Source organism: Zingiber officinale, chromosome 11A, assembly GCF_018446385.1.
Source record: "Zingiber officinale cultivar Zhangliang chromosome 11A, Zo_v1.1, whole genome shotgun sequence".
Taxonomy (NCBI): domain Eukaryota; kingdom Viridiplantae; phylum Streptophyta; class Magnoliopsida; order Zingiberales; family Zingiberaceae; genus Zingiber; species Zingiber officinale.
Genome location: NC_056006.1, coordinates 38,713,287 through 38,857,465, shown reverse-complemented (window position 1 = coordinate 38,857,465; position 144,179 = coordinate 38,713,287). Strand labels below are relative to the sequence as shown.

The window sequence follows — 144,179 nt, the reverse complement described above, 5'->3', positions numbered from 1 at the left end:
TCTGGCCTTTGGGTATTAATTCAGGTTCACTCGGGAGTACATTTCCAACTGAAATATATCAATATTCAGGCCTCTAGACATCAATTCAGATTTACTCGGAAGTACATTCTCAGTCGAAATATATCAGCATTTCGACCTTCAGGTGTCAATTCAAATCCGCTCAGGAATGTTTCCCCGACCGAGATATCATAGCACTTTGATTTTCACATGTGAACCTTAAATTTGCTCGGAGCAAAAAATTGACCAGGATAATCAACCAGAATTCTCATGAAATTTACCCGGGATATGAAGCTTGACCAAAGTACAAGAGTGGATAGAATTCTTTATACCAACACGATTCACTCTAAAAAGGTATACAGCCCACAAGAAATAAGTAAGTGTTGATTTCTACAAATATATTTTCAGGGGAAACCGATAAGGAAAAATGCTTATGTTTAATTACTTGTCCTGTTATATGCTCACTTATGGGGTCATGTTATTTCATGACTACTTCACTAGAGCACTTATTCCTTACCTCTCGTCTGTTATAAGTAAAACAGGAACAGATTTAAGAATGGAGGAGGGTCAGATGATAATGGACCATAAAACAAGGGCGACTCTCAAGATTAACAACCTTAAAAACAGATAGGCGAACAATTAAGTATCACCTCTCGAATATTCACTTGTCATGCATACATACAAATAACTACTCTGCATATACATTTCTGATACTATAATTGTCACATGTCGACTTTAGAAATCTGCAAGTATATTTAACTACTATGATTACCACATACCTGCTTTAAAGATATGTGTGTGTGTGTGTGTGTGTGTGTGTGTGTGTGTGTGTGTGTGTGTGTGTGTGTGTGTGTGTGTGTACCAATTCACAAGTTAGCAATATCTTTTACATCACAAGGCTAACCGAATGAATGAGAGCAAATACCCATAGTTTATCCTACAACCAGTTCATCCACACAAGTTTTACTTAAAACAACTGATGAGATGCTTGGGCAACTCTTTATTGAGTCGCCGTCGATCTATAAATTGAGGAGGAGGCCCTTGAGATAAAACCCCCCCTTTTCATAGCTGCTTAAGAACCCCATCAGTAGAATGAGTCAGAGTTCCTACAATGCGGCTGGCAAACTCATTCTTGAATTCAGAAGAGGTTAAGTATTGTTGGGTCAGACCTTCCAGCGCTCCTCTTCACCCGCCTTGTAAACTTGTAGTTCTGAGGCAAGACACTATGATTCCTTCTCAAAATTGGCCCTTTCAGCTTTGGTGTGTTCTAGTTATTGGGTGAGGAAATCTATTTCTGAATCTTGAGCTTTTAGTTTCTCTTGTAGCTATAATAGCTCAAAATTCTGAGAGGCCAACTCTTGAGCTAAGTCCGGAGATCTAGGGCATAAAGTCTGAAAATACTCTAAGATAGAGGATTTGAGGGTAGCATCTGAGATAGCTTTGTCTTTCTTGGCTACTTCAACACTCAATTGAGAGGATAGGCTCTGTATTTACAGCTCTAAAGTCTTTTTCTCTTCTTCTCTAACCCCTAGCATCTGGCGATGATTCTGTAAATTCTTTTCCAAAAGGGTCATCTGATGAGCCTGAGAACTTATCTTCTCCTGGAGTTGGGTGACCTCGTTGTTCGGAGTGGGGGAGGCTGCCTTTAGGGCCCTTACCTGATTCTTCATATCCCTATTTTCCCTCTCTAACTCTATGGCTAGATTGCCCATGTACAAGCTCGAGGCACAAAACTGAATAGAGCAATAACATGGTTATAAGTTATAGATACAAAATAAACACTACAACAAAAATATTAAAAGACAACAATTAAAAATCGTTGTCGTAGGCCCTTTAAAACCGTTGTAATTGGCAGTGTTGTTAAAAGTAGGGGGCTACGACAACGGTTTTAAACCGTTGTATTTGAATGAAAAGACAATAGTTTTGCAATGGTTTTAAACTGTTGTCTTTGAATGAAAAGACAACGGTTTAAAACCATTGTTATTTAGAGCATTGTTAGTAACATTGCCAGTTATAATCATTTTTGGGGCTACGACAACGATTTTTAACAGTTGTTTTTTAGGGTGATAGACAATAATAACGGGTTTAAATCGTTGTCTTTTAAATTATTATCTTTTAATACCAATATATTAGATTTCAATTTAAATATATAATAAAGAATCATAATCAAGAAAGAATATTTCCCACATCAATATCATTCAAAATGTTAATTATACAAGAATTAGAATCACAAAAGAAGAAACATATCTCATGTTCAAAAAAAAAATTATCCCAATAGTATGAAAAGACAACGGTTACTTCCTCGAGCTGACTTGGTCCTGTACTTGTTGTAAACCTTGCATTGAAGGACTCAGTCTTATAGCTGGTCAGGCTCCTATTTGTAGTTCTTCTATCATTGTTACTTCCTCGAGCTGACTTGGTCCTATGCTTGTTGTAATAATTTTTCCTTGCTTTGGGAAGTTGATGGTGACTCTTTTTCACAGTGTGCAATAGTAAGGTGCATGGTGGATCATAGACATCAGGAGCCCATTTCACATGTAACTTGAAGTTCGATGGTGAACCATGCTATGCGCGACCTCCCTTCATGGCAAAAATAAGCTTTGGAAGCATCTGGAGTAGCAGTCCAATAAATACATTAAGGAGAAGTATGAAATTTGCAAACATGAACATGTATCAAATATGGCCAATCCCACTAAAGAAATTATAATCCAATGAAAGTAGAATCAATTCTTGCGAGTTGCAACTAACATGATCCTATTTTCTATAAATAGGAGCAAATCATTTTTGTAGACATGAATCTGCTGCATTTATGCAGAGAATGCAAATATGTATTTTTTAGAGTAATACTAATTAAGGAAGTTCAATCCATATAAAAAATTATAACGAGCTTATTTTCATACTAAAATTTTATAGCAAGTGTGTGTATAAACCTTATACAGCAAGTGCGTGTACCTTTGAGGATGATACTATTCCATGTAGTCTTGATTGTCAGTTGTTACACTATTTTGCAATGTTAGTGCTTGACAACACTAGTAACAAGGATCAACATGCGCATAAGAATTTCTACTTCAAATAAAAGTGCAATTCATACGGGAACATAGACCAACATGTTCCATATAAGTCTATTTTAATTGTTATGTTCAACTAATGCATTTAATTAATTATGAAAAAAATAGATAAAGAAATATAGAATGTTGAGTGAATATTACTTGTAATTGTCAAATCCTGGACAACATTTGATGTTACTTGGAACGTTGGTGGCATGCTAGGAAATTTTGTCAATAGAACCTGCAAAATATAAACATATATTAGAAGATAAAAATATCCAAAACAAGGTCATTATCCCCTTAACTAGTTAGGTTTTTTATTCTACTATGAAGCATTACAATGCAAACATGTCTGAACTTTAAACAATGTAAACTAACCCTCATTTAAGTAATTATATTTGATAAAAAAGAGAAAGGATAATAAATCATGCAATTAAATTTGAATATAAAGAACAAACTTTACATTAAGCTAACAGAATTTTTATATTGATTCTAACAATCTCTTGTCTAAATGAAATATTAATACATTGCAAGTGATAGTAAGGATACATCAAGGCAACTATACATAGACTAAGAAATGAAGATTGATAAAATTACTTACAACTACGATAGAAGGGCTAGAATCTTCCCTAGGATGAGAATGTGTTACGTCAGCACCAAATATTATAGTTGGTCGGTCGCTAACAAGAGGAATGCGCCTTGACAATGCATCGACAAGAACTGTGTCCCTTCCTCCAACCTATGAATCAAGCCTTAGTAACACAAAGCAGAACAAGAAAAATAGATCCACCTTCCACGTACTCACCTTTCCATTGATCTAGAGGCCAACATTGGTAAGGTACTATTTACTCATCCTGAAAACATGCTTTGTCAAGCAACATTATGAAACTAAACCAAGGCCAGTCTCACATATCTGCTTTTGATCACTTGTAATAACTATGGCATATAATAATAAAGCAAACAAGGAAAGGGAAAAAATTAAAGCTAAAAGGTTCAACCAATTGATATTTGTCAACAAGCAAAAATATCAAGTTGTGTCGAACAAGATCAAGTGCAAGAAAGACATCATACCATAAAGAGAACCATCATTATCATGCAATATTACAATGAGCAAATCAAGCTCCTTTCTCTGAGGTTGGAGTATAGTCATTGCATCATAAAGAATCATGAGTTCGGGATGACAAATTGATTGTTTTTAGAGTTGCACAACAGAGAAAGTAACATGGAGACAATCTGAGACTTAAAAACCTATTTAGAAGGTTAGAGGAAATGAGCAATCTATACTTTCACTCTTAGTCAAAATTAGACAACTGTAAGAAAAATCTCCATTGAACAAATATCAAAGTCTAATCCTCACAAACATCCAATTAAACTGCAGCATGGTTGAAAAATTTTATAATTGGTATGGAAAGAGAATATGCATCTATAGCTTGTGACCACCATGCCAAGAGAATGAAATATTTTTACAGAAGTCAACAAACCACCAATATTGATACCAAATTATGGTCACAATTATAACATATCTCAAACTATCTGAATCTAAATCAGGAAATATGGGTTAATCAATTCCATGATTACATACATACATACAAGCAGATCCCATATGAAGAAGAATTTAGCTAAGAAAAAGTTACCTCCTACACTATGCATTCCCCCACCAGTAACAATGGAGAAAATTCTAGCTGCACAGATGTATCTCCACTAAGAAAACATGAACTCGACGTTAACCTGTAGATTTCATTTCCAGATTAAATACTCTTGAAATATTATCATACTATAAGATTGTGCTGCAGAATATGATTTCTCAGTAACTGGTAAAAACCATGGGGCGTTACTTATTTCTAAGGCAATAATAAACTTAATAAAGAATCATGAGTTTGGGATAAGACTATATATTAAATGAAAATCTATTGAAATTTTTTGAAACATTCTATTTTTGGATAAACTGCTTCAAATTCTTCAACCACAGCAAATACTCACGATTGTCTTTATTTATCATGTACTCATGCAAGAAATTGGTTGTCAAAGGGGAAATTCCTCTTATCTCTAGATACTTGTGAAAAGATTTCTACAGATTCTCATCCAGATCACTGCACAAAAAAAATATTGTATTGTTGTTCCTTAGCATAATCATACAAAATAACAAAAAAAAAGGAAAAGAATACAAACCTGAAATCAGGTCATTCATAGGCAAGCCATGATAGTTTCTCTTCATAGGCTAGGCATGGAAACTATGACCTCGACACTCTCTCTCCATGATAGTTCCTCTTCAGAGTAACAGTGTTCATTCCCTTCTCATCTTGGATCTCAAAAGGAAAGCCACCTGGTATCTCCTCCACCTGCTAAACCCATGCGTATATCAAGAACAACATGAATTAATTGGCTAGAAAAGTATTTTTATTTTCTAGCAAAAACAAAAATTATTCGATAACGATAGTGATCACAAAAGAATCATTACTAAACTCATCACCAAAGAATCGTCGATAACGATCATTGTAGCAAAAACAAAATATCCATTCGGTATCAGCCAAGTGCCATGAAGTGGCTGCATACCCATAAATTATTCGATTTAATCGAAAAATATCTCATGAGAAAAGTGATCGGACAATAATGAAGGAGGAATCGATATACTAGAAAGGAGTTTCCTTCTCTATGGGAGACGTCGGGCTAGGGATGATTGGAGGATGCGGCAGTCTTCCAAGGTCGTCAAGGTCACCGTTGGTACGATCTGTGGCTGCAGATCAGAGGTACACGATGAGGTTTAGGATGCCTCAACAGAGATCGCCAAGCATTGAAAACCTCTAAGCCTTCTTCTATCCTTCCATTCTACTCCAATCCCACAGCCGCGCGCTCACCATCACCATAGAAAACGAGAGAGCAAGTGAGAGGTTTTAGGGATCGAGAAGGTAAAGGGGCGGAATGCGGCGGAAAAAATTTCAGAGAGAGGGAAAGACAAAATGTAGCGGCAAAAAATTGTGAAGGGGAAAAAGCGGCGAAAGAAAAAAAAAATGATATTCAACAACACTTAATAGACAACGATTTTCAAAAACCGTTGTCGTAATCCCAAAAAAAGTGCACATAGACAACAGTTTTCAAAAACTATTGTCATTGTCTTTAAAAATCATTGTCGTAGCCCCAAAAAAACATAAATAGACAACGGTTTTTAAAAACCGTTATCGTAGGCCAAAAAAATGCTAAAAGAAAACGGTTTTTGTTAAAACCATTGTTAAAAGGAAAAAAACAACGATTTGATATAAAACCGTTATCGTTTGAGTGTTGTTGAATGAGGATTTTCTTGTAGTGAAAAGAACACATTTAGAATACTTACAGCAACGGCTTGATGATTGTAGTTGTCAACCTGATCGAAAACACTTCTTCCCTGCATAAAACTCTGACTCTGTAACCAAGAAGTAGCCAGGGAATCTTTCAACTAAAGGAGCCCATAAGAAGAAGGAGCTTGATTTTGTCCCAGTAAAGAAGGCAAGCCTTAGGCTTGCCTGAAAAGAACTTGAGGAGGAATAGGGGTAGAGGGCCTTGCTGAGGAAGAAGGTAATGAACTTGGACGAGGAAAGGAGGGACCAACACTAAAAGTAAGAGGAGGTCTTGGTACAGCAGTAGGGACAATAGGAGGTAAAACAGAAGGCACAAAATCAATAGTCGGCCCAATGATAACATCTTGGAGGGCAGAACTAGAGGATCTTTTACAAGGGGTCTTTCTAGCTCTCACTACGGGAAGAGAAGAAGAGGAAATCTGGGAAGGCGAGGAAGACACTGATATGGCCAGAGTCGGCCTAGAAGCAAGAATAACTGGAGGAACTGTAGGAGTCAGTAAAACAGGTCACATTATGTTAAGGGCAAAATTGTGACGAAGACGACTATAAGGCATTGGCTCCTTACCTCTCTCGTGAGAAATCTCGGAGGGAACAATGGGGAGTTGTTCAAGCTCGGAGATGATGATCGGAGTCAAACTATTCTTTAGGATGTGAGTCCTTTTGTGTCGAGCAATGAAAGGACTATATTCCTCAGAAGATTTAGAGGATTCTGGGGCTACCTCTGGGGCTACTTCGTTAGAAGGAAGCAACCCGAGAGATGAAGTGGTGGGATTGATGCGGCCATTCTTCAATAAGTCTGCTCCCAATTTAGCTAAAGATGATTTATTCAGCTCGGGGTTTCTGTACATGAGGGCTGGAAGAACGACATCAACTGGAAAGGGTAAAAAAGTATAAATTTAAGAAGGAGGCAATTTAAAGATGATGAAGGTGTAGGGGATCGATGGTCGGCTAGAAGGGGGGTTGAATGGACGGTGCCCCCAAATCGATTGCAATACATGTCAATGTAACGTGGTTCGAAGATAACTTGCTCCTACTCCACGGCTGCCCGCAAGGTGAACGATCCTAATCCTTCGGTGGATTAGCCCCCGGTAAACTCCAGCTACTCAAGCAACTCCTTGTGGGTGGAGAAACCTCACCACAACACCAACCAAGAACACTTGGACACAAGAGAACCTTGAGCACTTTGGTGACTACTAATTAGGCTTTAACCAAGTCTAATTTAATCGCCTTGGCCGGCTATCCCAAGATCCTTCTTATAGAGTTTGGAAGAAAATAGCCTTGTTGTTTTACCTTTACCAGTCGACTGGTCCTTGCACCAGTCGACTAGTGCCAACCCAACGGCTCTCTACCAGTCGACTGGTCCATGGACCAGTCGACTGATCCCAGCCATTTCAGTCACAGAACCTCTTTGTGCTCACCACCAGTCGACTGATCCCAGTACCAATCGACTGGTACAACCCTAAACTTAAGATTTCCCATCCCGAGTACATTTCTCTCGCACTCGGACCCTCACAACTCACTTTACACTTCTTTGTAGTTTTGACCTCTTGCCTTCAATCCTACTTCCTTTGGCTCTTGTCCCTCGGATGCATTCAAGCCCGCGGCTCGTCCCTAATGTCATCCTTCGCGTATACCTCGAAGTAACTTCCCTCAGCCCTTGTCCTTGCTGCCTTATCCATGGTCCCTCGGATGCTCCATCCTTCACCGGACCCGAAGCCATCAAGATGAATCATATGTATATCCTGCAAACCTGCACACTCACATACACATATCAAATAACAAGGGTAAACCTAACTTAAACCCTTTGCCCAAAACCAAAACACATAGTCACATGAACCATTGGGATTGCTCCAATAATCTTCCCCTTTATAATGTTTGGTAATATGTTTAAGTTAGGGAAAACATAATAGCAAATAAATATGCTAAAAAGAAACAATGAACTTACGTTGCCAAGGCTACAAACTTGGACTTATACTACTGAATGGACTTACGTTGCCAAGGCTACACACTTGGACTTATACCGCCGAATGGACTTACGTTGCCAAGGCTACACACTTGGACTTACACTGCCGAAACAAAATGCAACATGCATTGGAACCTATCCCAAGGCTCCCTCTACACCTGAGTTCCCCAATGAGCTAGGATTTTAGGATTTTCCTACTGGGATACTTAAGAACCTATCATAAAACTCCCCCTACGCAAAGGCACTTAAGGTTTTCCCAACTAAACCTTACTTCTCCCCCTTTGCCTAACATTCAAAAAGCACTCCAACAATATCGCAATTGTTGAACACTTGTCGTCCAAACTGACCCTAAACTCATGTATTTATCCCCCATGGATCCCATACATCTAAACGAGTTGACATGGTCAAGAACAGCACTGAAAATAAGTTCAGGTTGGTATTAGTCGACTGCCCCTTGGTACCAGCCGACTGCCCCTATTGAAATCAACACACAGAAGCATTCTGTGTTCGAAATCTACTGTTATCAGTCGACTGGTATCGGCACCAGTCGACTGGTATCGATAAAATGAGCTTACAGAGACATGTTGTGCTCAAAAAACACTGTTATCAGTCAACTGGTATCTTCACCAGTCGACTGGTACCCTATTTCTGAAAGAATCAACCTTTTCTGGACAACTTCATAAATGCACCAGAAATTCCACAGACCTCCAAAAATTCCCAAATTTTATGGAGAGGTCTATTTTACTAGTGTCTACTTGGAAAAAATATATTACAAAATGTCTATCCCCAATCCCATGATTGACACAAAATCCAAAACTAGCTAAATAGTTCAATTGAACATTGACCTAAAATCCTAATTTTGGCTTCCTCTTGATGTATTTGCCCATACCAGCCAATAATGCATCCCTAGAATTAATTTATATGGCATCCATACATCCAAAACTAATTATCATGCTATATGTGTTGGGTTTTTCGGGCCGCGAAAACCGCTTTTTCGCGTCGTGGAAACCCCGAATCACCCTAGCCAACGGATCTCGTGCGAAGAAAACTTTTCAAAACCGATACGAGTACGAGTTTACAACTTAGATCTACTCCTAGATCTACATGAAGAAGAATTATACCTTCGAAGCGTGCCTTTCGCGTATCCCGCTCGTCCAAAACGCCGGATCTCGAGAGTATCAAGATAGATACCCCTCTAGAAGTATTCACACGAACACGTAGGTGGAGAAAACCACACAAAAGGTGTGCTAGCACCTATGTATGGTTCGGCCAAGTTGAGGAGGAGAGGGAGAGCTTGAGAGGAAGAAGGAAGAAGATACACACTTGAATGAAAATTGAATTCTCATTCAAAACCAAAAGTGGCCGGCCACTTCCCATAGTGTAACCCCCCATTAAATGCAATTAATGTGAAGTTATTAAGAAAATGGCTTTGTAACTTCCATGAGGTGGCACCCATGATGATGTGGAGTAACATCATTGGTCCACTTCAATGTCAACTCACCAATGAGGTGGCATAAAGTCAAGTCTAACTTGACTTTTCATCTTCCTCTCAAATCAAGTCAAACTTGACCAAATCTCTTCTATGGTTGATCTAATCTAACCATTTGATTCAAACCAACTTAATATAATGAATCTAATTCATTAAATTAAATTGATCTAATGAGTCATAATCTAAATTAGACTCATTGTATACATGAATCAACTTGAGTCTAACTCAATTAGCCCAATTTGGATTACTCTTAATCCAATTGGATCCATCAAATGAATCAAGTCCTCTTGGTTCATCATATGAACCTAATCTCCATCTAATTGTCCTAAGTGTGTGACCCTATAGGTTCTTGTAACGTTGGCAATGCCCTAAACCCATTTAGGAGCATAAGTAATGAGCGGTATCTAGCAACACATCATTACTACCCAAGTTACAAGAATGTCGAGATCCAACATCACCTTGTGACTACTAATTGTGACTCCTCACAATATATGACAAGTGTCCTTCTATCATAGACATCTAGATTGATCAATATGAGGCATAGACCGTGTCATCCTCTAATCAATCTAAATCTTGAACTCCAAGTAGACACACTAAATCAAATGAGCTCAATATCCTATATTGACTCATTTGGGCATGGCCATGCACTTCGTGGTCTCACTCTATCAAGAATACCGATGTCACTCCCGTCATATAGGAGGGATAGATCCCATCTACATCACTCACATCCCTCCACATAATTTGTTACATACCCAGTAATCGCCTTTATAGTCCACCCAGTTACGGGTGACGTTTGACGAAACTAAAGCACATAACTCCTTATGTAGGGATCTATGGTGACTTCAGGTCTAAGGACTAGTAGTCATACTAATAGCCACATGAGAAAGTATATGACACTCATATAACGATCCATGATACTTTCTCATGGCGGGTCATTCAGTATACATTCTCTAATGTAAACCCATGTGTCAACTTGATATCTCTATATCCATGACTTGTGAGATCAAGTCATCGAGTTGACCTACATGCTAGTCTTATTGCATTAACATTGTCCCTGAATGTTAATACTCGACTAGGAATGATTAAGAGTAGTGTTCCCTATATCATCTCACTATCGGTTCAACTAATCGATTAATATAAGTGAGAACCATCTACTCAAGGACATTATTATACTTAGTTTATTTGGCACAAATACAAGTAAGTATAATAACCAAAATCCAAATGCCTTTATTTATATAGAATATGATACAATAAGTTCAAAATACAATCATCAAATGATTGGCTCTAGGGCTCTAGCTAACAATATGTGTTGGGTTTTTCGGGCCGCGAAAACCGCTTTTCGCGTCGCGGAAACCCCGAATCGCCCAAGCCACGGATCTCGTGCAAGGTAAAACCGAACGAAAATACGAGTACGAATTTGAAAACTTTAATCTACAGTAGATCTACATAAGGATAAACCATTTATACCTTTGTAGCGAAGCCCTTCGCAATCCCGCTTGTCCTTGGTTCGCCGGATCTCAAAAGTGTCAAAGTAGACACTTCTCTATTTGTATCCACACAAGCAAGAGATGGAGAAGAAACCTTAGAGTGTGCTAGCACTCAAGCAAGGTCTCGGCAAGAAGGAGAAGAGGGAGAGAAGAATTGTGAGCAAGAGGAAGAAGATGAAATCAATTAGCCTTGAATGAAAAATAAAAACATTCATTTTACACTCAAGGTGGCCGGCCACATTAAACCTTGTAACCCCCATGGAATATCAAGAGTCACAACTCTTGGTAACTCCCATGAGGTGGCATTTGGTCAAGTCAAACTTGACCAAATGAAGAGGCCTTGATGATGTGGCATTGGTCAAGTCAAAGTCAAGTCAAAAACATGACTCTTCATCTTCCTACTTAAGTCAAGTCAAACTTGACCACTCCTATCCCTTGGTTGATCTAATCTAACCATTGGTTCAAGCTAATTTTAATCTAATGAATCTCTATTCATTGAATTAAATTAATTAAATGAGTCTAAGTCCAAATTAGACTCACTTAACACATGAACCAACTTGAGTCCAACTCAATTATCCTACTTTGGATTACTCTTAATCCAATTTGGTTCATCATATGAACTTAATCATTTAGGTTCATCAAATGAACCTAGTCTCCATCTATTTGCCCTTAGTGTGTGACCCTATAGGTTCTTGTAACGTTGGCAATGCCCCTAAACCCATTTAGGAGCATAAGTAATGAGCAGTATCTAGCAACACATCATTACTACCCAAGTTACAAGAATGTCGAGATCCGACATCACCTTGTGACTACTAATTGTGACTCCTCACAATATGTGACATTGTCCTTCTATCCTAGATATCTAGATTGATAAATGTGAGGCATAGACCGTGTCATCCTCCAATCAATCTAAATCTTGAACTCCAAGTAGACTCACTCGATCAAATGAGCTCAACATCTAATGTTGACTCATTTGGGCATGGCCATGCTCTTAGTGGTCTCACTCTATCAAGAATAGCGCTGTCGCTCCCGTCATATGGGAGGGATAGATCCCTTCTACATCACTCACATCCCTCTGCATAATTCGTTACATACCCAGTAATCGCCTTTATAGTCCACCCAGTTACGGGTGACGTTTGACGAAACTAAAGTACATAACTCCTTATGTAGGGATCCATGGTGACTTCAGGTCTAAGGACTAATAGTCATACTAATAGCCACATGAGAAAGTATATGACACTCATATAACGATCCATGATACTTTCTCATGGCGGGTCATTCAGTATACATTCTCTAATGCATACCCATGTGTCAGCTTGATATCTCTACATCCATGACTTGTGAGATCAAGTCATCGAGCTGACCTACATGCTAGTCTTATTGCATTAACATTGTCCCTGAATGTTAATACTCGACTAGGAATGATTTAGAGTAGTGTTCCTTATATCATCTCACTATCGATTCAACTAATCGATTGATATAGGTATGAACGTTCTACTCAAGGACGTTACTATACTTATTTTATCTGACACTAATACAAATAAGCATAATAACCAAAAACCAATACCTTTATTAAGAATATGATATACATGAGTTCATACAATCATCAAATGATTGGCTCTAGGGCTCTAACTAACAATCTCCCACTAGCACTAGTGCCAATCAGTATAGGCTCTAAGGCCTAAAGACCTAGTGTGACCATCATGCTTCCTCTGTGCCAAAGCCTTGGTCAAGGGATCTGCGATGTTAGCCTCTGTAGGTACTCTGCAAATCTTCACATCTCCTCTATCGATAATCTCTCGAATGAGATGGAAGCGCCGTAGTATATGCTTGGTCCGCTGGTGTGAGCGAGGTTCCTTCGCCTGTGCTATAGCTCCATTGTTGTCACAATAGAGCTCAATGGGGTCAGCAATACTGGGAACCACCCCAAGTTCAGTGATGAACTTGCGGATCCAAACTGCCTCCTTTGCTGCCTCTGATGCAGCAATGTACTCGGCCTCTGTCGTAGAATCAGCTACTGTGTCCTGCTTCGAACTCTTCCAGCTCACAACACCACCATTTATGCAAAATACGAACCCTGACTGTGATCGATAATCATCCTGATCGGTCCGGAAGCTGGCATCACTGTAACCCTTTACAGCTAGCTCATCATTGCCTCCATATATCAAGAAATATTCTTTAGTCCTTATTAAGTACTTAAGAATATTCTTGACCGCTATCTAGTGACTTTCACCTGGATCTGACTAGTATCTGCTCGTCATGCTCAAAGCATACGAGACATCAGGTCGAGTACATAGCATGGCGTACATGATAGATCCTATGGCTGAGGCATAAGGGATCTGATCCATGCGGTCTCTCTCCTCTCTAGAAGAGGGACCTTGAGTCTTCGAAAGACTCACGCCATGTGACATCGGCAGAAATCCCTTCTTGGAGTTCTGCATGACAAACCGTAGGAGTACCTTGTCAATATATTTACTCTAACTTAGGCCAAGTAATCTCTTAGATCTATCTCTATAGATCTGAATGCCAAGAATGAGAGATGCTTCACCTAAGTCCTTCATTGAGAAACAACTCCCTAGCCAGGTCTTGACAGTCTGAAGCAAAAGGATGTCTTTCACAATGAGTAGTATGTCATCCACATACAATATAAGGAAGACAACTATGTCCCCTACAACCTTCTTGTAGACACAAGGTTCATCTTCATTCTTGATGAAACCAAACTGTTTGATTGCATCATCGAATCGAAGATTCCAGCTCCGAGAAGCTTGCTTTAGTTCATAAAAGGACCTATGCAGCTTGCATACTCTACTAGTATGCTGTGGATCTACAAAACCCTCAGGTTGTGTCATGTACACATCCTCGAGTAGGTTTCCATTCAGAAACACGGTTTTGACATCCATCTGCCATATCTCATAGTCATGGTAGGCTGCAATAGCAAGCATGATCCGAATGAACTTAAACATCGCAACTGGAGAAAAGGTTTCATCATAGTCAATACCATGAATCGCTTAAAACCTTTAGCTACCAAGCAACCCTTATAAATAAGTCCATCCATATCGGTCTTTCTCTTAAAGACCCACTTACACCCAATGGGTTTTACCCTTGGTGGATCAACCAAAGTCCATACTTGGTTGGTGTACATGGACTCCATTTCGGATCTCATGGCCTCTATCCATTTATCGAAATCTGGTCTCACAGCTTCACGATAGGTGATAGGCTCATCCTCTATGAGCATAACGTCATCATGGTCGACAAGAGAAATGAATATCTCTCAGGCACGTACCCTATCGGACTGCGAAGAGGTATGTCTACTTGAACGGTTGTTGTTCCTCAACTCCTTGTGGAACATCATCCACAACACTTTGTGGTTCAGTTCAATTTCCATCGAGGCATCAGTGCTATTGTTCGCATCTTGAACTTCTTCAAGATCGAGCGCGTCCCACTAGTCTTTCTAGAAACAAAGTCCCTTTCTAGAAAGACCCGATCTTGCCACAACTATCTTGTTGGGAATGTAGAATAATATCCCTTAGTTTCCTTGGGATATCCAATGAAATAGCACTTGTCGATTTGGGTCCTAATTTATGCGAGACTTGGCGTCGATCGTAAGCCTCACAACCCCAAATCCTCATGAAAGACACATGGGTCTCCCGGTCCATATCCTATATGGTGTCTTTATCACGACCTTTGATGGAACTCGGTTGAGTATGAAAGTTGCGTGTCTAGAGCATATCCCCATAGATATGTCGGAAGATCCATGTGACTCATCATAGATCGTACCATATCTAATAAGGTACGATTCCTCCTTTCGGATACACCATTCCACCGTGGTGTTTCCAGGAGGAGTGAGTTGAGATAAAATCCCACACTCGGCTAAGTAGTCACGAAACTCATGGCTTAAGTATTCACCACCTCGATCTGATCAAGTACCTTAATACTCTTGCCAAGTTGTTACGTACTTCATTCTTGAATTCTTTGAACTTTTCAAAGGATTGATATGTCATCAAGTACACATAACCATATCTCCTGAAATCATCGATAAATGTGATAAAGTACCTATAACGCCTCTAGCAACAACATTGAAAGGGCCACATACATCACTATGTATGAGTCCTAACAAATCGATTGCTCTCTCGCTATGCCCACTAAAGGGGTTTTGGTCATCTTGCCTCGTAGGCATGACTCACATATCTCATATGATTCTAAATCAAATGAGTCCAGCAAACCATCCTTATGGAGCTGGGATAAGCGCTTGTCATTTATATGACCTAAGCGACAGTGCCAGAGGTAGGTTTGGTTCATGTCATTTGACTTGAACCTCTTGGTACTAATGTTATAGATAGGGCTCTCAAGGTCTAGAATATAGAGTCTGTTTATTAGTGGTGCACTACAATAGAACATATCTTTTAAATAAACAGAACAACATTTGTCTTTTATTATAAAAGTGTATCCTTTCTTGTCTAAACAAGAAACTGAAACTATGTTCTTAGTAAGAGCAGGCACATAACAACAATCATCTAAATCTAGTACAAGCCCAGAGGGCAGAGATAGCTGATAAGTTCCTACAGCAACAGCAGCAACCCGTGCTCCATTGCCTACTCGTAGGTCCACCTCGCCCTTTGCCAATGCTCTGCTATTTCTCACATCGGTACAAATGTGAGAAGCACATCCGATTATCTAATACCCATGATGTAGAAATAGATAGATTGACTTCTATAACATATATACCAGTGGAAGTCTCACTTCGCTTCTTCTTCAGATCCTCCAAGTATACCTTGCAGTTCCTCTTCCAGTGCCCGGTCTGACCGTAGTATCCATGGCGACCCCTCCTTTAGGCTTCAGTGCCTTGCCTTTGCCCTTGGTTTGGGACTTTCCCTTACCTTTGGGCTTGCCCTTTCCCTTGTGCTTCTGGACCATCAGAATGGGCTTAACCTTCTTAAGGTTAATCTCAGCAGTTCGTAACATACTAAGTAGCTCGGGCAGTGGCTTGTCAATCTCGTTCATGTTATAGTTGAGAACGAATTGACTATAGCTATCTGGCAAGGACTGTAAGATCAAGTGGCCAACTCTTGGCCAAGTGGGAACCCCAGTCTTTGTAGGTTCTCTATGTACCCAATCATCTTGAGTACATAATGACCTACAGGAGACCCGTCTGACATCTTGCACTGAAACAGTGCCTTCGAGATCTCAAATCTCTCATGCCTCTCTTGTCCCTGATATAGTTGGCGAAGATGCTCAACCATATCAAAAGCGCCCATCAACTCATGTTGCTTCTGAAGCTCTGAGTTCATGGTCGCGAGCATTAAACAGGACACATCTAATCGTCGTCTTGATGCTTCTTGTAAGCATCTTTGTCGCCTCATGGGGCATTGGCGGGAGGAGCCTCCGGAATGGGTGCTCCAAGACGTCAGTTACGCTCACGGGTGAGAACTATTCTCAAGTTCTGTACCAGTAAATTGCTCCGTTGAGCTTGTCCTTCTCAGGGACGGATCGCGAGGAGAAGGAATTCGTGTTCGACGTCATGGTTATCTACAACAGAAAAATTTGCAGAAATAAATATCATATTCTTTTTAAAATCATTTAATTAGGCCTTTTAATTAAATGATGCTCCCACTGAATTCTATAATTCTTGTGGGACAAGATCCACATCATACTAACCCTTGAGTTAGCTTTGGCTAATACGCCCAAGGCTTAGTATGATCGGTAGGTAACGATTACCAATTACATCTCTATGCAACTCTTGTTTATAGAATCAATATCCGCATTTATATTAGAACTCGAGTTAGCTTTGGCTAATACGCCCGAAAGTTAATATAGATGTGATATTGACCTATCTTTCCAACTATTGGAAGAATGCCTATAGTTGACTCGATCCAACCGAGTAACTATGAATACTCAATCTAATTGAGTTTGTATTCACCCATGCGTTGATAGACGAGACCAAGATTGTCCCTCTGTACCCTACCAAGATAATATGTATTGCTCTGCTTTGGCAGATTCAACAATACATGTGATCGAGGTAGTGATAGGTATCACGGCACGGTTAGGCATTAGAGTTGAGTTGATTGAGATCTAATCTAATCGAGAAGAGATGCATCTTGTGCACGACTTAGATCTAATCTAATCGCAAGGGTGCATCATGTGCACGACTTAGATCTAATCTAATCGTTAGGCACTAATTAATTAACTACTTATTAAATATGCATCACATACACAAGCAATTAATTAATCTATTTGTGATTTAGTCATGGCCCTACTACGATCTTCTCAAGCCAATGAGAAGATCGATTGGTCAACCTAGGGTCAACAGCTTCTTCAAGCTCCTCCCTTTGACCACCTTGTGTTGCTCGTGCCCGCCTCGGAACTCCGTCTCGTGTGGACCCTCCACCGCTCCAATTTGTACATTACAATTTGAAACTCGAGTTACATTCGAGTCTAAATCTAATTTACAACAAGAAAATAAGAGAAGGCACGACGCGCAGGTCGCGAATATAATACAACACTCGCAAACACATAACGGCACGCAGGCCGTATTATGAATTACAACACAACCAATCATATTGGGCTTTGGGCCATGACTATCAAAAATTAATATATAATTCAAAATTATATATTTTTCATAATTTTCTATAATTTTAAAATTAATTTTACAATTTTTGAAAAAATTTTCGGCGGTCCCGTTTAGCGGTTTGAGCGCAATCGGAACGGATCCCCTGCGGGGCCAGGGCATCGCCCCACCGCGATCTAACCATCGAGAGTTCCTTTGCGTCCAACAGCGCCTAAACCCGCTGTCCCAAAGCGATTTGGGTCGAGACATTGCCGTTGGAAATCGGGTTCGTTTTAGCGATTTCGGGTGCGATCGCGGAGCAAATCCCCTTGCGGGGTTAGGGGCAGTACCCTACCCACGATCTAACCATCGTGAGTTGCTCCTTTGATCTAATGGCACCCAAGCCCGCTGTCCCAAATGAATTTGGGGCAAAACAAAGCCGTTTCGGAAAGATCTTTCCGGTAGTCGAAGCCTACAAGTGCCGAGACACTTGTGCTTCGCTTCTACGGAAAAATTACCCATAAAATCATAAAAAACTAATTTTTACAGAAAATCACAGAAGGTTTTATTTTTCATAAAAATAAAAACAAACTCGTACAAGCCTTGCACGTGGCTCTGATACCACTGTTGGGTTTTTCGGGCCGCGGAAACCCCGAATCGCCCAAGCCACGGATCTCGTGCAAGGTAAAACCGAACGAAAATATGAGTACGAGTTTGAAAACTTTAATCTACAGTAGATCTACATAAGGATAAACCATTTATACCTTTGTAGCGAAGCCCTTCGCAATCCCGCTTGTCCTTGGTTCGCCGGATCTCAAAAGTGTCAAAGTAGACACTTCTCTATTTGTATCCACACAAGCAAGAGATGGAGAAGAAACCTTAGAGTGTGCTAGCACTCAAGCAAGGTCTCGGCAAGAAGGAGAAGAGGGAGAGAAGAATTGTGAGCAAGAGGAAGAAGATGAAATCAATTAGCCTTGAATGAAAAATAAAAACATTCATTTTACACTCAAGGTGGCCGGCCACATTAAACCTTGTAACCCCCATGGAATATCAAGAGTCACAACTCTTGGTAACTCCCATGAGGTGGCATTTGGTCAAGTCAAACTTGACCAAATGAAGAGGCCTTGATGATGTGGCATTGGTCAAGTCAAAGTCAAGTCAAAAACATGACTCTTCATCTTCCTACTTAAGTCAAGTCAAACTTGACCACTCCTATCCCTTGGTTGATCTAATCTAACCATTGGTTCAAGCCAATTTTAATCTAATGAATCTCTATTCATTGAATTAAATTAATTAAATGAGTCTAAGTCCAAATTAGACTCACTTAACACATGAACCAACTTGAGTCCAACTCAATTATCCTACTTTGGATTACTCTTAATCCAATTTGGTTCATCATATGAACTTAATCATTTAGGTTCATCAAATGAACCTAGTCTCCATCTATTTGCCCTTAGTGTGTGACCCTATAGGTTCTTGTAACGTTGGCAATGCCCTAAACCCATTTAGGAGCATAAGTAATGAGCGATATCTAGCAACACATCATTACTACCCAAGTTACAAGAATGTCGAGATCCGACATCACCTTGTGACTACTAATTGTGACTCCTCACAATATGTGACATTGTCCTTCTATCCTAGACATCTAGATTGATAAATGTGAGGCATAGACCGTGTCATCCTCCAATCAATCTAAATCTTGAACTCCAAGTAGACTCACTCGATCAAATGAGCTCAACATCTAATGTTGACTCATTTGGGCATGGCCATGCGCTTAGTGGTCTCACTCTATCAAGAATAGCGATGTCGCTCCCGTCATATGGGAGGGATAGATCCCTTCTACATCACTCACATCCCTCTGCATAATTCGTTACATACCCAGTAATCGCCTTTATAGTCCACCCAGTTACGGGTGACGTTTGACGAAACTAAAGTACATAACTCCTTATGTAGGGATCCATGGTGACTTCAGGTCTAAGGACTAATAGTCATACTAATAGCCACATGAGAAAGTATATGACACTCATATAACGATCCATGATACTTTCTCATGGTGGGTCATTCAGTATACATTCTCTAATGCATACCCATGTGTCAGCTTGATATCTCTACATCCATGACTTGTGAGATCAAGTCATCGAGCTGACCTACATGCTAGTCTTATTGCATTAACATTGTCCCTGAATGTTAATACTCGACTAGGAATGATTTAGAGTAGTGTTCCCTATATCATCTCACTATCGATTCAACTAATCGATTGATATAGGTATGAACGTTCTACTCAAGGACGTTACTATACTTATTTTATCTGACACTAATACAAATAAGCATAATAACCAAAAACCAATGCCTTTATTAAGAATATGATATACATGAGTCCATACAATCATCAAATGATTGGCTCTAGGGCTCTAACTAACAATATGACCCCAAATGTCATATTTCTTGCATGAAACACAAACCATGTGTGCCAAATCCCTAGGTTTGAGACTCAAGCCCATCTCCAAACCATTTGGTACACTCCATGGCTCCTCTAGACTCCCAAGTAATTCCCACTTGAAACCCATTGGCCATGGGTCTCAAATTGACTCTTTGAGCTCCCCCTAGAGCCCTTAACAGTAGCCACCTCCCTAGGTGGCTCATCCACAATCGCTAGGCCACATCAGTGCACCTCTGGTGACACTTGGCTTACAAAACTAACCTTCTTAACCTTGGACACCTTGTCCTTGGTTAATTTAATCTTACCTTTAAATGGCTTTCTTTTTCCATTTATTGGCTTCTCCTTGCTATAGTCATATGCAACCCTAGCATAAGACTTTTCCTTGGCATTGGAGACATTAGATCGGTATCCCAAACCTGATCTATTATTGTTGGGTCTTTGGCTACCCAACACCATATCTAAACCCTTAGATCCAATAGTGAATCTCTTAAGGAATTTCTCTAAATTATTAAGCCTTCACTTCAAAGCTTGATTTTTCCTTTCTAGGTTCCTAAACCTAGAGTCAACATGTCCACCTTGGACATTCCTAGACCTACCCTTCCTAGGCATATGTCTCCCCTTTTTGGGATTAATGCCTTGGTTCTCTATTACCTTCTTCTCCTTAGGTGATGAGAATTTAACTTTTCTAGATCTATCATGCATAGGTCTCTTAGGGTTATGATCGATATTTACCCTATTCCTATCATGATATTTAAATCCAAATTTTTGCATGGGATCTTGAGCACTTTGGTGACTACTAATTAGGTTTTAACCAAGTCTAATTTCATCGCCTTAGTCGGCCATCCCAAACTCCTTCTTATAGAGTTTGGAAGAAAATAGCCTTGCTGTTTTACCGTTACCAGTCGACTGGTGCCAGCCCAACGGCTCTCTACCAGTCGACTGGTCCATGGACCAGTCAACTGATCCCAGCCATTTTGGTCACAGAACCTCTCTGTGCTCACCACCAGTCGACTGATCCTAGTACCAGTCGACTGGTACAACCCTAAACATAGAGTTTCCCATCCCGAGTACATTTCTCTCACACTCGGACCCTCACGACTCACTTTACACTTCTTTGTAGCTTCGACCTCTTGCCTTCAAGCCTACTTCCTTTGGCTCTCGTCCCTCAGATGCATTCAAGCACATGGCTCATCCCTAATGTCATCCTTCACGTATGCCTCGAAGTCGCTTCCCTCGGCCCTTGTCCTTGCTGCCTTGTCCACGGTCCCTTGGATGCTCCATCCTTCACCAGACCCGAAGCCATCAAGCTGAGCCATATGTGTATCCTGCAAACCTACACACTCACATACACATATCAAATAACAAGGGCAAACCTAACTTAAACCCTTTGCCCAAACACCAAAACACATGGTCACATAGACCATTGGGATTGCTCCAACAGAAGGATCAGGGGGGAAAAGTATATAACTTACCAAAAGGAGCCTCCAATTCTATGTCGGTAGAGCTTATTCCAAAGATAAAAAGCAGACCTTCGACAACTAGTGCTTGTAAATAGAATTTAGCCCCTTTTAATTTTGACATAGACACATAAAAGGTCAAGTCAATAGTATCATCCTTTGGATTTGGAGGAGTAGGAAGAGTCTATTGCCAAGTGATAGGGTATGGAGGAGGAGAAGGAAGGCACAAAAAGAAGAACTTTTGTCTCCATTTCGCTTGCGCTGGGATTCTATTGAATAAGATAGCCTTGGGACGACTCTGGAACTTAAAGAGGCTATCTTCTACTTGACGAAGAGCAAAAAATTGATAGAACAAATGAGGAGAGGGGGGAAAGTCAAGTAATTGGGAAACACCGACAAAGGTAGATAATATAGAGAAAGATTGAGGGATGAGTTGATTCAGGGGTACGTTAAAATATTGACCTACGGCGACGAAGAAAGGGTGGAGAGGGAGTCGAAAGTCGGATAGTGCTTGTTCCCAAAAGACAGTGACACTCCCTGGACGAGGAAGATGTGGGCGGTCCTCTGGAGTAGGAAGGACCAAATAGGAGAGGAATCCATAATCTAAGCACATTGCATAGATTTCTGACTCACTGGCACTCATGGGTGAACCACTCATGGAAGGAAGAAGAAGAGGCCATCATGGACAGAAGATCAGGGAAAGAGAAAGAATCGCGAATGCAACAAAGAAAGAAGGAATGTTGCAGAGGAGGAAGACGACAGGATGAACCCTTGATTCATCTCTAAAACTCTCAATGCAATTATCGAGAAGGGTAAATAGCGAATAGAGAAAAAGGTAGGGGTGAGAGAATCGATAGCGAACCAATAGACACATAGGTAAAATATTAGGTATAAGAAAATAGGTACACCTGTAATCGCAAGGGTGGCATTCCCAAAGTACAAGTTCAAACTGAAAAAGTTGCAAGATCCCGAGGGAAAGCATGACCAATCTTTTGAAAGCTCGGTAAGTTCAGATTCATTGGACGTATAAAATAAGAAGCAGATAGGCCGAGAATAGGCTCGCCATGTCACCACTGGCTGAGCAGAGAATGCATGCGTCTAACTCATCCGACCGGACAGGCCGAGTCAATAAGCTCGCCCTGCCATTATATATCGGGCGAGAAATAACCAACCTCTGGTGATGAGGGAAGTCGAGATGATTCCGCTCGGCTCTCATGTACAAATATGATAACTAATGTCAAGGGGAAAAACATATGTAAGTGCACGGGGTTACTCTATACTAAGCAAACATATAGTAAATATACCCTGTCCCTCACAGGGTGACCAAATGTATGAAAAGAAGAAATATATATATATATATACTAAGTTATATAGTTATCAATGATAGGACTGAGCGGTTAGGACGGGTCAACCGGGATATTAATTTACATATGCATGAGCACACAATCATTCGCTCGATCCCCATAAATGTATGCATAAAGAAAATGAACAAATATTCAGAAAATATAATTAATTAAAGGAAAGTAAAGTGAGTTATATCAAATCCCAAAAGAGAAGTCAGCGTGAGTTCATCATAGAGAAAGGGTCTGCGGAAGGATAGAATTACAATAGGCTAACAACTACAGCAACTGGGGAAACAAGCCAGGAGAGTGATCCTTTAGTAATTTCCTTCGATCAGGGAAGCTGGAGGGAGGATCAGACACCAATATTTTCAATTCCATTAACTCTCTCACCCCCCCCCCCCCAATCAAGTGCGTAATTCATAGTCCGTATAAGAGAATCATAAACGGGGATGAGGAAAGTTGGAGACTTAAGATACTCCTTCTTCTTCTTCTCAAAGCGGCCATCCTCGCCAGCTTTATAATCTGCCAATTCTTCCTGAGAAGCCTTCAGAGCAGCCTCTTTAAGGTTCAAAGTAGATAATTGTTCGGCCAATGTGGTTGCATGGGTGTCCTTTAATGACTGTAGTTGAGAGGATAATTGAGCAATTTTAGAGGTGTATTTCTCCAACTTGGAAGAGAGCTCATCACCACGGGCATTGGCTGATAACAACTGAGACTAAAGACTCTCCACATCAGCCATGTACTGACGGGATTTCTCAGTCTCAGTTTTAAGTGACTGACGGGTCACTTTCAATTGGGTGGACAAAGTCTTTATCTTTTCGGCCACATGGTCGGGAGATAACTCGGAGACCTGTTTCTTCAATGCCACATTCTCTTCGATTAAGGTATGTAACAGATGGGCTACACTCATGTTATATATCCAACATTGTAGAACAATGAGCATTAAGAGGATACTTAAGAAAATAGGACCGTAAAGGGAAATAAGGTTACCTTTGTCTCCTCAAGAGAAAACTTATCAGCCACTTCAGAGCGATCGATTCCTTCAATTAATTGGCACACCTCCTCCTAAGCTGTAGTGAAAGACCCTCCCAAGAGTATAGATAGAGTAGCAGTAAGGGAAGAAGTGGAAGACAAAGTAGTCTGAATCGAAGGGGGACAAAAAATAAGGTATGGTGAGTTATGGGGGGCCAGGTCATTTGTTCAGGAAAATTCACAAAAAAGGTCGATGAAGAACTACCACTGGGAATAGGTATGGTTGTAGAGGAAGAAGGAACAAGAGCAGGATAAAGGGCTGAGAGAGGGAAATCAGGAGAAGGAGGAGCAACATCTACGGGGGGGAGGTTGTAAGGAATGGGAAACAAATTTTTGTTTTGGGGGCAGAGCAAGGGTTAGTTTGCGTCTTTTCTTGGCGGGGGCTTCTGAAGGAGATTTTTCTAAAGCCGAAGGGGAGGCAAGCTCAACAATTATGGGAAGTTCAGGAAAGTTCCCTTCTGGAACTACAGCTTGAGAAATAGAAACGTCCTCTGTGATAGCGGGGGCTTCTGACGAAGAGGGTTGATCCAATGCGGCAAGAAGTTCTTGCTCCTTAGCTTTAACTGCTTCTGCCGCCAAATACAACTGCTCATCGATTGTAGCTTCGAACAGAGCATCCACTACACAAAGTAAAAAAATATCTTAGTTAGTAAAAAAGGATTGTAATAGATAAATGGTGACTTACCAAGAGAGCCATGAAGCCCTATCTGGATGGGGCTCAATCCAAAAAGATAAAGGAGGTATCCCGAATTCATTTGTGAATGAATAAATGACAACCTGATAGCTTCTGTGAGTAAGTAGTGAAGGAAGGATGTCTATGCAATTCCTTCACATTAGGAAGAGCAAGAAGAGAGGGAATTTTATAAAGAAAAAGCATGATTTCCATCTCTCGATGGAAGAGGGCATTTCTTCAAAAAAAGTCATTTTAGGCCTGGATTGAAACAAAAAGACACCAGGCTCTGACCTCTTAGGATAGGAGAACATAAAGAAATTCTGAGGGGTTGGAGGGATATCAAAGAGGTGGAAGAGCATGAACAAACCACAAAGATAACGAAAGGCATTGGGGGTGAAGTGTTGCAAGGGGATATTGAAGAACTGACTTATTTCTACCAGAAAAGGGGGAATGGGAAAACGTAAATCGGTTGTTATTTGATCTTTGAAGAAGGTGACATGATTCTCAAGAGGGAGATGAGGGCGAGAATCAGTATCAGGAATAGCAATACGATAGGCTTTGAGAATTCCATACAAGGAACAAAGAGCAGACTTATCATCTTTCTGAAAGGTCGAAGAGGTTTGAGCGTACTATGCGGAAAATGATTCTTTAGCCATATATAAATATAAGAATAAAAGACAACTTACTGAAGCCTTAGGATGAAGGATGACAAGGCTGGAGAAGAAAGAAGGACGACAAAGGCTAAGTTATGGCACCAACAAAGAGCGTAAGGAAGAAGATGAAGAAGTAAGGATATAAAGGGTTTAGGGTTTTTCAAAAATATTGACTGACAAAAATCACCATTGGATGTAAGCAAACTTCACAAGAGTATTCGTTGATTTATCAAAGAAAGAATATGATAAGACGTTGCCAAAAGGCATGCGAGTGATTACGTCAGGAGGAAGAAAGTGGTAACATGTGTCAAAAATCCATAAATGGGCATTTATGATAAACATAACAGGATAAATCATGCTCGGATCAGTGCCGCAGCATAGTACATCGCCGATACTCTCTTTCTGTTGAAGGACCAATTAACGAGGAGAAGATTTTGAAAAAGATATTCGACTTCCTAGGTGTAATAAAGGAAGGAATGGAAAGAAAATATAAAATGACATTATCAAATCGTGACTTGTTAAAATTCAAAATATATCAACAGACTATGATGTCGACCTGTCTTATAGACAGGCTGGTGTTAGTTAGAGCCGTAGAGCTAATCATTTGATGATTGTATTATGGACTTATTGTATCATATTCTTATATAAATAAAGGCATTTGTTTTTTGTTATTATACTTACTTGTATTAGTGTCAAATAAACTAAGTATAATAGCGTCCTTGAGTAGAAGGTTCTCACCTATATCAATTGATTAGTTGAACCGATAGTGAGATGATATAGGGAACACTACTCTTAATCATTCCTAGTCGAGTATTAACATTCAGGGACAATGTTAATGCAATAAGACTAGCATGTAGGTCAACTCGATGACTTGATCTCACAAGTCATGGATATAGAGATATCAAGTTGACACATGGGTATGCATTGGAAAATGTATACTAAATGACCCGCCATGAGAAAGTATCATGGATCGTTATATGAGTGTCATATACTTTCTCATGTGGCTATTAGTATAACTACTAGTCCTTGGACCTGAAGTCACCATGGATCCCTACATAAGGAGTTATGTACTTTGGTTTCGTCAAACGTCACCCGTAATTGGGTGGACTATAAAGGCGATTACTGGGTATGTAACGAATTATGCAGAGGGATGTGAGTGATATAGATGGGATCTATCCCTCCTATATGACGGGAGCGACATCGATATTCTTGATAGAGTGAGACCACGAAGTGCATGGCCATGCCCAAATGAGTCATATGAGATATTGAGCTCATTTGATTTAGTGAGTCTACTTGGAGTTCAAGATTTAGTTTGATCAGAGGATGACACGGTCTATGCCTCACATTGATCAATCTAGATGTCTTGGGTAGAATGACACTTGTCATATATTGTGAGGAGTCACAATTAGTAGTCATAAGGTGATATTGGATCTTAACATTCTTGTAACTTGGGTAGTAATGATGTGTTGCTAGATACCTCTCATTACTTATGCTCCTAAATGGGTTTAGGGGCATTGCCAACGTTACAAGAACCTATAGGGTCACACACTAAGGACAATTAGATGGAGATTAGGTTCATATGATGAACCAAGAGGATTAGATTCATATGATGAATCAAATTAGATTAAGAGTAATCCTAATTGGGCTAATTGAGTTGGACTCAAGTTGATTCATGTGTTCAATGAGTCTAATTTAGATTATGACTCATTGAATCAATTTAATTAAATGAATTAGATTCATTATATTAAATTGGCTTGAATTAAATGGTTGGATTAGATCAACCATGAGAGAGATTAAGTCAAGTTTGACTTGACTTGAGAGGAAGAGGAAGAGGAAGAGTCAAGTTTGACTTGACTTTATGTCACATCATTTGTGACTTGGAATTAAGTGGCCAATGATGATATATCACATCATCATGTTTAGCACATGTGTGTGCCACCTCATGGAGGTTACAAATTCCCTCTTTAATGGCCACTTAATGCAAAATGGGGGTTACACTTTTGTGAAAGTGGTCGGCCACTTTTGTGAAGGGAATGAATTCATTTTTCATTCAAGTGTCATTTACATCTTCTTCTTCCTCAAGCTCTCCCTCTCCTCCTCTCTTGGCCGAACAACCTAGGTGCTAGCATACCTTTGTTTGGTCTTCTCCACCTAGTGTGTTCATGTGGATACGTATAGAGGAGTATCTATTTTGATACTCTCGAGATCCAACGAATTTTGGACGAGCGGGATACGAAAAAGGGCACGCATCGAAGGTATAAAAGGTTTCCTCTTTGTAAATCTAGTGTAGATCTAGATTAGAAACTCGTACTCATATTTTTGTTTTATTTCTACTTCGCACGGATCCGGTGGCTTAGGGCTTCGGGGTTTTCGCGACGCGAAAAAGCGGTTTTCGCAGCCCGAAAAACCCAACAGCCGGAACTCAGAAATTTGACCAAGTTCAAACCCGCCCGAACTCATACACAAAGTTTCTTATTTAGTTATTTCTTACACAATCAGCTACGTGTTTACACGTGCTCTTACTCTCAAATATACACATGAAACTCTGATATCACTACTAGTAACTTTATAACCACAAAAAGGAAGGGGGAATATTTTGCCCGGTACTGTTATAGGTTGAAAAATCTATCATCCAACGGAATCTCATTTCCATTTAGAGACGCCAGATTGTTCTTCCACACCTAAATGGGGGTGGGAAGTAGAATGATAGCTTGGACAAAGAGGAGAGGTTTGCCCTGTCCTTTGGCGTTTGTGTGATTCACTCCCCCAAACATGTGACTAAAAGGTCCCCTCTGACTTAATTTGATCGTATTCGGCTTACAGAGTATCCACCTTAGCCTTCTATCGATCCAACTTTTGTTGCTGCTGTGATATTAGTAAACCATCTGCATGAGCTTTTCTGTTTAGAGCGGCTACCTCTGAGATATGCTGGACTCTTAGATTATCCAGCTCCCTAGTCTTTTGTTTCAACTCCGAGTAGGCTTTATTCCTCAAAGTCACTTCTGACCGAACCTATGATTGAGTTGATCGCAGACGCACCTCTAGTTCTTGTTGAGGGAAACGATGTAAATCCAGGGCTTGCACAGCCTCATTTAAAGATTTCTCCTTCTCGCGCAGCAGTTGATCCCAAGGAGGGGGTTCTGAAGCCATGACTCTCAGTAAATCTTGGGAGGAAAGTAAGACTACAAGGAGCAAATGTGAATGGGAAAGGAAGCAAGAGCACATCTCTATTTAGCTTGCCAAAAGGAGTCACGAGATAACTATAGGAGGAGTCACGGGATCACTGTAAAAGGAGTCACGGGATCACTATAAAAAATATCACAAGATCATTGTAAAAGTTATCACGGGTCGCCACAGAAGGTATCAAAAGGTCAGAAATAGACTTAGGTCTAGTCAGTCGACTACACCTCCTTTGATTAGACTTGAAGGGGAAGCTAGTAATACGGGTTATGATAAGTGAACTCTTTGTAGAAGAGAAAAAGGGGCAATAAGGACAAGGAAGGCTGAAAAGAGCAAGATAAGGATATAGTGGGCCGCCCGAAAAAGGTTTGACCGGGTAAGAGTGTTGCTATGAGCAAGATAAGGACAAGGCAGGCAAAGACTGGTCGAACATAATAGATCGACCGAGCATATGAGTTCAGTGGACAAAGATTGGTCAAGTATAAATAGCTAACCGAGTATAAAAGTACTTAGCTTCATGCAGGATGAAGGCATAGCACGTTCGGCAGTAAAAGACCGGTCGAACGTAATAGACCGGCCGAGCATATAAGTTCTGCAGGCAAAGACCGGCCGAGTGGAAGAGACCGACCGAACGTAGAAGCACTTAGCCTTAAGCTGTCCAGAATGCTTATATACGCCCGACTAGTTAATCTCGGTCAGTAATGTATGGTCAATCGGGCTCAATAGACCGACCGAGCACAGAGGCATTTAATCTCGCACGACTCTTAGCATACGCCTTCCGAGGGAAGGTCAACCGGGCAATAGTGTCTGAACACACCCGATTATTTAATCTCGGTCGATAATGTGTGATCGGCCAGGCTCAATAGACCGGTCGAGCACAAAGGCATTTAGTCTCACACGACCCTTAGCATACAGCCGACCGAGGGAAGGTCGACCGAGCAATAGTGTTTGTACACGTCGGATTAGTTAATCTCGATCGATAATGTGTGATCGATCGGGCACAATAGACTCACCAAACATGGAAAGTCGATCGAGCATAAAGGTCTTTAACCTTACACAATTTTTGACATATTTATAATAATAAAGTCCTGGTCGGGTATAAATAACAGATTGAGTATAAAATATCGGTCGAGACTAGTACAACAGAAGATATTCCGCATATATACAGAATGAGCTTATGTAACTAACCAAGTGTATGTAATAAGTGAATCATAAGAATATGTGATCATATGACAGCTTAATTAATTTGGCGGCAAATAGCTTCTAGAAGTCTCCACAGGTATGCTAAACGACAAAGAAGGTACATCTGGGGTAAGAAAAAGATTCCTTAAACTATTATTACAGTTTCGGCTTATATCATCTCCTAACAAACTCTAACGAACCGGGGTCCACCTCATGACTGTGGAGGTTAGATGAGGTGGAATAAAAAGGGGAATCCTCTTCACTAGCAAAGTACGCAAACATACGCATTGCATCAAAATCAAACCCTAATTCCATTTTCCCGTACTTCTTCTCCGAGAGATTGACTTGAGTGTTGGAGGGCCTAGTCAGGGATTCCCACCCTAGTCTTAGGTCGCTAACACTTTGTTGGTTTGGTCTCATAGTGCGCAGGAAGAGGAGATTATCCATTGGACCGCCGAGCCTTCGTTGATCCATGGTGTTCTTCATCGGAGTTTGCCTTTCTACGGGGGTACCTCGCCGGAGTTCATTTTTGCGAGGTATTGTTCATAGATCTGTTTTGGTTTTCTCGGATATAATATATTTTCCTATAGACAGACATATTATGTGCATGTTCTAAACAAAATAATATTTTATTTCATAATTATAAATTACATTAAACATATATCTAATATAAAAATAATCTTCCTTTGAATCGATTATTCTTATCATAGATATATATCAACCTCTATATATATATATATATATATATATATATATATATATATATATATATAACTCATCTGATGTTTTCGAGAAGTTCTCACATAAAAGGACTCGTAATCAATTAATGTTCCCTGGAAGATGTTTAATACATTTAAGAGCATTCTCATCGTAGAAAGATATTTTAATTGATTAAAAATAAATTGAATCCATTAAGAAATATTTTAATCGATTAGAAATCAATGGAATCAATTGACAAAATTTTTAATAGATTTACTGAATGCTTTAATAGATTAGAAACACATTCTGTTCTAGGTTTAAGGTTGTTAATCGATAGAAAAAAATTCTTAATCAATTAGGATAATTTTAATTTACTGATCGATTTCAATTATTTCTGTCGTGACTTCAAAGCTTTCAATCGATTGGTGATAATCACCAGTCGATTGGCAAGAAATAATCTCATATTTGATCGTGTCGTGACAATCAATTTGTGTCAACTTGATCGATTAACCAATCATTACGAACAATTCTGTTCACTAATTTTGGCTTGTTGACCGACTAAGATAATCGATTGAATCATCGTGATTCGACCTAAAATTAGGTCAAACAGTGGTAATTTCCGTCATCCTTTGTGCTCTTCAAAGAACTACGAAAAACATGGGAAAACAAATTTTTCCTAGGTTTTCATATCAAGAGTTTTCAACGATCAAATATGGTATATACTAGTAAATCCTAATCTAGCATCAACACAACAAATCAAAGAAAAAACTCTAACTTTATTGCTATGAAAATGATGAAACAAAGTCTTAGCTCTGATACCACGTGTTAGTTCTTGAAAAATCTATGTCGCATAAATTCGAAAACACAAAGAACTCACATATAGGATATACAAGAATAAGAAGATCTAGTTTCATCAATTAAACATGACATAAGAAAGTAATATATAAATAAGACAAGAAATCTAATTGAAGAATCATCCTTGTCTTTAGTGTCATCGAAAATAATTTCTGAGGAAAAAGAAGAAGAAGCAGAAGCAAAACGAAAAGATTTCCAAGGAGCTTAAAGGATGGCGATGCTGAAAAGCTCTAGGTCAATGGAAAATCAAAAAGCTTTGTCAAGATTATGCCTAAACCTTTGGAGACTTCCCCTTATATAGGCAATCAATCTGTTATTAAACCATAGATGATAACGAATTAGGCTAAAGAATTCTACACATTCAACCCACATCTGATAACCCGAAACCCAATAAACTTAAGTTAGAACACTTTAATGGATTCGATTTGTACTTGTATACATAACATATAATTAAGTCCACTAATTAAAGATAATAACTAATACAAGAATCGTCCCCTCCACTTAGCACCCCAATTCAAGTGCTTAGCTTCCTAAGTCCCATTTAACTCGACTTCTTGAATCTATTCACGTGGCTCAGCCATCCCAGTCCCTCCTATAGCTCAGCCCTTCAAAATGACCTAGGTGATGGATCTCTGAGCTTCATATTTAACCTCCCCTCTTAGCATCATGGCCTTCCTCAAGCCCCTTATGATGGGCTTGGCTTCTGATCGCTGGCCTATTCCTGGGTGTAATCTTTGACATGGAAGGGGTCGGGAGACACTCCGTGACCATCATTGGTCAGAACCTCCTTGTAGTTTGTATGTATACAACAGAGCGTGATATGTATTTGTACAATAGGGCATGGTGCGAGCAAATCCCAACCATTACTGGTCAAAGCCCCCCTCACAGTGTATTGGTCAGAGCTTCCTCCTCACTATCCATACTAACACGACTTATGATCCCTAGGGCCCAACAACCTTAGGGCTCCTTAACTTGGTCATATAAAAAGGGTAAAGTTAGTGCTGATAAAGGAAGGGGCCTCTGATTCTCTTTTGTGCTCTCTTTAGTGCTTATCATGAGCTTCTTCTTTCAAGAACTTTACATGAAAGGAAGTAGAATTAGAACCTCTTACTTAGCCTACTAGACAACACGTAGCGTACAAATACAATCCCCCCTATTGAACCACGGAGACCGACCAACTCTTGCACACATCAGTTAGGACACTGACTGAAAGTGGTACCTTAAACAATTCATTGCTTACCCATTTGTTAAGGTTAAGGACTCCCTTATCGTAGTAAAGATACTTTATCGAACTTCTCTAGCACCCTGACACATGTTTAATCCACGTAGATTCATCCATGTCATCGGAGAAAGCTTTGTTACCGGCGATCCAATTTGGACGCATCAGTATAATAATTTTTTTAAAATAAAAATAAAAATAATCACTAGTTATTCGTCAAAATAGATCTAGGTCTTTGGAAGATGGAGAGGTATTTTTGATCTAAGACAAGAGAAAAGGTCTTATTTTGGCATTATAAAATATGTATAAAGTGCTCAAATTTGCATAATTGCTCAATATAAATTTGTCCTCAAATAATTCTAGATTCTTTTGAATCAGAACAACACAAAATACAATCACAATTCATGAATTCCTTCATGATCAGGTCCACTTTCCTGTGTAAGTCATGACATCATTCTAATGAACACTCACATAATTCCCTAGCGTCCTCTAATTAATGGATACATGAGACTTTTTTTTTTTACTCTGATGAGCATCAATCATCTCTACTAATTTATTTAATTCAAAAATATCCATGTCTAGTGATTATGAATAGAATAATTAGAACCGAAAGAGAAGATGATCATACTCCGTTTCATTAACATCCAATGCACAAATACTCTTGTAGCCCTATTGAGCACATAATACTTTAAAAGAAATGGCTGGCATAAATAAGATATATCAGTTAAACTAAACATTAAAATGAAAAATTATCAAGAGAATTATGACATGTAAATGAAACTATTTATCGTTTACTTGCTAACAATCTCATTTCATAAGCATCAACATGAGGACATCAAATCGATCCCAAGTTCAATTCATGAGATAAAATTCCACCGACTACATTTATGCATGTGATTGAAAAGGAGATATAGTTAGAATCCCAACAAATATACTTGCACATAAACCTCGCAATTGAATCCCTCTTTACCACACTTACACCACTTAATCTTTTCATTCCAATCTAGAATATAGGCACTTCACTTCCTGAAATTCAAGTATCCTTTCCTTCCTCCGGTGAGAGTAAGTGTTCCTATCTTCACATCCCACTTAGAGAATTAAGACAGAGCTCCATAGCATGCCACATATGTTGGTTACTGTAAAGGGATCTTCAACTTGACAGCTATATGCGATAAATTTAACTAACTCACCTATGGGAGGTGAAAACTACATATTGCTTAAGTCACTTAAGGAATCAGAAATGTCATCTCTCAGAAGAAGCATCAATGGTAGTAGTCTCCTGCTCTTCTTCCATAACCAAAGACCTAACTGAATCATCAGATGGTATATTGATCCCAGTAAAACCAACCATAACAACAACAGCTCCAATGTAATCCAGCAGGTGAGGAGCATGTCCAGTCAGAGAGTCCACAACTGCAGCAATCGGAACCTGAATTGTGAGACCTGCTGTTGCCACCGTTGTAGTAGTTAGATGGATTGCTTCTGCCCACAAGTAATCACTTAGCACATTGTCCAGCAAACCTGTATTGAACAAATGAGCTAGTGTTGCATTATTTCCCGACCTTAAACCAATTTACACAGCAGAAATGCTTATGTTTGTAAAAGAAAAAAATTTGTGTGACCAAATGAAAGTGAATTTGAGATTTTAAACATAACGTGTTTTTTGGACAATATTTTTCTTACATAACAAGTATATGTAGATGGATGATACGGATAAAGCTGCAAATGGAAGTTTATTATTAGTCTTTGGATCTAGTTTGGACCTTGGTTAGGAAAATGAACTAAAGGAAACCAAATTGAAAAGAGTTGAACTGAGTTGGATTGTGAATTAGGTCTAGTACAATTGACTGGTAGGAGCATAGTAGTAATAAGGCTTGATCAAGCTAAAGACGGCTTCACCAAGGTGAGCTGGCCTAATGAATTGTATTAGGAATTTAGGATTAAGGTGAAGCTAGGTTGTGGGTTGTGTAATACGGATTAATGTGCCAACGTGGCAAATATTGAAGAGATTAATGTGAGGTTGCTATTATTCGTTGGCTGGGACTAGGGTTGCGTATTCAGTTAAAATCGAACCGAATTAACCGAAATCGAACAAATCGAATTTTCTTCAAGCTAATCGAACCGATCGAATTTTAGGACAAAAATCGAATAAACCGAACCGATATAATATCAATTAATTCGGTTTTAATCGAATTAATTGATTTCTCAGGCTTTAACTTCATTTTAATCCCTACTGAATTTAACCGATTTCTTGCAAAATTAATCACTGAATATGCTTTCAAATAATCCTTGTGAAAAGCATCAAATTAATCACCAAAAATTAATTACCGTGAAAAGCAAGCAACAGCTAAGGAATCTTTCAAATTCTTTGAAGAGTGATGGAAGAAGAAAGGGAATCAAGAGGAAAGGGAAAAGGGGGAAAAAAAGAATATTAGAATGAAGCTTACTTCGAGAGGCGAGAGCAAAGGAATTCTTCCAAGGACCTTAGTTGTGGAAGCCTTGGGGGAGGGCATTGGGAAAGAGGAGCTGGCGGCAGCATCTAGCCTAGCCCTTAGGTTGTCAAAGCCGCGGAGGGGAGGCATCGGGCAACCGAGCAGAAGGTAGGAGCCGACAACTAGAGCGATGAGATCCTTCAGTTGTCGAAGTCGCGGAGGGGGCAGGGGGAGGGCATCGAGCAGCCTGGCAGAAGGTAGGAGGTAAGGAGTCGACGACAGCAGGTAGGGCGCCGAGCTCGGCATAAGCCTACGTAAGAATTAGCGTGCAAAAGGAATTTGGGATTTTTATTACAATTTTGGGATTTATTCAATTTGCCTCAAAAAGATCAGTTTTTTCAGTTTAACCAAATTTTAACTTTTAAAATCGAACCGATTAAAATCGATATAATCAATATTTTAATAAAAAAAATTGAATTTCTAAATTAACCAAACTTTAAAATCCAGTCAGTTCGGTCGGTAAAGCTGGTTTAATCAAAATTTTGCTCACCCCTAGCTAGGTCTTGCCCAGAGAATAGCCAGTCACTGTAGCAGATCTCCAAACTACTCATTCCTCCACGTGGCCCTAGTCCCTGGTCCCCTTTGATAGGCCTCAAATTGAACATCACCAAATTGCAGTCCACCATGTAACCAAGGAGTGCAGGTGGATCCAACTATCCCAGTAAATTGATTGGGCACATGTCGGCTTCTCAGTAGTCAAGCTTAGAGCCTTAGTTAACCTCTACTCACACTATTAATCTCCACAATATACGCATCACTCATCCAACAATTCCTAAAAACAAGTGGATAATTTTACCCATATCAATTACCTTCCCAAAGCATTTAGGTGAAATTTTATGCAAAATCTCACTTGATCTTTCCCTATCAGTATCCTAGTATAACTCTTGATCACCACTAATTATTATCTACCTCGAACCACACTCACACTTAATCTCTCTCCTCTAATAATCTTATGATATTAATAGTGCGGCTGGTTATAATTTTTACTTTTGCCTACTTATTGTAGCAGTCTCCTAAATTCTTTTCTCCAACTCAGTTTGCCCTTTTTGTCAGCAAGTATTTCTACTCTAGCTTAATTCACATTTTTACGTTTTTTTTGCTAGTCCAACTCTGTTTAGCATCCTAAATAGAATCATTTTGCACTTAGTATGAGCATTCATGGGTTTTCTCAACCTTTGCCATCTGATTTGCATCTCCCGTAACTTGAATGCTTACTCATTCCTTCAAAACTCTTGATTCAACCGAAGCATAACTTAGAAAAATTGCTCTTGTCAAGGCTTTCCAATTTCAAGCAGGGCAGACACAACCTATTCACCTTGTCAAGGCTTTCCAATTTCAAGCAGGGCAGACACAACCTATTCACCTATTCGTGCTATCCCTAATTGATGTGGCCCACAATCAAAAAGATATATAGGTTGCCCAAATTCATGATCCTAGTCTTGCGCCAATTACTCATTCAACGGCCAGGAACTTGGACTTCTAGAAGAAAGCTCAACCTACTTGATGATTTAGAGTCCAAGTTAAAGAGTTGAAGCCCATAAAAATCTCACAACTTAAGTGCTTCGCAGAGCAGTAATGAGCTGAGCATGAGGCAAACTTTGGAGACATAACTTTTGACTGAAGTGGAATCAAATGACTTTAATTTGTATATCAAACGTGTATTTTGAAGTCTTCTAGAGCAAGTTACAACTAGATTAGTCCAAGCTGTTCAAGTTTCAAGAGAATTTGTTTTTGTTTTATAGTTTGATGTTTATTTATTTTCTTTAGTTCTCATACTTGGAGAGGGTTGTTCTAAGAGTATTATCTACATTAAAAGGTTTAATGTAATGAAAGAGTTTGAATTTTAAAATTTAAGTGTTGATTTCATTTTTTCCCTAAGTTCTTATTTAAGCAATTTACTTGTTTAGTGGCGAATTACATAGATTTTTATCACTCTTCCTTAAGAGTGTGGCAAATCAAAACTAGTCTCTCTTGTTTGTGGTGAACTTTTCTTATCAAACAAGGCTACTGGTGATTCTTATCACTCTTCTATCTTAGAGTGTGATGAATAGAAGCTAGTCTCTCTTGTGTGTAGCCGAACATTTTCATCAAACAAGGATGTTAATGTTTCTTTTATCTTTAAGGCACATCACTAATGCAACCTGAGCAATTGGAAAGGATTCTAATCCAAACCCTCCTACCATATTGATGTTATACTTGAGAAGATAACTGCATTTTGAGGTCCTTCCTCCTCTGTGCTCCCTCCAATACAGATAAAATATACCATTTGACTGTATTACTATCTTCTAAGAGTATTTAAATGTCGGACTCCAACTTCCACTTCACCCTCATACTTCAACTACAAAAATCAAAAGGGAGGGTGTGCATCACTCAATTTTCTTTAACATGTTGGCATCATTTAGAAGTCTTCATTGTTGAATGTTATGCTCTAAGTATCGAGGCGAATGTCAAGCTATTCCACAAAGAACCGGCTTGGTTTTTGAAAGGAAGCTCAACAAGCCCTCTAGAATAGATGGAAAACCAAGGAGATCTCCTCTTACATCAAAAGAGGAAATTCTTTATTCCTAGCCAGCACACCCACTAGTGATGTCAAGATCCTCTCTAAGAGCATTAGCAACTAGGGGTGTAAACAAGTCAAGCCGCTCGCGAGCTATTCAGGTATCAGTGCGAAAAAAAGTTCGTTCGAGTTCATTCGATCAAGTTAACGAGCCGAGCTCGAGCTTAACAGCATTTGGTTCGTGAGCTCACAAACATATTCGTTTAGAGTCTCACGAACGTGTTCGTTAAGAGGCTCGTTTATCTTATATATATATATATATATATATATATATATATATATATATATATATATATATATCTTAAACGAGCTCGAACTAAGCTCATTTAATTTTTAAACAAGTTTTTTTCCAACCAAACTCGAGCCATTTAATTTTATTACGAGCCGAACTCGAGCTTTAAAACTAAAGCTCGAATCGAGTTCAAGCTTAGAGATAACGAACCAAGCCCGAGCTCAAGCCTCTTACTATTCGGCTCAGCTCGTTTACAGCTCTATTAGCAACTCAATCTTCCGTAAAAAATTATGCAAAGTCAATTTTAAATTATAGAATTAGGAGTCACAAAGGTATGACCCTGATACCAGGGAGCAATTTTACTACTTTAGCTCTATCCTCTTAATATTCTTCCCATTTTTTAGATATAGACATCAACTTGGTGGACTACAAGTCAGATTTTTTAAATCATTTCTCGAGATATCTTGAAAAAAAAAACATAAGGAAAGCACCTCTCACAATCCAAAACAAAAAACCCTTGCTCCAACCCCTAAGGCCAAGCTCCCTCCACAAGAGAATCATGTTGTCAAGATCCTATTGAACCTTTTGACAACCCACCACTCCCGAAACATTGTTTAGCTACAAGAGGTCAACACCCTCTAGGAGTTTCCAGAAGCATATATAGCCTATAAACTTTAAGGCCGAGGTATTAAGCACACAAAAACAGCTCTCAGCGCCCCAACTTTGTTAGATTTTGAAGCTTTTAAGGATTCAAATGAAGGATCCTCTCAAACTGAGTTCAAAGGCCCAAATTGATACAACATTAAACTTTGTTGAGCTGCATACAACTATATAATCGGAATCTTCAAAATCACTTTCCATAACCTAAGGACACTATTCCAAACCCAATAGGAAGCTAAAGACACTAATGAGTCCTGAAGAAGCTCGAAACAAACCAGAAGCCTTCATGGTGTGCTGCTGCCCATTCTTTCTGTCTAGCTTCACAGTATAGGCACCTCCAAAATAAACTCCTTTTTTGTCAAACACAAACTACTTCTTCCATGAACACATGGTTCTCAAAAACTATGCACAAGATGTTGGAGTTCATATTAATTGGCTGCTTGAGCAGGCCAAGAACAAGAAGTTCCATATAGAGAATAAAGATTTACTCAAGAAAGGATCTCAATTTGATATCGGCCAGCAGAAGAAACTCACAAAGAAAATGGAAAATTTGTGAATTTCACTCGCCTAATCAAAAAGCAAAGAATAGTAACTTGCTGGGAAACACGAACAGTTAGTTCTAGAGCACAGTTAGGTCACCTCATCCCACCAAGCTCTACTCGATAATACAAGGCTCAAGCAATGAGCATCTTTGGCCTCGATACCTTACTTAAGTAGCAGTAAAAATACTTAGCAAAGCTGGTAAAAAACTTATAGAAGCTCACCTCTAGGAACTTAACCTGAAATCATGTATAACAAGAGCTCGATATGGCAATTCAGGCCTATAAGGACTCTAATCATTTCACAGCGGATCTACTTAAATATGCTAGAATCTTCTTCCACCTGAGCTACTAACTTTTCTGCCATCAAGCTACTCAAGTCATACCTTCCTTGGAATCAACCTTTCCCATAAACTACAAAAAGGCTAAGGGTGATGACCAACTCGAAGAAGGGTAGATCTATTTGATGACAATGTGGAGCTTCACCCCATTCCTGGAACAAAATGCAGAAGAAAAGGAAGGTTGCATAGAAAAGCTCACTCAGCTCAATTTCTAGTTGTTAGCTAGAGTCACTATGTATTTTGAATTTCTGTTGTTTGGCTAGGCATATAATTAAATGTAATTTTAAATCAGTATTGAAATAGATCAAAATTTCAGTCTGCCATTTACAACCAATAGGGCTCACTTTCTTTCCTTTTTGTGGGTAAGGACTTCAGATTTTTATTTTTTATTTTTTCAAATCTGCCTTTTTATGGCCTTAGGGTTCACCTCTTTACTTCAAAACAGGCTTACCTTTTACAGTCTTTAAGGCTCACCTCTTTCCTTGACAGAGAAGAACTTAGGACCTTGTCTTTTAGGTCTGCTTTTTATTACTTGTATGGTTCACCTCTTTACTTGATGATAGATAAGGCTGTCTTTTGTAACCTTAAGACACCTGTCTTCTGATGTGATCTGTCCATCAGCAGTTCAACCTATAGTCTTTACCTTATTTTAGTTAAACCAAAGGGTATACTTTATTGGCAACTCGTTCCGAGAATCATACTTGTTGCATTCAATTTGTCAGAGATGTGATCATTTCACCATCATCTTGCTCGATTTCTTTGCTGACTGAATATTTTGAAATGTTAGAATTTTATTATGAATGACATCATAATGCCCAAAGACACCCATTTAGTAATGGAAATGCATATTGAACTTCAAGTAAAACTTTCAGTAATTTGGCTGCATGCCATGTTTAGGTTCCCTTCCACAGTAGTAAGTTTGAGTGTTCTGAGTTGCACCCTGACCTTGTTTAGCCTCTCCAAGTTATGCATAATTGCATATTTTTTCCTTGCTGCGTAGGCAGAGTTGCTTCTTATTTCCATATGACCATATCTTCCACCTAAAATGTAAAATACACATTTCTATAGGAACTGTAATGCTTCTAATTTAGACCTTCAATTCCCATTTGTACATATTCTTATTATACACTTGGACAATGATCAACTTAAATTGTACAATATGCCCTCGAGTATGATTCTGAACAGACTAGAAAATTCATGTTCATATACAACTGCTGAGTGAAGTTCAGCATCTGATATGATGGCATTGTTGTTTCTACCAAAATTATTACCTCAAAACCAAAGACCACGTTAAAAGGTTATTCTCCTGTCATTGACCTCAATGTAGTTTTGTATGCCCAAAGTACTAGAAAGCTCCTCCCCTCGCGTTGTTCTAAAGTCAATACCAATTCAATATTGCATCAAGTACTATGAACCTCCGCCAGTCGACAGTTTGTGCTTAATGCACTACCGAGGTGAATCTTAAATCAATATCATATTCTAAACACTACTTCAATTTAGAACTGAACTGTCCATTGTCCAGTATCAGAACTCTAGGTATTTCAAACTGAATTAATGTTCTTCCATGAGGAATCCTCCGATTGCTTCTTTGTGCATTCCTCACTATTTCTTCCCATTTAGAAAAGTGATCAACTCCAACAACTAAAATGTTTTGCTTAATTATTTAACATGGAAAAGACTCAAGGATATCAACCCCCATAAGTAGAAAGGTTATTTTAACAAACTTTTTATAGAACTCACACTTCACAAATTCAGCTACATTGTGCAAACTAAGCCAAAAGTAACCTGCTCTCATAACCTTGAATACCAAAATCTTTGCACTTACGTTGTTTCCATGCATCACATCTCGTGAACTTTCTACCTTGTAATGCCAATTTCCCCTTTGCATGTATGCATAGATTTTATCCATCCAATAGCGACATTTAAGCATGTTAACAGCAAAATCCTTGGATAATTTGGGTTAGAATCATTCCTATTTCACACATACCCTTTAATGCCATTATGACAACCTTGGGAGGGGCATCAAAATTGGTATCACCTGGTCTCAGAATATACACAATGATGCTAAAAGACTGGAATTGCTCCCTCAACAGTTGCACTTTTCTAGGTATGTTGCCATACTTACTTTAGTCTCAAACTCAAGCACGCTTCACTACCATGTGAAAACTACTAAACACATGAAAGTTATTTGTCATCATCGCTATAGCAAAATTAACCCCACTACTATTCTGACTTAGTCAACACAAACTAAAATCTCAATGGCCTCTCAAAAGAACACCCCTCTATATTCATTAACACTAAACCAGCTCCCCCGTTGCTTCTAGTGGTGGGTACATCTATATACGACACTCATCTTCCAAACTCCTCTATGAACTTTGTCATTTCTGCAATAAAATCTGCCACATTTGATCCTTCAGGCCAATTTCCTTTGGAACACCAGCTCAAATTCACTCACTTCGATGGTCTGATATAGCATTCTCCCTGGCACATTAGATTGATATAATCTGTTGTAAAGGATAACTTAACAACACTTGAATTGTATGCCCCTAGAAATATGCTTGAAGATTGGGGTTATCACCAATGAATAGACTGGTTTTTCAATGTTGCTTATCTTAATTTGACCCTTTCATGATAAGACACACAGTAAATCAGTCACCCCAGATCCTCTTCTTTCACTAAAACAGGATTCAATGCATGTTCTAATATTTAAGTGAATTATCATCTGATTCCTCACACTTGGTCAAGCTAATTGCAAAAGACTATCAAAAATCTTCTTTTAATCCTTTAAAAGCATCTTTTTCTTCGCCGTTCACTTGGTCTTTAAGGTTTTCAAGAAAGGAGTAGAACCTTGAAAAAAATCTACATAGTGTTGTCAAAGATTTAAAATCCCATTCGAAGTTAGGGTTTTGATATTAGAATGTATACTAAAAGTCTAGATTTTGTATAAACATTTATTTTGAAATGAGAATCACATTGGTCAAATGTCTGCATTTAGTTAAATGCAGTTGTCCATTTAATTTATATTGTAAATAACATGGTATCACACAGAAGATCATGTTATCAGTTCCTTATAAATTATAAATAGTAGCTCACGGTCGAGATGGATATGGACAAACCATTGGAACGGTTGTAGTATAATTTGGTATTAGTCTATCTTGACTATAAAATTACACTAGTACACTATGTGTGTATTGAGCAGGACCATTTGAAGTTGTTCGATTTATACTGACTGCATAAAAGAATAGAACCTTTGTTATTATGAATGTGCGTACTCTTAATCCCGATATAATAACAAGTACATGTACTTAGTATTTATTTCTTTAATTTATCAATGGGTGAGATTTATTCGTTAAATCAATAGGCCCGATAAGTTGGGAAATAATATTATTTATATGATGTGTTGTTGATCATAGAAAGAAACTGTCTTATTTATTAGGATGATGATGTCCCCTTGAAAAGCTCATAAGGATTGTCATGTAAACCCTACAGGTGGACTTAGTTCCGACATGACAATGAAGTTGAGTGGTACTACTCTTGGAGCTAGATGTTAATTAAGTGAGTTGCTCATTTAATCAATGGACATTCGATATCTTAAACACAGGGAGATTAACAAACTCATGATAAAAAGGAGTCCATAATGTAATATGGGATTAGTGTGGTAGTTTAATAATAACTCTTTAGTGGTATGAGTTATTATTGATGAACTTAAGTTGGATGTTCGGGTCGAACACAGGAAGCTCAAGCTCATCAGGAGGCCAAAACCAATTCCTCCTCTAGGTCCCTGTTGTAGCCTCTATGTATAAAGCCTCGCATCCACCCAAGTCATCCTTATGGCTGGCTAAGATGAGTTTAAAAGTGGGTTTTTAATTTTTTAAATCTTTCTTTTTGTAGCCATCTATAATGTTTTAAAAAATATATATATATTTTAAAAACTTTTTACTTTTCTTTTTTGAAACCATTCACATGGTTTTAAAAGAGAGTTTTAAATTTAAAAAAAACTTTCCTTTTGTAGTCATCTACAATGGTTTAAAAGAGAGATTTTATTTTTGTTAAAACTTTCCTTTTTTGTAACCATGATTTAAAAGATGTTAGGATCGTCGTACTCGGCTAGAGAGGGGGGGTGTGAATAGCCGACCCCAAAGATGTTAGAAAACGTTTCTTTCTACAAATCTAGTTAGCGCAGCGGAAATACAATAATAGAAATGAGAACGAGAAGATCAAACCTTAGACGCAGCGATGTAACGAGGTTTGGAGATGAAACTCCTACTCCTCGGCGTGTCCGTAAGGTGAACGAAGCCTATCAATCCGTCGGTGGATGAAACCCCGGATAACCGACTAATATGAACTCCTTCTGGGTGGAGAAACCTCACCACAAAGTCTTTGCAACAGCAAAACAGAGGAGTACAACAATAGAGGAAACAAACAAGAACAATAGAAATTGTAAACACACTTGCTTGCCTTCTCGTCGGAGTCCGTTGATGAAGCAGCAGCTTCACGGCTCCAGCAGCTAGAAAACCAGCACGAAGCTCACGCGAAGCTTCAGCAAACCGAGAGCTCAGCAAAGCTCAAATCGCAGTAAGGAGGAAGAGCAAGAAGTGTTCCTGTAGAGGCCTCGATCTCGATATATAACCTGCGAAGAAGAAGACACATAAACTAGCCGTTGTGTCGCAACGGCTAGGGCCTGGACCGATCAGGCACACTCCTGATCGGTCCAGGAGTGTTCTGATCAGTCTTGGGGACCGATCAGGCTAAGCCTGGACCAATCAGGCTATGTCCTAATCGGTCCAGGAAGACCCTGATCGGTCCTGGGGACCGATCAGAGCTTCCTTTGATCGGTCCAGGGACCGATCAGCATGCATGTCCCTTCCTTTTTCTCCCGAACTTCTTGCCTTCTGATCGTTAGCTCGATCGGTCCGCATCGATCGATAACACTCGAGGGCTATCGTTGTTACCGATCGGTCACCGCATCGATCCGTATACCATCAGATCACCGGATCGATCCATCGACGATCCGTAACTCGTTTTGCCCAAACCAAGTCCAAACCAATATCCGGTCAACCTCGACTTGGTACATCACTTAACATCCGGTCACTCCCTCGACCGCTAAGACTCCCCACCAAGTGTCCGGCCAACTTTCACCCACTTGACTTTTTCTTCGTGTCAAGTATCCGGCCACCCTCGACCTACTGACCTTCTCAACACCGACGTCCAATCACCCGATCCATCCGGATTTTCCTCGCCCGCTTCACTCACCAGACTTTCCAACCGCCGCTTCACTCACGTGACTTTCACCAACCGGCTTCACTCACCGGACTTTCACCGCCTCGGCTTCACTCACTGTGACTTTCACCTAGCTTCACTCACTAGGATTTTCACAACTGCCTGGCTTCACTCACCAGACTTTCCACCGCCTGGCTTCACTCACCGGACTTTCACCGCCTCGGCTTCACTCACCGTGACTTTCCACATCCGGTCCAGAGAACGAGCTACTGAGCCCTCTCTGAACACAGTCGAGGAACGAGCTACCGAGCCCTCTCCGACTTCCATCCGGTCCGAGAACGAACTCCCGAGCCCTCTCGACCACAACCCGAGAACGAGCCTACCGAGCCTCTCCGACTTCCCATGTGCCAAGCTTCCATACTGACTTCTCCGCCAAGTCTCCATACTGACTTTTCCCGCCAAGCTCCCCGCTGACTTTTCACCACGCCAAACTCCCCGCTGACTTTTCCCACGCCAAGCTCCCCGCTGACTTTTCCCGCCAAGCTCCCTCGCTGACTTTTCCGAGTCAGTCAACTCACTCGGGTCAACCAGTCAACCTTGACCATGTCGCACTCCACAATCTCCCAAGTCAGATCCTCAGAAACGTCAAGATACAACTTTTCTGTTCACGTCAAACATTGTCAAACATAACTCGTCAAACATCAAAACACAACTCGGGTCAAGTCAACTCGAGTCTGGTCAACCAGGTCAACCTTGACCTAAGGTTGCACCAACAAAAGAAAGGTTTAAATTTCAAAAATCTTTCCTTTTTTAGCCATCTACAATATTTAAAAGAGGAATTTTTAATTTTAAAACTTTCCTTTTGTAGTCATCCACAATAGGAAATTTAAAAGAGATATTTTAATTGTTGTTAAAATCTTTCCTTTTTATTCATTACCAAGGATTATAAAAAAGGATAGATGGTGTCTTAGAGGAAATAATCATCTACACAATTTCTATTCCTCTTCTATTCTCCTTGTGGCCGACCCCCTCATATTCTTATTCTCCCCTTGCTTTCTCACCTAAGGCCGGCGGCATCAAGAGGCTTCAACCATCTTGTGACCGACGGGTTGCAAGGAAGAAAGAAGAACAAGAGGTGGTGTTCCTATCTCTGATCCCTTGGTGGCCGAAAGTCTTAGAAGAAAGGACTTGGTTGATTTTTGCGTCTTGGTAGATCGTCGCCCACACGACGTCCAAGAAAAGGAGAGAAATACAACAGAAGATCAAGAGGTTTTTAAGCTACAAAGAAAGGTATAACTAGTTAAGTGTTTCCGTTGTATACTAATTTATTTTTCCTTTGTATGGATCCTGAAGTACCAACACAAGAGGCTAGCGATCTTGTGCTTTAATTGAGGTCTCTGTAGTTTAAGCTAGGGTTTACTGTAAGGAGTTTAAACATTCAATTTCTTTGAAAGGCTTTGACTAAGAAATGGTGGATAATCTCATACCCAAGAAGGCCGAGTGCCTCGCCAACGACATGGAAGTCAATCCTTGAAATAGATATTTAATCAACTTCTGTAATATGTTTTAACTTCTGATGAATACATGGGTTGAACTTAAATTAATAATGTTAAGTTTCGTTTGCAATTCAAGTTTAACTTCTGAAAAGCACATGGGTTGATAGGAAAAGTTCTGTGCTTGTATAAATTTTTGTATAGGAGAAACAGAACGAAATTCCGAATAGTGCCAACAATTGGTATCAGAGCTAGTTTTCTGCCTCTGTGCATTTGGTTTTCAATTAAATTATGTACTTTTCTTACATAAATTTAGGCAGGATAATAGTAGGATGTGCAAATAGATTAACTATGTGGTTGCAGACATCCTAGTTCCAACTGATCCTGTCTGAATCACCGAACCAAAGGACGCTGGGCACGTGGTGCGCTCCTAGTCGAGGACGTAGACCTCCGTCTGGTCGCACGAATCTCCGGCGAACCTGCACAAAAATCGGGCTGGGAAGGGTTCCCGGCGTCGACCCTCCGACGCTCAAGTCAGGCAAGGAAGTATTGCAAAAGGTGGCTCCAGAGATCAATTTTCCGCGTACCTGAGGCGAAGTAAGAGGCTCTATATATAGAGCGAGGAGAGAACTAATGCACGTTCACCGAGGTGCAGACGTGTCAGCCACCCATACCTTGGTATGTACTTGTCAGAGAGCTTACCTGACACTATACTGCTACAGTCCGAGCATGTCTTTGATGGGACAGCAAGGCACCCCGTCGCCAGACTAGGGGTATGGGGTAGTCATACGACTTGACGGCTGCCAGGTGTTCTTCTTTACCCACCGCCGCCGGACGTCCGTCCTACCGACCGGCGAAGAACGTCGTCCGGACGGCCTTAATTCCTCGCCGGGCGGCCCGCCCTCCGCCGGCCATATGCATCGTTTATCGAGGCTTAACCCGATCCCTACCGGTGCCTTTTACTACCGATGTCCTTCCTTCTAAATCCGGCCGTTCTTTCTCCGACGGGCCACCGGGCCCTTTAACCTCCCGTGTTGATCCTCGTTATGGGGTTCCGATTCTTACAACCGGATCATCAACTATTATATCCTATTGGGTTTGTGTGATTTGACCCCTGCACGCTAAGGCATTTTACAGCATTTATCAGAATTATTAAATACAGCACAAGCTGATTAGTTTTAGTATTTTACATTCTATTCGATCTAGATTATATGTACATTCCCTTGTGGAATATAGGATCGATAAATGTAAAATTTTATTTTGTCGCGGATCGTATTCTTGCGAGGCGTGGTGTTATTTGAGGACAGAGGCGCAGTGGAAAAGGAAGCAAGATAGACGCGACGACATGACCCGTTGGTGGCGGCTAGGGTTGGTGGCACACGGAGGACAGCTATGGATGAGACCATAATAGTTGGAAAATTATTTTTCATATTTATTGTCTTTTATGTTGTTTATATGTGTTGTGTGTGTGCATGTTAAAATTCCTCGTTTTAAATAACTAAGTGGGAGAGGAATTATTTAAATTTCACGGTCTCCATTGCTGGTTTGTAAGTGATACATTCAAACTTACGCGTTGGCTTTGAGTGTCTTCCTCCACATCAGATGAGTTTGTTTGCGGATCACTAGATCAAACTTCCTTTATGGATGATTATAGGAAAGTATTTAGGTTTGTGTGATCCTCTCCATCTGAAGGGGCACAATCCTATTAAATAGACTAAGTATCAAGTAATGATATACACTTAGGCGCATTTAATAGTATCCTCCCCATCGGAGTCACTGCTATTATTTGTGTGACCGAAGAAAAACCAACTATTACACCCTGTTTGGAATCCTATGGAATTGGATTCTTATGGTAATTGGAATTCAATTCCATAGTTTGGAATGAATTTTTGAGATGGATTTGATATGGAATTCAATTCCAATTCCATTCAAAACGTGAATAGTAAATCAGACCTCAAATGATCAGATTTGGATAGGGATTTACCATGAACAACTAAAATTATTTAATTGCCCTTTTAACTTAAAACCCTTTGTCCATCTACCGACTCTCTTGTTTTCTCCTGCCTTTCTCCCGTGCGTCGTTTCTCCTTGTGTCGAAAACTTCTCCTTGCACCGTTTCTCCCGTGCGCCACCTTCTTCATACTACTGTCTTAAATGTGCGATCCCTTCTTTCTATTCTCTAATACTTAACTTGATTATTAAATGATTAGTTATGAGGATAAAATAGTAAATGTATAAGAATGGAATTCAATTCAAATAGATTCCAAATTAAGAAATTCAATTCAATTCTATTATTCACTAATCCATTCCAAACATAGGAATTGAATTCAATTCCTGGCAGAATTCAATTCCTAATGGAATTCAATTCAATTCCTTCACTTAAGTTGTTTCCAAACAGAGTGTTAATTTTATTTGTTATAAAGTTAGGTTGACAAGATAATAAAATTAATGGGTAAAATCTCTCCTACAAATGTTTGAATTTATATAGTGGCATACAAAATTCACGATATTTTGAGATGTTGGTGAATTTAAATGATATTGTTTGAGGAATCAATATTATTTTAAATTCTAAAGTTTTAACCAAATATTTTGTAATTCTTAGAATTTCAAATGGCTTTCAATCCTCTTGTTGTTATATTGAAAGAAAACAAACTTACTGGTCCTAATTGCATTGATTGGAAATGAAATTTGGACACTGTCTTAACTGCTAAAGGTTACAAGTTCATACTTTTTGAGATCTGTCCAAGCCTGCCTAATAGTGATTCTAGTGAAGAGGAGATTGAGTATCATAAGAAATAGGTCAGAGCAGATGAGATGGCGCGGTATTACATTTTGGCTTTTATGTCAAATGTGCTGTAACATCAACATCAGGTCATGCCTACCGCTTATGACATGATGTGCAATCTCAAGGAACTCTTCGGACACCAGAATCGGGCTGCTGGGCAGAGGCTATGAGAAACTTGATGACGACCACCATGACTAAGGGAACATCCGTAAAAGATCATATCCTCAAAATGATGGCTCTTTTGAATGAGATGGAAGTCCTTAGAGCAAAAATCGATCGGGAAACCCAGGTCGATATCATTCTCCAAACGTTGCCTAAAAGTTTTGAGCAGTTCTGCCTGAACTACAACATGAACAAAAGGGTTTATTCGTTGGCGGAACTTTAGACAGAACTTGAAGCAGCAGAAGGGTTATTTCGTCAAAGTTCTCAAATTCACATTACTGAAAATGTTTCTGCTTCTAAGTCGAAAGGCAGAAAGAAGAAAAAGAAACGAGTTGGTTCAGCAAAGAAAGTGAATCGATCTCAAGGGACTGGCCGCATACAGGTGTGAAGAAGCCGAAGGGCAAGTGCTTCACATGCAAGCAGTCTGGACATTGGAAAGTGGACTGTCCTCTCAGAAAGGAGAACAATAAAGGTATATGTTATTCTCTAGTAGTTGAAACATGTTTAGTGGTGTTATCTACCGGTACGTGGTGTGTAGATACGGGAGTCACTGATCATGTATGCAATTTATTGCAGGGTTCCAGGAAACTCGACGACTACATCAAGGGGAGATTACCGTCTATATGGGCAATGCTACAAAAGTGGTGGCTGTTGCAGTAGGAGATGTTTATTTATCTTTTGATAAAAACAAAACATTGATTTTGAAAAATTGTCTTTATGTACCATGTTTTAGAAAGAACTTGATTTCAGTTTCTAAATTATTTATGGATGGATATTTTATTTCTTTTGATGATAAAGTAGTTGTTAAGAAAAATATGGTAGTTATCTGTTCTGATACGTTGGTTGGCAATTTGTATATTCTAAATCATTTTAAGTCAGTAACCTCTACTCCCACAGAATTGTGGAATGGGCGTAAGCCTACTCTGAAACTATTCGGATTTGGGGTAGTCCAGCACATGTGCTGAAGGGAGACGCTGATAAGTTGGAATCACGTACAGAAATTCGCTTGTTTGTGGGTTATCCTAAAGAAACGAAAGGTGGTTTATTTTATAGTCCTAAAGATCAGAAGGTCATTGTTAGCACCAATGCCCGATTTTTAGAAAATGACTATGTAATGAACTACAAGCCCATGAGTAAAATTGTTCTTGAGGAAATAAGAGAAAACACGTTTACCTTAGTACCAACGGTACAAGAAGAGATACCACAAAAAACTGCAACACGTGTCACAAATGATGCACAATCACAAGTAGTGTCTCGTCGTAGTGGGAGGGTTGTTAGGCAACCTGATAGATTCATGTTTTTGGGAGTCGGACTTGATCCCTAGTAAACATGAACCTGATCCCTGCACATATGATGAAGCACTCCAAGATAAAAATGCAGCATCTTGGCAAAGTGCAATGAACTCTGAAATAAAATCTATGTATTCTAATCAGGTATGAGACCTTGTAGAACCACCAAATGGTGTAAAATTCATTGGGTGTAAATGGGTCTACAAAAGAAAAAGAGGGACAAACGGGAAGGTGGAAACTTTCAAAGCAAGGCTTGTTGCAAAAGGGTATACTTAGAAAGAGGGAATCGATTATGAGGAAACTTTTTCGTCGGTAGTCATGCTTAAGTCTATCCGGATTCTTTTATCTATTGTCGCTCATATGGATTATTAGATTTGGCAAATGGATGTCAAGACAGCTTTCCTTAATAGAAGTCTTGAAGAAAATATCCATATGAAGCAACCAGAGGGATTCATCATACGGGCAAAGAGCATCTCAGATATAAGCTCAATCGGTCTATCTACGAATCAAGCAAGCTTCAGATCTCGAACATCCCATTAATGAAGTGATCTAATCTTATGGATTTATTGATGTCCCGATGAGTCTCTGTATACAAGAAGAACGACGGAAAATACGGTGGTATTTCACTATACGTAGATGACATTTCATGATCGGGCAACAATGTCAAAGTATTGTCAGACGTAAGGGCATGGTTGTCCAAGCAGTTTGATATGAAGGATTTGGGAGAATGTGGACATATTCTTAGGATCAAAGTAATAAAGGATCGCAAGAAAAGAATATTGTGTTTATCTCAAGCTTTATACATCGATACTATTCTAGCTCGTTTTAGCAAGTAAAAGTCCAAGAAAGGTTTTCTACCTTTTCGGCATAGAGTACCTTTATTTAAAGAGATGTCTCCTAAAACATCAAAGGAAATAGAGGACACGGCGCCTTACGCTCACCGTAGTAAGCCTAATGTATGTGATTCTACGAGACCGGATATCCGCTTTGTTGGCACGGTTAGAGATATCAAGGTAACCCGTGACAAGGACATTGATCGCCGTAGCATATATCAAATACCAAAAATACTAGATTATACGCTAGTTTACTGTGCAGATGATTTGCCCCGGTTACAGATTCGGACTTAATCGATAGGACAATAGAAGTCGACCTGTGGTATGTGGTTTATTTTGGGAGGTGGAGCCATAAGACGGAGGAATGTTAAGTAGAAATGTGTTTCGACTCCACCACGGAAGTCGAGTATGTGGCAACCTCGACGCAGCCCAAAGAAGTCAGATGGCTCAAACTTCATGGACTTAGATGTGATTGGTTTCAAAATTATCACAATTTATCGTGATAATAGTGGTGCAATAGCAAACTCGAAGGAACCACGAACCCATAAAACAAGTAAACACATTGAGCGTAGTACCACCGACACGAGACATCGAAAGCGAGGAGAAGTCATATCGCCAAGATCGCATCAAGATAACCCGCAAATCCTTTCACCAAGGCCCTTTCGCAGAGCTATGGGTACGCTGAGGGATGGAGATCGATGATGCCAACATATACGCAAGATACTTTTCAGATAAGTGAAGATTGTTAGAATGTATACTAAAAGTCTTTTCTGTATAAACATTTATTTTGAAATGAGAATCACATTGTTCAAATGTTCGCATTTAGTTAAACGCAATGTCATTTAATTTATATCAGATAACATGCGATGTCACACGTAAGATTATGTTATCAGTTCCTTATAAATTATAAATAGTAGCTCACAACCGAGATGGATATGGACAAACCATTGGAACGGTTGTAGTGTAATTTGGTATTAGCCTATCTTAACTATAAAATTACACTAGTACACTATGTGTGTATTAAGCAGGACCATTTGAGGTTGTTCGATTTATACTGACTGCATAAAAGAACAAAACCTTTGTTATTATAGATGTGCATACTCTTAATCCTGATATAATAACAAGCACATGTACTTAGTATTTATTTCTTTAATTTATCAATGGGTGAGATTTATTCGTTAAATCAATAGGCCCGATAAGTTGGGAAATAATATTATTTATATGATGTGCTGTTGATTATAGAAGAAACTGTATCTTATTTATTAGGATGATGATGTCCCCTTGAGGAAAACCCCACAGTGGACTTAGTTCATACGACAACGGTCGAGTGGTACTACTCTTGGAGCTAGATGTTAATTAAGTGAGTTGTCAGCAACTCATTTAATTAATGGGCATTCGATATCTTAAACACCGGGAGATTAACACACTCATGATAAGGAGTCCATAATGTAATATGGGATTGGTGTGGTAGTTCAATAATAACTCTTTAGTGGTATGAGTTATTATTGATGAACTTAAGTTGGATGTTCGGGTCGAACACAGGAAGCTCAAGCTCATCAGGAGGCCAAAACCAATTCCTCCTCTAGGTCCCTATTGTAGCCTCTATGTATAAAGCCTCGCATCCACCCAAGTCATCCTTATGGCCGGCCAAGATGGGTTTAAAAGTGGGTTTTTAATTTTTTAAATCATTCTTTTTGTAGCCATCTACAATGTTTTAAAAGAGATTTTAAATTTTAAAAACTTTCCTTTTTTGAAGTCATTCACATGGTTTTAAAAGAGAATTTTAAATTTAAAAAAATCTTTCCTTTTGTAGTCATCTACAATGGTTTAAAAGAGAGATTTTATTTTTGTTAAAACTTTCTTTTTTTGTAACCATGATTTAAAAAAGAGGTTTTAATTTTAAAAATCTTTCCTTTTTTAGCCATTTATAATGTTTAAAAGAGGGATTTTTAATTTTAAAATTTTCCTTTTGTAGTCATCCACAATAGGAAATTTAAAAGAAAAATTTTAATTGTTGTTAAAATCTTTCCTTTTTAGCCATTACCAAGGATTATAAAAGAGGATAGATGGTGTCTTAGAGGAAATAATCATCTACACCATAGTTGTCAAAAGCGCAAAGCGCAAAAAAACGCTCAAGGGTCTTGGGGCTTAAAGCGCAAAGCGCAAGGCGAAGCGCGGACTTTACGGAAAAGAACATAATAAACAAAAGGGCTATTATATCTATTAAAAAAACTTTCAAAATGTCTTTGAAAATCCAAATAACCATAAACAAAATATTCTTTGATGAAGTTGCAGATTACTGAAAATTAAAAGTCTTTGAAAGTATGATACATGAAATATCAAATATCAAAATAATCATCTTCTTCATCTTCATTGTCTAAATCTATGTCATCAGCTCTATCGCTTGATTTGTATCCATCAGTATCTTCTTCTTCAGTTTCATTATCAAGATTAATTTCTTCTTCATTTACAAGACTAGTTTGAGCTGAAGACTGCTTTCTTTTTGCTAATGCAAATGATGATGTCCCTTTTGAAAAAGACACATTTCGAGATCGAAAGTCATATGCACTTTCACCAACTCCAGATGCTTGTGCTACATCACTCCAACGCAAATCTTCACCTTCAAAGACAAAATCATTATCATTGTCTTTATCACTATCATCCAATTTTCCCAACAACCATTCATTACTATCATCTATCTCTGACAAAGTAATAGGATCAATCTTATCTCACATGTCATATCTTCTCCTCAAAGCTCTATTGTATTTGATATATATACCAAATCATTCAATCGTTGTTGAGACAACCTATTTCTTTTCTTAGAATGTATCTACAAAAAAATTAAAAAATAAAAGGTTAAGTTCATAATATAAATTTTAATATGTATTAAAAAAAATCCAACTTACATGTTCAAAAACACTCCAATTACGTTCACAGCCTGAAGAAGAGCATATGAGGTTTAAAATCTTCATTGCAAATGTTTTTAATTCAGGCGTTGATGCACCATAAGAAGACCACCAATCAGCTTGAAAAACAAAAACATATAAATTATAAGATTAACTTTATTACCATCCAATATTGATATTGATTATTGCACAATATATTATTTATAAATTTACCTGGCGATTTTAAAGTTCTTTGTCGGATAGCCATTGGCAAACCAAAAAGTCCTTCTGCTTTCTTGTATTTTTCCAACTGATTCGTGATCTTATCTTGTAAATCTTCACCTCTCACCAATCTAGATATGCACTTATACAAACCCTCCATCACTTCTGTATCATTTTTTATATCAGGGTGTGAGTAAAAACACTCTGGATTCAAGAAATATCCGGCTGCGTGCAAAGGTCGATGCAGTTGAATGTTCCATCTTTTGTCAATGAATTCAAAAATGATACGATATTTCTCTTCATTATTGTTAAATAACGCAGCAATAGCTTCTTTGGCCCTATCCATTGCCTCATAAATATAACCCATAGGAGATCACTTTTCACCGTCTACCAGTCGTAATACTTTCACCAATGGACCACCAACTTTTAATGCAAAAATCATATTTTTCCAAAAGGAAGGCATCAATATCACTTCTGCTACACGTTTTCCTGCGGCCTCTTTGGAAAATCGACTATTTGCCCACTTTTCAGATGTAAACATCTTTCTCAAATTTGCTTGTTGTACATGAAACCGCTTTAAAGTCAAAAAAGCGGTTGCGAAACGTGTCTTTGCGGTTCTTACCATGTCTCTCTGTCCAGTAAACTCTCTCATCATGCTCAATACTTGTGGTCTGTTGACCATTCACCATCAATGCCCGTTCATGCAATTTTCTGAGATGAGGAATTTTGAATATATCCTCAAGCAACAAATCTAAACAATGAGCTGCATAGAGAGTCCAGTATAAGTGTGGAAATCGGTTTTCCAAAAGACGACCTAAAAAAACAAAAACATTTAAGCAAAAAAAACTAAAAATATAATTCAATTATTAATTGGAACTTGGAAATAACAGGCTAATATTTAACAAAAATTTAAAATATTACCTACACTGACATTACAGCTTGCATTATCTGTTACAATTTGAACCATATTTTTTTCTCCAATGCGATACACAAATTTAGAAAGCAACTCAAACATTTTGTCCGCTGTGTGAGAATAGCCTGAAGCATCAACTGATTCGACAAATACACTTCCTTTGGGACCATTCACCAAAAAATTTATAAGAGTCCTACCCTTTTTATCTGTCCATCCATCTGCCATGATTGTGCACCCAAACTTAGCATGATCTTCTTCATGGGATTTGAGAAGTGAGTGCGTATTTGCCAACTCCTTCTTCAAATACTTAACCCTCACTTCATGATATGATGGAGGTTTCATCCCAGATCCAAATTGTCCAATAGCTTCAATACAAGGCTCAAAAGAATCATATTTAACAGCATTGAAGGGAATTCCAGCATCATACATCCATCTTGCAAATTTCTCAACTGCAATATCTCTTAACTTCTTTTTATTTTCATCAAATTGTCCTTTGCTTTTTGCACGTCTTTGTTTGACAATTTCATCGACATCTTTCATAAAATAAAGATTAATGGGCCCAGTTTGTTTACACTTTTTACCTTGGGTCGTAGGATGGTTGCTTGAATCTGATATTGGTCGTTTCCCTTTCACTTTAGTTTGATGATCATCTTCTTCATCTTCTTCCAAATTATCAACATCATCAGAATGAGGAATTTCATCCATTTGATTCTTCAAATTATTCTTTTTTTGCATAAACTCTCTAATTTCTTCTTTAACATGCTCGGGACATTTCGGGCAAGCTTTCACATTTCTATTGCCCCCGACTAAATGTAACTTGTGTCGATAAATTCCATCATTTGTTATTTTACCACAAAAAATACAACTGACAACATTTGGATTTTTAGGATCTGAACATGTTGCATAATTCCAAGCAATATCTTTTCGAGTGGATGAAATTGTTATATTTGACATGGTTAACTCAAGAGTCAAGAGCACTGCAATTAGTAATAAACAATCAATAAGTAAAACAATATAAAACAGTAAAAAAATATCAAAATATAAATATGATTTATACAAATTAATTACAATTTTTAATTTTAAATATATTTATTTTTATATATTTAAATCTGATTTATATGTATTAATAAAATTTATTAGATTTTTTTATTTTACATATATTTTTTATATATTTAAATGATTAAATCTGATGTATATGTGCTAATAATATTTATTAGATTTTTATTTTTTATATATTTAAATCTGATTTATATGTATTAATAGAATTTATTAGATTTTTTATTTTAAAAATATTTTTTATATGTTTAAATAATTAAATCTGATTTATAATTAATAAAGTTTATTAGATTTTTTTTAAAATATTATGTTTAAAATTTAAATAATTAAATCTAGTTTAAAATTAATAAGATTATTAGATTTTTTTAATATTTTTGATACATTTAATTAAAATTTAAATAATTAAATCTGATTTAGAAATTAGAATTAATAATATTTATTAGATTTTTGTTTATTTTAAATAATTTTTATATATTTAAATCTGATTTATATAAATTAATGCAATTTATTAAGTTTTTTAAAATTTTAATTTATTTTTTATATCTTTAAATTAAATTTATATGAATTAATAAACTTTATCAATTTTTTTTATTTTAAATTTTGTTACGAAGAGACAGGTTTAAAAAGATTAATTAGGGCTTTAAATAAAATTTAAAACAAAAAAGGCATCTTTTAGGGTCGCTGCGCTTCGCTCGCTTCTGCGCAAAGCGCAGCGACGCGCGCGCTTCTTAAACCTGCTGCGCTTCCAAGTTCTCGGAAGCGCAAGGGCTGCGCCTCGCTTCGCTTTGCGCTTAAGCGGGCGAAGCGAGCACTTTTGATAACTATGATCTACAAAATTTCTATTCCTCTTCTATTCTCCTTATGGTCGGCCCCCTCATATTCTTATTCTCCCCTTGCTTTCTCACCTAAGGTCGGTGGCATCAAGAGGCTTCAACCATCTTGTGGCCGGCGGGTTGCAAGGAAGAAAGAAGAACAAGAGGTGGTGTTCCTAGCTTTGATCCCTTGGTGGCCGAAAGTCTTGGAAGAAAGAAGGGTTTGGGTGTTTTTTGCGTCTTGGTAGATCGTCGCCCACACGACGTCCAAGAGGAGGAGAGGAATACAACAGAAGATCAAGAGGTATTTAAGCTACAAAGAAAGGTATAACTAGTTAATTGTTTCCGTTGTGTACTAGTTTATTTTTCCTTTGTATGGATCCTGAAGTACCAACACAAGAGGCTAGCGATCTTATACTTTGATTGAGGTCTTTGTAGTTTACCCTAGGGTTTACTGTAAGGAGTTTAAATATTCAATTTCTTTGAAAGGCTTTGACTAGAAAGTGGTGGATGATCTCATACCCAAGAAGGTCGAGTGTCTCGCCAACGACCTGGAAGTCAATCATTGAAATAGATATTTAATCAACTTCTGTAATATGGTTTAACTTCTGATAAATACATGGGCTAAACTTGGATTAATAATGTTAAATTTCGTTTGCAATTCAAGTTTAACTTCTGAAAAGCACATGGGTTGCTAGGAAAAGTTCTGTGCTTGTACAAATTTTTGTACAGGAGAACAGAACGGAATTCCGAGTAGCGCCAACATTTGATACCCCCAATCGAGCAAGAAGGTTTAGCGTCATGCTGACATATGGTGCCGAAGACACTGGAGGTGGAAAGAATTGGATTTGAGGAGAAAAGGAATGTAGTGCTTGCATTTTAGATCAAAGGGCATGACTTGTAACAACAAATTCATTTAGTAGTTCATAGGGATGTGGGTTTCCTCTTTGGCCATTCAAAACGTTTGAGAAAACACCTAAACAACTTAACATTTCATATTGTGTTGTGTTGTTCACTATCTAGTCTATCAGAAGTAATAAGAAGCAATAATATGAGCATGCTTTATCAGATCAGTAAAGTCGCATCCATCATTTTCCATTAGGCTTCTTTAACAACAACAAGATGTTGACTAACCAAGTCAAGAAGTCCATTTCTCTAATGCAATTCACCTTTTAAGCAATATCTCAACCACTCCTTCCTTTCTCTAGAGGACTTCTAGCTTTTTGATGAATTGGTTGTATCCACCTTTTAGTTGACTTATTGAAAATCCACCTCTCCTTTCTTGAGGACTTTCAGCGTTCTGATAAATTGGATGTATCCACCTTGTTAGTTGACTTATTGAAAATCCACCTCAAGCTTCCACCTTGTTTTATCTTTCTTCTACACCTCGTGCTTCTTCATCCATGCTATGGTTTATCCACCACATGCTAAATTCTCAAATATGCAGTACTAAAAGAGGCTAAATGGGAGAAAATGGACCAGGTTCTGCTCAAGGCTGTCAGGCATAAGAAGAGGATGAAGTAGAAGTAAAAGAGAAGCACCCGAAAACTAGCTAGGATTTGAACATTTCAACTTTAGGCAAGTATTTCCACTTGTTTTTTCTTCAATTTGAGACTCTCATTGAGTTTCCTTATCTTTGAATTTACACTTTGTTTAATTTTGTTTTATTGAAGGTGCTAGTAATTTAAACTAATTATAATTTGAGATTAAACATGTTAAACACTTAGAATTTGCAACTATGATCTTCTTTTGACCGTATGATACTTTGACTTATGAATGGTTTGCATGTGACTGGACATGCTCATGGGACTGTTTATGACACTCTCATGTTGTGAGAAGGGTTTGTTGAGTGAAGTGATACATGTAAATTCCAGGTGCCTACCCCTCAAATTTACCACCCGACTATATGGGATGGAGCTCAAAATATTCCTTGTTGGTTTATTTCTTTGTCCAAGTTCAAACTTGGACTTTGGTGTTTGGCAAATTTGAAAAGCATTTTGTATATGATATCCATGAAATTAAACATCTTTGCTATAGATGTTGTATGCACCTACTAGCACTTGTTATATGAAATTACTATGAAATTAAAATTGCATATTTCTTACCTAATACTTTTGACATGTGTAACGTTGGTCAATTATATGAACATCTTTCATTTTAGGGTAAACTTGTTAAATAAATCTTTAATTATAATTACTTGGGGAAAATTTTAACTTCCTTATCCTTACTGGGATTTGCATCTCATTTGCTTATTTGGTTTGGCTTACTTTACAATGGTTGAGCTAATTACTTACTCAGATTAACCTAGGAATCATAGTTTAGAAGAGAACTTATAATTATAAACCATGGTTTTAAATCTCATGCTAGGCAAGATGGACCAAACGCATCGCTCCGATAAATTATCAAACTTGTATTATTCAGCACAAACAATGACTCTTGTTTTGAATTGCATCGATGAGTACTGTGCCACAACAACTTGATTCGATTAAGATATATCAAATACTAGTTTTGCTAAAATACATGTCAAGATGAATTGCGATAATCTTGTTATTTTTTAGATTGTGTTCATATAAGATAATGTGAAAAGTATACTATTTTAGATGGAACACAATCCGAACTTATTAAGTTTATAGTTGTCTTATTTTCTTCTTTCTCTTCATCCTTTCATCTCCAATTCACCGCAAGCACCATATATCAAAATATCGACACAATACTAAATAGTATAAAGATCAAAACTCCAACATAGCTCAAGATTTTGAATCTTGTTATGAACATCTTTTATGGTGTGGTCATTTTTTAAGCAAGTTGCATAGTTTAATAGATAGCTTTATGTGGATTTTCTTCAAGTGTTTACATGTTTTGGTTAAAAATATGTCAACATGGACTAATTTTGTGTTTTGATAAAACATTGTATGTTATATATGATTTTGGGATATTTATTGTTAAAATTATGTGTCGATGCATCTAATACTTCAAGTTGAACTTCATTATTTGATTTTGATTGGATTATAATTAGGATTTTAGTTTTAGTAAATAACACATCTCATCCTATATGTTAAGAAACATTTTACTATTTGCCACAATTTGGCACAGGTGTTCTGTCTCACTAATATCTTGAGAGAAATACTATCAAATCCTTTTCTTATTATTCTTCTTAGGGTGGGATGTGTCATTAATTGGATTGGTTGTGCTGAGTATTTAGGGGATTAGTCCGAGGTGGCTATTAGTTGTTGCCTACCAATAGCGTCGGGCAAAACAAGTCACTATGGCAGTCTCTAAAAATGCAACCATTATAGACCTCAAAGAGAGTGAGCACTTAATCACGGTATTGCCAGCCCTTTCATGTGGACTTAGACCCCTTTCACATTGTCCAAGTTGATTGAACACATGTTGGTTTTCCCATTGCTCAACCTTGGAGCATTTGGATAAACCTTTTCACACTACTTATCTCCATAATTAAATAAAAAGCTCATACATTAATCACTGGTCGCAGTAATATACAAGGATTTGAAACATCTCTTTTTGTGAAAGCCAATAATAATGGGAAAGGGCTAACATTTATTTCTTTGATCAGAAACCTCATTTTCATCATGTAAAATCTTTTAGTTCTCCAACAATCCCTTATATCCGTAGTGATGTGGAAATACGAAATGCCAACTTGGTTAACAAATATAGAATCTTGGTCTTTTAATCGATTTTGATAAAAATCTCTTAACTGTTGATTGCTTCATAGAAAGGTCAAGTCTAGGGCAATCAGTTCCACGTACATGTGAAAGACATGAAAGCAACAATAAACAATGCAACTTGAATGTTGGCATAAAACATTTTATCAATAATGAGATAAAAGATATTCATGATCGTTTTAACCTAAAGAACATGTGGTAAAATAGATAGAAAGTATTCTATTTTGCTAAGGAATGAAGTTAAGGTGGATGTGCGGACATACGAAGATAGACATAATAAAAAATGATATTAGAGAGAAAATAGAGGTTATGTCTATTGAGGAAAAGTCCAAGAGACACATTTAAAATGATAAGGACATGCACTTAGGCATTCAATAAATACCCCAATTAAGCGATGAAAAATATGCACATTAATATAGGAAAAGGAAAACCAAAGAAGACTTAATTAATAACAATAAAATAGAATATGATTCATTTAAATATAAATGAGGATATAGTGAGGGATCAAGCCTAATGGCATAGGAGGATGAATAACCGATCTCACTTATTGGGATAAAGACTTGATTGTTGTGTATTTGTCTGTTCGAACATCAAGAGGTAGGACCAATACCAATTATTATAGAATACATGTCATATACTTCTATTTTTCAATATAAATGTCCCGACTTTGTGTAGTTTTCAATGTGATTTAAATCGATGAGAAAAATAAGATATCATCAAGACCCAACAATAGCAACCATTAGTCCTAGTTAGATGTATATTTGAGCGAGATATATTATTATTTTTTGAGTGAGAGGACTAGGTCTAATTTCTATATTTTTCTTTTTATTTGAGGTTGTTTAAGTAACCCAAATCAAAACCCAAATTTCAATATCTATAACTCAAAAAGTGACTTTCTTGTTCCAACTCTATCCATCCATGCCCCTTATCCACACAAATATTGTTGGGGACCGATGTTTACGGATGGCTAGATGAGGTAGCGAGGGTGTCTATTGATTAGACTAGCACATGAATTCTTTCTACTCATGTTACAACACTAGCAAGGTCACACAAGAATAAAATCATACAAATAATTCAAGCATACCAAACCAGTAATGCAGACATATAACGTGATTGGAACCCACATTCCTACTCGGCCTATGATTCATTGGTGAGTCACTCCTGGAAAGTCCACTATCTTTCTCCTTCGCATATAACTTTGAGAGCTGGAGACCTCTTACAACATGAATAATTACAAGAAGAATTAAAAGAAAGGCTAAGAATATAAGGGAAGGCCTACTAGAATCTAACCAATCTCTATTTTGCTAGCCATCAACCGTCCACCTTGCTTCCCTTATTTAGCCTTAGCCTCTTCAAGCTTGATTTGTTGTTGCACTTATTGTCGTTGATCAAGTCAACTAGTTCCTCTAATTGCTTTAAGCCAGTCTACCAATAGCTACTTGAGTCAATTGGATTCCACCATCAATCGATAGTTCCATTGAATCCTTTAAATAATCTGACCTTGTACTACAACTTTATGATCAATGGCTCCTTTTGACTTTCCTGACTAGAATTTTTCATTAGTCAACTATCCAGTCCATGATTTAAAATTTTGTGTTGTGCAGAAGTTTCGATCCGAGACGAAAACAATACAGTATCATATCATGCTAATATAGTTTCGGAACTCTTTATTTTTAAAATATTAATGTATATTAATTAAAAAATAAATTCTATTTAATATTTGATTGTTATAATGCTCACTATTGATTTAATTTTATGTGTTTATTGCCGAGTTTATATCACCACTGTCATCACTTCCATAGTACTTGCACACATGACTGTTATCATTTGGAACTTCTCGTCGGATTACAGTGTCAGAAGGTGCACTGTCATCATGTTCTCACAAATTTTTAGTTGACCCCTTTCCTTAAAGGCATAAGTTTTGTCTATTCATTTTTGTTTAGTAAAAATTGCAGAGGCTTTGTCTTTGCCTTTTTCTATGAACTTTGGTTGGGTTTGGGGCTGCGATGTTTGAGAAGGTTTGGGTCGAGATCCATAAAATCAAATTTTCAATCAAAAACTTCATCATCATCATCTTCCTCGCTGATATCTTCTCTAACTTGTACATTTTTAATTTGTTGGGCAAGCAATTGAGATGGTCGTGGTGGATCTCCTGCTTCATCAAATAATGGATTCTCAGCTTCAACCACGCTCCACCAATCTATCATTGGATCATCCTCAGTTTAGACAAATCTAATATCAAATGGGTCTACATCATACTCTTGTTCTTTATTTTCTTATGTTATGGCTCTTAGTTGAAAATACATATGATAATGAACATAGACCATCTTCTTAAAACGACGATAAGAAAGACGATTTCGTACTTTTTATGAATGAGAGAGAAAGTTAACTAATTTATTTCTCAACCACTTGAAGACGTTGTTTGTGAGAGAATTCGTACTGCAATCTTTTTCAAATTTGGAGTTGATCCTCCATATTGTAACCACCACTCAGCTGTAAGATAAATAAGAACAAAATTAAAATAGTGTTTATATTTGTTGACAATAATTAGTAATAATTTTTACTATACTTACCTGCATCCATTTTATATCTGCATGACACTACAAAAGGATTGTAAAAAAAAAACCATACTTCTTGATATAATCGACTTTTCATAAATAGCTTTAGCAGTTAATTCTCTATTTGTTTGTAGTTTTAATATATATTTCTGAGAGTCACTAATAGATTGTCATTTGTGGCTAAACTATATTAGCATTGATATGTTGGATTGAAATAATAGCCTAAAATAATTAACTATATATATTTATTAATAGCAGTATTAAAAAAATATATATTATTAAAAAATTACATACTTATCAAATGAATATATTTTCCCATTTGGTTGTCCCATCTTGCGTTGATTATATCAATATAATTTTGATACTTAGTTGGTGATTGTAGACGTCTTTTAATTTCTTCTTTCGCTTCAAGAATTAGATAATAGCATTGCTTATTTGTAACTTCTTATCCATGTTAACTTTACGCTGAACAACGTACAAGGGCTCTCTACTACCATAAGCATATGTGCAATGTGGTCCCGAAATCTAGTATATATAATAATTTTTAGCGCCTCCCTACCTTCCATCATAATAGAGTATCAAGAAACTTCCTACATGGCCTTCAATTTGACTTTTTTTTCTAAAATAACAACTTTAACAAGAGAAAGTGAATCACAAACTTAATTGCTCCTAGTCGTAGAATCTTCCTATCAATAAATTTTCTCATTAATCTGTGAACCTGATGATGATTATAAAAGAATTTTGATAACGACTAAACTCTTTTCACTACCTTATTCACTATATCGAGTTTACTAATATATGTCATCAAATCAATACAACATGTTGTGCATGGTATCCAAAATAATGTTTGATACTCTTACCCCAATAATTCTCCAATCCTCTTAGTTAGCATCATTGTCGGTAATCACCTGCACTATATGTTCTAGACCTATCTCTTGAACTAAACCATCCATCAAACGATATATGTAAGATGCATCATGATACTCTACAGATACATTAATAGATTTATGAAATATCACATTTCTATTACAGTATAGAATAAAGTTGATAATACTCATCCGTGTAAGTCCTGCCCAACTATCACACATCAATGTAACCCAATATAAGCCCCATTGTTTCTTGCATGACATGATCCAAGTCTTGATCTCCTCCACTTGTTCGTTTAAATACGAACCAATAATTTCATATGCAGTCGAAGGTTAAATACTAGGACAGATTTTCGAATGTTGGACATCATACTGCCGTAGTATGTGTTGTTTGTTGCATTAGGAAGAATTTGATTAAAATAAAAAATTTAGCAATACTTTGACCAATTGATTTGTTTCTCCCTTGTATATGCATTATCAATCCTAGTCTGTTGTCAGTGGATTAATATTAGCAATATCGACCGCACACCTTCGTCTCATAGAAAGAAAGAAACGATCAATACCACCTTGTGTTAAAGTTACACGAACACTTGTACTCCTCCCTAAAGTTGTTACAGTAATTGATTCACTTCTAGCATCGACTATATTATCACTATATCGCATATGTTGCTTACATTTATATTGAGTTTGAGACGCACTAAGAGCTACTAAAAATTCTTCGTTATTTGGACCTTCACCATGACCTTCAAATTCATCATAGGGTCTCAAGAGACTCACCAATCAAAAATTTCAATAATATAATTTAAAACTTTTAAATAAGTATTAAATTGCATAATAGAATTTTTATCACAAACTAAAAGTTCAAATATTCATAAATACGAAGATCAATAAACTAAAAGTTCAAATATAATTTTAAATTTTTTTAAAGTCAAGGAAATATTAAGAATTATTAATTAAATTTTAAAGTTATTTGAAAGTTTTAAATTATTTTTTAAACATATTTAAAAGTTTATATTTAAAATTTAATTTAAATATTAAAATTATACTTTGGGAAACTAAATTTATTTAAAACATCTAAGATCATATATTTTTAAAAAAATAACATAACCCAAATTTTAAAATTAAATTCAGAATTATTTTAAATATTTTTGAAATTTTATTATTTTTTTAAGATTTTAATGATTAGAATTTGAATTAATTGACAATATAAGTTTAAATTTTTTAATTGAAAGATTTTTTAAATTTTTTATTTAACTTGTTTATATTTTTTATTTATATAAAAAATATAAATAATAATTATATTAATTAATTATCAATGTAATCAATTACTAATCTATATAATAAATATTCACATAGTTATATTATATATATATATATTAAAAATTATCATTTATATATTTATATATATAATTTATATTATAGTTCTAAAACCAAATTTATTTAAAACATCTAAAATTACATATTTTTTTAAATTATTTAACAAATCAAAATTTTTAAAATTATTTACTAATTTTAAATATTTTTTTGAAATTTTGAAATTATTTTTTAAAAAAAAAATTTAATTTAAAATTTCCTTTATTGGAACAGAGTTTAAAATTTTCAATTCATAAGCAACAAGTCTTCATATAATCTCTTAATGTAATGCATGGTTTAAAATACTGAGCCGTTTCGTCCGAAACTCACGATTTTTACTGTTCCGATGAGGATCGGCACCAGCACGCGACCGACACAGCACATGCGCGTGAAGTTTGGATTGTCATCGCGTGCGTCCAGTTGCGGCACAGTGCGCGACAGAAGGAATTGATTCGATTCCTTCTGTCGATCACGAGATTACTTTAATCAGTGGGAAAAACAGTATATAATCGATGAAGACTTACCTAGAAGCATCAGCGAAGGCAACTTGCTCACTAGCGACGGCGAGGCGGCGATCACATTTCTTTGGCAAGTAACATAGTAAATTTTCAATTTAAGTAGAGAAATTGAAGAGATGAATCGTGAGCGAGCGAGATTGCGATCGCGAGCAGAGGAGGCGATGGCGGACGACGGAATGGAGGAAGTGTTTTATTAAAAAAAATTCAATATAACGATTTTAATTAAAATCGTTATATTGAAATAACTTATAACTGTTATAATTATTATAACGGTGTTATATTTAAATTTTTATAAAAATTTATATATATAATTATATAATGTATTATTTAATATAAATATATATATAATTTCTAATTAATTATTAATTATTATATAAAAGATAATTATATAATTAAATTAATATTAATTAAATAAATAGTTAATTAACTAATATAATTATAATATATAAATTTATTTGTATTAATAATAAAAGTATTTAAATTTTAATTCATATTTATAATTTATTAAAAATCAAATTAAAATTATATACATAAATATGTTATTATTTAAAATATATATAATTTCTAATTAATTATTATATAAATTATAATTAACTAATATAATTATGACATATAAATTCATATTATTATTATTATTATTATTATTAAAGTATAAAAATACAAATATTTTAATTAAAAACTTTGAATTTGCAATTTATTCAAAATTAAATCTTAAATTAATTTTATAAATAAAAATAGTTTAAAATTTTATAAATAATTTTAAAATTTTATAAATAATTCAAAAATTAAAATAAATTTGAATCTTTTAAATAAATTTAATTTTTCAATGTAATATAAATGATAGTATTTAACATAAAAATCATATAGAATATTTATAAATAGAAATTATATAAAGTATATTATAATATAAATAGGTGACCAATTTCCTATATGAGTTGGAGTTTTACAAAATTAACTAAATTTTAGCTATTTTTCATGCATTGAAGTTTACATCCTTTATTAATCTTTAATTTTCTAATTAATTTCTTAATATTCTCTTAAGTAAATTAACTTAAATTAGTCAAACATTAGCAATTTAATTATTTATGACCTAAAATTTATTTAGACATGTTATAGCAAACTTGTATTTTATTTTTGCTTATTTTATGTATATTTTAATCAGTTTTTTACTATTTTTTCACATTTAATAATTAATCTGTAATGTATTTTTCATAAAAATCATCATGGATTAGTATACTTTTATAAATAATTAATTAATTAAACTAATAATCAATTTATATAATTATTATATATAAATTAATATTATAAAATTATTTTTATATTAAATACAAATAAAATCAAATTAAAAATTTAAAAAAAAAATCTATGAAATTATTAGGCAAGTATTGTAAGAATCTAGTAAAATTTATCTATTAATTATTTTCTATATAAATATCTAAATATCTAAATATTTTATAACATGTATATTTAAATAATTTAATTAGTGATATCATAGAAAATTTTATGAGAAGAATTGTTACATTGATTATGAATTGAAAAAATAATTTAAATTTTTTATTTATTAACTAATTTCTAGTAAATATTATTTATTAATTATATATATATTGATTCTGTCCGGACGCCGAATCGATGGACGCTGAATATGTGGCGCTCTTCGAACTGGTGACGTGGATCCCTGACCGGCTGTATGGATCTCCGGCGAACCTGCAAAGAAGTCGGGCCGGGAAGGGGTTCCCGGCGACGACCCTCCGACGCTCAAGTCAGGCAAGAGGAAAATGTAGAGGTGGCTTCGAATATGAGAGAATGCGTACCTCCGGCGAAGTCTGAGGGCTCTTATATAGAGCTGTGGGGAGGCTCAGGCACACCTAACGAGGCATATACGTGTCCTTTGCCCATACCTTAGCATGGGCTTACCAGAGGAGCATGTCTAACACCATACTGCTACAGTCCGAGAACCTCTCTGATGGGATAGCAGAACCTTCTGTCGTAAGATTTGCGTATGGTTTGATCGTTGAACATGCCTGTTGTCAGAAGATGTTCCCCAATGTCCCCTTGCCCTTGTCCTCTTTTACTCGCGCCGAGCGCCCACCCGCTCGGCATGCACGCTATCGTTCCGACCGGGGCCTTCCCGGTCGCGTGCTCGGCTCGGCTGAGACTGTTCACAGCATTGCTGTTACTGTGCCTTGGCCAAGCGGGTAGCCCGCTCGGCAGTCACCATGAGCGTCGGAGACCCGACTCCCCGTCGGGTTGTCTTTGATTCTGTTCTGACCCGTTCGGCCGGTCGACCCTACTCCTCTCTGATCGGTCATTTGACTTTTGACATCCACGTGACGTTGACTCCCCTCAAAGGGGGTCCCCTGTCCTTACCGCCGGATCATATATATATATATAAATTAATTATTTCATGTTTACTTAAATAATTTAATTTGTGATATATTAGAAAATTTTATAAGAAAGATTGTTAAACTGTTTATTAATTAAATAAATAATTTAAATTATTTATTTATTACTATTTTTTTAAAATATATAATTTTAGATGTTTTGAATAAATTTAGTTTTAAAATTATATATAAATATATAAATAGTAATTTTTATTATATATTGTACAAAATATATAAACGGTAGATATATATTATATAAATTAATAGATAATTAATTAAATTGATAATTAATAATATAATTATCATGTTTATTAATTAAATAAATAATTTAAATTGTTTATTTATTAAATATTTTTTTAAAATATATAATTTTTACATTTTATAACGCATAGGTAATGACACAAAACAATAATCTTATGATCCAGCTTGGAAACATGCACGTCGATTAAAAAATCGATTTCATTGGTAATGTTTGCATTGCGATATGATTGGGTGTGGCGGTGGAATCACACGCCTAAAACAACATCTTGTTGGTGGATATCCGGTTGTCTCTAAATGCCCAAAAGTTCTAATTTGTCGTGCAATGAAAGACAAACTTGATGGCAAAAAAGAATTAAAGTATAAACAACAACAACAACGTGAAATGGTTGATAGGCGGAGCTCTAAAGAATCAGTCTTTGATGAAATTGAAGGTCATGGTGAAGATACAAATGATGAAGAATTTTTAGCAGCTCTTAATGCCTCTCGAACTCAATATGAATATGAACGGCATATGCAACATAGTGGTGCTATAATTGGTGCTAGTGGAAGTGACTCAGCTGGTGCTAGTGAAAGTGGCTTAACTACTGCAGCAACATTGGGGAAGAGTGAAAGTGTTCGTGTTACTTCTGTTAGTATTAACCCTACTATCAATTATGAGATGATTGTAAAGGGTTCATTTTGTATCATATATCATTATTAATAAAAGGCAAAATTGGTTATTATATTTATTTCAGTTCAGTGTCGATTGAATAAGTATAATAATGTCCTTGGGTAGTAGGTTCTTATCTACAACATATCAATTGGTTGAATTGATAGTAAGATATTGTAGATATACATGGAACACTACTCTTAACTATTCTTAGTCAAGTATTAATATACAAAGACAATATTAATGCGTTGAAACTAGCATGTAAATCAATAAATGACTTAATCTCACAAGTCATGGATATGAGATATCAGGTTGGCATATGGGTATATATTAGAGAATATATACTGAATGACCCGGCATTAGAATGTTTCTTGGATCGTTATATGAGTGTCATTAACATTCTCATGTGACTATTGGTATGAATAGTCATTAGACCTGAAGTCACTACGATTCCCTACATAAAGAATTGTGTACTTTGGTATCGGCAAACGCCACCTGTAACAAGGTGGACAATAAAGTCGATCATTGGATATGCAATGAATTATGCGAAGGGATGTGAGTGATGTAGATGGGATCTATCCCTTCCATATGACGGAAGCGATATCTGTGGACCCCTTAATTAGTAGGACACAAGAATGCATTGTCTTGCTTAAATGAGTCAATATGAGATATTGAGCTTATTTGATTGAATGTGTCTACTTAGAGATCAAGAAACACAAAGATTGATAAGAGGATGACACGTTCTATGTCTTATTGATCAATCTAGATATCAAGGATAGAAGGATTGAGTCATACAAGATAATAGACACGGAAATGTTAGGTCGGATCTCGATATTCTCGTCACTTGGGTAGCAATGATGCATTGCTAGATGTCACTCATTCCTTATGTTTCTAAAATGATTTTAGATACATTGTCAACGTCACGAGAGCATATTGGGTCACACACAAAGAACATGTTGATTTGGAGATGGATTATGGGATTAAGTTTAATCCGAATTATACACATTGAGTTAGACTCGAATGAATTCAGATTAGACTTATTGAGTAATGGGTTAGACTCATCAGTTTATTGGGTTAATGACTTATTAGGTTAATGGTTAATCCAATATTCTAAATCCAACCCATTAAGATTAATGAATATTAATAGAGATTAATATATCATTAATCAAAAGGAAGACAAAAATATTTTATATTCATTGGATGAATACAAAAGTCATTTGTAAAAGTAACCTTTAGGTGAAGTAGCCTTTTTGGTAAAGTAACCTTTTTGGTGAAGTAATCTATTTGGTAAAGTAACCCTTTTATGAAGTCACCTTATATAGATGAAGTGACCTTTTGGGTGATTATGCCCTTCTTGGTTTTTGCTCTTCTTCTTTCTTCCACTCTTGGCTAAAAACTTCTACAAGAGGTTGCTAGCACAACCTTTGATTGTTTCTTTCTTCATTTCGTGAGTTCGTGAGATGGATGGAGAACGTGTTCGTGTGGATACCATAGAGGCGCGGACGTATTGATCGCGCTGAGATCTACATCTTAAAGAAACGTTGCTGTCGAGATTACGAAGGGCACGCAGAAAAGGTATATATCTTTTAACAAAACTTAGTATATGGTTTCCTTTGCTCTATCTTCTGGATAGGAACTTATTTTTCCGCTGCGCTTTTCGGCGTGTTCAGCGCTATAGTTCCTTACAGTGGTATCAGAAATGCATGAGATTTTACTTTGATTTAGATGATTATGAGTAAGATTTAGGCCAACGGTCTCGACTAAAGTTTTGTGGGTAGCGGGGTCTCGGGCATGGCAGCAACTCATACAATGAGTATGCAACTTTGGGGGTGTTGCCCCCTCACCCCGCAAGGGGTGTTGCCTCCTTGACCCCCGCTCGCTAACTGGCTAGCAGGACCGTCGTGGCGTTGCGACTCATAAGTCATTGTTTAAATCATAGTAGATTTTATGTTATAAAATATTGTGAATGTTATGTGACATGGTGCATGGTTATGATCTTTTACCCCGATGTAATTGGATGTGTGTTGTAATTCATAATACGGCATGCGTGTCGTGTCTCTCCCTTTTCTTTCTTGTAAATTTAGACTACCCTCGTATGTAACTCGAGGTTTCTTTAGGTTTTGTAATGTACAAATTATAGAAGAACAAGTCTACTGGACGACGATGAAAAGGGAGGAGGACAACAACACATGATGATCGAGGAAACATTCGGAGAAAATGCTTTGACCTAGGTTGACCTTACAATCTTCTCATTGGCTTGAGAGGATCATAGAAAATGGGGTCATAACCATGTCACGTTTATTTTATGCGTATATGTGATGTATGTCATGATATGCTTTGTATGCGATGCATGTGTAGTTTAATCATGATTAGGTCTTTTTAAATATGTCTACCAAAGTTCAATACTCACTACTACCTCGATCATTTGTAGTCAAGTTTACCAAAACAAAGTGACTCGTTTTGTCTTGGTAGAGTGCGACAGAACAATAATGATGTCCGACTATTGAACTTTGGGTGTGACTTAACTAAGTTGAGAACTTAGAAGCATATCCCATACGATATAATTCAATTATACTAGTCTTGGGCAATTAGCCAAAGCTAACTCAAGATGTGTTATAATGTGAATTTCATAAGATGGGCAAATGAACAAATAGTTTTGTTCACCTAATGATATAAGAGTTACATAGGATGTAATTGGTAAACATTGTCTACCTAAATTATACAAATCTTGGACGATTAGCCAAAGCTAACTCAAGAAAAGGTATAATATGGATCTTGTCCAATTGATACACGTTGCCTACCTAAGTTATACTAAGTCTTGGGCGATTAGCCAAAGCTAACTCAAGATGAGGTATACTATAGATCTTGTCCCATATGAATGTTATCGCGATTGGATTTGAAGCTAGTAGTGTGGGTAAAACCACATCCATGATTTGCTCCTACTAAATCTTTACAATTTAGTGGGAGAATTATTTAATTAAAGATCTAATTAAATGATCAAAATATGATACTTATTTCTGCATTTCATTGTTGTAGATCACCATGTCGTCAAATACTGTCTCTGCGATCTATCCTTGATAAGGACAAGCTCAATGGAGCTAACTTACTGGATTGGTATAGATACCTTAGAATAGTTCTCAAACAAGAAAGAAAATTGTACGTCCTAGAACAGTTCATTCCTGAAGCACCCCCCACGACTGCTACTAGAGCTGATAAGGATGCTTATAAGAAGCATCATGATGCATTAGATGTATCATGTCTTATACTCGCCACCATGAACTCTGAGCTTCAGAAGCAATATGAGAACATGGATATTTATGATATGGTTGAACATCTTAGACAGCTATATCAAGGACAAGCAAGGCATGAGAGATTTGAGATCTCCAAGGCTCTATTTCAATCCAGAATGCAAGAAAGAAGTCCCGTAGGGCCTTATGTGCTCAAAATGATCGGGTATGTGGAGAACCTATAACGATTGGGATTTCCACTAGGTCAAGAATTGGCCACTGACCTTATTTTATAATCATTGCCTGAAAACTACAGTCAATTTGTCATGAATTATAACATGAATGAAATTGACAAGTCATTGCATGAGATGTTGAGAACTGTTGAACTCAACCTTAAGAAGGCAAAGTCTAGTACCATTTTGATGGTACCAAAGGGCAAAGGCAAGTGGAAGCCTAAAGGTAAGGGTAAGACTCAAACCAAAGGCAAAGGCAAGACACATGCATTGAAACCTAAAGACGGGGTAGCTAAGAAAGGAACCTGCATCAACTGTGGTGAAAAAAGACACTGGAAGTGGAACTGCAAATTGTACCTAGAGGAAGTGAAACGAAAGGAAGTGAGACTTCTGCCTCAGGTATAAATGTTATAGAAGTCAATCTATCTATTTCTTCTTCATGGGTATTAGATACCGGGTGTACATCTCACATTTGTACTAATGTGCAGGGGCTGAGAAATAGTAGATCTTTGACAAAGGGCGAAGTGGACCTACAAGTAGGCAATGGTGCAAGAGTTGCTGCTATAGTTATAGGAACATATTCCTTATCTTTGCCCACTGGGCTTGTTTTAGAACTTGAAGAGTGTTGTTATGTGTCTGCCTTAACTAAGAACATCATCTTTGTTTCTTGTTTGGACAAGAAAAGATTCGCATTTGAAATAAAGGGCAAATGTTGTTCCGTTTATTTCAATGAAATGTTCTGTTGTAGTGTACATCTCGTGAATAGACTCTATGTTCTAGACTTTGACAACCCAATTTATAACATAAATACCAAACGGTTTAAGTTTAATGATTTGAACCAAACATATCTCTGGCATTGTCGCTTAGGTCACATAAATGAGAGTCACAAATCTCAACTCCATAAGGATGGACTTTTAGACTCATTTGATTTTGAATCATATGAAATAAGTGAATCTTGTCTTCAAGGCAAGATGACAAAAATTCCATTTAGTGGACATAGCGAAAGAGCTAATGACTTGTTAGGACTCATACATACTGATGTATGCAGCCCTTTCAGAATAGCAGCTAGAGGAGACTATCATTACTTGATTATTTTTACTGATGATATTAGTAGATATGGCTACGTATATCTGATGAGACATAAGTCAGAATCATTTGAAAAGTTCAAAGAATTCAAGAATGAAGTACCAAACCAACTTGGTAAGCGTATTAAGATATTTCGATCAGATCGAGGTGGGGAATACCTTAGCCAAGAATTTCATGACCATCTCGTTGAGTGTGGGATCATATCTCAACTTACTCCACCTGGCACACTACAATGGAATAGTGTATCAGATATGAGAAATCGTACTTTATTATATATGGTACGATCGATGATGAGTCAAACAGAACTTCCTACTTCCTTCTGGGGATATGCTTTAGAGACGACCGCTTTCACACTTAACCGCGTTCCATCTAAGGCTGTCATAAAGACATCATACACAATATGAACTGAGAAGAGTCCCAAGATGTCTTTCATGAAGATTTGGGGATGTGAGGCTTATGTTCGACGACAAGTCTCAGATAAACTAGGACCCAAATCAAACAAATGCTATTTTGTAGGATATCCTAAGGAAATAAAGGGATATTACTTCTATAATCCCACACAAGGCAAAGTGTTTATTACCAGAACTGGTGTCTTTCTAGAAAAGGAGTTCATTTCTAGAAAAACTAGTGGGAGTCAAGTTAATCTTGAAAAAATTTAAGATACACAAAGTAGCACCGAAACCTTAATGGAAATTGAACAGGGATCACAAAATATTGTGGATCATGATTTTGTTATACCACAAGAAATTATGGAGCAACAACCTGTTCAAGTAGCACAAGCTCTACGCAGATCTGATAGAGCCCGTCGTCAACCTGAGAGATATTCTTTTCTCTTATCTGACAACGGTGATGTAGTGCTAGTTGGTCTCAACGAGCCTACGTCTTATCAGGAAGCTGTACAGGGCCCAAATTCTGAGAAGTGGCTAGAGGCTATGAGATCTGAAAATCCATGTACACTAACCAAGTATGGACTTTGGTTGATCCACCTGAAGAGATCAAACCCATTAGGTGTAAGTGGATCTTCAAAGTGAAGACTGACATAGATGAGCATATGCATACCTATAAAGGTAGATTGGTAGCTAAAGATTTCAAGCAAATTTATAGTATAGACTATGATGAAACTTTTTCATCAGTTGCGATGCTCAAGTCTATTCGGATTTTACTTGCTATTACAGTTTACTATGATTATGAGATCTAGCAGATGGATGTTAAAATCGCATTTCTTAACGGAAATCTGCTCGAGGATGTGTACATGACACAACCTGAGAGTTTTGTAGATCCAAAGAATGCTAGAAAGGTTTGTAAGCTGCAAAGACCTATTTATGAATTAAATCAAGATTCTAGAAGCTGGAATCTTCGATTCAATGATGCGATCAAAACGTTTGGTTTCATTAAGAATGAAGATAAACGTTGTGTCTACAAGAAGATTAGTGGGAGCACAGTCATCTTTCTCATATTGTATGTAGATAACATACTTCTCATTGGAAATAATATCCCTACTTTTCAGTCAGTAAAGACTTGGCTTGGGAATTGTTTTTCAATGAAAAACTTAGGTGAAGCAGGCTATATTTTAGGCATAAAGATCTATAAAGATAGATCTAAAAGATTGTTTGGTCTAAGCCAGAGTACATACATTGATAAGGTGCTAAACGTTTTGTCATGGAGAATTCCAAGAAGGGATTCTTGCCGATGTCACATGGTGTGAGTCTTTCGAAGACTCAATGTCCCTCTTCTAAGGAAGAAAGGGACTGCATGGATCGATTCCTTATGCATTTACTATAAGGTCTATCATGTATGTTATGCTTTGTACTCGCCCAGATGTCTCGTATGCTTTAAGCATGACGAGCAGATACCAGTCAGATCCAGGTGAAAGTCACTGGACAACAGTCAAAAATATTCTAGAAGGACTCAAGATTATTTCTTGATCTTTGGAGGCGATGAGAGCTTGTTGTAAAGGATTACACCGATGCTCGCTTCCAAACTGACAAGGATGATTACATATCGCAGTCAGGGTATGTGTTTTGCTTAAATGGTGGTGCTGTGAGCTGGAAAAGTTCAAAGCAGGACACAGTAGCTGCTTCTACAACAAAAGCTGAGTACATTGCTGCTTCAACTACAGCAAAGGAGGATGTTTGGATCAGGAAGTTCATCATAGAGCTTGGTATTGTTCCTAGTATAGCGAACCCAATAGACCTCTATTGTGATAACAATGGAGCTATTGCACAGGCTAAGGAACTTCGCTCTCATCAGAGATCCAAACACATACTACGACGATTCCATCTCATTCGAGAGATCATCGATAAAGGAGATATGAGGATATGCAGAGTCTCGACCGATGATAACATTGCAGATCCTTTGACCAAGGCTTTGGCACAGAGGAAGCATGATGTTCACACTAGGTCAATGGGTATTCGATATCTTAGTGATTGTCACTAGTGCTAGTGGGAGATTGTTAGTATTAGCCCTAGTACCAATTATGAGATGATTGTAAAGGACTCATTTTGTATCATATATCATTATTAATAAAAGACAAAGTTGGTTATTATATTTATTTCAGTTCAGTGCCGATTGAATAAGTATAATAATGTCCTTGGGTAGTAGGTTCTTATCTACAACACATCAATTGGTTGAATTGATAGTGATATATTGTAGATATATATGAAACACTAATCTTAACTATTCCTAGTCAAGCATTAATATACAAGGACAATATTAATGCGTTGAGAATAGTATGTAGATTAACGGATGACTTAATCTCACAAGTCATGGATATGATATATCAGGTTGACACATGGGTATATATTAGAGAATATATACTGAATGACCCGCCATGAGAATGTTTCATGGATCGTTATATGAGTGTCATAAATATTCTCATGTGACTATTGGTATGAATAGTCCTTAGACCTGAAGTCACTATGGTTCCCTACATAAGGAGTTACGTACTTTGGTATCGGCAAACGTCACATGTAGCAAGGTGGACAATAAAGTCGATCATTGGGTATGCAATGAATTATGCGGAGGAATGTGAGTGATGTAGATGAGATATATCCCTTCCATATGACGGAAACGATATCTATGGGCCCCTTGATTAGTATGACGCAAGAATGCATTGTCTTGCTTAAATGAGTCAATATGAGATATTGAACTTATTTGATTGAGTATGTTTACTTAGAGATCAAGAGACACAAAGATTGATAAGAGGATGACACGTTTTATGCCTTATAGATCAATCTAGATATCAAGGATAGAAAGATTGAGTTATACAAGATAATAGACATGAAAAGGTTAGATCGGATCTCGACATTCTCGTCACTTGGGTAGCAATGATGTATTGTTAGATGTCACTTATTGCTTATGTTTTTAAAATGATTTTAGATACATTGTCAATGTACCGAGAGCATATTGGGTCACACAAAGAACATGTTGATTTGGAGATGAATTATGAGGTTAAGTTTAATCCGAATTATAAACATTGAGTTAGACTCGAATGAATTCAGATTAGACTTATTGAATAATGGGTTAGATTCATTGATTTATTGGGTTAATGGTTTATTGGGTTAATGGTTAATCCAATATTCTAAATCCAACCCATTAAGATTAATGAATATTAATAGAGATTAATATATCATTAATCAAAAGGAAGACAAAAATATTTTATATTCATTGGATATATACAAAAGTCATTTGTAAAAGTAACCTTTTTGGTAAAATAACATTTTTGGTGAAGTAACCTATTTGGTGAAGTAACCTATTTGGTAAAGTAACCCTTTTGTGAAGTCACCTTATATAGATGAAGTGGCCTTTTGGGTGATTATGCTCTTCTTGGTTTTTACTCTTCTTCCTTCTTCCACTCTTGGCCAAAAACTTCCACAAGAGGTTGCTAGTACAATTTTGGTTGTTTCTTTCTCCATTTCGTGAGTTCGTGAGACGGACGGAGAACGTGTTCGTGTGGATACCATAGAGGCGCAGATGTGTTGATCGCGCTGAGATCTACATCCTAAAGAAACGTTGCTGTTGGGATTACGAAGAGCACGTAGTAAAGGTATATATCTTTTAACAAAACTTAGTATATAGTTTCCTTTGCATGGATCTTCTAGATAGGAACTTATTTTTCTGCTGCGCTTTTCGACGTGTTTAGCGCTATAGTTCCTTGCAACTTCAACACAAAGTGGTATTGGTCGTTTCTTTCCTTCTATGGGACGAAGGCGTACAGTTGATATTGCTGATATTGATCCACTAGCATTCTCAGACAAAGCTAGCAAATAGACTAGGATTAATTATACTTATACAAGGGAGAAGAAGAAATCAATAAGTCTTGACTATTGCTAAATTTTTTTCATTTTAATCGAATTCCTCCCAATGCAGCAAATAACACATACTACCGCAGCATGGTGTCCAACATTCAAAAATCTGAATTTGGTATTCAACCTCCGAATGCAAATGAAATTGCTGATCCGTATTTAGATGAACAAGTAGAGGAAATCAAAACTTGGATCCTATCATGCAAGAAACAATGGGGCTTATATGGAGTTATATTAAAGTGTGATGGTGATTTTTCATAAATCCGTTGACGCAACTACATATTATCATGACGCATCTTATATATATCATTTGATAGATAACGTAGTTGAAGAGATAGGTGCAAAACATATAGTGCAGGTCATTAACAATGGTGCCAACTTCAAGAGGGTTGGAGAGTTATTGGAGCAAAAATATTAAACATTATTTTGGACACCATGCGCAGCCCACTGTATTGATTTGATGATGGCAGATATTGGTAAACTCGATATAGTAAAGAAGACAGTGAAAAAAGGTCAATCGTTAACAAAATTCCTTTATAATCATCATTGGGTTCGCTGATTAATGAGAAAATTTATTAATGGGGAGATTCTACGACCAAGAGCAACTAGGTTTGCAACTCACTTTCTCCTATTAAAATCATTGTTTCAAAAAAAAAGTCGGATTGAAGGTCATGTTCACTTCTGAAGATTGGGAAACCTCTCAATACTCTAGTTCTACTGAAGGAAGAGAGGTACAAAAAATTATTATATCTGCTAGATTTTGGAACTATATATTTCAAATATTCTTATAGCAGTAGAACCCTTGTACGTCGTTCTACGTAAAGTCGATATGGACAAGAAGTCATAGATGGACAACGTCTACCGTCTAATTCATGAAGCAAAAGAAGAAATTAAGAGACGTCTACAATCACCAAGTATCAATATTATATTGATATAATCACTACAAGATGGGACAACCAAATGGGAAAATATATTCATTTGGTAGGTGCGTATGATAAAGAATTTTTAATATTGCTATTAATAATTATATATGCTTAATTATTTTAGGTTATTATCTCAATCCATCATATCAATACCGTTACAATCTTGCCACAAATGAAGATCTATTAGTAACCCTCAAAAATGTAATATCAAGACTCCAAAAAAATAGAGATTTGGCTACTAAGGCTATTAATGAAAGTCGATTATTTCGAGAGGCATATGGTTCTTTTAGCGATCCTTTTGCAGTGTCATGCAGATATAAAATGGATGCAAGTAAATATAGAAAAAAATTATTACTAATTATTGTCAACAAACATAAATACTATTTTAATTTTATTCTTATTTATCTTATAGCTGAGTGGTGATTACAATATAGAGGATCGGCCCCAAATTTAAAAAAGATTGCAGTACAAATTTTCTCACAGACAACGTTTTCAAGTGGTTGCGAAAGAAATTGGTCAATTTTCTCCCTCATTCATACAAAAGTACGTAATCATCTTTTTATCGTCGCTTGGAGAAGATGGTCTACCTTCATTATAATATGCATCTTCAACTAAGAGCGATAACAGAAAAACAAGAACAGGAAAAACAAGAGTCTAGTGATGTAGACCCATTTGATATTGAATTTGTCCAAACTAAGGATGATCCGATGATGGATCGGTGGAGTGTCGTTGAGGCTGAGAATCCCTTACTGATGAAACAAGAGATTCGCCATGACCATCTCAATTTCTTACTCAAGAGATTGAAAAAATACAAGCTAGAGGAGATGTCAGTGAAGAATATAATGATGAGGCTTTTGACCAAGAATTTCAATTTTCCGGATTACGACCGAGACATTCTCAAACATCTCAATCTCAAAGTCAACTAAAGTCCATAGATAAAGACAAAGGTAAAACTCCTGGAATTTTTATTTAAGAGAAAAGAAAAGTCAAAAATCCTACTTTTAAAGAAAGGGGTCAATTGAGAATTAGTGAAAATTCACTACATACAATTGATGAGCAAGAGCATGATGATAGTGATGAAACATCATCACCTTCTGACACTATAGTCCGATGAGAAGTTCGAAATAATGATAATGACGTCAATGGCAATGCAAGTACTAATGGAAGTGATGATAGTGGTGATGCATCTGGTAGTTGTAACACTTATGTTCCCCCAACTCCAGCACTGGAGCCTTGGATATGTGAGAAAGATTACATACATACAACCCAAGATGATGATCATGGAGGTAGAATTATTAAAACTCAGTATCAACGTCGATCTAAGGGTGACAAACAAAAGAAAGCTCATAATTATCATGATATGCGGGAGAGTTTAGCTGAGATTGATTCTGATCGAAGTTCATCATACTCTCAGTCATCTTATTATAGTTTTGATGCATCATATGGTGATCCATCATATCAGAACTCACGGACGTATGCTTATCCTTATCCTATATTTGTGCTTGTACCAGTTCCAATTCCAGTGGTGTCAATTCAAATTCAACTTTCAATGGTCAATCGAGACATACTGATAGATATGTGGAGAAATCAATATCAATATTGCATGTCAAGGGATAATTATTTAATCTGGGCATTGGAAAACTATGGATTGATTTAATCAGAATGTTGCAAGAACCAATGTTTCAATCTGATTCACGTCACTTCTTTTGATATTAGTAAGGTATTGTATTATGATATAGCAATTTTAATTTGAGTTGTTCATATATCAATTTTCTTTAAAAAAATATATATTTATTTGATTTTGCCTAACATTTATATTTAAAATTAAAAACTACTAAAACTGTATCGACACGACACGATACAATATCGAAATTATATCGTTCCGGTCTGAGATCGAAACTCCAGCATGACACAAAATTTTAAACCATAATCTAATCTCAGCTTAGTTATTTAAAGACAGTGTTTTCCACCCAAGTAAGAAGTCTAAATCTAAATATAGAAAATAACTAATAGACAAGATATACAATAAGTAAGCACGTTCTTACTCGTTTTTTTTATTTTTTCACTTTAATTTATTGTCATATTCTATTTGACATAAAAAAATAATAAGAATATAAATTTATATATGATAATTGTATTAAATAATAATTAATTTACTTATATATATATATATATATATATATATATATATATATATATATATATATATATATACTGTCATTTATATTTTCATATACAATACGTAATCACTATAATAAGACTCCTTCAATAGTATCACTTGATATATTTTTAAAATTTATTTTCATTTTTTATTTGATATAAAAATAAGACGAATATAAATTTATATATGATAATTGTATCAAATAACTATTAGTTTACTTAATTAATTATTAATTTCTAAAATATATATTTATATAGTTACAGTGTATATATATATATATATATATATAATTTTGCAATTTAAATATTGATATATATAATTTATATTGTAGTTCTAAAACCAAATTTATTTAGAACATTTAAAATCATATATTTCTAAAAATATATATATAACAATCAATGATTTTAAATTTATTTACAAAATTTAAAAGTATTTATAAATTTTTATAATTATTTCAAATTTTAAAATATTTTTATAAAAAATAAAAAAAAACTCAAGGTTTGATTGATTTGAATTTGAATAAATTATAAATACAATTTTAAAATTTTTTAATTAAAATATTTAATTTTTTTACTTTAATTTATTAATATTTTTAATAAAATAATAATAATAACAAAAATTTATATATTATAATTATATTAGTTAATTAACAATTAATTTAATATAAGGGTAGGCTTGGAGCAATGATAAAGTTACTACCACTCTTATAAAGTCACATGACTCTTATCTTGCATTTTTATAAAATCATGGGTTTGAGTCAAAAACATACTCTTATAAAAATACAAGATAAGACCACGTACACTAACGGGAGCTTTGTGCATTGGACTATTTTTTTTAAACAGTTAATTTAATTAATTATTAGTTTATATAATATATTTAATATATAATTTATATAACATATACTATATATATATATATATATATAACACTGTTATAATTTTATAAAAAAATCATATAACACTAATATAATAATTATATATAGTAATGAAACTCCGACTCGGCTCTAGTCACCTAGAACTCTGATTTCAATCATCCTAATGATCAAATCTCGCCGAAATTAAAACTGTACAAGTTTCTCAACTGTTACCGTTTTAAACTAGAGCTTATCTTAACTTCAGCACCATGACTATCTCCCATCAGATTATCCATCGTGAACTAAGCTTGCTCACTCTACGTGTCATCTTTCACGCTTCACATACTTTGCCTGCTCCTGTTGTCGTCAACGTTACGATTCAATGCTCCTACTCCCTCTAGTATCCCATACCAACCTTCACCCCTCGAGCCACCGAACTACTAACTTCATCACACCAAGCCATGCCCAACGAGTACTCCGACACCACTTCAATGTTTTTCATCCTACAGTCCCTCAATTATCTCATGCAACCTTCTCCAATCTCCAATGGATCTCGAAGCCGCTAAACGTATTAACTTAGTCGCCCAAACTCATCAACATTAATCGACCTTGTTGTGTCACGAGATCTCCAAGCTCTGTGTGTCATGTCAAGTCCATGCACAACTTAAACACATCAAAATTATGAGGCTTAACTTAAATCCTTTGCACAAATATCAAAATTCAAAATCGAATGTGACCACGTAGGGTACAATTGCACTAACACATACAAGGTTAGAATAATATGTCCGTAGATCTATCTACCAGAAAGATTCAACTAGTCAAAATTGGATAAATAACCAAAAACAAAGTTTCAAGCCAAAGGTTTCCTATATGATTTATATGTGTTAGCAAATAGTGTGAAGAAATGTGTATGCAAGTGTAAAAAACAACAAATCAAAATCCACTTTGATATAACAATTGAACTTGAAATGATAACTAATTGACTACTAACCTTTTCCCACAATAAGTCCAAGTTGGTTCCAACTAAGTTTGTCAAAGGGCTCCAACTTTGTGAAATTCAAAACTAGCAAAACAGGGAAAAATATAAGTAGATTAAATAGACCAAGAAATCCAAGGAACTGAGCAGTGCTTGCTTGACAATTTTTTTTCTCATCAGTCAACTTTTGTCGAATAAGGGTGATATAAACAGCATATATCCCTGCTGAGACGAGAGCAAGAATATCCCCAAGAAGAGGATTTGTTGCAATTGCATTTAACCCAACACTTGAATCGGATAGGCTGACCATTATTGTCCCGCCCATGCAAAGAAGAACACTGACTAGCTTAACCCATGTGAACTTTTCTCCTAAAAATGCTACCGCAACCAAGAAAGTAAAGAGGCTAGACGAGCTGCTTAAGATAGTATTTGACTGCAGAAAATAGAAAAACCATTAGAATGCTAACAGAAAAAAAGAACAAAAAAAGGAACAGATAGGAACACCAACCGTAACAGTTGTGTATTTAAGAGAGAGATTGAATGTCAATTGAGCAAAGAACCAAAAAGGGCATATCAAGAAGCTAACTTTAGCTACTTGACAACGAGTCCAATGCTCCTCCGTATTCACTTGTTTAGTGCTATCGTCAGTCATCAAGCAAGATTCTCCACCACTGAACGCAATAGCATGAATGGATAATATGCTCTCAGAATCTTGAATTCTAGAGTGAATCAAAGAAATGTTTTCTTGTTGATTATTACTCAGCACATATGGGCCAGTAGGTTGACCAGTCTGCACTAGAAGATTAACTTCCTCTGAATTAACAGACAATTGTGAGTCTGGAACATTCCTATTCCGAAACCAGTGCCAAGAACCCTTTAATATAACCTCAAGATACCGAGAGATCTCAATAATTGGAATAAGAACAACAAACAACGAATTACAGATATAGGTAATCAGAAACGGAGAAACACCAGAATCTACAACAGATTGAACTATATAACTAGCAGCAATCCATATTATTGCCACTGCAACAATGTATATGAGACCTAAAGCCCAACGCCAAGTATCTCTGCTGAACCTCATCGGAGATGGTAGGAATGTTCATTCAAACCTGGGCAAATTGAAGCTCATAACTATTCCCTGCTGAAAATAAACCACCAGTTGACTTAACAACTTGTACCTAAACATTTTGAATTTGTAATCTTTAGAGTTGTACATTCAATAATTAGTAAAAGGACAAAACAACAGCCAGCCACATAAAGAACTGAATCGATTTAATAGAGAAACAAAATAGGATTGCAGATTTTGTTAGAAATTATACTTCCCATTATAATGTATTGGTGCAATCAACCTCCAGGATTGCAAAATTTAACAATATACCACTAGTCGAGATTGACCAAGGATTGATCCAAAATAGGTCAAGGTTGACCAAATGTTTGGAAGTGAGTAAGTGAGATATCAGTTGCTTGGCAGTCAAGAAATCTAGTCAAGTCAAGGTTGACCGGATGACTAACAAAGGGAAAGTCTAGCCATATCAAAGATAACCAAATGACTAGCAAAGGGAAAATTTAGCCAAATCAAGGTTGAGCGAATGACTAGCAAATGGAAAGTTCAGGTAGGTTAAGGATAACAAGATGTTTGGCAATGGTAAAGTCCAAGTTGACTGAATGAGGGAAAGTCCAAGCAGATCAATATGACCAAATGCTTGGGTAAGTGAAAAAACTGTTGGGAGTAAATCCTAGGTAGTGAAAAATCTTAGAGGAGTAAAATCCAAGCAAGTGACACTAGTAGGTCAAGTATAGGAAGTTCAAGAGACCGAAACAAGGTTTCCAGTTCAACTAGATATTCCAATCGACCGAAAGCATAGTAAAATGACATGGCAAATGATGTGTAAAGGGCTAAGCCTCAGCTGATGTGACATAGATAAGCACCAGCCTGATGATGTGGCAATTAATGTGACATGGATAAGCACCGACCTGATGACATGGCAACTGATGTGTCATGACTAAAATGTTGACGTGGAAATTGAGTTGCCAGAGATGGTGCCAGATAAGCTTCAGTAAGGTGGCATGGCCAAGAATAAGCATCGGGAGTTGATGTAGAAAAATATGATGTAAGAACAGATACAGATAAGACTTGATCTAGATAAGGTAAGAATAGATCCGGATAAGCTGTGGATCGGCCGACCATATATGCTTGTTCGGTTGACTGTAAAAAGTCCATAAAAGAGACTCGAAACAAAGACTCAGTATAATGATCAACTCTCAAATCTCTCTAAGATCTGTGCTCAAAATTCTCTCAAAGCTCTACGACCGAGGAACCACCAAGAGTAGTGTCGCAGCACTCAGGACCTCCGGATTGGATCGACAAATCTTTGTTTGTATTAACTATTATATGCTCATTTGATTTATCTACTTGTGATTGCTTTTACAATTTTATAAAAGATTTCTCCGCCTCCGGAATATTTCCGGAAATGAGAAAGAAAGTGGATGACGTTTCTGTACGCAGGCCTTGGACGTAGAACCCTGGGAGTGTGAACCAAGTAAACCCTATCGTGTTCTTGTCTTTACTTTTAGATTTATTATTTTCATTGCATACTAACCCTGATAAAAAAGAAAGAACGATGAAACAAGCGAGAAAAAGATGAGTGTTATTCAGCCCCCTCTAGCACTAACTTAATAATCCTAGACAATATTGCATGATATTAAAAGCGTGGAATCAACAGGAAGACAAGCAATAACTTTTACTAGTTTAGTCTTCAAAAGAAGGCAACGAATTTGACAAGTTTTGCCAATCACAAAGTAACTATTAATTAAGTTATTTATAGTTCCGTATGTGCTAATTTGGCTTTTCATATCTCCTACAATTTATTAACTTCTCATTCTAATCATTCATTGAATTAACATGTTAATTTCATCTCTCATGGTTATAGTTCATTATCATTTTTCATTGCAATCAAAACAAAATTTAGTAGATATTCTTGTGAAACTTTGAAATACCCATTCTTGTCAAGATAATCATTGGTCTTTCCATATTAAAAACCAACACTTGTACTTGTTAATGACAAAAATAACTTAGAGAACTTGTACTTGTTAATCATGATTTTTTCAGATCATGGTTTCAAATCTTTTTCAATATCCGTAGACTCAGTGAACTATATAGTTCTACCCATGGAATGAAATCAAAATTTATCTCATGAACACCATGTGTGGTTGCTCTCTTTTTCTCACTCAGTCACTAAATATCATATGAATTTTGATAAAATGTAACTATATACAATACGTACAACTTCATATCCAAATTCATATCTAAGTATTACAATGAGTAGTATCATACTTTCTCTAGTTGTGTCATATTAACTCATCAAATCATGAGATAATAATTTAGGTAAATAAGCCAAGTAGAATGAGGTCATAGAAGTGATACTAATTCAAGGTTCAAACCATACACGTTAAACCAATTCATGGAACGGTCTAAACCATGTCAACTTAAATAGTGTGCCAATATGATGCAATTAATAGCATACTTGTTCCAATCATAGATCGAAGCTAGTATCATTAACAAAATTTTAGAAGCTAGCTCAAATTATGTGATCTTACCATCCAAAGCACATGGGTATAGGTTAACAAAGCTTTCCAAGAGGCTAAATTTTAAGAATCCTAACGGAAATAAGTTTAAAGGTAAGAGTGTTGAGTGTAGGAACATTGACTAAAAGAGTGGTGAATAGACGGTGCATGATTTTTATATCAATCCTAAGAGAGATTCAAGGTGAATAGATGGTGCATTATTTTTCTCAATCCAAAGAGTACTTCAAACCAAAGGTTGAGATCATGTTTTTTCTTCCAAATTCTCTAGGTATTTCCTTTGGCACTCGAGAGAAATAAGGATGATGACTATTATTTGTTGGGATCTTGATCACCGGCTAGAGGGAGAGTAAATAAACGGTCACCCACTTCGTTCAATTTTCTATACTTGTTAGCACAATGAAAATACACACAACCAAATATGAAAGAAGAAAGAAAATAAACCCTCACGTTTGTCTACGTGATTCGGAGATAATGCCCCTACTCCATGGCTATTCGTAAGTTCGACGATCCCTCAATCCGTCATTGGATTAGTCTCCGGAACTCCGGCTAGCTCAATCCTCCTTGTCGGCAGAGAAACCTCACCACAAATTCGATCAAGAATTCTTGGATTGCTCTGAACTTTGGAGACTCTATTAGGGGTTAACCACCTCTAATTTCATTACCAAAGTCAACCAATCCAAGTTCCATTATATAGAGCATGGGAGGAAACACCCAAGCTGTGTTTCTGTCACCAGTCGATTGTCATACTTACTAGTGGCCTCTATGGAATTCGACCTTTATAACCTAACGGCTTGATTCCAATCAACTGCTCATTATTCACTACTAAAAAACTAGGCTTTTGAGACAAATTTTAAGACAGTAACAAAATTCATCTCAAATACTAAGTAATTAACACAGTAATAATAGATGTCTCAAAATTTTACATGGAGACATTAAATTTAAGATAGTATTTAAGATTTTGTCTCAAATTCAACTACTAAGGCACCTAATAAAGACAGTTAAAAATATAATTATATAAGACATTTAAATAAGACGAAAAAAAATGTCTCAAATTAACTTGAATATGATTCGTTGGAACGGTCACAGTAACTGTCACGGACTCTACCATTCAAGTTCTAATATCATTTCACGGAATAGTCGCAACGTGGATATATATAGACACACACATACAATAATAATATAGGAAAATACATTTAAATTTTTTTAATTTATAATGTGTGTTTAGACTATTGATAATTTAAGAATTATGAAAATAAAACATATTAAATATTTAATGATGTACTAACCTTTTAGGATATGCCTAAAACACTAAATAACATAATAATAAGAATAAATAATAAATTTATTATATATAGAGAGGATGATGATTAATTAAAACTAATTAAATTTAATATAATTAAATTTATTTAGGAAAATAATAATAATATAATTAATAGTTAATAAGAAAATAAATTTACATGATTATATATAATTTTTTTATATTTTTAAAAATTTAAAATGTATTATTATTATTTTTTATTATATTATATTTTTAAATGATTATTATCAAAACTTAAGTCCTAACTTTCTATTAACATCGTTTCGTCTTCTCATCTTCTCACATGCTGAAACCTAAAAGCATCGTCGTTGCCGCTACGCCATCGCCTTCGTCTTCTTCTTCTCAGCCTGTCGTGCTCACCTACCGCTACCGCCGCCACCTTCTTCTTCTTGCCCGTCATGCCCACCCCGTGAACTGCCCGATCAGGCCACGTCGGAGCGCCTTTGACGTCATTGTCCGATTCATCCAGAGGTAATCATGGCTCTATGTTTATATAGGATTTATGCCTCCGACCTCGAATTATGCCTCCGACATCTATTTTTCTTGATTTTGATATAGGATATTGGACTTGGAACAATGTTTGGAGATGAACCAATAGATCAAACTACATGGTACATCTCTTATTACCTTTGATATCATAATGCACTTTTAATTTTTTTCAATTTCATTTGTATTCCCTGAATACCGACAGTTCTGAAATTAGAGTTTTATCACTTCTAGAAAAGGTTCTATTCTTTCATTAGTTAAAATTTAATTGTACTTGTAAGTATTACCCGTGTAGTAAATATTTAGTTGTGATCTAAGAAGTAACTTTTTCTTTTATAAATGATTGTTTTTATCAGTAAATTGTTCCTCAATGAAGACCGGTGATATGGAAAAAAGTTAGATTCATTCAAAGAATAGGAATTCAGAAGAATATAGGAGAAAAGTTGATGAATTTTTAGAGTTAGCTTACAAAGACAAGACTGGAGATAGCCGAATTTATTGCCCATGTTGTGATTGCAAGAATCATTATTTTGTCTCTAAGGTAGATGCTAGAATGCATATTATTGTTAGAGGCTTTTATAACAAATATAGAGTTTGGGTTTACCATGGCAAAATTTACAATTCGCAACAAACAATCTTATCTTATAGAGGTACAAGTGATATGGATACAGATGATGATATATTTAGGATGGTTCAAGATGTTTTTGGTGCCAACAATAGCCATGATTTTAGATTAGAAGATGATTTAATTGGGATGGATAAAAAACCAAGCAAGATATGAAATTGCAAGAAGCTCAGTGTGAATTGTATGAAGGTTGTAAGAATTTCACAAAACTGGCAGTCATTGTTCATCTCCTACAACTAAAAGTTCTAGGTAGTTGACCTGATAATTCCTTCATTCTTTTACTTCAATTATTGGTAAAAGTCTTTCCTCACTCAAAGTTACCTTCATCCTTTTATGAAGCCAAAAAAATAACTAAAGATCTTGGCTTCACATATCACACTTGGGATGTTTGCCTGAATGACTGTATGGCATTTCGTGGTGAAGATAGTAAACTTAAAGAATGTGAAGTATGTGAATCACCTCGATACAAGCCGGGGGGGTAAGCAAATTGCTGCAAAGCAAATTAGGTATTTTCCATTAAAGCCAAGATTGCAAAAACTTTTCTATCATCTGAGATTGCTTCATTAATGAAGTGACATGAAAAAGAAAGAACCAATGATGGTGTCCTGGGACACCCTGCTGATTCCCAAGCTTGGAAGTCATTTGATAATAAATATTCATCTTTTGCTAGTGATTGTCGTAATATTAGACTTGGATTAGCTGCGGATGGATACAATCCTTTTAGAACAATGAATATATCTCATAGTACATAACCTGTTGTGCTTATCCCATACAATTTACCCCCATGGCTGTGATTGATGGGCATAAAGCACTTGGAAATACAATAGATGTGAACTTACAACCACTCATATTGAAGAATTAGTAGAACTATGGAATGATGGTATATGTACTTATGATGCTTCAAGTAAGCAAATGTTCAATCTTTATGCAGTTTTATTATGGACAATCAGTGATTTTTCAGCTTATGGAAATTTGTCAGGGTGGAGTACAAAAGGGAGGTATGCTTGTCCCTATTGTGGTAGCACAACTCGATCATTGTGGTTGAAACCTAATAAGAAATTTTGCTATTCTAGTCATAGAATTTTTTTTTGTCTCCTAATCACATATTTCAAAAGTTGAGAGCATCCTTTGATAGAACACGAGAATATGGAAATAAGCCAAGAAGGCTTTCAGGGTTTAAAATATACGAAGAAGTGAGAGATGTTTTAACGGATTATAAGAAATAAGACATTATCAAAAGGCACAATGGGGAATTTCATTTACCAAGTGAGACCAATTGGAAGAAAAAAAGTATATTTTTTGAGTTGTCTTATTGAATAGATAATTTGGTACCATATAATATTGATGTGATGCATACAGAGAGAAATTTCATGGAAAATGTATTTTTTACAATACTTGACATAGCAGAAAAATCAAAGGATCATCTGAATCCCGTTGTGATTTGAAAGAAATGGGAATAAGGAAAGCATTGCATTCTACTCTAATGGCCTCAGGTAAAAAGTGCATTCTTCCAGCAAAATTTACGATGTCCAAGGATGAAAAATTGATTTGTTGTAAAGTTTTGAAAAATATCAAACTTCCAGATGGCATTGCATCAAATATATCAAAATATGTACACTTGGAGGAACGAAATATATGGGGTTTCAAATCTCATGATTATCATATTCTTATACAACTGTTGCTTCCGTTAGTATTCGCAAAGCATTGCCTAAAGATATAGTTAAAGTTCTTATAGAGTTAACTAATTTTTTTAGGGCCACATAAATGATTTGGAACGCATCTAAAATAGAATTGTTGTTATCCTATGTTATCTTGAGAGAATATTTCCTCTATCTTTTTTTGACATAATGAAGCACTTACCAATACACTTGGCCGAAGAAGCATTACTTGCTGGAGCCGTACAATTTCGATGGATGTATCCTAAAGGAAGGTTAGTTTTTGTTTCCTTTATGAATAGATTATATTTGTATGAATATTCAACATTTTGATTAATTGAAACAAAATAATATCTCTTTAATGTTTCCAGATATCTATGTACTAAAAAATACATGCGAAATCGTGCTCATTCTAAAGCTTCTATTGCTAAAGACTATTTAATGGAAGAGTGCATGAATTTCTGCACAAGGTATCTAGATGATGTGGAAACCAAATCTAATCGACCCAAAGGAAATTTTGATGGCGGTAATGATAAATCACATGCTACAAGAAAATGAGTGAACATAACTCTTGATAGAGTTACATGGACACAATATCATTGTTACGTCTTAATGAACACTAATGTTGTGCAACCATTTATTAAGTAAAAAAATATTTACAGCACCTGGTTAGTTTAATATTGCACCACTTTTATTTTATAAACATATTATATTGAAACAAAATCTACCAAATGAACAGCACGTATATGACAGAACTTTGTGTGAAGTTTCCACATTACGGATACCATCAACTTCAAAGTGTGCATAATGATACATTTCATACATGGTTCAAAACTCATGTAAGTTTTTATTCTATTTTCTATTTAGAAATAAATCCTTGATTTCATTCAACGAACTTTTCTGAAACTTATATATGCATATTCATGTATTGTAGGTTGAAGAGCATCTAAATGTAGGAAATTCCAAATTTTCAAAAGTAATCAAAGCATTAGCAAGAAGTTTCAAGGCTTATATAATTAATGGATTTCATTTTCGTACAGAGTCTTTCGAAACTAGTAAAACAACTCAAAATAGTGGAGTAATACTTAGGGCAAAAACTACTAGCTATGCTAGTAGGAAAGAAAGGAATCCAATTACTGGAGAAATTATTTACTTTAGAGTATTGAAAGATATTATTCAAGTACACTAGTAATAGGATGAAGTTTGTTATGTTCAATTGTGATTGGGTTGATAATCAAAGAGGGAAAATAGAAGATGATTTCAAATTTACCTTAGTGAATTTTGATCATCTAATGTATAGAGACAATCAGCTATCTGACGAACCATTCATATTTGCTAGTCAAGTAAAGCAAGTATTCTATAGCAATGATCCAATGGAACCAAATGGCATGTTCTGAAAATGAGTCGCGGAGATAATTATGATGTTTACTCTTCTTTGGATCAAGCGGATTCATATTCTTCTCAAACTTTGGATGATAATATTCCTATTAGGGATGAGGATAATGCTGGGGTGAGGGAAGATGTTGTTGATGGAGTCATTGATCTTGGACAGGACGCAGAAGTTGCAGAGAATGATGAAACATATTAAGATTGTTTTTTGTATTGTTATTCTTTAACGCTAATAAGGAGAATGCATTTGAAAAACCTACTTTAGTCTCAACTTTAACGAACCCGGTGAGCTTAGAAATCATTCTCTCAAAGCTCTTTCTTACATATGGAAGTGGAGAGTTGGAAGCAGATGATGTTTTGATTTGAGAAGTGATAGTCCTTGGTTGGCACGCACATTTGTTTTTTTGTTTCTGGCATTGTTCCCCATGTCTTCCTTTTTCTTCCTAATTTATTATGTTCTGAATTCATTCTTAATTTATTCTGCCTAATGCATTGTTTCAGGCATTGTTTCTTGTGTATTCCTAAATTTTCATCCATTCTTCATAACTCCTGGTAATCGAACAAATTCACATCGCCCAAGCAAAATGAGCTTCTGAACTTTTTAAAGAGGTCACTAACTGCAATGGTCATCAATTAGTGCCGATTGATAAGAGAGAGACATAACATAATAGTTAGATTCGTACAATCGGTAGTATTCTTATATTTACTTTACTATTTGAATTTATGAGATACTTGTCCACTTTTGTTTTTCAATATTCTTGATAAATAAAATAGAAAAGAGTACCCCTTTTTACCCGAGTACATATGCAAATTGTATTCGTTTATTATATGAGACACAACGAACTTAACATAAGTGCCTCGACAGAGTACTCGTCAAGGTAAATGAAAACCCCTTTGAGCTCCAACTTTTTTTTGAGGGTATCCTCAATGACTAATTGGAAACAATCTATCTCATTTTCATTCAAATAAACTAAATTGCACACTCAATTTTTTATGTATGCCTTCCCATTCCAGTTCCAGTCCCAGTCTCAATTGAAGGAAGAAATACTAATACAATAAAAGAGAGAGTGTTTTATTCTTCTTCATTTATGCTTGATGTATAATCAATTTTTGAGTATTAGTCTGATTGATTTATTTATAATTTAATAATTAGTTATCATTGTTTTCTTTTCTAAGTTTAGCTTCAAATGTGTAATTGACCTTTTATGACCTTTGGACTAATATGTTGATTTTTTTTTTCATGATAGATCATCTTGGTTAGACAAGAAAATAAAGGGACAACTATGCTGGAAAAATTAAATGATGTGGTAAGAGGTAATTTATCTCAAGTGCATACTCCCACACGTATAATAGAGAAACCACAACAAGAAAGACTAAATAACATATTACATCCAATAGTTCATCATCCACAAACAAGATCCAAGCATCAATCACAAGTTCAACAAGCATCAACATTACAAGCTCAAACTTTGGAGGTCATTGATGAACAACAAAATTCACAATCAATTGATCCACTTAATTCACAACCTAGTTTAACCTTGCCAAATTCAGGTTAGTGTATATAGATTTCCAAAGTGTTCAATTATTTTTAAAATTTCTCGTATTATTCGTCGCCCCTCTTTGTTGGTTCTTTTTTACTTATTGTAATTTACAAGTCTTTTATGTTTCTTGAATTTATACGAGAAACTAACAATGGAGTAACTAAAAAACGAGGAAGAGCCTTTGCTCAAGGTAATTTATCTCAAGTGCATCCTCCCACACGTGTAATAGAGAAACCGCAATAAGAAAGACCAAATAACATATTACATCCAATAGTTCATCATCCACAAACAAGATCGAAGCATCAATCACAAGTTCAAGAAGCATCAACATTACAAGCTTAAACTTTGGAGCCCATTATAAACAAAATTCGCAATCAATTGATCCACCTAATTCACAACCTAGTTTAACCTTGTCAAATTCAGGTTAATTTATATAGATTTCCAAAGTGTTCAATTATTTTTTAAATTTCTCGTATTATTTGTCACCCTTCTTTGTTGGTCCTTTTTTACTTATTGTAATTTACAAGTTTTTTACGTTTGTTGAATTTATAGGAAAAACTAACAATGGAGTTACTAAAAAAAATGAGGAAGAGGACCTGCTCAAGGGGATTTACATGAAAGTGAAAAGTTAATAGTTGATTTCAACGAATCATTCCAGGCTATTGGATGGAATGCGGGCAAGTATTCATCATTGCTTGGTCGAATTGCTCGTAATGGTGTCCAAGTTCCCTTAATATATGTAGAATGGTCTGACGTGCCCACACATGTTACAAATTATATCCGGAATGAAGTTCAAGTAATTTCTCTATTTTTTACCATTTTTGACCTATTATTAATCATATCATATGGCCGATATGACAAAATAATGTTTCTAACCTAGTTATAATAATTATGTTTGCAAATTTTTTTTAACAAACTGTTCATATATCTCCTATATATTATATAGGAGAATAGCAATACCCCTACCTTAAATTTGGCGACAAATAGAGAAAGTGGAACAATCGAATTAAAATTTATTATTTTAATAGAAAGACCCATGACCAATTGTTAGCCAATGTTCCTAATCATGTTGAACCTGAGCAATGGAGGATTCTCATCGAGTACAGAAAAATTTCAAGTAATTTCTTGTCTCAAATAACATTATTTTTTTTCTCATCAAATAATTTCCTGTCTCTATTTTTTCTATTTTTAAGGAAATTTCAAAAAAAAAATACACTCAATAGAGAACTTACGGGACCAATATCTATATGACCGGAACAACTTCGATGCCTAACTATAAAATAAAAGTATGTATAATTATAATAAAGTATATATAATTATAATATATTATGTTTTTTTTAACAAATGTATAAGGATTTATCATTTTTATATAGTTGGCAGTCAATCACTTAACAACGTACATTGAGGCTCGTTTCAAAAAGTTGAGTTCCAGCTGATGCTGAGGCTGCAAATTTAATAGTAAACACATTCATTTACAATTATTATATTGTTAAGACATTATCATTTTTTAATTACTTATGAAGGATCTATATTTATTGATGTTAATAAACATATAGGGTCAAATGCAAGAAAAGTTATCAGCTGTACCTATTGAGGATCAAACATCTGAGTTGAGGCAGAAGATTTTCAATAGTTTCATGGAAAATGAAAGGCATGGTTGTGTTCGCACTTTGGGTTTAGGTCATAGTCCTTCTGGCATGTGTACTCACCCCTTCCCTTGTTATCCAATGAACATTCAAATGAGTTAATCAAAATGGCTACGAAGAAAACTGTAACAGAGTATATGAAAGTAGTTCTAAATCAAATGAAATTTCAAATAGATGCACTTCAATCAAAGTTAGAGAATCATGAATCCTCATAGACATCTTCGAATGGAATCCAGTAAATTTAGTAATCAAAAGGTATCTTAACTTTATTTAAATAATTATCTTTTATGATGAATTTTGATAGTTTTGTGATTTGTGCACTATTTTTTATTTAGATTGTAGATAATACTATTTCACATATATAAGGATTGGGTAACCAATCGGTACATTGGTAGTTATTTTCACAAGAATTTTTTTTATTTTATTAATAATTTTGGCGATGTAGTGTAGGGTTTTTTATGTTGTAGATAAATTTATTTTATAAGTACAACAACTTGAAAGGCACAAAGATATCGACAAACACATGAACCATCATTTCTTATTACAAGATGAGAGGTTTGTTTAACTTGAAAATATTTGTGTTGTATTATACATAGTTGCAAGAAAGAGGATTATGTGTTAGATGATGAGATTTCTTATTGAAAAGTTTTATTTATTGATTTTTCTTATCAGTATATATTATAAATCATCTTTATCTCTAATAAGAGGATTTTTTTAATGTTCAGGATTCTGATAAAGAAGAATTATAGAAATTATCTCCAGACCACGAGGAGTTGTTCTTTGGACTTTCTCTTGTGTAACTTTCATGGGAATAATAATTTTTTCTTATCAAATTAATGATGAATATGTAGATATTTCTATTATTGGATGAATGTTGATATGAAATGTACGTACTAACTTGTAAGTTAAAAAATATTAGAATTTTATGTTATGTATATCATTTTTAATTTATAAAGAGATTTTTCCTTTTGTTTTGAAATGATAATTCAATAAATTTGATTTAAATTAATTTATATAGTAAATATTCTTTTAAGATTATTAATTTTTGTCATAAATGGTGTATCTAACAAATTAAAGCATTAGAGACCAATTTATTGTCTTCATTTCTATTTGAGATAGCACAATACCATCTTAATTTAATATCTCTAGTTTTTTTTACAGGGTAAAACATAATATTTGAGAAAAAAATAACTATCTTAAATACTTTTGAGACAATTGAACAACCGTCTCATCACTATCTTAAATAGCATTTAAGACGGTACAACTGTCTCAATATTTTTTTAAGACATTTGTATTGGAAACGACTACATTACTGTCTCATCACCGTCTCAAAAACATTTTGAGACACTAAATTTATAATTTAAGACATATTTTGTTGTGTCACAAAAAGTATTTTTTTCTAGTAGTGATTGATCAGTCGACTAGTCTTCATGGGCTAGCGAACAGAAACATTGTGTTCGCTCTTAGTCGACTAGTAACCCTAGAACCACAAACCCCGAAATTCCATTCTGGGGTTTGTTGGTTCTCAACGACTGAGACATATATTGGTAAACCCTAACTTACGATTTTACCCCCAAGTACAATCACTTATGCACTCGTCTTTATCCACATAACCTTGACCTTGTCTTCTAGCCTCCTCCATCAACCTTGCGTCCCTCGGATGTTTCCCCATCCTTCACCCCTTACCTTCAAGAGCTTCTTACAGCATTGTCCTTCCTGTCAGATCTTCCTTTGTCAAGTCACACTTGGACTTATACGGCCAAACCTCAAGCTTGGAATTCATCTGTGTCAAGATCACACTTGGGCTTCCTTTACACCTGTTAGTTGCTGCACACTCAATAGTGCATATCAAATACAGATGCAAACCCTAACTTAAACTCTTTGCCTAAACATCAAAGTACCGATTGCTCCAACAATCTCCCCATTTTTGATGTTTGGCAACGTTTAAGTTAGGGAAACAAATAATGCAATACATATGTAAATAAATATACAATATACTCATACATATGCAATGGAACCTAATCCTTAGCTCCCCCTTCACTTAAACTCCTCCTTGAGGTAGGATTCCTTGCAAAGGTATTTAGACTTCCTACTTAAACCTAAACTTCTCCCCTTTTGCCATACATCAAAAAGAGCAACAATATCCCAATTATTGGACTCTTATACCTCTAATGACTATAATTATCAGGTATTAATCCACATATATCATCCTTTTGGTTATTTTTTATTGCTAAAAATAGTTTCAGACTATCTCAGTCGACTGCCATAATCCCCAATCAACTACCCTTATTGAATCAATCTCATAGAGTCATTTTGTGTTCGATTAACAGCATTACCAGTTGACTGATTTCTGATAGCTGACTAGCATCAAAATTTCAACCTAAACTCATTTCTAAACTCATTTTCAAAAATGCACCAGAAATTCTCTAGACCTCCAAAAATTTCCAAATTTTGTAGAGAAGTCTGTTTCACTATTTTCTACTAGAGAAAAATAGAATTAAAAATTAATTCATCACGGATCCAAGATAGACATAAAATTTAAAACTATCTGAACGGTTCAATTGAAGTTTGACCTAAAGTCTTAGTTTGACTTCCTCTTGATGTATCTATCCATACTAAATCGTAATGCATCCCTAGTATTAGTTTATATGATATCTATACATCTAAAATCCATTTTCATGCAATATGAATCTCATTTCATATTTTCATACATGAATCTCACCCTAATTGTGTCAAGCAATTAGGTTAGATACTCAAGTTCATCTATAAACTCTTTGGTACATTTTATGACCCATCTAGAATCCCAAGCAAGGTTCACCCGTGGGTCCTAAATTGACTCTTTGAGCTCCCTCTATAACTCTTAACCCTAGTCACCTTCCTAGATAACTCATCTATTATGGCTAAGACCACTATGATACACCTCGAGTGACAATTGACCTATAATCATTGTACTCTCTTAACCTTAGACATCTTGTCTTTGGTTAATTTCTCCTTGTAATTAACCTTGGATGATTTATCCTTAGTTGACTTATCCTTTGATTTCTTATCCTTGGATAACTTCTCCTTGTCATAGTTATATACAACCCTTGCATACGACTTTTACTTGGCTTTGGTTGACTTTGCAAATGCATTTCCACCAAAGTGCTTCCATTTACCCTTATTTGATGAAGATCGGTATTATAAACCAGATTTATCACCATTAGGTCTTTAACTACCCAATACTAAATCCAAACTCTTAGATCCAACATTAAATCTTTCTAGGGTTTTTTCTAATTCCTCAAGCCTTGACTTCAAAGTTTGATTTTCTAATTCTAACTTTCTAACCCTAGAATCAAGACATTCCTAGACCTACCCTTCCTAGACATGTGTCTCCCCTTTTTGAGATTAATGCCTAGATTTTCCACCGCCTTCCTCTCTTTAGACAAAGTGGGTTGTTATTTTTGTTGTTAGATCTAACCTTTGAATTTAATTTCTTAGGGTTATCAATCATATTAACTCTATTCCTATCATGGCATCTAAATTCAAAATTATGCATGGGTAAATAAACGACATTGTTATTTCTAACATGCAAATCTCTAGAACTTGAATTAACATTCGAATTAAAATTCAGGTTAGGGTTTACCTTTCTACTTACCATTGGAGTTCCCACACAAGCATCCATATAGTTTTTTCCACTTCCTCCATTGCTTCATCCGCTCCATCTTCTTGAGTACTCCCTTCCTTAGGTATTTGTGTGGTAGTTGTTGGTGCGGTTAGCACTAACGGTCTAACCCAAGTTTTGATGAATGACAAAATAGGTTAAGTTAGTTTTGTTGTTGATCTAACACTCTGACCGAGTGTGCAGGAAAAGCCCAGACAGGTCGACAGGCTGACCTGATGTCTGGCACGAAGCCCAGCTAGGTCGACGGGCAGACCGGATAGCTGGGACGAAGTCCAAACTCCAGCGCTGGTTGGGAAGCGCCAGCACTGACGCGGGCGAACGGATGCCTGTGGCGCGCATTCGTCCATTCCGGCGCCTGACCGTCAAATCGTAAGTCACTGGAAGGGAGTGACTGTGAGGATGCGTTCCCGGAAAGGGAACTTAGGCGCCGATCCGACTTAGAACCATCTCGGAACTCTAAGTCGAGATCTTGACTAGATTCCAGTCTCGGAGAGACGGAATCTAATTACTATTTTTCTTATCTATAAAATTGTGTTAACAATCTGTGTTGCAGGGTATAATTGCCTCGGACTAAAGTTTTTCTTGCAGGAAAGAGTCTGCTGGAAAACTTGGGTCCGGACGCCCGGGAGGTACCCGGGCGCCCGGAGGTCCGGGTACCCGGGAGGTACCCGGGCGCCCGGAGGTAAATTCTATCATCTTCACGTCACCGCCACGTGGAGCCTCCTGATTGGGTCGGCTATGTCATGGTCGAGGCGCCCTGAAGGTTCCAGGCGCCCCGAGCCTCCTATATAAGGAGGGTCAAAGGCGGAGCCCTCACAACAACCGATAATCAGATCTTCAGTGCTCATGCGACGCTGCCAAAAGCTCACAAGTTTCTTTTTCTCTCTGTTTTAATTTTCATAATTGTCGACATTTTGTTTCTAATAATTCCTGTACTTTCGCTGTAATTCTTATTTCGGATTATTAGTGATTGCCCACCGAAAGCACCCTTGTGTGCGGGCGTTGGAGTAGGAGTCGACACAGGCTCCGAACCAAGTAAAAATTACTTGTGTCATCTCTCTTTACTTTACTTTTTTCCGTTGCGTACTCTCGTTAATTTTAAATCGATATTCACCCCCCCCCCCTCTATCGACTCTTCATGATCCAACAGTAGTATCCTCGCTCACCACACGTGAAGCACACTATGTGCATCTTCTCCTTCTTCTTCCTACAACTTAAATTAGATTCTAAATGAATTAAATTTAGTTTAGGAATTACTTTTTTTCCTTTTTGAGCAAAGGACACTTATTCTTATAGTGTCTCATCTCTCCACATTCAAAACATTTGATATGGGTCTTCTCACTCCTCGCAAAGGTGGTTGAGGATTGAACTTTCAAGATCTCCACTATCTCAAAATTGCTCTTCTTCTTCCCTCGAAGATGTAGATGATTCCACTTTTTCCTCCTCTTCTGATGTTGAACATGTCCCAACATTTGAATGGTACTCTTCTTCCTCTTCCTCGTGGACCAATGAGCTCTTCTCCTTGGGCTCCTCCACTCTTGGATTTGTGTAGGATTTTCATGATAAGCAATTACTTTTTTCCAAAGGTCACATACATTCTTGTACTCATGTACACTAGAAAACACATTAGAAGGCAATAATTTTAATAAGATTTTAGTTACCTCCTTGTCCGCCTCCTATTGTTGTTTTTTCTCCTCACTCTAATATCTTGGCCAGAGACACTTCCTCTTCTTGTCTGTTGGAGCTTCGAAGGATTCTTCGAAGGCGATCCAATGATTCATTTGGAACTATGTCTCCAATCGCTTCATCCAATACTTGAAAACTCCTTGCTCGTATAGAGGTGGAATTCAGATGTCCCATCCTAGTGCTCCTTCCGACTCCATTGCGATACCACTTATTGGCATCGGACAATTTCCAAAAATTGTCGCCTTCTTCTTCTAGTGCTTACTCCTTTCGGCGGCTAGTCCTTCAAGAGTGCTCCTAGCTCTGATACGAATTATTGGGACCTTGATCACTGACTAGAAGGGGGTGAATAGACGGTCACCTACTTCATTCATTTTTCTATACTTGTTAACACAATGAAAATACACACAACCAAATATAAAAGTTAACCCTAGAGACAAGAAGGAAAAAAACAAAACCTAACATGGTTGTTTACGTGGTTCGAAGATGATGCTCCTACTCCATGGTTGTCCGTAAGGTGGATAATCCCTCATCGATGGATTAGTCCCCGAAACTCCGGCTAGCACATTCCTCCTTGTCGATAGAAAAACTTCACCACAAACTCGATCAAGAACTCTTGGATTGCTCTGAGCTTTGGAGACTCTATTAGCGGTTAACCACCTCTAATTTCGTCACCAAATCTAGCCAATCTGAGTTCCATTATATAGCTTGGGAGGAAACACCCAAGCTGTATTTCCGCCGCCTCGACTGCCATACTTATCGGTACCTCTGTGTAATTCGACCGTTACAACCGGCTTGATTCCAATCTATTGCTCACCATGGATCAGTCGACTAGTCTTCATGGGCTGAGCGAAGTATTCTGATAACCCTAGAACCATAAACCCTGGAATTCCATTCCAAGTTTACTGGTTCTCAACCACTGACATATACCAGTCAAATGGTAAACTTAATTTACAATTTTACCCCCGAGTACAATCACTCATACACTCGTCCTCGCCCGCACAACCTTGACCTTGTTTTCTAGCCTCCTTCATCAGCCTTGCATTCCTCGGATGTTTTCCCATTCTTCACGTCTTGCCTTCAAGAGTTTCCTTCGACTTTATCCTTGTTGTCGGGTCTTCCTTTGCCAAGTAACACTTAGACTTACACGGCTAAGCCTCAAGCTTAGACTTGCACCGCCAAGACTCTCATGCTTGGACTTCACCTTTGCCAAGATCACACTTGGACTTTCCTTTGCACCTGTCACCTACACACTCAATAGCGCATAGCAAATAAAGATGCAAATTCTAACTTCAACCCTTTGCCCAAACATCGAAACCTAAGGGTACACCGATTGCTCCAACATTATTTTCATATCAGCATTAGGCACCAAAAAGGACTTTAAAAGAAGCCTTGACGTCTCTATTTAGACACTTGTGTTAATCAATTTTAAACTTCTGCTAAACCAAATATGACTATTGGAAACCATAATGGCCACTTTTGGATCAAAAGGGATAACACAACTCTAACTTAGTCGAGATACTTGTAAACATAATCTTTTTTGTGCCTACCAACATCACAACTTGGTCATGGTCGACAACTCTATCAAGTTGATGTTCCAATCGACTAGGAAAGCTTAGTTCCACCTATGATACTTTTGAACCAAAAATGGGCCCAAGTGAGTTTTAAGGTCGATCTTAGCTTTTTTTAACCTCACACCATTAAGGGGCAACCTCAAACTTCATAGCAACCTATCAAACACCATATAGGCCCTAAGATGAAGCTCCTTAGATAGCAAACTCTAGATACTAGCTAAATTCTATAAATGAAATTAACTTATGGCTAAAATAAACACAACATTATAATATTGATTAATGTAATACTTGAGCATAAAATATTCAAGTCAATTTTCAAGCTTGATGATTAACTAACCATCCAAAAGCTTGAAGCACCTCACAACTTCACACTCGATCCATGAAACCTTTCATCTAAAGTTAATCACTTCACTCTCCAATTCATATCATATTTTCACACTTTATTGAACTTATCAAATACATATTTGACTTAAATTGTGTTGTTAAACCATCAAAATATTGAGTTCAAACCTAGTCATAAGGACTGAACCATTGTCCTATCAATCTCTCTAAAGTTCCCCCTCAATCTTAACTCCCCTCAATCTAGATATCTTGCGGAACCGTGCTCTTGATTAAAGCTACTTTGAGATGATGACTTTATTTTCAAATGGAAAAGGATAACTTAAACCTTAAGTGTCTCTCTCTTTTCCTCATACATTAAAAAACAAGTATAAAGAATTAATGACAGTTGTCAAACAAGTAAAAAATAATTAATTCATTTCCAATAGATAAGTGAAACATATTAGCATGATCACAAGAACTACGAGAGTTGAGATGATAATAAAACAAGAAAGTAATGAGCGTTTCATTTCCCAAAATCCATGTATACCCTCCATATATAAAGCATTTAAACATTTTTTTTTTTGAATGATATGTAATTACGAAAGCCATGTGAAGCATGAAAAAAGTAAGTTAAGCATATCATCATGGTGTATAAATAATAGTTCAACTTTGTGCCCAATGAGCAGTTCAGGAAGAGGAACATGGCAACAATAACGACAATCCTCTAGATTTAATATCGATTATTTCATCCAACTAGTAAACATAGAATAGTAACCACCAGAAACTAGCTAAAGAAGAATAAAAAGCCTCTAATCCCGTCGATTCAAAATAACTTGTTCGATAGAGACCAAGCACTAACATAGGCTTAGAGATAATACAATATCAAAAACAATAAGCGATCTCAAATCTCTATAATACAATATCAAAAATAATAAGCGATCTCAAATAAGTGATTTAGTGTACCTGGTGGAAGATTAGGCTTCTAAATCAGGAAACAATTGAGCCAACAAGCAAATCACGAGGAACAACAAAAAGGCTTTGAAATCGGTCGCTAGAAAATTTTCTTGCAACGAAAGCAACCTGTCCCTTTTTGTAATCTAGGTATCTGAGCCCGCTTCATTCCAACTAGTCGCATTTTCCTATTCAAAATTCAGTGTGAATGAAAAATATATTAATAAGTTTTTAATGAATAGTGAAAACGTAATGAAATTTTATGTTTAAAATTTTTTTGATCGCTTATTTTAATATGTGATGTAATGGAGATAACAGTACCACATGGCATGACTCGATTAACGCAATCAATTTGACCGACTTGGGAGGGATGACTAGCAAGGATAAAGTCTAAGTAGATCAAGATTAACAAGGTCAAAGATGACCGAATGTCTAGTAAGAGACAAGACCAAGTCGGATGACTAAGTAGATCAAGATTGATCGGATGACTAGCAAGGGTAAAGTCTAAGTAGAACAAGATTAACAAGGTCAAAGATGACCGAATGTCTAGTAAGAGACAAGATCAAGTCGGTCAAGGTGACAGGATGCTTAGCAAAGAGAAAATTCTAAGGCAGTAAACCTTAGGTAAAGAAAAACCCTAGGAGAGTGAACTCTAAGTAGAAGTCTTGGAGGAGTGAACTCCAAGCAAAAGATAAGCTATAGGTCAGGTAGACTACGGCTTTGTGTGTTTGCTGCTTGTGTTTTTATGCTTGTCTCACAAGAACCTAGTGTTGGAAGCAAGACGGCGAGGAGGTGAACGCAATCGGACGCAGCTAGACCAAGTCCTAAGTAAATCGGACTTGACTTGGATCAAACTAGACTCAAACAAATCTGATCAAACGGACAATGTCAGGTTCGAGCGACCAGAAGGCCAATGTGAGTGTTCGAAAAACCAATCTAATCGACCCGTTAGATTCAATTGACCAGGTTTGGGTCCGAACTAGATGCAATGACTAGGTTTAAAACCTTCTTTTCTTTTTATAAAACAAAACAGAGTCACAACGGAATATTAAAACAAAAAACTTAACTCGATAACTTGGTTCACAGTCCAACTAGTGCTACTCCAAGGCCTACATGATCCCTTGGATCATTTTCGAATAGGAAATTTGATGTGCGTATTTCATGCATAGTTTTTAGTATTATTTTGCATGCATTTTGTTTCATCACATAAGCATATCTCCATTACCTTATATAAGGGTAAAGAGGTGGCCTCTTCTTATAGGTGGCTTACATAACTACTGTATGATTTCATGTTGTAACAGCCACATCCCTTAAATTTACTAACTACATGTTGTAACGACCACATCTCTTGAGTTTGTTGACTTCCTACCATAACGGTCGTGTCCCTTGGATTTGTTGACTTCTTGCTGTAACGGTCTCGTCCGTAAAGGAGGTGGCTGGTAGCCTGCGTAAGGGTTGTGTCCTTTAAGGAAACGACCGGCAATGAGTGTGTTCTTCAAAGAGGCGGCTAGCAGCCTGCATAATGGTTGCATCGTTTAAGCAGGTGGATGGCCACCACCGTTACAGTGGAATCCTTTAAGGAGGTGGTTAGCCGCCACTGTTGAATCCTTTAAGGAGGCGACTAACGACTGCGTCCTTTAAGAAGGTGGCTAGCTCGACCCAAGTTGAGATTGAGCTCAGTCGGGAGGTAGCTTGGCAACGACTGCATCTTTTAAGGAGGTGGCTAGTTCAACCCAAGTTGAGCTTGAGCTCGACCGGGAGACAGCTGACTCGACCCAAGTTGAGGTGGAGCTTGGCTCGGAGGCGGCTGACTTGACTTGAGATGAGATAACAGTCGGCTAACTTGGCTTAAATCCCTCCCAAGTCAGTAGAGTTGACTTGACCGAGTCATGGTCGATGCCATGTGGTATCGTTATCTTCTCCACATCAAACATAAAAATAAAAAAAGGACAGCCCCACCATGCGGGGTCCTGGGGAAGGATCCATTGTATGCAGTCTTATCCTGCTTTTGCAAGAGGCTGTTTTCAGGATTCGAACCCGTAACCTTTTGATCACAAAGCAACAACTTTACCATTACGTCAAGGCTCCAGCAATTAAAAAATTTAAAACATAAAATTTCATTACATTTACAATATTCATCGAAAGTTTATTAATATATTTGTCATTCACATTAGATTTTATGAATCGGAAAATGGGACTAGTTGGACCGAAGGAAGATTTAAAAAAAAAAAAAGACGGATTGCTCCTGTTTACAAAAAAAATCTTCCAACAACATAATCAAAGCCTTCTTGTTGTTCCTCATGATCTATTGATTGGCTCAATTGTTTTCGGTTTCAGGAGCTTGATCTTCTGCCAGATACACTAAATCACTCGTTGTTCTGTATTTGCAAGGAGAAATTTGAGATCACTTGCTGTTTTTGTTGTATTATATCTAAGCCCATGTTAGGGCCTCGTCTTTCTATCGAACAAGTATTTCTGAATCAACAAGATTAGAGGCTTTATTCTTCTTTAGCTGGTTTTTAGAGGTTTATATTCTATGTTTATTAGTTGGATGAAATAATTGATATTAAATCTAGAGGTTCATCGTTTATTATTGCAAATTGGAGAGATTTTATTAGTTCTCTTAGTTCATTTGTGAAAGTTTTTTCTTTAGATTTTTGTACAAAGCACCCATGTTCCTATTCCTTAACTGCTCACCCACCTAGCACAAAGTTGTACTATTATTTATACACCATGGTGATATGTTTAACTTACTTTTTTTCCAGCTTCACAAGGCTTTCATAATTACATATCATTCAAAAGAAAAAAATGTTTAAATGTGAAAAAATCAATTCTATTATTATATATCTTGAAAGCCTTGTTTAAAATGCATCAAAAATTATCCAATTAGTAGAACTAATGCTTAAAGGTCTCAAAAACATATGCAACATGCAATCCATTGCATAACACAGATGTGGGGGCCTATGTAATGTGTATTAAAATATGCATTGATATCTAACATCGTTATCATATGCAAAACAAGTATTAAAGGGCAGCATAAGATTTTTAAATCAATTTTTTCCCGGGCAAATTGTTTAAAATAATACCAAATAAGATGTTTTGATTGCAAATGTAGACCAAATATGCTATATGAAATTAAATGCAATGCCTATGTGGTCCCTGTCAAAATCCACTATGAGACCATATTTAGGAACTAAGTGAGTGCTTTTAAAAAATAAATTCACTGCTTCCAATCAGCACACAACATGCATCTTTTTTTCTAATTTAGTCAAAGTATTTGTTATAGTTTAACTTATTGTTTTAAAATTTTGATTTAATTGGTAATAGAACTACTATATGCTTGTATTTAAAGGCAAAAAAGTAAATGGGAAGAGGATTCTAGAAGTATAACTCATCCAAGTTGATCGCACTATAAAGTGTGCTAAGTGTCAACACAATGGAACTGATAAACTGTACTATTCCAACAAAAGACTACGAGTTCGGAAGAGAAAAATCCTTTATTCCTTGTTTGAAAGACAAAGTGAACTATTATTGAATCTCACATCTAGAGTAATGCATACAATTGATTCTCAAGAACTGACAATTAGGGTCTTTGATTCTGTTTGATAGTGAATGGAAGGACATGCATCATACTAATAAACCAATTAACCAAAACAAGCCTTGTGAAATATTTAAACAAGGACCAAAACATCAAATAGAGGTTGATATTTTTTGCTGAATATCCAAACAGTCTCAGTTCACTATTTATCCGAATCCATTAGGCACTAAACAAGCCAAAGTAGCAAATTCAGATAATAATTCTAAAGAATATGTACCAAGCAACTGAACAACTTATGATTCATAAACCAATAACCAGTAATATCATATTTAGGTGCCACAAAATTAAAAACAGGAACAAGGAGGTTTTCGTTTTCAGTGGAACATAGGGATATCACAAAGGGCAAAAAGGTATTTGCAGCAGTAGCTACAACTTTACTAGTTCTTACACTAGCTACAACTTGATCAAGTGTCCAATCAAACCAATGGGACAAGCATATGATCCTTGACAACGAGGTGACGATCATACAAATAATAAAATTGTAACTAGTGAGCAGTTCAGGAAGAGGAACATGGTGTATCAACACAGTGAAAGATGAAACAAGAGAAAGAAATTTTCAACTAATAAAATCTCTTCTCCATTTAGCAACAAAAACTGACGACCCCCATATTGAATATCGGTTATTTCATCCAACAGGTAAATGTAGAATAGTAACCACAATTATAAAACAAAAACCACCAGAAAGCAGGGAGAACAGGATAAAACCTCTAATTCCGTCGATTCAGAAAGATTGTAGGATAGAAACACGAAACCCTAACATGATCTTAAAGATCAGAAAATATCAAAACAAGCAATCTCAAAATCTCTCCTTACAGATACGGAATGACGAGAGATCGAGTGTACCTGGCAGAGGATTAGGGTTCGGAACCCGGAAACGATTGAGCCGATCACGATGAACAATAAAAAAGGGAAATCAATCGCTGGAAGCTTACTCGCGACGGGAGTAATCGTATGCAGGTAAAGGCGTAACCATAACCCTTACGATTACTTAAGGCTAGTGTAATCGGTCACTTGTAATTTTAATTTTAAATTTGTAATATAATGTAATTTGGATTATAAAATATAGTGAAATTTTATAATCTGATTATAAAGTGAATACTATGTAATTTAATTATATTATAAGTTCATCATTTAATCAAAATTTAAATGACAAATATATCCCTAGTCCATCACGGTCGCCGCCTACCATCATTGGTCATCGTCGCCCACTGTCGTCGGACACTGCAGGCCGCCGCCCACCACCATCGGTCACCTCCGCCACCGACCGTCGCTCGCCGCCAACGATTGTCACCGTCATCGGTTGTCGGTTGTCGGCGGTCGACGGTTGCCGGTGGAGACCGACGGCGGCCGGCGGTTGTAGGTGGCGATCGGTGGCAGCCGGCGGTTGTCAGTGGCGGCCGACGGAGGAGGCCAACGGCGGCGACCGCTGGTTGCCACAAGCTCTGCCAGAGATGTGGCGACCATCGATAGAAATCACAGGATATTTTTGTCATTTTATAATAATACGAATTACATTTCTTATAAAAAATAATGGACACCAAATAAAAAAATATAATCACTCTTGTAATCAAAGATTACATACATTACGTTTAGTAATATAATCAAGATTACATTACATTACTACGTTTGGTAATGTAATGTATGTAATCTTTTGTTTAGTGTCCATTATTTAGTATAACGAATGTAATTTGTATTATTATAAAATGATAAAAATATCCTGCTGTTAGGATGTATAGTAAAAGCCTAACTTTTGGTATAAACATTTATCTAGAAATACGAATCACATTGGCCAAATGTCTATATTTATGATAAATGTAGTTGTTCAATTAATTTATATTGTAGATAACATGGTGTGTGGTGTCACACACAGAAGATCATGTTATCGGTTCTTTATAAATTATAAACAGTTGCTCACGACTAAGATGGAAAGAAACAAATCATTGGAATAGTCGTAGTATAATTAGGTATTAGTTTATCTTGACTAATAAATTACACTAGTACACTCTAAGTGTATTGAGTAGGACCATTTTAGGTAAGTTCTTTTTATACTGACTTGATAAAAGAACTAGACCTTAGTTATTATGCAAGTGTGTGCTCTTAATCCTAATATAATAACAAGCACATATATTTGATATTCATTTCTTTAATTTATCAATGGGTGAGATTTAGTTTGATAAATCAATAAGCCCGATAAGTTGGGAAATGATATCACTTATAGTGTGTGTTGTTGATTATAGAAGGAAACTGTGTCCTAGTAATCTAGGTTGATAATATCCCCAAGAGGAGCTCATAAAGATTGTCATGTTAAACCCTGCAGGTGGACTTAGTCCGACATGACGATAAGGTTGAGTGGTACTACTCTTGGACTAAGATATTAATTAAGTGAGTTGTCAGTAACTTATTTAATTAGTGGACATTCGACATCTTAAACACAGGGAGAGTAACACACTCATAATAAGAAGGAGCGCAAAATGTAATTTGGGATTGGTGCGGTAGTTCAATAATAATTCTTTAGTGGTATGAATTATTATTGATGAAATTAAGTTGTGTGTTCGGGGCGAACACGAGAAGCTTAATTTCATCGAGAGACCAAAACCAATTCCTCCTCTCGGTTCCTATCGTAGCCTCATGTATATAGAGATTTACTTACCCATCCTAATGGGGCCGGCCAAGCTAGCTTGGAACCAAAGCTAGGGCCGACCAAGACCAAATGGATGAGCTAAATTGGTGGGCGGCCAAAGCTTGGGTCCCAAGCTTAGGTGGTCGGCCACTAGAATATTAAAAAAGATTTTTATTAAAATTATTTCTTATGTGGATATCATGTTTTTAAAAGAGAATTTAAAATTTAAATCTTTCCTTTTATAGCTTTCTACAAAATATTAAGAAAAGATTTGAAATCTTTCCTTATTTGTAAATTGAAAGGAGATTTTAATTTTGAAAAAACTTTCCTTTTTAACCATTATCATAATTTAAAAGAGAGTTTTAAAAATTAAATATTATCTTTTATTAGTTTCTACAAAAGATTAAGAAAAGATTTGATATCTTTCCTTATTTGTAGATTGAAAGGAGATTTTAATTTTTAGAGATAACTTTCCTTTTTGGAAATCATCCACATGTTTAAAAGAAAGATTTTAATTTATAAAATTTCCTTTTTATAATCCACCATGAAGGGAAAAATTATTGGAGAAATTTTTTATAAATTTCTGAAAACAAATTAGGAAGTTTTAATTTTTGTTTTAATTAAAACTCTTCTTGTTTTGGGGAAATAAGTGGCCGGCCATATAATAATGAAAAGGAAAATTATTTTTAATTAAATAAATTTTTCCTTTTCATGGCAAAAGAATTAAGGAAGTTTTTAATTAAATTTCCTTATTTGCCAAGACCAAGGATTATAAAAGAGGGGGTAGAGGTACCTTCATGAAGAACGACTCTATTCTATTCTTCCTCTCTTTTCCTCCTTGGTGGCCGACCCTAGCTTCTCCCTCTTCTCTTCTTCTTATGGCCGGCGGCAACTTCTCTAGGAGCTTGGTTGGTGGCCGGATTTTACTTGAGGAAGAAGAAGAAGAAGAAGGCTTTGTTTCCTAGCATCCCTTGGAGATTGGTTTGTGGTCTAAGTTCTTCATCCCTTGAAGAAAAGAAGGTGGCTGAAACTTGGAAGAAAGGAGAAGGGCTTGGGTGGTTCTCATCTTGGTAGATCGTTACCGACACAACGTCCGGGATAAGAAGAGGAATACGGTAGAAGATCAAGGGGTTATTTGCTTACAAAGAAAGGTATATCTAGTAATTGTTTTCCGCATCATACTAGTTTTCTTTGTATAATTATTTTTGAAAATACCAAACACAAGAGGCATATGATTCTAGAGTTTTCAGATTTGTTTCGAATTTGTGTTTCTTTTGTTTTATTTTTCGAATTTGTGATTCAATTGTTCTTTTTGGTTAACCTAGAGTTATTTAAGGAAATTAAATATTAGCTTTCTTTAAAAGGCTTTGTATAGGCGGTGGTGGTTGCTCCAATATCCAAGAAGGTCATGTGCCTCACCATGCAGTCCTGGAAGCTAATTTTGGAAATTAATATTTAATGAAATTAATAACATAGGTGGATTTGAATCAATAGTGTTAAGTTCCGCTTGCGATTCAAATCTAAACTATTAAGAACAGATAAGTTAAATTTGGAATCAATAATGTTAAGTTTCGTCTGCGATTCCTAATTTAACTTCTAAAGAACACAATAGGTTATTTAAGGAAAGGTTTGACACTTGTAAAAAAAAATTTTGTACAGTGGAATCGGTACGTTTTCCTAGGACTAACCAAAAATTGGTATCAAAGCTAGGGTATGCCTCTGTGTGTTTGGTTTTCAAATTAGGTTATGCACATGTCATACATAATTTAGGCAGGATAATAGTAGGATGTGCTAACTTTGTGATTGCAGGTTCCAACTATTATGGCTTATAGATGTTGTGTGTGATTGAACCCTTGGACATGTCAAGGGTATTATTTTGTGTGTGCATGATTGTATGTAACTAATACAGTAGGAGCTGTATTAGCCTTAGGATTTTAGAATTTTATTTTCGATCTAGATTATATGTACATTCCCTCATGGAATATAGGATCGATATATGTAAAATTCTATTTTTGTCGCGGATCGGATTCTTGCGAGGCGTGGTACTTTTGGAGCACCAGAGGCGTAGCGGAATAAGAAGCAAGATGGATGCGACAACTCGACCCGATGGCGGTGGCTAAAGATGGCAGCAGCTAGGGTTGGAGCACATGGAAGACAGTAACAGGAAAATGCCATAATAGTTGGAAAATAATTTCCATATTTATTGCTTTATTTACTGTGATGTGTGCGTATGCATGTGATGTATGCTAGGATAACTTAAAATTCCTCATTTTAAATAACTAAGTGAGAGAGAGATTTATTTTAATAAATTCCACGGTCTCCATTACTGGTTTGTAAGTGATGCAAACAAACTTGCGCGTTGGCTCTGAGTGCCTTCCTCCATATCGGATGAGTTTGTTTGCGGATCACTAGATCAAACTTCCATTTAGGATGACTATAGGAAATTAATTAAGAGCGTGTGATCTTCCCCATCGGAAGGAGCATAATCTTATTAATGGACTTAGTGTCAAGTAATGGTATACACTTAGGCACGTCTAATAGTATCCTCTCCATCGGAGTCACTGATATTATTTGTGTGACCGAAGAAAACCAACTATTAATTTGTCATAAATATAGGTTGACAAGATAATAAAATTAAAACCCCCTCTTGCAAATGTTGAGATTTTGTATACGCCCACACTATCGTGGCATACAAAAATTCATGATGTATGAGGTAATTTTATTTGTCAGTTTGACAAGGAAATAAAATTAATAGGAAAACCCCTCTAACAAATGTTTGGTTTTGTATACGTTCACACTATCGTGGCATACAAAATTCACGGTGTTTGAGGAAATTTTATTTGTCATAAAAACTTATTGACAAGATAATTAATGGGTAAAACCCTCCTCTTACAAATGTTCAGTTTTGTATACGTCCACACTATCGTGGCATGTAAAATTCACGGTGTTTGAGGTGTTGGTGAATTTAAATAATATTGTTTGAGGAATCAATGTTATTTTAAATTCAAAAGTTTTGATCAAATATTTGATCAATGATAGATCAACTATTAATTTTATTCGTCATAAAGTAAAGTTGACGAGATAATAAAATTAATGGATAAAATCTCCTTTTTGATTTTGTATACGTCCACCCTATCGTGGCATACAAAATTCATAGGGATTTTAAGGTGTTGGTCTTGACCAAATATTTTATGTTATAGATAAGACTTTCAAGGTCTAGAATGTAGAGTCCGTTCATCAGAGGTGCACTACAATAGAACATATCTTTTAAATAAAGAGAACAACATTTGTCCTTAATTATAAAAGAGAAACCTTTCTAGTCCAAACAAGAAACTGAAATTATGTTCTTAGTTAATGCAGGCACATAACAACAATCATCCAACTCTAATACAAGCCCAGAGGGCAGAGATAGAAAATAAGTCCCTACAGCAACAGCAGCAACCCGTGCTCCATTGCCTACGCGTAGGTCCACCTCGCCCTTCGCCAATGCCCTGCTATTTCTCAGCGCCTGCACATTAGTACAAATGTGAGATGCACATCCGGTATCTGATACCCATGATGAAGAAATAGATAGATTGACTTCTATAACATATATACCTGAAGTGGAAATCTCACTTCGCTTCTTCTTAAGATCTAACAGGTACACCTTGAAGTTCCTCTTCCAGTGCCCGGTCTGACCATAGTGGAAGCAGGTAGCATCCTTGGTGACCCCTCCTTTAGGCTTCAATGTCTTGCCTTTGCCTTTGGCTTGGGACTTTCCCTTACCAAATGAACGAAGTTGACTATAACTTTCGAGCAAGGAGTGCAAGATCAAGTCAGTGGTCAGCTCTTGATCAAATGGGAATCCTAATCTCTGTAGGTTCTCTATGTACCCAAGCATCTTGAGCACATGTGGACCTACAGGAGTCCCAGCTTGCATCTTGCATTGAAACAGTGCCTTAGAGATCTCAAATCTCTTGTGTTATGCATGTCCTTAATACAGTTGACGAAGATATTCAACCATATCGTAAGCATTCATTAACTCATGTTGCTTCTGAAGCTCAAAGTTCATGTTCGCGAGCATGAGACAGGATACATCTAATGCGTCTTCTTGATGCTTCTTATAAGCATCTTGGTCAGCTCGCGTGGCAGTGGCAAGAGGTGCCTCCGGAATGGGCTGCTCCAGAACGTACAGTTTACGTTCCTGGGTGAGAACTATTCTCAAATTCCTGTACTAGTCCAGGAAATTTGCTCCGTTGAGCTTGTCCTTCTCAAGGACAGAACGTAGAGAGAAGTTGTTCATGTTTGACATCATGACAATTCTACAACAGAAAAATGCAGAAAATAAATATCATATTCTTTTAAATAATTTAATTAGGCCTTTAACTAAATGATGCTCCCACTGAATTCTATAATTCATGTGAGACAAGATCCACATCATACTAACCCTTGAGTTACCTTTGGCTAATACACCCAAGCTTTAGTACGATCGGTAGGTAACGATTTACCAATTACATCTCTATGCAACTCTTGTTTATAGGATCATTATCCGCAGTTATATTAAAACTTGAGTTAGCTTTGGCTAATACGCCTAAGAATTAATATAAATGTGATTTATGTCCTATCTTTCCAACCATTAGAAGAATGCCTATAGTTGTACTCGTTCCAACCGAGTTAACTAGGAATACTCAATCTAATTGAGTTTGTATTCGCCCATGCGTTGATAAGCGGGACCAAGATTGTCCCTCCTCCGTACCCTACCAAGATAATATGTGTTGCTCTGCTTTGGCAGATTCAACAACACATGTGATCGAGGTAATGATAGGTATCACAACACGGTAGGCATTAGAGTTGACGCGATTTAGATCTAATCTAATCGTCGATGTGTATCAAATACGCGATACATTTAATCTAATCGAAAGGGTGCATCTTGTACACGATTTAGATCTAATCTAATCGTTAACACTAATTAATTACTAATCATGCATCACATACACACAAGCAATTAATTAAATTAATTTGTGATTAGTTATGACCCTACTATGATCTTCTCAAGCCAATGAGAAGATCGGATGGTCAACCTAGGGTCAACAGCTTCTCAAGCTCCTCCCTTTGACCACCTTGTGTTGCTCGCGCCCTCCTCGTAACTCCATCTCGAGTGGACCTTCCATGGCTCCAATTTTGTACATTACAATTTTGAAACTCGAGTTACATTCGAGTCTAAACTAATTTACAACAAGAATAAATAGAGAAAGGCACGACGTGCAGGTCACATATCAAAAATACAGCACACACAATCACATGACGGCACACATGCCGTATTATGAATTATAACACAAAATATACCAATCCAATACATAATTCTAAATTATGTATTATCTATAATTTTCTGCAATTTTAATATCAAATTTTATAATTTTTACGAGTAAAATTTCTCAGCGGTCCCGTTTAGCGATTTTCGGGCGCAATCGCGGAACGAATCCCCTTGCGGGGCCAGGGGCAGTGCCCCTACCCGCGATCTAACCATCGCGAGTGTCCCTAAGCGATTCTACAGTGCCTTAGTCCGCTGTGCCAAAAAGTTTTGGGGCGAAACCTTGCCGTTTCGGAAAAATCTTCTCGGTAGTCGAAGCCTACAAGTGTATAAACACTTGTGCTTCGCTTCTACGAGAAAATTACTCATAAAAATCCATAAAAACTTAAATTTATAGAAAATCACAGAAGCTATATTTTTCATAAAAAATCAAATTAAACTCGTACAAGTCTTCGCACGTGGCTCTGATACCACTGTTGAGTTTTTCGGGCCGCGAAAACCGCTTTTTCGCGTCGCGGAAACCCCGAAATCCCCGCCACCGGATCCGTGCGAAGAATAAAACTTTGAAAACATTACGAGTACGAGTTTACAAACTCTAGATCTACATTAGAGTATGAGTTTACCCTTGATGCATGCCTTTCGCGAATACCGCTCGTCCAATGGTGCAGGATCTCAAGATTGTCAAAGTAGACAACCCTCTAGAATTATCCACATGAACGCAAGAAGGAGATCACCAAACTAAAGTGTGCTAGCACCTTAGTAGGGTTTGACAAGATGAGGAGAGGAAGAGCAAGAAGAGAGAGCACTAGGAGGAAGAAGATGAGAGTTACACTTGTAAAATGAAACTCATTCATGCAATTCATGTGGCCGACCACATTAAGAGGTGTTGTAACCTCCATGGAATGCCAAGAGTCATAACTCTTGGTAACTCCCATGAGGTGGCATCCCACTTAAGCAACCATGATGATGTGGAGCATCATCATTGGTCCACTCAATGCTAACTCACCATGAGGTGTCATAAAGTCAAGTCAAACTTGACTCTTCAGAGTTCACTTGTTTGTGAGTTATCCTAGAAAAACGAAAAGAGGTTTGTAGTCCTTAAAATTAGAAGGTCATTGACGGCACTAATGCTCGATTTGAGAAAAGGACTATACTATAAACCACAAGCCCATGAGTAAAAATTGTTCTTAAGGAAATTAAAGGACACGTCTAACCTAGTACCAACTGTATAAGATGAAATATCATAAGAAACTGCAACACGTATCACAAATGATACACAATTGCAGAAAGTACCTCGTCGTAGTGGGAGGGTTGTTAGGCAACTTAAAAAGATTCATATTTTGGGAGAGTCTTTGGACTCGATCCCTGGAGGACATGAACCTAATCTCCGGACATATGACGAAGCACTCTAAGATAAAGATGCAGCATCTTTGTAAAGAATACAGAATTAGAATATATATATTCTAATAGAGTCTAGAAGCTTATAAAATCACCAAATGGTATAAAAGTCATTGGGTAAAAATAAGTCTACAATAGGAAAAGAGGGATATTCAGGAAGGTAGAAACTTTCAAAGCAAGGCTTGTTGAAAAAGGAAACTTTTTTACCGGTAGCTATGCTTAAGTCTACCCGGATTCTTTCATCTATGAGATTTAGCAAGTGGATGTCAAGACAGCTTTCCTTAATGGAAGTCTTGAATAAAACATTCATATAAAGCAACCAGAAGGGTTCATTGCAAAGAGTAAAGAGCATCTTGTGTGTAAGCTCAAACAGTCTATGGACTAAAGTAAAGCTTCAAGGTCTTGGTACATCCGGTTTAATAAAGTAATCCAGACCTATGGATTTATTTTATAACCGAATGAGTTTTGTGTATACAAGAAATGTGATGGAAACGTGGTGGTATTTCTTGTACTATACATAGATAACATTTTTGGTAGTTGGAAATAATATCAAAGTGTTGTCAGAAGTAAGAGTATGGTTGTCCAAATAATTCGATATGAAGGACTTAGGAGAATGCATATATTCTTGGGATCAAAGGGATCGCAAGAAAAAAATATATTTTACTTATCCCAAGCTTCATATATTGAAACAATCCTTGCTCATTTTAGCATGCAGAACTTCAAGAAAAGGTTTCTTACCTTTTAGGCATGGAGTAGCTTTATCTAAAGAGATGTCTCCGAAGACATCAAAGTAGATAGAGGAAATGAAGGCAGTTCCTTATGCTTCGGCTGTCGGAAGCCTAATGTATGCTATGCACGAGATCAGAAATCTATTTTGTCGAGGGCATAGTTAGCAGATATCTAAGTAACCCTGGATAAGGACATTTGACTGCAGTAAAGCATATATTAAAGTACCTTAGAGACACTAGAGATTATATGCTAGCTTATAAGGCAGATAATTTGGTCTCTGTGGGTTGCATGGATTTTGACATCCAATCGGATAGGGACAATAGTAAGTCAACCTCGGGGTTTTGTGTTTGCTTTAGGAGGTAAAGTCATAACTATGGGAGAGTGATAAGCATAGGTGTTTTTTCGGACTCCACCATAGAAGCTGAGTATATGGCAGCCTCTGAGGTAGCCATAGAAGCTGTATGACTCAGATACTTCAAGATAAACTTAAATATGTTTTCTGGTTTGCCCAATATAATTTGGTGCAGTAGCAAACTCGAAGAAACCATAAGTCCATAAGGTAAGTAAACACAATAGAGCGCAAGTACTACCCAATACGAGAACTCGTATAATGAGGAGAAGTTGTTGCCGCTTAGATTTCATCAAGTGATAACCTGGAAGATTCTTTCACTAAGGCCCTTAAGGCAAGAGCTATTGATGGGCATGTTGAAGGGTTGAGAATCAGATGTAGGGCAACAGATATGGCAGCTTAGTCTTTTAGTATATGTGGGAGATTGTTAGGATGTATACTAAAAGTCTAGCTTTCGGTATAAACATTTATCTAGAAATAAGAATCACATTGGTCAAATGTCTACATTTATGATAAATGTAGTTGTTCAATTAATTTATATTGTAGATAACATGGTGTGTGGTGTCACATACAGAAGATCATGTTATCGGTTCTTTATAAATTATAAACAGTTGCTCACGACTAAGATGGAAAGGAACAAATCATTGGAATAGTCGTAGTATAATTAGGTATTAGTTTATCTTGACTAATAAATTACACTAGTACACTCTAAGTGTATTAAGTAGGACCATTTTAGGTAAGTTCTTTTTATACTGACTTGATAAAAGAACTAGACCTTAGTTATTATGCAAGCGTGTGCTCTTAATCCTAATATAATAACAAGCACATATATTTGATATTCATTTCTTTAATTTATCAATGGGTGAGATTTAGTTTGATAAATCAATAAGCCCGATAAGTTGGGAAATGATATCACTTATAGTGTGTGTTGTTGATTATAGAAGGAAACTGTGTCCTAGTAATCTAGGTTGATAATATCCCCAAAAGGAGCTCATAAAGATTGTCATGTTAAACCCTGCAGGTGGACTTAGTCCGACATGACGATAAGGTTGAGTGGTACTACTCTTGGACTAAGATATTAATTAAGTGAGTTGTCAGTAACTTATTTAATTAGTGGACATTCGACATCTTAAACACAGGGAGAGTAACACACTCATAATAAGAAGAAGCGCAAAATGTAATTTGGGATTGGTGCGGTAGTTCAATAATAATTCTTTAGTGGTATGAATTATTATTGATGAAGTTAAGTTGTGTGTTCGGGGCGAACACGAGAAGCTTAATTTCATCGAGAGACCAAAACCAATTCCTCCTCTCGGTTCCTATCGTAGCCTCATGTATATAGAGATTTATACACACCATATACCCACCTTCTTACCCATCCTAATGGGGCCGGCCAAGCTAGCTTGGAACCCAAGCTAGGGCCGACCAAGACCAAATGGATGAGCTAAATTGGTGGGCGGCCAAAGCTTGGGTCCCAAGCTTAGGTGGCCGACTACTAGAATATTAAAAAGGATTTTTATTAAAATTATTTCTTATGTGGATATCATGTTTTTAAAAGAGAATTTAAAATTTAAATCTATCCTTTTATAGCTTTCTACAAAAGATTAAGAAAAGATTTGAAATTTTTCCTTATTTATAGATTGAAAGGAGATTTTAATTTTGAGAAAACTTTCCTTTTTAACCATGATCATAATTTAAAAGAGAGTTTTAAAAATTAAATATTCTCTTTTATTAGTTTCTACAAAAGATTAAGAAAAGATTTGATATCTTTCCTTATTTGTAGATTGAAAGGAGATTTTAATTTTTAGAGATAACTTTCCTTTTTGGAAATCATCCACATGTTTAAAAGAAAGATTTTAATTTATAAAATTTTCTTTTTATAATCCACCATGAAGGGAAAAATTATTGGAGAAATTTTTTATAAATTTTCAGAAACAAATTAGGAAGTTTTAATTTTTGTTTTAATTAAAACTCTTCTTGTTTTGGGGAAATAAGTGGCCGACCATATAATAATGAAAAGGAAAATTGTTTTTAATTAAATAAAATTTTTCTTTTCATGGCAAAAGAATTAAGGAAGTTTCTAATTAAATTTCCTTATTTGCCAAGACCAAGGATTATAAAAGAGGGGGTAGAGGTGCCTTCATGAAGAACGACTCTATTCTATTCTTCCTCTCTTTTCCTCCTTGGTGGCCGACCCTAGCTTTTCCCTCTTCTCTTCTTCTTGTAGCCGACGGCAACTTCTCTAGGAGCTTGGTTGGTGGCCGGATTTTACTTGAGGAAGAAGAAGAAGGAGGAGGCTTTGTTTCCTAGCATTCCTTGGAGATTGGTTTGTGGTCTAAGTTCTTCATCCCTTGAAGAAAAGAAGGTGGCCGAAACTTGGAAGAAAGGAGAAGGGCTTGGGTGGTTCTCATCTCGGTAGATCGTTACCGACACAACGTCTGGGATAAGAAGAGGAATACGGTAGAAGATCAAGGGGTTATTTGCTTACAAAGAAAGGTATATCTAGTAATTATTTTCCGCATCATACTAGTTTTCTTTGTATAGTTATTTTTAGAAATACCAAACACAAGAGGCATATGATTCTAGAGTTTTCGGATTTGTTTTGAATTTATGTTTCTTTTGTTTTATTTTTCGAATTTGTGATTCGATTGTTCTTTTTGGTTAACCTAGAGTTATTTAAGAAAATTAAATATTAGCTTTCCTTAAAAGGCTTTGTCTAGGCGGTGGTGGTTGTTCCAATATTCAAGAAGGTCATGTGCCTCGTCATGCAGTCCTGGAAGCCAATTTTGGAAATTAATATTTAATGAAATTAATAACATAGGTGGATTTGAATAAATAGTGTTAAGTTCCGCTTGCGATTCAAATCTAAACTATTAAGAACAGATAAGTTAAATTTGGAATCAATGATGTTAAGTTCCGTCTGCGATTCCTAATTTAACTTCTAAAGAACACAATAGGTTATTTAAGGAAAGGTTCGACACTTGTACAAAAAATTTTTGTACAGTGGAATCGGTACGTTTTCCTAGGACTAACCAACACCTGTGACCTCTACCGACGGTCGTCGCACCTCTGCCGAACTTGCGGCAACCAACGACCGTCGCCGTTGTCTCCTCCGCCGACGGCCACCACCGGCGACGGCGATGACCACCGACGACGACGACCACCGATGACGACGGCAGAGGTGGCGGCCGGCGGCGGGTGGCAGCGACCGGCTATGTTCGCCGGCGGCGGCGGTCGACGGTGGTCGCCGGCAACCATTCGCCGACGGTGGGCGATGACGTTGGGCGGCGGTAGGCAACGATAGTGGATGGCGGCAGCCGACGGAAGTGAGCGGTGGCGACAGTGGACTAGGGGTATATTCAACATTTAAATTTTGGTTAAATGGTAACCTCGTAATATAATCGGATTACATAGTATTTACTTTGTTATCTAGATTACAAAACTTCACTATCTTTTGTAATCCAAATTACATTACATTACAAGTTTAAAATTAAACCAAACAAAATAATCAGTCTTGTAATGTAATCCTGATTATATTACAAGGCAGATTACACCCTACCAAACATAGTCTATATTACAAATTTGATTATATTATAAGTTAGATTACATTACACCCAATCAAACATAGCCTAAATGATTAATGTCGAATCGGATGACTGGTTTGGTTGGGAAAGCACTTTGACGAGTGATTCAAAAGACTTAAATCGTCGTATCACAGTTGCATCTTACGTAAAAATTAAATTTTAATTATTTAGAAAATGGACAAATCCTCTGGGCGCAATCACACGACCTTTGACTATTTATCCGGATAACATGAGCGATATCTGCTACGTAGGTGCGTTAGCATAAAATATTCCTCCTAATTTATCCATCTGATTTTCAACATGGACCGATAATATTGTGTTTGATAAGGTTTAATCTATTTTGTAATATAATTAGGATTATATTATCATGCTAATTATTTTATTTAGTTTAATTTTAAATTTATAATGTAATATCATCTGGATTACAAAAGATAGTGAAGTTTTGTAATTTGAATTACAAAGTAAATACTATATAATCTGATTACATTACGAGAGCACCGTTTAACCAAAATTTGAATGCCGAATATATGCATCGCCAACCACCGCCAACTGCCGCCGTAGCCACCCGGTCGCCCCCAGCCACCGCCCACCGTCGGGCACCGTCAACCGCTGTCGCCTCCGCAACCCCTGGCCATCGCCCACCGACGGGCACCATCGACCACCGCCAACTGGCGCCGATGTCGCAGCCACCCAATCATCGCCCCCAGCCGACCGCCGTCATCGCTCGTCGGGGGCAGCACTCGCCGCTTGTCGCCACTCGGTCGCCCCCCCAGCCGCCGCTCACTATTGGGCACGTCGACCACCACTAGCCCCCGCCATAACCACCCGATCGCCGCCCCCTGTTGACCGTCGTCATCGCCCGCCGGTCGTTGCCACCCCTGCCCACCGCCGCCCTCGCCGATTGTCGCCACCTGACCGCCGCCCACCGCCGGACACGCCGACCACCGCCAGCCGCCGCTGCCACAGCCACCCGGCTGCCCCCCGGTCGTCGCTACCCCCGCCCACCGCCGCCCCCGCCACCTGTCGCCCCCCGACCGCCTGTCGTCCCCCGGTCGCCACCCCCGCCAGCAACGGCCGCCGGTTGTGGTGGCGGTGGCTGCCGGTTGCCAGCGACGGTGGCGGTCGACAGCTAGCGGTTGCCGGCGGCAGTGGCCGCTGGTTGCGAGTGGTTGTCACAAGCTTCGATAAAGGTGCGGCGACTGCCAGTAGAGGTCGCAGGATATTTTTATCATTTTATAATAATACGAATTACATTGCTTATAAAAAATAATAAATATCAAACAAAAGAATGTAATCATCCTTGTAATCAAATATTTCAAACATTATATTACCAAACATAGTAATGTAATCAATATTACATTACATTACAAATTTAATTATATTACAAGCTCGATTACATTACACTCAATCAAACGTAGCCTAAATCACTTATTGAAGAAGCGGTGGATTTATTATCGTTTGACCAATGCGGACGCAAGCACAGTGTAAGACAGGGTCATTCTGGAAGGCAATGTATATGCTTCAAGATATGTGCGTATGCTAATGTTGATATTTGAGCGGTGGTGATCAATCACGCATGACGAGATGACTAGTTCAGTAAAATGGGAATGCGGCAGATTCCACATGAACACTGAACCGGCCACCTATTTCAATTCAACAAATTATCAGTTTTTTACCGAACCAGATAAGTTTTTAAAATTATATCGCATAGGATAATTTTAAAATTATTAAATTATATATTCATTTCTTATTTTATTTTTATTATTTTTTTATCAATCGAATCCATGTCATTTTATAACGAAATGTCAAAATTTTAAGTAAATCAGTCGATTGATTTATTTATTTTTTATCAAAATAAATTTTAGACAAAATAGTTGATAGACCAAACAAATGATTTTGGATTGAAATAAAACTAGTTTCTATATGTTTAGCTACCTCTCCTAATTATATACATGCCATCAAATGTTAATTTGATTCAATATATTAAGAGAAGTAATTTTTTAAACATTAATATATTTGAAAATTTTAATTTATAATCAAAAAATCATTATTCAATCAAACTGGTATTTGAGGACATAAATATAATTAGAAGAGGTAAACGAACATATAAAAACTCGTTTTATATCAATCTAAGGTCATTTGGTCCATCAGCCAATTTTGGCCAAAACCGACTGATGGATACTAGTTCTTATATGCTCGTCCACTTCTCCTAACTATATTCATACTCTCAAATGTTAATTTTACCTAATATATTAAAAGTAATAATTTTTAAATACAAAAATATTTATAAAAAATTAATTTATGTTTAAAAAATCATTGCTCTCAATATATTAGGTTAAATTGTTACATGAGGGCATGAATATAATAGGAGAAGTAGACAAACATATAAGAACTAGTTTCATGTCAATCCGAGGTCATTTGATCTATCAGTCAATTTTGCTCAAAATTGGTTGATGAACCAAATGACTTAGAATTGATATGAAACTAGTTCTTATGTGTTAGTCTATATCTCCTGATTATATTCGCACTCTTATACATCAATTTGACCAAATATATTAAGAGAAATATTTTTTTTAATATGAATTAAAATTTTCAAATATATTCATATTTAAAATATCATTACTCTCAATATATTAGGTTAAATTGACATTTGAGTGTATGAATATAATCAAGAGAGATAGACGAATATATATAAACTAATTTCATGTCAATCCGAGGTCATTTTGCCCATCAGTCGATTTTGGGTAAAATCGGCTGATGAACTAAATGACCTCGGATTAATATGAAATTAATTTTTATATATTCGTCTACTTCTCATGATTATATTCATGTCCTCAAATACCAATTTTACATAATATATTGAGAGCATTAATTTTTTTTAACATAAATTAAATTTTATAAAGATATTCATGTTTAAAAAATCATCACTCTTAATATATTGGGACAAATCAACGTTTATAAATATGGATATAATCAGGAGAACTAGCCAAATATATAGAAACTAGTTACATATCAATCCAAGGTCATTTAGTCCATCAATTGATTTTTCCTAAAATTGATTTTGATAAAAAAAAATTAAATCAGTGACTGATTTGCTCAAAATTTCAGCGTTTATTTATTTATTTCAAATATATATGTATTCAAAAAATCACTGCTCTCAATATATTATGCCAAATTGATATTTGAGGGTATAAATATAATCAGAAGAGGCAGACAAACGAATATGAGCTAGTTTTATGTCCAAAAAACTTGTTGATAGACCAAATGATCTCAGATTAATATAAAACTAGTTCCTATATATTTGGCTACATCTCCTGATTATATCCATACCTCAAAAGTCAATTTGACTCAATATTGAGAGCAATGATTTTTTGAACATGAATGTATTTGAAAAATTTAATTCATATATAAAAAATTATTGCTCTCAATATATTAGGTCAAATTTATATTTAAGGACTAGTTTCATATCAATTTGAGATTATTTAGTCCATTAACTGATTTTATCCAAAATAGGTTGATGGACCAAATGATCTCAAATTGAAACTAGTTCATATATGTTCGTCTACCTCTCCTGATTATATTCATGCCCTCAAATGTCAATTTGAATTAATATATTAAGAGCAATGATTTTTTGAACACAAATATATTTGAAAAATTTAATTTGTATTCAAAATATTATTGCTCTCAATATATTAAATCAAATTGATGTTTGAGAATATGAATATAATCAAAAGAACTAGCCAAACACATAAGATTTAGTTTAATGTCAATCCGATATTGTTTGGTTTATCAGCCAGTTTTGAACAAAATCGGTTGATGGATCAAATAACCTCAGATTGATATGAAACTATTTCCTACATATTTGTTTAACTCTCATAATTATATTCATACCCTCAAATACCAGTTTAACCTAATATATTGAGAACAATTAAAATTTTCAGACATATTCGTATTAAAAAAATCACTACTTTCAATATATTAGTCAAATTGGTGTTTGAGTGCATGAATATAATTAGGAGAGGCAGCTGAACATTTAAGAACTAGTTTTATATCAATCCAAAGTTGTTTGGTCCATCAACCGATTTTATCTAAAATTGACTTTCATAAAAAAAAAAAATCAGTCCACTAATCTACTTAAAATTTCGACATTTCGACATAGAGTAAAATTGATTCGACTGATAAAAAAATCAATCGACTAATAGAGGTAAAATGAAAAATGGGTATGTGATTTGGTAATTTTGAAACTATCTTGTGTGATTTGGTAATTTCGAAAACTTACCAATAAAAAGTAAAAAAAATTAAATATATTATATGGTGTTCAATATTATAAAAATATAAAAGGATTTTCTATATAGATCCGATTCGAAATCAACGATTCAACCGTTTCTAAAAGATTGGCCCTTAATCTTAATTATCTAAGACGAATATAGTTCACGGTTCATAACATTTGGCCTCCATCACATTAGACACGAGATGTGGTGATTCATCACATGATAACACCCTCTCCACCCCCTTCCATCCTCTCTAAATGGTATGGAGTCCTCCCCAGGAGGAAGCTTCCCTCCATTTCTTGCCTCAGCGAGGAGGAAGCTTTCGTTGTTCGGAGTCATAGTCGGAGTCGGAGTTAGAGTGGAGAGTGTTAGTGTGGTGGCGTCGGGATTGGCGATGGCATTGAGACTGATGATGGTGTCAAGAGCGACGGCAACATCGAAACCGACGATGGAGTAGAGGAAGAGGAGAGGTAAGCAACCGGAAAGAGAAGATTGCGATCAAAGATGAGGTGTCGCAATTAATTGATTACCTGCTGCAAAAAAAATATACATTGATTAACTGGCAGTTCAACTATTATTTTTTGGCATGAATCAAAATCAACCCATTTCAGATCTGATTCAGACCCAACTCGGGGTTGGGTCTAGTCCTATCCCTACATTTTATCCGGATTTGAAAAAAATCCCCAAAAGGCACCGCCTCTAATTTTTACCAGAGAACTTTCAACTCCAAATTAAAATAAAGAATCGATTTTTTCTTTATGAATTATATAACTAAATCAAAATAAACTTTTAATTATTTCATTCAAAAAATTCATATAAACAGTATGCGTGGTCTTTAAAAGAATTAAATTTATATCAAATTAATATTATTCATGATGAATTACTTCGTTTATTTATAATCTTTTTTAAAAAATTGAGTTTTTTTATTTATTTTTAATGAGCTTTGATTAAGCATGTGGCTAACTCTAAAGAATTTTTTTTTTCAAAATTTACGTTGTTACACTCCTAATAGTCCCCTAAATTTATATATTTTTAATTTTAATTTTGAAGCCTTAATAAAAAACTAAAAAATTTTAAAAAAAATGCAAAAGAAGGTTAATAAAAAATAAAAAATCTAATTTTTTTATCTTTAATTACAAAAGAATTTAAAAAATAAAAAAAAATAATTAATTAATTATTTCATCGAGGATTTTTATATAAAATTAATTGACAGTCTTAAAAATTTAACATTTATCACGAATTAATATTATTCACTCTCAATGACCTACTTAATTTATTTATTATTATTTTTTAAAACTTTTTAAGTCTATTAATAAATTTTGACTAAAAAGTATTAGAGCTCAATTTTATTTTAAATTTATTTTCTTACACTCATGAAGGTCCCTTAAATTCATCTATTATTCTGTTTTCAATTTTGGAGTCTTAATCAAAATTCACAAAAAAATTACAAAAGAATGTTAATAAAAGAAAAAAAATAAAAATTATTTTTTATTTTAATTTTCTATTAAAAAAAGAAAGAGAAACAAGACTAAAAAAAATGACCTTGGAGTTGCTTTACGATTAAAGCAACTCTAAGGTAATCCGAAGCTCAAAGATTAAAAAGTTCGGTTCGATTCCTTCCATTTCTTTAGTTATTCTGTGCTTAAAACTTTTGAATCATAAACCCTATTAGTCTGAATAAACTATTTAATTTTTTTTTATTTGTTTTACATTTGGCATAGTATTATAACTAGAGATAAACACGTCTGATGCATTTTAGGACAACACCAATAACTTATTGGTACTCTCCTGATTGTCTATGCTAAAATTTTAAGATTACAGAAGTATTTAAATCATCAATGAGTTTGAACTAAATCTTTAACTAAGTCATATCCAATTTAAACCTTATCTAACAGGTTTCTTTCATTCCCCTTTGTCTTACTATGCCCAAAAATTTCTTTATTCATAATTCCTATTGATTTAGAGAAATTATTTAAAAATTTAACCTTCTTTACTTTTGACATAATATTATATTTGGACCTAAACACCTTTGATTCACTTTAGGATAACACCAAAAGCTTCCTTGCACTCTCCTAATTTTGTCCATGCTAAAGTTTCAAGATTTCAAAAGTATTTAAGTTAGGAATAAATTTTGATCAAAATTTATTGATGGACTTAATTAAGTCAAATTCAGTCCAAACCTAGTCCAACAAATTCCTTCTACTCCCTTGAGTCTCATTATGCCTTAAAACTCTTAAATCATGACCTCTATTAGTTTAGAGAAATTGTTTAAAAAATTTAATGTTCTTTACTTTTGACCCCTATCATTGATTACTTAAACACTTTTGAAATCCTAAAACTTTTGCATATACAAGATTAGGGGAGTACAAAGAAACTATTGATACAGTCCTAGAGTGAATCAAAGGTGTTTAAGTCCACAGATACCATGTCAAAAGTGAAATAAGATATAAAAAAAATAAACAATTTATCTAAACTAATAGGAGGCACGGGTTAATAGTTTTAAGGATGGTGAGATTTAAGGGAGTGGGAGGAACATATTACACAAAGTTTGGATTGAATCTGACTTATATATGTCTATCAATGAGTTTTAGTCAAAATTCAATGATGACTTAAATGTTTCTAAAATCTTGAAACTTTAGCAAGAATAAGATCAGGAGAGTGTAAGGAAATTATTGGTATTGTCTAAGAGTGAATTAGAGGTGTTTAGGTCTAGATATGACATTGTGTAAAAAGTAAATAAGGTTAAATTTTTAAGCATTTTTTCTTAATCAATATGAGTCATGAATCAAGAGTTTTTAGGCATGATAAGACTCACGGGAGTGAAAGAAACCTATTGGATAAGATATAAACTAAATCTAACTTATTGATGTTCACCAATTAGTTTTAGTCAAAGCCCATTGATGGTTTCAATGTTTTTGAAATCTTGAAATTTTAATATGGACAAAATAAAAAAAGTGTAAGGTGTTAGACCAATGTGAGCTAGAGGAGGGCGAATAACTTCAATTACTTCATCTTGATTGTGGGCTCGTCATTTGAATGCACAATGAAAAGTTGAATTAAACTTGACAGCACCTTAATTTTACTTGGTGTCTATCTCTTAAGGTGACTAATCCAAGATCTAGTCTAGTGATCTACCACCACTATAATTTTCCCCTTCTCAAAAATCTTCCGAATGCAGAAAATGTTAGGTCACTTTGGAGCTAGAGGGGGGTGAATAGCTCGTCGCGCTTGTTCACTTGCTTCGTAGATGATGATGTGTAGCAGAATAAACTCGAAGCCAAACTCTCCAATGCTAACAAGTAGATTTATTTGATATCTACCTCAAGAAGAGATGACTAATCCAAGGATCCACATACACGAGCACTCTCCACTAAGAAAGAAACTCCTTCTCGGATACAACAGGAGGTCGAGAAACCTCGTACAAGACTCTCACAACAGGATACAACACACGTAAGAAGTAAATGCACAAGAATACAAATAAAACCTTCTTCTTGCTTAATCTGTTAGTTAGAGCCCTAGAGCCAATCATATGATGATTGTTGTATGGACTCGATGTATCATATTCCTATATACTTATAAAATCATTTCTTTATGGTTATTATACTTACTTGTATTAGTGCCAAATAACTAAGCATAATAGTGTCCTTGAGTAGAAGGTTCTTATCTATATCAATCGATTGGTTGAATTGATAGTGAGATGATATAGAGAACACTACTATTAATCATTCTTAGTCAAGTATTAACATTCAGGGACAATGTTAATGCGTTGAGACTAGCATGTAGGTCAACTCGATGACTTGATCTCACAAGTCATGGATATAGAGATATCAAGTTGACACATGGGTATGCATTGGAGAATGTATACTGAATGACCCGCCATGAGAAAGTATCATGGATCGTTATATGAGTGTCATATACTTTCTCATGTGGCTATTAGTATGACTACTAGTCCTTGGACCTGAAGTCACCATGGATCCCTACATAAGGAGTTATGTACTTTGGTTTCGTCAAACATCACCCGTAACTGGGTGGACTATAAAGGCGATTACTGGGTATGTAACAAATTATGCAGAGGGATGTGAGTGATGTAGATGGGATCTATCCCTCCTATATGATGGGAGCGACATCAATATTCTTGATAGAGTGAGACCACTAAGTGCATGGCCATGCCCAAATGAGTTAATATGAGATGTTGAGCTCATTTGTTTAGAGTGAGTCTACTTGGAGTTTAAGATATAGATTGATTAGAGGATGCCATGGTCTATGCCTCATTTGATCAATTTAGATGTCAAGGATAGGAGGACATTGTCACATATTGTGAGAGTCACAATTAGTAGTCACAAAGATTATGTTGGATCTCAACATTCTTGTAACTTGGGTAGCAATTGTTGGTTAATCCTAGGAAAACGTACCGGTTCCATTGTACAAAATTTTTTGTACAAGCGTCGAACCTTTCCTTAAATAACCTATTGTGTTCTTTAGAAGTTAAATTAGGAATCGCAGACAGAACTTAACATCATTGATTCCAAATTTAACTTATCTGTTCTTAATGGTTTAGATTTGAATCGCAAGCGGAACTTAACACTATTGATTCAAATCTACCTAAGTTATTAATTTCCAAAATTAACTTCCAGGACTGCATGGTGAGGCACATGACCTTCTTGGATATGGGAGCAACCACCACCGCCTAGGCAAAGCCTTTTAAGGAAAGCTAATATTTAATTTCCTTAAATAACTCTAGGTTAACCAAAAAGAACAATCGAATCACAAATTCAAAAAAGAAGAAAACACAAACTCAAAAAATAAATTTGAAAAAACTAGATCTAATTGCCTCTTGTATTTAGAATTCTTACAAAGAAAATAACTAGTATGATGCGAAAGAAAATTACTAGTTATACCTTCTCTTTGTAAGCTAATGACCTCGAGATCTTCTGTCGTATTCCTCGCCTCGCCTTGGACGTCATGTGGGCGACGATCCTCCAAGATGAACACCACCCAAAAAAGCTTCTCCTCCTTGTAATATTCGGCCACCACCACCACAATAGAAAAGAGAGCAAAGGGAGAAGAGAGGGAGAGAGAGGCCGACAACCAAGAGAGTCTCCAAGCCAAAGAATAAGAGTTGTATCTCATGAAGCCCCTTCACCCCTTCTTTTATATTACTTGCCCAAGGCAAATAAGGAAAAACTTTTTATAAAAAATAAAATCATGCAAGAGTTTTTCCTTTTCCCTTTTAATTTTTCCTTTTCTTTCCTCTTGATTGAATCAATCACCAAATCAATGGTTGTGATCAATCCTATTTGGTTTAGGATTGAGTTTGGCTGACCCCTTGCTTGGGCACCAAGCAAGGTGGCCGGCCACCATATTTAGGAAAGAAAAAATAATTTTTTTTATAAAATTTTACAAGAAGAAAAAACTCTTATAAAATTTTACAAGCTCTCTTTCCTAGAGTTAAAAAAGGAAAGTTTTTAAAATTTAAAACCATGTTTTAAAATTTAAAACCTCTCTTATAAAATTTCCTTTTTTAACATGATGATAGAAATTTTTAATTTTAAAACTTATCTTCGTCCTTTTTTTCTTAAACCATGAGGATGGTTAAAAAAGGAAAGTTTTAAAACTTTTAAAACTTTTTATTAAAACATGTGACCAAATTCAAAAAAGGAAAGTTTTTAAAATTAAAATCTCTCTTTTAAAACTTATAGTTTTCTACAAAGAGAAGATTTTAAAAATTCAAAAACAACTCTCCTTGTTTGAATATTGTGGCCGACCCCTACTAGCTTGGTCATCAAGCAATAGGGCCGACCCTTTAAGAGGAGATGTGGCCGACCATTGCTTGGTCACCAAGCAATAGACCGACCCCCTTCTTGGACACCAAGATGGGTCTTTCTTTGGATGAACTTGAGGCTTTAATGAGGCTACGACAGGGACCTAGAGGAGAAATTGGTTTTGACCTTCTGATGAGCTTGAGTATCCCGTGCTCACCCCGAACACACAACTCAAGTTCATCGATAATAACTCATTCCACTAGAGAGTTATTACCGCACTATTGCACCGATCCCAAATTACATTATGAGCTCCTTTTTATTATGAGTGTGTTAGTTTCCCTGTGTTTAAGATTACAAATGTCCACTAATTAAGTAAGTTACTGACAACTCACTTAATTAATATCTAGCTCCAAGAGTAGTACCACTCAACTTTATTGTCATGTCAGACTAAGTCCACCTGCAGGGTTTAACATGGCAATCCTTATGAGCTTCTCTTGGGGACATTCTCAACCTAGATAACTAGGACACAGATGTTGGTGCAATCGACCTAGGTTTTGATGTGTGTGTCAAAGAGTTTAAGTTAGACTTTCATATGTATTTGATATGTGTTTGAGTCTTGCAGGACTTGGTGGAACACATGAGAACTTGGTGCGGCCAAGTATGGGAAACTCATCCAAGGGCTCGGATCCTTGAGTCGGTGAAGGATGGTGTGGAAGACATCCGAGGGACCGCCGGACGAGGAGCAATGGAGTGGAGCCGAGGGAAGTGGACTTCAAGGCAGCGTGAAGGATGGCACGGAGAGGAGCCGCGGGCTCAGGTGCATCTGAGGGACGAAGGTCGAGGAAGAGGACTTCAAAGGCGACTCCGGAAAGGATGAGAGGAGTGAATGTACTGGGACCAGTCGACTGGTAATGGGACCAGTCGACTGATCCCAATTCACAGAATGCACAGAATGGTTCTGTGCTTGTCGGCTATGAGCATCAGTCGACTGGTCCTGAAACCAGTTGACTGGTACATAGCCGTTGGTAAAATTTGGGGTTCTGCAAAGAGCCGTTGGCTGAGTCCAACGGCACACCAGTCGACTGGTGCTTGGACCAGTCGACTGGTGTCGGGGTTTGAGTTGATTTGTGATCAACTCTCTCCTCTTATTTAAGGGGAGCTTTGGGGCATTGAGGAGGTTACTGATACTCATTGTAAACCTTCTGAATCTTGCCCAAAGCTTCTAAGCCAACTCTCTTCCTTCTAGCCCAAAGTTTCATCTTGTAAAGAGGAAGAGAACTTTGTGAGAGGTTTGCTCCACCGAGAAGGAGAAGCTTTAGCCGGAGATTGCCGGGGACTGATCCACCAAAGGATCAAGGGCTCGCCCACCTCAAGGACACGTCGTGGAGTAGGAGCAAGTAATCTCCGAACCACGTTACATCGAGCGTGTTAGCATTTGTATTCTCGTTTGTGTTTCATTGTTTTAGTTTCTATATTTCCGCTTGCGAAAACTAACGTATTGTAGAGAAGAAATCGATTTGGGGGTGGCCTAGCTATCCAACCCCCCTTCAAGCCGGCCATTGATCCTCCAACAATTGGTATCAGAGCGAGGTTGCTTTTCAACAGACTAATCGCCAAGAAGAACAACATCATCAAATGGCCGGCTCAAACATTCATCCACCCAAATTCGAAGGAGACTTCTCTTGGTGGAAGAAAAGAATGGAGGTATTTTTCAATACCGATTTTGACATATTGCTAATCATGAGAAATGGTTTTGAAGAGCCCAAGGATGAACACAATGAGGCAATCGACATAACAAGATGGACCAAAAGGTAAAAAGAAGAGCATCTAGCAAATGCCAAGGCAATCCATCATCTACACAATGTTCTTCCTCAACAAGAAATAACAAGGGTTGGAACCTATTCAAACGCCAAGGAGTTATGGGAAAAGCTAGTGGAGCTTCATGAAGGGACATCAGAAGCAAAATTGACAAGAAGAGACCTCCTTCGAACTCAACTCAACAATATCAAGCTTGAGAAAGGAGAAAAGGTATCAAATTTACATTCTAGAATTAAAGTAATTATTAATGGACTAACAAGTGTAGGTGAGACACTCTCAAATCGAGACATGATGACAAAAGCCCTAAATGTTTTCCCAAGAACCACAGCTTGGAGCTCCATTGTAGATTCATACTACATATCAAAGGACCTAGAGAAATCCTCTCTAGATGAACTCTTCTCAAGAATGGAGCTCCATGAAACAAGAGTTGAAGGATTAGATGAAGAAGCACATAGATCAAAAGGAGTAGCCCTTGTGGCAAACAAGGGAAAGGGAAAGAAGAAGAAATCTTCATCACCATCATCTTCCGACTCCGAAGAATCAAGTGCCTCAATGGATAGCGATCAAGAGGCATATATGGTAAGGAAGATGAGAAAGGCATTTAAATATTTTTCTTCTAACAAATCTCGTGCTAGGAAAAATTCAAGAAGCAAAAGTAGGACAAGGAAGATCATTTGCTACAATTGCCAAGAAGAAGGACACATAAGAGATGATTGTCCTCTCTTGAAAAAGAAGGAAGGCAAGAAGAAGAAGGAGAAGACAAAAGAAAAGGGGAAGAAGGCTCAAAACCTAAAAGCAACATGGGATGATCCTTCATTATCATCGGAGGAAGAAGAGCATCACATAGTCAAGTTTGCTCTCATGGGGATTGATGATGTAGCCTCCACCTCATCCGAACAAGAAGAAGGAAGGAGCTCAAGTGAAGATGAAGAGGGGAGCTCAAGTGAAGGGGGAGGTCAATCATCGGATTCGGACTTCTCGGTAAGTGAGGTACATAATCTTCCTCCCCATATTTTAATTAAAATTATTTCAAGCACAAATGATGATTTGTTTAAGGCAAAAAGAAAGAACAAATCTTAAAAAAAAAATATTTGCATGCTTAAAGAAAAATTAGAATCCATGCCTATTAGGGATAATGATTTGCATGCTTCCTCTACAAGTTCAAATGATTCATGTTTAGAAGAGGAAAATAGGAAATTAAGGGAAAAGGTAGAATACCTCACCATAGCCCTTAGAAAATTTGAAATTGGCTCAAAAACCCTAAATATGATCATTGGAAGCCAAAGGACAAGTTTTAAGAAAAATGGGATAGGATACAATGAACAAAATAATGAAAAGACCTATCATTGTCTACTTGCTAAGGGGCAATTCAAGACAAAGACCATAGATAGGAAATGGATCCCCAAAGAGTACTTGGTCAACCCAATTAGAAAGAATTTCTATTGGGTGCCAAAATCAATCCTCAAGGGTTAAGAGAATTTTATGGCAAGTCAACCATGGAAGTCAATAATTCAAATTTTTCCTATATGGTTGACTTGAGACCTTAAGGGGGAGGACTTAGCCTTGATAGAGATTTATGATCAAGAGGGCTAAGTAGAGGTTACCTTTATCTCACAATGATTTGTATTATTTTCTAACCATGAATGTGAGATATTAGGATGATACAAGTAATTCACTTATGCTTATGGCATTTTGATGAGTTATGAAGTGTATAAATGTTTAGTGATCATAGGCCAACTATGGGGAAAGTAAATGTTTAATTAATGGACATCTTGCCCATAGATCATAGTTGGACATTTCAAATGTTTTGAAAATAATTCTATGTTTTATTTACTGTGGTCTAGCTATTTTAAAACATATGAGTGCAAAACTGAGCTTGAAATTGATACAAACTTGCATATTTTCGATATTTTTGAAACTTGGTTAAAATTTTTTAAAATAGGTTGACTTTTCATGAAAACATATTTTTATTAGTTAAAGAACATTATAAGAAATATGTGTTCAAAATTTCATGATTTTTTGAATTTTCTAGAATTTTTTATGGATTTCTGAAGTTGGCTGCCGTAGGCTGAAATTGATGTTCAGTTTGTGCCAGTCGACTGGTGCAGATACCAGTCGACTGGTACCAGCCTTTCAACATTCTGTTGGTCTTTAAAATAAAATTTTTGGTTCAAATTTGGTTGGAACTGATACCATAGTATGTGCACGTATCTGATACAATATTTTTGATGGTGTCAAAGGGGGAGAAATGGGTAGGTTTAAGTTAGAAATCTACTTGGGTGCAAATCTTTGAAAATTAAGATTAAGAGCATGTGTTAAGGGGGAGCTTGGGTTTTATGCTTCATATTTACATATTGCTTGTACTTTTCAAAGCTGTTATTGGTGCCTAACTTAAACATATTGCCACACATCAAAAAGGGGGAGATTGTTGGTGCAATCGACCTAGGTTTTGATGTGTGTGTCAAAGAGTTTAAGTTAGGCTTTCATATGTATTTGATATGTGTTTGAGTCTTGCAGGACTTGGTGGAACACATGAGAACTTGGTGCGGCCATGTATGGGAAACTCATCCAAGGGCTCGGATTCTTGAGTCGGTGAAGGATGGTGTGGAAGACATCCGAGGGACCGCCGGACGAGGAGCAATGGAGTGGAGCCGAGGGAAGTGGACTTCAAGGCAGCGTGAAGGATGGCACGGAGAGGAGCCGCGGGCTCAGGTGCATCTGAGGGACGAAGGCCGAGGAAGAGGACTTCAAAGGCGACTCCGGAAAGGATGAGAGGAGTGAATGTACTGGGACCAGTCGACTGGTAATGGGACCAGTCGACTGATCCCAATTCACAGAATGCACAGAATGGTTCTGTGCTTGTCGGCTACGAGCATCAGTCGACTGGTCCTGAAACCAGTTGACTGGTACATAGCCGTTGGTAAAATTTGGGGTTCTGCAAAGAGCCGTTGGCTGAGTCCAACGGTACACCAGTCGACTGGTCCAAGCACCAGTCGATTGGTGTCGGGGTTTGAGTTGATTTGTGATCAACTCTCTCCTCTTATTTAAGGGGAGCTTTGGGGCATTGAGGAGGTTACTGATACTCATTGTAAACCTTCTGAATCTTGCCCAAAGCTTCTAAGCCAACTCTCTTCCTTCTAGCCCAAAGTTTCATCTTGTAAAGAGGAAGAGAACTTTGTGAGAGGTTTGCTCCACCGAGAAGGAGAAGCTTTAGCCGGAGATTGCCGGGGACTGATCCACCAAAGGATCAAGGGCTCGTCCACCTCAAGGACACGTCGTGGAGTAGGAGCAAGTAATCTCCGAACCACGTTACATCGAGCGTGTTAGCATTTGTATTCTCGTTTGTGTTTCATTGTTTTAGTTTCTATATTTCCGCTTGCGAAAACTAACGTATTGTAGAGAAGAAATCGATTTGGGGGTGGCCTAGCTATCCAACCCCCCTTCAAGCCGGCCATCGATCCTCCAACAACAGATTCCTTCTATAATCAACAACACACACTATAAGTAATATCATTTCCCAACTTATCGGGCATATTGATTTATCGAGCTAAACCTCACCATTTGATAAGTCAAAGAAATAAATATTAAATATATATGCTTGTTATTATATTAGTATTAAGAGCATACACTTCCATAATAATTAAGGTCTAGTTCTTTTACTAAGTCAGTAAAAAAAGAACTTACCTAAATGGTCCCATTTAATACACTTAAAGTGTATCAGTGTAATTTATTAGTCAAGATAAACTAATACTTAATTACACTACGACTATTCTGATGGTTTGTTCCTTTCCATTTTAGTCGTGAGCAACTTGTTTATAATTTATAGAGAACCGACAACATGATCTTCTGAGTGTGATACCACACTCTATGTTGTCTACTATATAAATTAATTGAACAATTACATTTAACAAATAAATACAGATATTGACCAATGTGATTCTTTTATTTCAACAAATAAATGTTTACAAAAGCTAGGCTTTTAGTATACACTCTAACAACAATGATGTATTGCTAGATGCCGCTCATTGCTTATATTTCTAAATAGGATTAGAAACATTGCCAACGTTGCAAGAACCTATTGGGTCACACATAAAGAATAAGTGGATAGAGATTAGGTTCATATGATGAACTAATTGGATTAGGTTCATGTGATGCACCAAAGATTGGATTAGGATTAATTCAAATTAGACTTATTGAGTTAGACTCAATTAGATTCAATTGTTGAATGAGTCTAATTTAAAGTTGATTCATTGAGCCAATTTATATTAATGAATTAAGATTCATTAAATTGAAATTGACTTGAATCAAAGGTTGGATTTAACTCAACAAGGAAGAGAAGTGGTCAATTTTAACTTGACTAAATGGGAAGTTGAAACATCAAGTTTGACTTGACCAAATGCCACTTGATGAAGGTTGACTCATTCTACATGGCATGACTAACCAATACATCCTTGCCACATCATCTCCACATTATCAAGGGAGAGCAAGAGGCATGGAATGCCAAGAGCCAACGACCCTTGGCATTCCATGTGTGGCCGGCCAAAATGAATAAGAGATTCATTGGCATTGATTTGGGTGTGATGAATGTGTTCTTCCTCCTTAGCTCTTCCTTGTTCCCTATCTTCTCTTGGCCGAGAGTTCCAAGCAAGAAAGGTGAAGGTGAGTGAGTTTAATTAAAAGTAGAAAGGGTAAGGTAAAGTCATATGGAGGGCTTTAGAGAAGTGTATGAGATTTATTCTCTCTTCTTCTTTTCTCCTTTCTTCTTCCAATCCCATCTGAGAGCCCTTGGGAGTGCTAGCACACTTGTGGTGCTTTTTTTCTCCATCTAGAGTGGTTTGAGAATCACTTCTTGTTCGTGTGGATACTACTAGAGGTGTGTACGCTTGAGCACACTTGAGATCCGAAGGACCTTGGACGAGCGAAATTTGCGAAGGACTTCGCTTCAAAGGTATACTTCTTATCATGTAGATCTAAAGTTGATCTAGAGTAGAAAACTATGTACATGAAATTTTTGTCTTCGCACGGATCTAGTGGCTAAGAACTTTGGGGTTTCCGCAACGCAAAAAGCGATTTTACGGCTCGAAAGTTCCATCAGTGGTATCAGAGCTACGTGCGAAGCATGTGCAAGTTTGTATTTTAATTTTATGAAAATATTTCAGATCTGTAAGTTTCTGTAAGTTTACTATTTTTATAGATTTTGTGAGTATTTTTCTCGTAGAAGCGAAGCAACAAGTGCTTAGACACTTGTAGGCTTCGACTACTGAGAAAAATCTTTCGAAACGGCAAGGTCTCGCCGAAATTGTTTTGGGATAATGGCTTAAGGCACTGTTAGATCAAGATGGGATACTCGCGATATTCATTTCACGAGAAGGGGTGCTACCCCTAACCCTGCAAGGGGCATTGTCCCATGATCGCGCCCGAAAAACCGCTAAATGGGACCGCCGGGAAGTTGTGACTCATAAAATCGATAAAATCAGTAGTAAAATTATAGAAATTTATGTAAAATACATAATTTAGAATTATGTGTGATTTTGTGATGGTCATGGCCCAAAAACCCCAATATGATTGGTTAAAATGTGTTGTAATTCATAATATAGCATGCACACCATTTTTGTGTTGTGCGTGTTGTATATGTTATATGCGACCTGCGCGTCGTGCCTCTCTTTTATATTCTTGTTGTAAATAGATTTTAGACTTGAATGTAACTCGAGTTTCACATTTGTAATGTACAAAATAAAGCGGTGGAAGGTCCACTCAAGAAGGAGTTACGAGGAGGGTGATTCAACACATAGCGGTCAAAGGGAGGCACTTGAAGAAGTCGTTGACCCTAGGTTGACCATCCGATCTTTTCATTGGCTTGAAAAGATCGTAGTAGGGCCATGCCCTCATCACAAAATAATTAATTATCTATCATTGCTTGTGTATGTGATGCATGATAATGTAGGGTAATTAGTGCCTTGATGTGTATATGATACACATTAACGATTAGATTCGATCTTAATCAAATCAACTCGGAATGCCTACCAAGTTTTGATACCCATCACTACCTCAATCATTTGTTGTTGTTGAATCTGCCAAAGCAGTGCAACGCATATTATCTTGGTAGGGTGCGGAGGGACAATCTTGGTCCTGCCTATTAAAGCTTGGGTGAGTACAAACTCAATTAGATTGAGTATAATTAGTTAACTCAATTGGATCGGGTATAACTATAGGCATTTTCCAACGGTTGGAAGATAGGATACAAATCACATTTATACTAAATCTTGGGCGATTTAGCCAAAGCTAACTCAAGGTTTTTTTATAAATAAGGATTTTGATCCTATAAACAAGAGTTGCATAGAGATGTAATTGATAATTTGTTATCTACCGATCATATTAAGTCTTGGGCATTTTAGCTAAAGCTAACTCAAGTCATAGTATGATGTGGATCTTGTCCCACGAAAATTATAGCGAATTAGTATGAATCTAGTAGTGTGGTTTGACCACATCCATGACTTGATTCTACAAAAGCTCTATAATTCAGTGGGAGCATCATTTAGTTAAAAGCCTAATTAAATGATAAATGGAATATGATATTTACTTTCTGCATTATTTTTGTTGTAGGTCGACAAACACGAACACCTTCTCCCTGCGTTCTGTCCTTGACAAGGATAAGCTCAATGGAGCTAATTTCCTGAACTGGTACAGGAATCTGAGAATTATTCTCACTCAAGAAAGAAAACTGTACGTCCTAAAGCAACCCATTCCCGAGGCACCTCCTGACACTGCCACACGAGCTGACCGAGATGCTTATAAGAAGCATCAAGATGATGCATTAGATGTGTCATGTCTCATGCTCACAACCATGAACCTTGAGCTTCAGAAGCAACACGAGTTGATGACTGCTTATGATATGATTGAACATCTTCGTCAACTATATCAAGGGCAAAGGCAAGGTAATGAAACCTAAAGGAGGGGTTGCCAAGGATGCTACCTGCTTCCACTGCGGTCAGACCGGGCACTGGAAGAGGAACTGCAAAGTATATCTGGAAGATCTTAAGAAGAAGAGAAGTGAGACTTCTACTTCAGGTATATATATTATAGAAGTCAATCTATCTATTTCTGCATCGTGGGTATTAGATACTGGATGTGCTTCTCACATTTGTACTAATGTGCAGGCGCTGAGAAATAGCAGGGCATTGATGAATGGTGAGGTGGACCTACGAGTAGGCAATGGAGCACAGGTTGCTGCTGTTATTGTAGGAACTTACTATCTATTTTTGCCCTCTGGGATTGTACTAGAATTAGATGAATATTGTTATATGCCTGCTCTCACTTAGAACATCATTTCAGTTTCTTGTTTAGACAAGAAAGGCTTTTCGTTTATAATAAAGAACAAATGTTGTTCCGTTTACTTAAATGATATGTTTTATTGTAGTGCACCTTTGATGAACGGGCTCTATATTCTAGACTTAGAGAATCCCATCTATAACATAAATACCAAAAGGTTCAAGTCAAATGATATGAACCAAACCTATCTCTGGCATTGTCGCTTAGGTCATATAAATGAGAATCGCTTATCCCAGCTCCATAAAGATGGTTTGCTGGACTCATTTGATTTTAAATCATATGAGACATGCGAGTCATGCCTACTAGGCAAGATGACCAATACTCTCTTTAGCGGACACAGCGAAAGAGCGACTGACTTGTTAGGACTTATACATAGTGATATATGTGGCCCTTTCAATGTCGCTGCCAGAGGTGGTTATAGGTACTTCATTACATTTACTGATGACTTCAGTAGATATGGTTATGTGTATCTGATGACACCTAAGTCACAATCCTTTGAAAAGTTTAAAGAATTCAAGAATAAAGTACAAAACCAGATAGGCAAGAGTATTAAGATACTTCGATCAGATCGAGGTGGTGAATACCTTAGCCATGAGTTTCGTGACTATCTAGCTAAGTGTGGGATTCTATCCCAACTCACTCCTCCTGGAACACCACAGTGGAATGGTGTATCCGAAAGGAGGAATCATAACCTATTAGATATGGTACGATTTATGATGAGTCACATAAATCTTCATATGTTTTTTGGGGATATGCTCGAGACACAACAACCTTCACACTTAACCGTGTTCCATCCAAGGCAGTGATAAAGACACCATATAGGATATGGACTGGGAGAGATGCCCAGATCTCTTTTATGAGGATTTGGGGTTGTGAGGCTTATGTTCGACGTCAAGTCTCGGATAAATTGGGACCCAAATCTGATAAATGCTATTTTATTGGATATCCCAAGGAAACGAAGGGATATTACTTCTACATTCCCAGTCAACACAAAGTATTTGTGGCTAACACTGGGGTATTTCTAGAAAGGGACTTTGTTTCTAGAAAAACTAGTGGGAATACGTTCGATCTTGAAGAAGTTTAAGATATGGACCATAACACTGAAGCCTTGATGGAAGTTGAACTGGAACCACAAAGTGTTGTGGATGATGAGGTTGTTCCATAAAGAGTTGAGGAACAACAACCAGTTCAAGTAGACCTACCTCTTCGCAGGTCTGATAGGGTACGTCGTCAGCATGAGAGATACTCATTTCTCTTATTTGACCATGATGACGTTATGCTCGTTGAGAATGAGCCTACTTCCTATCAGGAAGCTGTGATGAGACCAGATTCTGAGTCATGGCTAGAGGCCATGAGATCCGAGATGGAATCCATGTACACCAACCAAGTACGGACTTTGGTTGATCCACCTGAAGGCGTCAAACCCATTGGGTGTAAGTGGGTCTTTAATAGAAAGACTGATATGGATGGACTTATTACCTATAAGGGTCACTTGGTAGCTAAAGGTTTCAAGCAAATTCATGGTATTGATTATGATGAAACCTTTTCTCCAGTAGTGATGTTTAAGTCCATTCGGATCATGCTTGCTATTGCAGTATACCACGATTATGAGATCTGGCAGATGGATGTCAAAATCGTGTTTCTGAATGGAAACTTGCTCGAGGATGTGTACATGATACAACCTGAGGGTTTTGTAGATCCACAACATACTGGCAGAGTTTGCAAGCTTCATAAGTCCATTTATGGACTAAAGCAAGCTTCTAGGAGCTGGAATCTTCGATTCAATGATGCAATCAAACAGTTTAGTTTCATCAAGAATGAAGATGAACCCTGTGTCTACAAGAAGATTGTTGGGAACACAGTTTTCTTCCTTGTATTGTATGTGGATGACATACTACTCATTGGAAATGACATCCCTTTGCTGCAGTCTGTAAAGACTTGGCTGGGGAATTATTTCTCAATGAAGGACTTAGGTGAAGTAGCCTGTATTCTAGGTATAAAGATCTATAGAGATAGATCTAAGAGATTGCTTAGCCTAAGTCAAAGTACATATATTGGCACGGTATTACTACGGTTTACTATGCAGAATTCCAAGAAAGGATTTCTGCTGATTTCACATGGTGTGAGTCTTTCGAAGACTCAAAGTCCCTCTTCTAGAGAGGAGAGAGACCGCATGGATAAGATCCCTTATGCCTCAGCCATAGGATCTATCATGTACGCCATGCTATGTACTCGTCCTGATGTTTCGTATGCTTTGATCATGACGAGCAGATACCAGTCAGATCCAGGTGATCGTCATTGGATAGCGGTCAAGAATATTCTTAAGTACATGAGAAGGACTAAAGACTATTTCTTGATATTTAGAGGCGATGACGTTCTAGCTGTAAAGGGTTATAGTGATGCCAGCTTCCAAACTGACTAGGATGATTATAGATCGCAGTCTGGGTTTGTGTTTTGCTTGAATGGTGGTGTTGTGAGCTGGAAGAGTTAAAAGCAGGACATAGTTACTAATTCTATAACAGAGGCCGAGTATATTGCTGCATCAGAAGCAGTAAAGGAGGCTGTTTGGATCCGCAAGTTCATTAATGAGCTTGGGGTGGTTCCTAGCATAGCCGATCCTATAGAGTTCTATTGTGACAACAATGGAGCAATTGTACAGGCTAAGGAACCTCGCTCACATCAGAGAACCAAACACATACTACGACGCTTCCATCTCATTTGAGAGATCATCGATAGAGGAGATGTGAAGATTTGCAGAGTACCCACAGAGGCTAACGTCGCTGATCTCTTGACCAAGGCTTTGGCACAGAGAAAGCATGATCGTCACACTAGGTCATTGGGCCTTAGAGCCTACACTGATTGACACCAGTGTTAGTGGAAGATTGTTAGTTAGAGCCCTAGAACCAATCATATGATGATTGTTGTATGGACTCGATGTATCATATATATATATATATATATATATATATATATATATATATATATATATATATATATATATATATATATATATATATATATATATATATATAAAGGTATTTCTTTATGGTTATTATACTTACTTGTATTGGTGCCAAATAACTAAATATAATAGCGTCCTTAAGTAGAAGGTTCTTATCTATATCAATCGATTGGTTGAATTGATAGTGAGATGTTATAGAGAACGCTACTCTTAATCATTCCTAGTCAAGTATTAACATTCAGGGACAATGTTAATGCGCTGAGATTAGCATGTAGGTCAACTCGATGACTTGATCTCACAAGTTATGGATATAGAGATATCAAGTTGACACATGGGTATGCATTAGAGAATGTATACTGAATGACTCGCTATGAGAAAGTATCATGGATCATTATATGAGTGTCATATACTTTCTCATGTGACTATTAGTATGACTATCAGTCCTTGGACCTGAAGTCACCATGATTCCCTACATAAGGAGTTGCATACTTTGACTTCGTCAAATGTCACCCGTAACTGGGTGGACTATAAAGGCGATTACTGGGTATGTAACAAATTATGCGGAGGGATGTGAGTGATGTAGATGGAATCTATCCCTCCTATATGACGGGAGTGACATCATCATTCTTGATAGAGTGAGACCACTAAGTGTATGACCATGCCCAAATGAGTCAATATGAGATATTGAGCTCATTTGTTTAGAGTGAGTCTACTTGGAGTTCAAGATATAGATTGATTAGAGGATGACACGGTCTATGCCTTATTTGATCAATCTAGATGTCAAGGATAGGAGGACATTGTCACATATTGTGAGAGTCACAATTAGTAGTCACAAAGGTTATGTTGGATCTCAACATTCTTATAACTTGGGTAGCAATGATGTATTGCTAGATGCCGCTCATTGCTTATGTTTCTA

At 36.5% G+C, this 144,179-nt stretch overlaps 1 protein-coding gene across 10 annotated transcripts; it reads right to left on the bottom strand.

The window, feature by feature from the left end:
* Nucleotides 1–33,367: 33,367 nt before the first annotated feature.
* On the bottom strand, nt 33,368–108,144 carry LOC122031818 (thiamine-repressible mitochondrial transport protein THI74-like). Of its 10 annotated transcripts, XM_042590971.1 has the most exons (6): nt 107,995–108,144; nt 103,566–103,741; nt 95,305–95,433; nt 83,624–84,296; nt 83,131–83,548; nt 33,368–34,113 (listed from the first exon to the last, which is right to left on the bottom strand). In XM_042590971.1, exons 4-6 carry the CDS (start codon nt 84,197–84,199, stop codon nt 33,836–33,838), a joined length of 1,272 nt encoding a protein of 423 aa, XP_042446905.1. In that variant the 5' UTR covers nt 84,200–84,296; nt 95,305–95,433; nt 103,566–103,741; nt 107,995–108,144; the 3' UTR covers nt 33,368–33,835. The 10 variants fall into 10 exon arrangements, with proteins under 10 accessions (XP_042446905.1, XP_042446904.1, XP_042446909.1 ...); XM_042590970.1 differs by lacking the exon at nt 95,305–95,433; XM_042590975.1 differs by lacking the exon at nt 95,305–95,433 and having other exon boundaries at nt 83,624–84,259.
* Between the last annotated feature and the right edge of the window lie 36,035 nt (nt 108,145–144,179).

Coding starts and splice junctions, on each gene's coding strand:
- LOC122031818 (XM_042590971.1), bottom strand. CDS start 84,199: ATGAGGTTCAGCAGAGATACTTGGCGTTGGGCTTTAGGTCTCATATAC. Junction 83,549..83,623: donor TTAAATACACAACTGTTACG/GTTGGTGTTCCT, acceptor TATTTTCTGCAG/TCAAATACTATCTTAAGCAG. Junction 34,114..83,130: donor TGGACTTATTGTGGGAAAAG/GTTAGTAGTCAA, acceptor TGTTCAATACAG/GTTTGCTGGACAATGTGCTA.